The sequence below is a fragment of the Microtus oregoni genome, unplaced genomic scaffold, assembly GCF_018167655.1.
Source record: "Microtus oregoni isolate MIOR12 unplaced genomic scaffold, Mior012 000022F_ref0000154, whole genome shotgun sequence".
Taxonomy (NCBI): Eukaryota; Metazoa; Chordata; class Mammalia; order Rodentia; family Cricetidae; genus Microtus; species Microtus oregoni.
The window spans coordinates 37,687,535-37,831,713 of NW_024543081.1; the positions used below are offsets into that span (position 1 = coordinate 37,687,535).

The following is a 144,179-nucleotide window of genomic DNA, read 5'->3' on the forward strand; positions in this document are numbered from 1 at the left end:
AAAGAATGGAGAGTACGGATTTTGCATTTTTGTCTCTGCCTGGAATCTGTCCCAGATCTAGTTTTGGTCAAAAATTGAAAGAATCATTTTTTAAGTGACTTATAATGTGATTGAAATGTATTGCCTGTGTGTGGCATTTTATTTCAACTTATAGATTTATGGAATTAGAACTAAGGTATTCTAAAAAATTAGCCCTGATCTGGATCCCAACACTTTCCTGAGATGACGGCTGCTTTCATTTAACTGAAAGTTCAATTAGGAATTTGAAATCATGAGAAATTGTAGGAGGGTTGGATCTGTGGTCCTTAAGCATAATTTCTCACTATTTTCTACTTTGATTTTTCCTTTGTTCCTGTGTGCATGCTCCCTGCCTGAACATACTCTCATCACAAAGAAATATTGTCCCAGCCTTGTAAAACAATGAAAGCTTTATATTAAAAAAAAAAGGCTCACATCTTTCATTCTAGATCTAACTTCTAGACATCTTTTAGCTCTAGAAAGATGCGGGACACCACAAAGGACTTGAGTCATATTCTAGGGTTTTTCTTCTTGTTTTTAAATTCACTGAACTACAGCACAGTCTTTTTCAAGTTCTGTGTTTGCCTGCCAATTTGCCCTCTTCCTCTCCTTACAAAAGAACAAAAGCGCCTTATAACAGTGATGAGCAAGTTCGAATTTTTTTTCTCTTAATGTCTTCTAAAAACATGATCCTCAGATATGCAGACAACACCTTAGTGTGCTTGCTTAAGATAGCCATTTCTGGTTCAGACCTAGTTTTGTTGGAGAAAGATTCTACTTTAGTTGTGAGTTCTTAAACTCTTCCAGGGGGAACCTAACATGTGGATAGTAGTGGACTTTATATAGACTATGTCTTTTCCATTAGATACAGGCCTGTGATAAACTTTAACTCATAAATCAGTCATGTAGGGAACTGTCAACAATAATAAAATAGAGCAGTTAATACTGTGATAAAACTTATGTGAAGTTCTCTGTGTCTCTTGCCTGAGACCTGATTTTTAGTTTCAATTTCCACCCACTGAAGAACTAACAGGCTGGTAGTATATAGTATTCAGGCAGAGAGGCACATTTATTATTATGAAAATTTCTCCAAGTCATCACCATGCTTATTAGTGTTCCTGACTGGCCTTTTGCAGTAAAACATTACTGTTTATCCAATATGATATTTCCACTAGACCATCTACCTAAAACATTTTTGCCCAAATGCCAAATGACCTAGTATTAATGGCAAGTCAATATTTGGTTACAGCCAAGGCAGACGCTAAATATTACCATTATTCAATAAACTATTAGGATATGTTTAAAATTTTCAAAGAAATGAATTAATTCTTTTGAAAAATATTGCAATATCATTTTAAAAGCTACAGCAGTCTTTGAAAATATGATTTTATAGTGGTGACCCTTTAGTTTTGTCTTGGGTTGCTGCACTGCGGACATCCTATGCCAGACATGTACATTCAGCTGAGGTGGATGGAAATTTATTTTTCTTGACTTTTAAAATACTCTTTATATTCATTATTGTGTCTGGATCAAATATAATTTATAAAGTGATGTTGTTGTACATGATCTTGGAGGGTTTTTATTCCTCATGAAAGTTTGATGAAGCCAAGGTGACATGAGAATGATTTATTCTTGGAAGGTGTGACTAATACCAAAAAGGACTATTTCATGAAAGATTCATGGTCTAAATGGAATTAAATAGGCAAACATTAAGTTCAGTTCATAAAGGTTATTTTGTTCCACTCATGAATGTTAGTGTAATTTTATTTAATTTTATGGGCATCAAGGGATGCATGTAACATATCTATTGTGATGTTATCTTTCTTGCATTCACATTTAAATATTTATAAACAATTGTTAACATGGCATTAACTCAAAAAAGAATATTACTTTCCTCCTAAATTATGCAGCAAACATTCTCTCTAAATAAATGATTTAGCTGAATAAATTGCATTTTAGAACAAGTTAGGTGAACTGCTACATAGTGAGGTCCCATTAATGTCTTCACTGGATAGAGAGAGTTATACAGATATATTTTGTTCTATATAACAGAATTCATGTGAGCTCCCTGATCTGTCTGAAAGTGTTATTAAGATTCAATATAAAGGTGACACATTTAAAAATATTTTTAAATTTCGAATTACAAAATCGACCATGTCAATCCTATAGCAAGTAGAACAATAAATATAAGACGTTAACTCCTGCTGTATGGCAGAACCTCATTCCTGGGGAGCCACGGCATAAATGTCTACTCATCCCAGATAGGGAACCTAGAAAGAACGGATGTCACCGAAGTCCAGCTTGGCGAACCGATGCGTTTTGTGAGAGTCACTCACAGGAATAAGAGTGAGAGGTTACTTACGGGGACAGAAATGACTCAGAGACAGCTGCATCACTGACGTCCACCCCAGCATGGGTGATGGCTCACAAAAGCTGGGGACCTGGAGCACAGCTCAACGGGTTGGAAAGTGTTTTTTCCCGGTGCCTCAATCTCTTGTTTGAGACTCTTCTTTGTAGCTGTACTCTGCTTGCTCTGGCAGGAAGGAACCTAGAGAAGCTGGTCAGTTTCAGGGAGTTCTAGAAGCTACTGCTACTACTATTTGTTTGTTTACCTCCTTACTTAAGGAACTACCTACCCTGCAGTATAGAATTTTTTTATTTTTCCAAGACAGGGTTTCTCTGTAGCTTTGGAGCCTGTCCCGGAACTAGCTTTTGTAGACCAGGCTGGCCTCGAACTCACAGAGATCCGCCTGCCTCTGCCGCTTGAGTGCTGAGATTAAAGGCGTGCGTCACCACCGCCCAGCTAGTATAGAATGTTCTATCTATCTATCTATTTATTTATTTATTTATTTATTTATCTATCTATCTATTTATTTATTTATTTATTTATTTTGTTTTTTCGAGACAGGGTTTCTCTGTGGCTTTGGAGCCTATCCTGGAACTAGCCCTGTAGAACTCACAGAGATCCGCCTGCCTCTGCCTCCCGAGTGCTGGGATTAAAGGCGTGCGCCACCATTGCCCTGCTAGTATAGAATGTTTTCATCCTAACTTTGAAATTTAGACTTCCTAGAATTAATTATCAGATGACTCTCGTCTGATGACTGCAAAATTAGACTAGAAAGCTTATTTGAACAAAAGTATGCAAGATTCCTGCCCACTTGACTAAAGTGAACGAGATTCAGATTTCCACTATGGTTTGGATAGTGCTTGCCTTTGGAACTCCAGAACCTTTAATTTTACTCAATAAAGCCGGGGGGGGGGGGGGGGGGAGCGAGAAACTTGTAGAGAACAGCTAAGGGCTCAAAACTAGCAGCCATTTTTACTTTTTCCTGTCAGAAACGAAGCAGACTCAATAAGAAAAATGTTTCGGTTTGGTGAAAACACCTTGCCGTTTGAAGTTTAATTACATCATAACTGAAATGGGTCAAAGAGTTCACGCTGTAAGGGGGCTATCGTTTTGACCCATCAAAACACTTTAGAGATTAATGAACCCGTATGAAATTACTCTAGGTAAGCAAATATTAGTGCTATTTCTTAAAGGAGCTTAAAGATTGAAAACGCTCTCCGATTACGGCTTTAAAGGGCCTTTCTAACACCACTGTTTGTTTTTGTAGCGCGCGGTGTTAAAGGCAACCGTTCACTTACAGTTCCCTGTGTATTTTTGTAGCGCGCGATGGTAAAGGCAACCTTTCACTTAAGAGTTCCGTGTGTGTTTTTAAGCCGCAGGAGGACTTTGGGGTAGAGACCGAACTCCTGGAGGCAAGAAAATAAATGCGCTTTATTAATCCAGTAGAATATTATTACAGAGTCTGGTAATTATAATTGAATTACACCAATACGAGGTATTAATTACATGATATTATACAAAATAAGCTCACTCTTAGAATCTTTGACATTTTCCCAGTGCGAGCTCAATTTGTTTTAATACTAGTCGGTAAGTCGTAAATCAACACACGGGGATAGAAAGGTCAAATGTCACTTTAAAAATTATTATTTTAGCAAACCTATAGAAAATGGCCCCACGCTGAGTCTCATGGAAGTTCTGAATATTGTTTTCTTTTTAATGGTTCTGCTTTACCCTCCCTGTCGCTCCTTCTGTGGCACTGACAAAAGATCACGGTCACTCTTCCAAGCATACGCTCCTATGCTACACACAGGACAAAAAAGGAGGTACGGGGGTTCAACTGACACCAATCGAAGCAAAGAGAAGACTTTTCCTGTGACGGGTGTTGTGGTTTGAATATGGGCTAAAGCATTTAAATACTTAGTCTGCAGGCAGTGGTATGGCTTTGGAAGGTTCTGGAATCTCTAGATGATGGTCCTGAAGGAAATGGGTAGTGGACTTGGAGGATTTTTAGTCCAGCTTCGCTGTTTGTCAACTTTTATGCCACCGACGTGTAAGAAGTCTTTTTGGGGGGACATTTGTTCTCTCTCTATATATATATATATATTTGGTTTTTCGAGACAGGGTTTCTCTGCGGCTTTGGAGCCTGTCCTGGAACTAGCTCTTGTAGACCAGGCTGGTCTCGAACTCACAGAGATCCGCCTGCCTCTGCCTCCCGAGTGCTGGGATTAAAGGCATGCGCCACCACCGCCCGGCTGTGTTCTCTATTTCTAAAGATACTTTAAGGAGTTGGGAGTGTGTGTGTGTGTGTGTGTGTGTGTGTGTGTGTGTGCGCGCGCGAGCGCGCGCATGCGTGTGAGCCACACGTGCACGCAAGCTTCCTTCCTTCCTTTTTTTCTTTCCCTCCCTTCTTCCTTCTTTCCTTTTTTTTTAAATTTTATTTTAAGACAGTCTCTCTGTGTAGCCCCAGCTGACCACATAACTTACCACGTAGATTAGGCCGGCCTTGAACTCACTGAGAGTTGCCTGCCTCTACCTCTTGAGTACTGGGATTAAGGCATGCACTATCATATCCAGCTCCTTGCTTCCTCTTGAGCAGACTGTTTGAGGTACTTTGGGAAAGTGACTGATTTCTGGCCAACATGGCATCTTCTGACTTTGTTCCTCCATTTTTCATGTTTTAGACTTAGCTCATGGATTGTATTGGCCCTGCCTTAATCTCTTGGGAAGGAGGGGGTAGAAGTTACTATCCTCTCTTCCCATTTCCAAAAAGGGAGGATTTCTGATACTACTCATGAGTAGTGTTGGGAGGCCAACTTGCTACATCCTTCTGTACTCTGTTACTTGAGACTCCCCAAAGGAGCAGCTCAGCTAATGTTTTAGTAGATGCCTGAGCATTGCATACAAAACAGGTCTTTTTCTAGGGAACAGATGATTGTAAACTATTGCTTGTTTCTCTTCACCTCAAAGAATAAAATATTTAAAAAGCCAGAAGAAAGATGTTTGTGTCTCCCCCCCCAATATATAATCTGCACAGACAAGAAAATAACATAAAACCCCAAAATAATATCTTGTTCACCGTTTCTTTGTTTCAAAACATTGCTTCTCCACCTTAGGTTGTAATTGGTAGTATAGACCACACTCCACCTCAGGACTGACACTCTGTCTTTTGGAGGTGTAAGAAATAGGAGTGTCTGATCACAAGGTGCAGGTTCCATCACACCAAGGCAGGAGCACAAGCTGAATAGGTACTACAGAGGTTGGCCTGGAGCCCCAACAGAAACATTCCATGTCGTTTTCTTTCTGCCTTGTATTTTTTAAATTCCCTTTTGCCTTTTTTTTGTTTTTGTTTTTGAGACAGAGTTTCCCTGTAGCTTTGGAGCCTGTCCTGGCATTCACTCTTGTAGAACAGGCTGGCCTCAAACTCACAAAGATCCACCTGCCTCTGCCTCCTAAGTGCTGGGATTAAAGGCGTGCACCACCACCGCCCTGCTCCCTTTTGCCTTCTTGAGGTGTCAGGGTTGTTGTGTGTCTGTCCAAAATGGAAAGTTGAGCCTGTGTGGCATCAGGAAGGTCCAGTCTCTGATGGATTGGACCTCGAACAGTTGTTCAAAGGCATATTTATTGATTGTCACACACAGTTTTTTTGGGGGGTAAACAAACTCAAACTCCTTGTGCCAAAGTCTCTGGTTCAATCTATATGTTTTTCTGAAGGAAAACATCACACCCAGCCACTTTAGTCTTTAGTGCATACAGTTTGCAGTACCCGATAATCCAAGAGCTCCAGGTATGCCAGAAGTCATGCCAAGGCTGTAAACGCCCTCAGAAAAACAAGTCTATAAATCATGGAAAACAATCACTGTTCTCCACCATGATTTCTTCCAGGTCAGAGTACTTCTAGGAAGCAGCTATTCATTCTACTGCGGACCCTAGTCAAACTGAAGACAACTCTCCCTCCTAAAGTTTACCCTAGATACAGTGACTGCTAGATTCCTACAACACTGAGGGTTATTTAAACATTTTAAAGCACTTTTTTTGAGATATTGTCTCACTGTGTAGGCCATTCTGACCTGCCTGGAACTCATCAACCTGTTTTTGGTTCTCGAGTTGTATACTTCAAGTTTGCACAAGTGTACCTTATTCTGTTAGCATTTCAAATAATTATCTATGGCATTTTAACATATTTCTTTGTAAAGCTTCCTTCTCTTGGTGTCATAACCTATAACAGCTTGTTTAAGATAACTGACTTAAATACATTTAATATAAATTTTAAGTATAATAAACAATTATTTATTTATTTGGTTTTTCTTCCAAGACAAGGTTTCTCTGTGGCTTTGGAGCCTGTCCTGGAACTAGCTCTGGTAAACCAGGCTGGCCTCGAACTTACAGAGATCCGCCTGCCTCTGCCTCCCTAGTGCTGGGATTAAAGGCGTGCGCCATCACCGCCTAGCTAAAAATTTTACTTTAACCTTTAAAATGCTTTAGAAATCTCCAAAGATGAGAAAAGCCTAATTTTCCTTTCCAGGTTTTTAATTATCATGCTATTTTTTCCTTCATCAAGGTTCAAAATTACTTATTTTCTTTTTTTCTTAAGAGGGAACTTCTTGATTATTCTTCTAAAATTAGTGACGGGGAGGGGAAATGAGGTTGAAGGAGGGAATTTGGGGAGAGACACTTAACACTGGGAGACATTTGAGGGGTGGTATGGAAGCTAGTGCAATGGAAACTTTCTAAAATAGAAGGCAATTCTAATGAAATCTCCAAATAATCAAGGAGACAGAGCCCTGATGTGGGAGTCCCCTCTGTGTGCTGTGATTACCATTAATAAATAAACAAACTGCTTTGGACTTAAAGCAAGGCAGAACTTAGGTAGACTGGACTGAATGCTGTGAGAAAGAAGGGTGGAGTCAGAGAGATGCCATGGAGCCACCAGAGTCAGACACGCTGAAACTTTGCTGGCAAGCCACTGCCACATCGCGATATATAGATTAATAGAAATGGGTTAAATTAATATAAAAGTTAGCCAATAAGAAGCTAGAGCTAATGGGCCAAACAGTGATTTTATTAATACAGTTTCCATTTGATTATTTCATGGTTGGGTAGCTGGGACCAACAAGGGGCTCTCTCCTCTAACAAATTGGCACCATTATGGCATGGTTGTTAGTCAAAAGGTTCCCATGAAACTTCCCAAACAACTTAGGCTGTTGCCAAGACAAAAGGTTGCTCGCCACATACTGACAGCAAGCCCAATTGCCACAGACAAACACCTACAAGACTCTTCGAACATGGAGAAGTTGAGCTGGTGCCTCCATAGAATCTGTGATCCACCTTTGACACTTATCTGTGGAGGTTTTCTCTCTGGTCCAGGATGAGGTCTATTTTGCTAATATTTCTTATAGACTTGAAAAAATGCCCTTTGAATCATTAGTAACATGTCAGGTGTAACAATTACTGCTGTCAGCTTGATGTATAACGACCCCAAATAAAAGCAACAACAAAATCAACATGGTACAACATGGTTTACCATAATGTGACCATTTCATTACTTTTGAGTACTGAGTGAAGGAATACTTACTGAGAAAATAAGGAATGGGAATAAAGTCACTTGAATGTAGAGGATTACCCAAAATGGCTTGCTACAACTGATGTGGTAGTTTCCAGACTTGGTATGTATTTCAGAATTGCATGTCATAGGTCGCTTGATTTGTAATGTATTCTGAATACTTACCATTACATCAAGTTCAACAGTACAACACTACATAAAAGAACTTTGGCATTTTATTCATGTAAATCTTTGATCCTGAAGACTGATCGAAGTGAACCATGGTTTACGTATTTTCTGTATGGTCTGAGTGGCTAGAGACGGCAATCTAAAACTTTCTAAGGCAAGCGACTCGATGCAACTTGTCACTAATTAACGGGTGATGTTGTCTCAAGTCTCCTTGACAGCTGGTGAGAGGATTGGAAATTAGAAGTCAAAGCATATTTTTTTTCTTTTTTCTTTTTCTTTCGAGAATGGGTTTAAATGGGTTACTCTGTAGCTTTGGAGCCTGTCCTGGAACTAGCTCTTGTAGACCAGGCTGGCCTCGAACTCACAGAGATCCGCCTGCCCCTGCCTCCCGAGTGCTGGGATTAAAGGCGTGCGCCACCACCGCCCGGCCACTCACACGTATTTAAAAAAAAAAAAAAAAGCGTCTTTAGGTTCTAAGTAGTGAGTGGGTGATCACAGACTGGGAGACACCAGCCAGACACAATTCTCGTGCACCGGGGTGAGGCGTGGCTCTCCTAGACCCCGCCCCTTAGCCCTCCTTCGGCGTCACGAAGTTCGTCATTCCGCTTCCGGCGCCTCACGCTTTCCTTTCTTCCTGTCTGGCTGGAAACATGGCGTCGCGCAAGGAAGGCACCGGGTCCACTGCCACCTCCTCCAGCTCGGCGGGCGGCGCGGTGGGGAAGGGTAAAGGCAAAGGCGGCTCCGGAGACTCAGCCGTGAAGCAGGTGCAAATCGACGGCCTGGTGAGTGCGGGTCTTGGCCGCAGGCCTGCGCGGGACCCAGATCCCCGCCGGGCGCGCTTCCTGTCGCCTTCCCCGTGAGGATGCTGACCACGCTCTCCTCTAGCACCCTTCTCCTTCATCCTCACTCTTGCTCGAAAGACACCGCAGCCTTCCCTGGTTTCCAGGGACAGAGCTGGGAGCTGATCAGAAGGACCGGATTTGGGGCGTGAGACAGATTCGCCTGGTCTTGGGTTTAGGTGCTCAGGAAGAGGGCGAAAGGACCGGTTCCAGCAAAGTGGCAGTTGTCATAAGAAGGATGTAGGGCACTGGTTAGGGCTCTGGGGAGGGGTGAGAGGGGAAGGGAGACACCTTGACTTCCAGGAGAGACTTGACAAGTGCCTCCTCCGGAGATCTGCTACTCCGTTCCCGTGTTTTCAGCTCGCCAGCTGGAATTGCGGGGCTGGGATAAACTTCTGGGCACTGTCAATTCGAACCACAGGAAGCCGTGGAAAATAGCCTTACATCTGTAAGGGGCACCTGTGGAAGCTCGATAGAAGGAAAAGGATGGGACAGGAGATGAGAATCTGAATAATGTGGGTTTCTAAGCTTGAGGAGCATTGCTCCTGCAGCGTGTGCTGGCATACGGTTGTACTCCCAGCGCTGGCGAGGCACAGGCAGGCAGATCTCCACGAATGTGAGGCCACCTGGGGCTAAGGTGCTCCCCCTCAAAAAAAAAAAAATGAAAAAGAGAAAGGCATTCACCCTGCGTTTTTTCAAAAGCACACTTTCCTCTCAAAGCAGTTTTCTAGGTATATCCATTAGCTAAGACACTTGTAGGAATTTTTAAGTTCGTGTGAAAATTGGGATTACAGCAGGCAGTGCAATGTATTTTTTTTTAAATTTTTAGTTATTTTTAAAAAAGAAAACCGTCCTTTTTCATTATACATACCAATCCAAGTTCCCATTCCCTCTTCTCCCATTCCCTCCACCTTCCCCCCCACCGTCACTCCCATCCGCTCCTCAGAGAGGGTAAGGCACATTGCTTTGTGGAAGGTTCAAGGCCCTCCCTACTATATCTAGGCTGAGCATGGTATACATCCAAAGAGAATAGGTTCCCAAAAAGCCAGTACATGCAGTAGAGATAAATCCTGGTGCCACTGCCAGTGGCCCCTCAGTCTGCCCCACCCATGCAAGTGTCAGTCACATTCGGAGGAACTAGTTTGGTCCTATGCTTGTTCCTTCCCAGTCTGGCTGGAGTTGGTGAGCTCCCATTAGCTCAGGTAGACTGTGTCAGTGGGTGTCCCCATCAGGCAGTGCAGTGTTTAAGTGGAAGTCATTCATAATTTCACCTCAGAATACCCCGATGTTTAAGGGCTTGGTCTTCTCAGTTCTGCCATCTGCCAGCTCTGTGGCCCTGAGAAAGTTAGCCTTATCAGCCTCACTTACCTCACAGGCGGGAGTGAGAAGTCGGTATGTATCAATGTGTTGTTTGGATTATGTGGAAACCCTTGATGTGGCGACCTGTTGTGAGCTTGTGAAACTGTGAGCCGCGGTTATTGCTGGCTGGAATGGAACATCTGTGGAGTTTGAAAGCTGTAGGGAATAGCTTTGAACAGCTTAGTCCACATCATTTAAATGTCACTTGAAAAAGCAGTGCTATCCCTTTTGCTTAGCTGACACTTTCAACTTCCGTTGGCTATTTTGAAGCAGGTGCCTTCAGGAATAAAACTTTTTTGTTTATTCTTATTTTTCAAGACAGGGTTTCTCTGTAGCTTTGGAGCTTGTCCTGACCTTGAACTCACAAAAATCCACCCGCTTCTGCCTCCCGATTGGTGAGATTAAGGCATGAACCCATTTTCAAAGATTGCAGATTAGTTGGTGGGTGGACTTGTTGAAGTACCAGTTAAACACTCAGAAAATGTTCTGGATACTCGGAAAGTGTTTTAAGTCTTACGAGTTTATGTTTTACTGCATTTACGTATGCTTTGAAAGTACTCTAAACACTCGGGAGGCAGAGGTAGGCAGATCTCTGTGAGTTCGAGACCAGCCTGGTCTACAGAGCTAGTTCCAGGACAGGCTCCAAAGCCACAGAGAAACCCTATCTCGAAAAACCAAAAAAAAAAAAAAAAGAAAGTACTCTAAATTACTTGGTTTCTAGAGGTGTAGAAGGCAACAAGTAGGTGTTATAAATCCATCTGGTGGATCTAATTACAAATAAAAATTTTAGGACTTGGGCTGGGCATGGAGATGCACACCTGAAATCCTAGCTCTTGGGAGGGTGCAGCAGGGTGCTGGGGAGTTGTCTGTCAGCTGTCTGGGCTGCATAGTGAGACTGTCAACCAAGAGAGGGTAAAGTATGCTTTTTAGGGCAGCCTTGAAACTGCCGAGCTGCAACAGTGTCAGGGTACCTTAAGAAAGTTAAAGGAATGTGGTCGCTGCAGGCAGAGACAGATGGGTCATTTGAGTTGACAAGCCGGCAGTGGGCCTAAGAAAGTCAAGACACTTGCTTTGGATTTCTGTCTTCACGGCCACTGTTTTATCTGTGAACTGATTCATGCTCTTCACAAGAGACTGGATTAAAAGTTTATAATTTGCTATGAAGATAGACTTTTCAGTGACAAAGTACTCATGTCTTCAATCAAAAGGACTTTTTTTTTTTTTAAATCAGGTTTCCAGGCAGATCATATTGGGGATTATGAGTGACCCCAAATGAGTCATAAAAAGGGACAGTCAGGTTGTTAAGGGCCTTTACTTGCTGAGCCATCATGCTGGCCCTTAGTTCAAATCTTGATACCCCTTTAATGATATCTTAATTTTTTCTCATTCATTTAAAGTTCAGATAGTGTCTCCCTACATTAGATGTTGTCAGTGAATTCAGGTTCCATCAAGGTGTTGCTTCTTGTGTTCAGGTTTCTTTCCTGTTCCACACTTTGTCCAAGGTATGTGGCCAGTTAGTTCTTCCCTGACTAGGTCCTGCAGTTTGTCTTCCTTTTGTCTATGGCGTTCCTCTTTGCCTCCTTTCATGTACAGTGTTGCCAAAAGTGACTAATTAGAGCTATGGTTTTAATCCATAGTTTAATTTGAATCTGTATACTTCAGATATGCTCTGTTCTGATTCATTTAGTAAAAATCATGAGTTACCTATCTGTTTGTTTGTTTGTTTGTTTGTTTATTGAGAATTGGTTGCTCTGTGTAGTTTTGACTATCCTGGGACTAACTAATATAGACCAGGATGGCCTTGAACTCAGAAAGATCCACTTGCCTCTGCCTCCCCTCCACACCCACTATGGATTACCTGTCTTTAGTGACGTTCAGCTCTGCCAGTTGCTGCTTCTGTTGGTGACCAAAGTAGACACTCCAGTCCTGCTACCATGACTTTACTTAGCCATGCATAGGCATGGGTGAATTCAGATATTAATTTCATACTGATTATGCTTGCTTCTGGCATATCACTAGTGGCTACAACCACTTAATATTATCCTTAGGAATATAAACTCCTGATTATATTGAAGGATAGTTCATGAGAATGACTTGACTTATTTCAAATAGGTTTCTTTTTTTTTTTTTTTTTGTTTTTTTGAGACAGGGTTTCTCTCTAGCTTTGGAGCCTGTCCTGGAACTAGCTCTTGTTTACCAGGCTGGCCTCGAATTCACAGAGATCTGCCTGCCTCTGCCTCCTGAGTGCTGGGATTAAAGGTGTGCGCCTCCACCACCCGGCGTTCAAATATATTTGGCCGAGCATAAATTGTTAGAAGGCAAGTTGACCATGTCCGTTCAGCAAAGTGGTGAAGGCGGGTTTTGCTCTAGGCTTTTGACCAGGACTACAGTATCAGGCATTCCATTTGTGCCCGTGGAGCAGGTCCATGGTTTGTCTCTAGGTTGATGCAGCATGTGGATGCAGCTGGATAAGATCTTTGTTGTCTTTTCTTCCTCCAGCAGCTTGTCCACTTCATATTTTAAAACTAGGCCTCTGAGGCGAACCTGGGACTTGCTGATAAAGTTATGCTGACTGACTGGCCCGAGTTACAGGAATCCAGCATGCTTTTCCTCCCTAGGCCTAGGATGTCAGACGCCAACCCCAAGCTTGGCTTTTTAGGTGAGGCCTGAGGAATTCAGGCCCTCTAGAGCTTTGTATGGCAAAGCACTTTACCAAATAAGCTATCTTCCCCAGCTCCTATTCCAAGTGTAGTATACACATGCTCCTTAACGATGGCCTTACCTCCCCATAAACCTACAGTAAATTGAGAATATTATAAGTAGGATTGTGTTTTAGCTCAGAGTGGCGGCTTTCCAGATGACACATCTGTAACCCCAGCATTTGGGGTAGGGGTAGAAGGATCAGGAGTTCAAAGTCATTTTCAGTTACATAGCAGTTTGCGACCAGATGAGATTCCACTGCTCGTTTGCTTCCTGGCTGCCCAGACCCGAATAATCACACAGAAACTATATTAATTACAGCACTGCATAGTGAATAGCTTAGGCATATTTCTGGCTAACTCTTATGTCTTAAATTAACCCATTTCTATTAATTCGTATCGCCACAGACTGTGGCCTACCCAGTAAGTTTCCTGCCTGTCCTTCTCCTTTGATAGCTACATGGCATCTCTTTGACTCTGCCCTCCCTCCCTCTCTCTTTCTCTCATCGGATTTCCTGCCTGGCTTTGCTCTGCTAAGTCATTGGCCAAAACAGCTTTATTCACTAACCAACAGTAATAAAACATATTCACAGCATACGGAGGAGAATCCCGCATCATGTATGCTTGAACATTTGGTTGTACCATTGTGCTCTGTGACTCATTGTAGGACAAGAGAACTGTTGCTCCAGAATTCCCTCAAGTTGTGCTTATGCTCTCTTTCGCAGTAGTTAGTTGATTTAACTTTAAAAATGTAAACCATCAGTGAGCATTAGATTCAAGAGAATAATCATGAAACATGTTCTTTCAAAATGAAATATTATAGAGGTGATATTGGTGAGCTATAGTGAAGCATTATAACCAATCTCATATGTGTCAGGGGCAAAATTACTATCCCCACCATTGAAGTTACTAAAGTTTCATTCACATCAAAACTTAAGAGCAATGCTTTAAGTCTCATTTATTCTTCGACTCAGCCAGTACTGAAATGGAACTCTTATCCCACTTGGGCTATAAAATGTGTTAAATTTAAGACTAATGTAGCTTTCTGCATTTATATTTTGGCAACAAATACCTTCTTTGTTCAGTGTTAGAATAAATGGTCTCGGTTTAACCAAATAAGAAAACTGCCAAGTGCACAGATCTGGCAGTAATAGAAGCCAGAATTAAATGAAAATCTAGATACTGACTTTACAGAATATGTTAAGGGAGATTTTTGTGACATCACAGTTTCTGTGAGAATCAAACTCTTCCACAGTAATAGCTGGTCTTTGACAGAGATTGATGTGAGAAGTTTAGGCCATGGGCCTTACCTCCCAGAAGCTATTGAGCTGGAGGAAAGCCAGCTAGGCATTGTTCAACTTGCCTGAGTCCTTCAACCCACCAGCCCCTTGCATCTTGGCCTATGCTGCTTTGCTTTGCTTTGAACTTCTAAGGAACTTTTTTTTTTATCAATTAAATTTATTAATTTATCTTACATCCCAGCCACATTTCCCCTTCCTCCTCTTCTCTCCTCTGTTTCTGTTTAGAAAGAGGCAGGTCTCCCATGGGCATCAACAAAGCGTGGCATAACAAGTTGAAGTAAGACTCAGCACCTCCCCTTGAATTAAGGCCGATTGAAGGAATCCAGTATGAGGAATAGGGTCCCAAGAGCCAGCCAAAGTTTTAGGGACAACCTCTGCTCCCATTGTTAGGGTACCCACAAGTAGACCAAGCTACACCACTGTCACATGTATGTAGAGCATGTAGGTTGGTCTCCTGCAGGCTTCCAGGTTGTCGGTTCAGACTCTGAGTTTCTGTGAGCCAGGTTAGTTGTTTTGGTGGGTTTTCTTGTGATGTCCTTGACATCTCTGGCTCCTGCAATTCTTCCCTCTCTTCAGCAGAATTACCTGAGCTCGGACTAATGTTTGGCTGTGGGGTCTCTGCATCTATTTCCATCAGTTACTGGATGAAGACTCTGGCAATTGGGATAGTCACCAATCTGATCACAGGAGAGTGCTAGGTCAGGCTGTGCATCCATTATTGCTAGGGGTTATCCTTGTAGATTTGTAGGGGTTTTTCTTGCATCAGGTTTCTACCTGACCCCGAAATGCACCCCCCTTTCCAGTCTTCTCTTTCAGAACTCTCCTCTTCCATTCACCCCCAACCCGATCTCTCAAGTTCCCATCCCCTCCAGCCCCTAGTCCACCAAGGAGATCTTTTTCTATTTCTCCTTTCCAGGGAGATCCATGCATTTCCCCCTTGGGCCCTCCGTGTTACCTAGTCTTCTCTGGGTCTGTGGATTGTAGCATGTTTATCCTTTGCAGCCAATATCCACTTATTTACCCATCCTGTTAATGCTTTAAATTTAAGCATTTCTGATTGTTATTGTAATAACTTACTTGGCTATTATAGATTAGTATTTATGGTCCCCCGTATATATGTCTTAAACTTTTTTGTTTATTTGTTTTGGAGACAGGATCCTTTTATGGAGTTCTGGTGCTCTAGAACTGGCTATGTAAACCAGGCTGGTTTCAAACTTACAAAAATCCATCTACCTCTGCCTTCCAAGTGCTGGGATTAAAGGCATGTACCATCACTGCCCGGCTTGTTTTAAACTTTTTTATTGAAAAATATTTTTATTCAATTCATTTGATTATGTTTTTGTATCCCATAATCCCCAGGTCTTTGCCACCTCTCTACCAACTCCACTTTTTCTTTCTCTGAAAGAAAACAAACAAAATCCAACAAAACCAGTAAACCAAAAAAAAGGAGCTAGAGAAACTCCAACAAAACAAAAATGGAAACCAAAATAAACAACAAAAGACCAGTAAGACAGAAAAAGTCCAAATAAAGCAAAATGAAACCGAAAGCTACCAGAATACCATTGAGTTACTTTTGTGTTGGCCAGCCATTCCTCAAAACTGGCCCTGCAGTAAAGTGCAGAGTGTGACCAAGGTGGGGAAAACAGATTCTTTTTCTTTGCCAGCGTGTGTCAAGTTCTTGGTTAGGGTAAAAGTCCATGTCCACTAACCGGTGCAGGCCTTGTGTGTGCTGTGTCAGTCTCTGAGTTCATATGTGTAGCATCCTGTTGTGTGGAAGACCCTGTTCCTTGGAGCCATCCATCACTTCTGGCTCTAAAAATGTTTCTGCTTCCTCTTCTGTATAGATAGATTCCTGAACCTTGAGGGTTCCCTGTTCTCTTGAGAATACTATTTTTTTTTTTTTTTGAGAACACTACCTTAAGTTAAATCAGTTGCTGCCTTTAGACTTTGAATCAAAGTTAGGTTGCGTTTGTTTTGTTTTCCTTTTTAAAGCCAGGCATGTTGAGCCATCCTCTTATGTTCCTTAGAGATTAGGCAGTCGCCTGGTTTGCTATTTCACAGTGTGCATTAGTGATCTAGGAACGTTCCTTGTAGGGTTGTCTGAGCAGACACGGCATCCTTTAGTATTTTGCTGGTAGGATTCCTTGCCTTGCTTTATGTCCCGCTGTAAGAGGGCACTGCTCATTTGTCCGAGAAGACAGTTTATAGCAGACTGAGCATTGCACTCATTTCTAGGATCCTGTCAGCACTGGTTCTGGAGGCCAGGAGTTGCTCAGAACCCTGAGGCTACTGGACTGCAGGATGCAGTCTGCTTTTAAGAAGGGATCTCTGTGCTTCTCTTTCCTCTTGCTTCCTACTGTAATGTTCTTCCAGGTTGAGCTGGGCTTCTTTATTGGGGTGGTATTTTTGCTTTTATAAATAAAATATTCACATTCACATGAAGAAAATATTCAAAAATAAAAAGATTTTTGGAGTTTGCATGACATTAAGTAAGGCAAGGAATTCTCACTGTCTTCACTTTTTAGAAACATTGAGAAGTCTTAGAAGAAAGAAAGCTCATGGCATTATAATCTTTTGCGGAGTTAAACCAACAAAATAAAGACAAAGGAAAGCTGGATCATGTTCATTAAAAGATAGAATAGGATTGGAGAGATGGCTTCAGTACTAAAAGATAGAATAGGATTGGAGAGATGGCTTCAGTACTAAAAGATAGAATAGGATTGGAGAGATGGCTTCAGTACTAAAAGATAGAATAGGATTGGAGAGATGGCTTCAGTACTAAAAGATAGAATAGGATTGGAGAGATGGCTTCAGTACTAAAAGATAGAATAGGATTGGAGAGATGGCTTCAGTACCAAAAGATAGAATAGGATTGGAGAGATGGCTTCAGTACCAAGGGCACTTACTTCTTTTGTAGAGGACCCAAGTTTGGTTCCCAAAACCCATGTCAGGTGGCTCTCAACCACTTGTAAGTCCCACTGTAGAGTACCCAGTAACTTCTGGCTTTTACAGGCTGTTCATACTCAGGAGCAGATATCTACACATAGACACATATAGCTACACTAATTTAAATAATAACTAAAATAAATTAAGTTTTAAGGTATTAGGGTCAAGTAGGATGATACAGTCTAGTCACCTGGAGAATCTAAATGCAAAACATCCCAAACAGTATACATACCCAGCTCAGACTCTGAATTCAGAGAGTATGATTGGGTCCAAGAATATTTTAGGGCTCTCTAGATGCCTCTTTATATGTAAATAGGGGCATTTATTTATGCTGAAAACATCTGTTAGATCACTTGTTAAACGGAGAGCAAGTGATGTAAGGCTCTGGAGTATGTGGGCTCAATATCAAAATATATTATGGGAATATGTTTTTGTTTTGGAGAACTAGTAAACCTTCCACACATCTGCTTTTGAAAGTAAGGACAGGTAACCTGACTTTACTAAACAGGACTAATTAAGTATATCAGCACTGTTTTGTGGGAAGAGCCATGGTGGGTGGTGGGAAAGAAAGTAAATAGTTGAGCATGGACAGGTGAGGATTTTTATGGGTGGGTATTCCTAATTTGCAACTCATGAGACTGATGTGTAAAAGATTCAAAGCTGTGTTGCATTCTTGGAGTGACTGGCACTTCTTTCAGCGACCAGGGCTTTAATTTGATCATCATCACCATTTTTTCACAGACAGCTGCTGCCTGATCTTGTATGTTGTGCTGTGTGCATGAACCCCTTAGTGTGTAGTCATAGTTACAGCGACACCATCTAGAGATGCTGACTCTGTATCATGATGGTCTAGCCTGTTATAAGCATGTTTAGCACACCTTCACTTTCTGAGTTATTGCAGAGTAACTTAAAAGTACCAAGGTTTACATGAATATGCTCATTTCATGTCAGCTTAACTATTTCCTTGGAGAAGTCAGGAAAATAGTACAACTGGCTTTGTAAAAAGATGGATGTAGGGATTGAATTAAGTCATTCATTGCTTATAAGACGTTGAGCAGAGGATTTAGTTTATCATGAGTGATTGGTAACTTTTTTATGCATTCCTTAAACTATATTTGGAGTATCTTTCAGTCCTAGCTGTCCTGGAACTAGCTCTTACAGACCAGGCTAGTCTCGAGCTCACAGAGACCTGCCTGCCTCTGCCTCCTGAGTACCAGGATTAGAGGTGTGAGTCACCACTGCCCAGCTCTTTTTTTGTTTTTTCAGATAAATAATTAGAGGGGCTAGAGAGGCCAGCTGTTAAAAGGGCTTATTGCTCTGTTTGTATGCCTTGAAAGGGTGTCAGGGACTATAGTTACAGAACTATAGTTATAGTTACACAGTTGTGAGCTGCCGTGTGGGTGCTGGGAATTGAACCCAGGTCCTCTGAAAGAGCAGTCAGCACTCTTAACCTCTGAGCCATCTATCGCTCCAGCCTCCAGTTTAATATTCTTATGGCTTAGGTACAAAGCTGAATTGTGACCAGATGGGCTTTGGGAAGTGGCTGGGTCATGAGGGTTCGGACTTAGTTCATCCTGTGTTGGAGTCATCCTTTGTGGTAGTGTTGGGAAGAAGTGGAAACTTGTGTTATGGGGCTTGGCTTGCGGAGTTAGTATCTGGGGGTCTGCTTAGAGGGACTACAGTTGTCCCTGTTCCTTTCCTGTCTCTATTTGTTGCCATGGAGACATTAGCTCAGACAGCTCCACTATACTGTCTACCATGATGTTCTACCTCACCCTCCAAAACATGGGCTAGAACCCCTGACACAGAGCTGGGATAAACTCTCCTTCCTAGAAGTTGTTAGTCAGGCAGCTCCAGCAGCACAGCTAACATTGTGGGCGGGTATATGACTTTACATTGCTGGGGCAAACACCAGAGAAAAAACACCTTAAAGGAGGAAATTTATCTTTGGTTCTTGGTTTCAAATAGTTCAGTTTGTGGTTGCATGCCCCTTGTGTTTGAGTAGACACCATCATGGTGGCAGAAGTGGATGAAAGAGGAGATGGGGAAGCACTGAAGGGTAGGGATTTGGGCCCGGGTATGAATTTCAGAGCCGTGCCTCTAGGAACGATATCCTCCAATTAGGTCCAACCTCTTAGCGTTTCCAGAACCTCCAGAAATACTGTCACCAGCTGAGGCACAACACTAAACATAGGAGTTTGGGGCCGTGTGTATTCCTATGATAGCAGTAGGGGAGTAGAAAGACCATACGATTTCAAAGGATGAGTGAAGCTGCTTAGGTTTGAGAACGATGTGGTTTGACTAATTTTTGTGTGCTTTATTTCATTAGGTTGAAATGGTAAGACCATACATTTATTACGTTGGTGGAGTCTTTCTTGATGAGTTTATTTTAGCCAGTCTTGAATGCTGTAGATAATTTACCCTTAAATTTGAAATTTTATTTATTGAAATGAACACAAGTAGTTTCCAGGCTTATCTTTCCACCTAAAGTTAAAGGAAATGGTTTGTGAGACAAAATTTGTTGAGTCCTAATACGTAGTTTTATGGTTGTGGAAACTCACTGGTAGAGTTTTTTTTTTTCCTCTTAGAAATAAGTAAAATATAAACTAGTATGTCTTTAAAGTTCTCTTTTGTATTTTCTTTCAGGTAATATTAAAGATAATCAAGCATTATCAAGAAGAAGGACAAGGAACTGAGGTAGTTCAGGGAGTGCTCCTGGGTCTGGTTGTAGAAGATCGACTAGAGATTACCAACTGCTTCCCATTCCCCCAGCACACAGAAGATGATGCTGAGTTTGATGAAGGTAAGGGTCTGGACTGGCGTCAAGTTTGTCTTTACAAGATATACAAGTAATGTTGACAGATTTTCCAGTTAACTTTTGATTATATGCTATCAGAGTTTTATTGGGTTAACCTAAATCTCAACTTGACTTTTGAGTTTCTTGGAAACATTGCATGTTCTGTGCAGTGAGAATTTGTGTAATAAGGTTCATGACTTTGTCCTGTTTGGCAGCCATTGTCTTCTGCTTTGAAGGGTTTAAGAAGAGGTAAGTTTCAAAAAAGACAAAGAAAGAGATATGTATCGATAGCTGCTTTATAAGAAGATCATCCTTCTAGTTAAAAGATCATACCAGACACAAACGCAACATCTTTAAAGATTTTTCTTTTAAAATCTTGTTGAATTTTCACTTTTTTTGAACTCTTAGGACACAATTTATATATAATTTTTAAAAATTAAAAATGTTTGCTTATAGTATATGATCTATTTTATTACCATAACTTTTTTTTTTAATTTGTATCATAGGTATGTGAACTACATGAATGCTGTCAGTAGATCTCTGAAATTTCTCATAAAAGTAACACTATCACTGGGTGATGGTGGCACATTGCCTTTAACCCCAGTACTCAGGAGGCAGAGGCAGGTGGATCTCTGTGAATTTGAGGCTAGCCTGGTTTACAGAGCAAGTTCAGGACAGCCAGAGCTACACAGAGAAACACTGTCTCAAAAATTGGGAATAAACCCCCTTAAAACCCAAAAGTGATACTATTAATGTTTCTTTTTTAAAAAAATTATTTATTTTTACTTTATATTGATTGGTGTTTTTGCTTTCATATATGTCTGTGTGAGCATGTTGGATCCTCTGGAACTGGAGTCACAGACAGTTATGAGCTGCCATGTGGGTGCTGAAATTGATCCCAGGTCCTCTGGAAGAATAATCAGTGCTCTTAACCTCTGAGACATCGTTCCAGCTCTCTATTAATGTTTCTGTTACTCTCACCCCTGACAACCACTGCTGTGAATTGCTTACAATCTGACTGCCTTTTAGACAACTGGCAGGCTTTGAAGCAATGTTTTCAAGTTTCATCCATGTTGTAGCATATAACAGGATTTCTTAAGACTTTTTGTTTAAAAGATCTTTTGTGTGTGTGTGTGTGTGTGTACGCGCGTGTGCGCGTGCGTGCGTGTGTCTGGGATCCTCTGGAGTTGGAGTAATAGCTTGTTGAGTCATTTGAAGTGGGTTTTGGAAAACAAACTCCAGTCCTGAGTCATTTCTCCAATCAAGACTATCTTTATTCCCTGACTATTGTATATATATATATACGATGTATCTTGATCATACCTGTTCCCAAATCTCACTCTACCACTCCTCCAACAACCCCCAACACATCACTCGCCCATATTTACCGTCATGAGTATTAATTATTTTATTTTATTTGTTTACTTTGTGTGTGTGTGTGTGTGTGAGACCTACTGGGTCCAGTTAAAGCCACCAGCTGGAAAGTTGATGGATCTTGTTGCCTTGATGTTGTTCAGGTAACCATAGCGTCAGTGATCTCCTAAGCACAGTGCCAGTATCAGGTCAAGAAGACAGCATGTCACAGACTCATCTTCATTCTCTTAAATTCTTTCTGCCTCCTCTTAGATGATATTTTCTCAACCTTGCGTATGTGTAGGGGGTTTGATTTAGATATTCATTTAGGGCGGAACCCTGAGTTTCCCTTTCTTAATACTTTACCAGTTATGAGCCTCTGTGTTGCTGCCCACAGCAGAAAGAGACTTTTTTTGGCCAAGACTGAGAGTAACACCAATCCATGAGTATAGACATTAATATTTAGAAGACAGTTTGACAACATGTCCATGTAGCAGTAGTAGTAGGCTCCCACCTATAGCTTGGGCTTTTGACCAGGTTTGTAGAACTAGCCATGAATTCCCTTCTTTGGAGCATCCCTCAGATCTAGTAATAAAGTTGTTTCTCCCATAGCTTTCATGCCAATGTTGCACGAGCAGGCACACTTTGCCTGGCAGGTTGGTATTGTAGAATTTGGAGTCCAGCCGTGGGTTTTGATATGTTTTTTCTCAGTGGTGTGCATGGTAACTTACTGATGAACAATGATGCTGAACCTCTTTTCATGTCTGTCCATCCTTGTTTTCTATTAGGGATTGTTTCTAGGACCTCACCTTAAATATAAAATTTCTTATATGCTTACTTCCTTTTATGTCGTACAGTATAGTATTTACGTGCCACCTGTGAACATCCTTCTTTATGCTGGAAATCTTCACTTTACTCATTTGCCTAATATGTGAGTAGTTGTTAACAGTATATTATTAATAGCTGAGAGAACAATAAAGGGAAAATGTCTGTAAAAGTTTAATACAGACACAAATTCTTTCCTACATACTTTTGATCTGAAATTGGTTGAATCCCTCCCTAGTCATGGGTTCTGTGAATATGGGGGGCCTATTCTACTTGATGGTTTGAATAGCTTTTGGAGAAAAGATTATTCAAGTCCTTTTCCCATACAGTTGTGTAGACAGAAGCTGCTTGTTTGTTCCAGGCTGCCCAGACCACGAAATAATCACACAGAAACTATATTATTTGCAATACTGTTTGGCCAATAGCTTCAGCGTATTTCTGGCTTACTTTTAAACTTTAACCCATTTCTATTAATTTGTGTATTGCCACATGGTTGTGGCTTACCGGCAAGGTCTGTCTGCAGCAGGACTACATGGTTTCTTCCTGACCCCGCCTTCTTTCTCTCAGCATTCAGCTTAGTTTTCCTGCCTAGCTCTATTCTGCCAAGCCACTGGCCGAAACATTAACCAATACAAGCAACACATATACAGGACGCCCCACACCACAATTGGATTTTTTTCTTAACAATTTGCAATTTTTGTAGTTATTAATTCTCTAGATAATCATTTGCAAAATATATTCTCTTCTGTGGGCTGCCTTTTCATTCTCTTGATCCCCTCCCCCCCATCTTTCGTCTGTCGTTGTAAAGTCTGTTGTAATCTTGTTTTACTTTTGTTACCTGTGTATTTAGTTATATTGAAGAAACTTGACAAATTTATTATGAAACTTTTTTTCCTGTTTCTTCTAGGAGTTTTATAGTTAAATAATAAAGTGAGTTATTTTACAATTTAGAGTTAGCTTTTATGTATGTAAAGTAAGGGTCGAGATTTCCAAGCTTTAGTTTTTTGGGACAGGGTTTCACTGTAGCTTTGGAGCCTGTCCTGGAACTAACTCTTATAGACCAGGCTGGCCTTGAACTCACAGAGATCTGCCTGCCTCTGCCTCTAGAGTGCTGGGATCAAAGGTGTGCACCACTAGCTTTAGAGAAGAGATACTTTTCCCGTAAGTGGTCCTGGCATCATTGTGTCTAATTTGACCATATATAATGCTAGGGGTTGACTTTCTTTTCTATTAGTCTGGTTCAAATGTCTGTCCTCTTTTAATCCCACCAAATGAGAGTAAAGATCATCCCTCAAATTCTTTGGTCAAATTATGCAAGCTTTATTTTCTGTTAGACAGGGCTATCTCCCTAAAGCAGAGTTTGAGGAAATAGCTTTGAACATATGAGACAGTGGGGTTTGTATAGTTCAAAAAACGGCACGAGTGAGGGTTTTCAGGTGTTTGGGGATTTCCAGAGGTTTTTTCATTTCATAGGAACTTTGCTGAACATTGCAAAATATTCTTGGCAGAGCATCTTATCAGGGTGGAGGTTAGCGTATAGGGCGTGGGACATGTCAAATTCCAGAAAAGACCTGGTTAAGACATGATCAAATCCAAGTTTTATAGATAATAGGAATGGATTTATTTTGACTTTGTAATAGATGGCTTCTAATCTTAAAATGAAGTCAGGCTGTTCCATCAATATAAGAACATGCCTTAGGTTTCTTAGCTTTGTGATGTCCTTTTTGTTTCGGTTGGTTTTTGGGATAGTCTTTACTGTGTAGTTCTTAGCTGTCATGGAGTCCTTTGGACCGGGTATCCTGAAACTCACAGAGATCATCATACCTCTCTGCCTTCCTTATGCTGGGATTAAAGGCGTGCGATATTCAATTTTGTATTCAGAAAGTGTGAGATTTTTAGTTTTGTTTTTCTCTTTCGAGGCTATGCTGCTATTTAGCTTTGTTGGAAATTCTGTGCATATTTACACTTTTTTTTAAAAAAAAAAGAAACGTATTTATTCATCTATTTTATGTTTACTAGTGCTCTGTCTAGTATGTTTGCAAGCCAGAAGAGGGTATCATCAGATCCTCTTATAGATGACTGTGAGCCACCATATGGCTGTTGGGAATTGAACTCAGGACATCTAGAAGAGCAGCCAGTGCTCTTAACTGCTGAGCCAACTCTCCAGCCTGCATTATTTGACTTATTAAAATATTAGAATTTTGATAGGGATTACATTGAATATGTAAGTCACTGTAGGTAGTGGTAAGTCTTTTGTCTCCTTGGTTAAGCTTATTTCTAAGAATTGTATTTATAATGCTATGAATTGGGTATTTTTTAATGCATTTCATTTATTTATTTATTTAGAGACAGGGTTTTCCTCTGTAGCCTTGGCTGTCCTGGAACTTGCTATCTAGATCAGGGTGGCCTTAAACTCACAGACATCTGCCTGCCTCTGCCTCCATACTGGAATTAAAGATGTGTGCCACCAGTGCCAGTTAAATGTAACTTTTTATTACTGTGGTTGGAGGCATGTGTGCCACAGCATGTGTGTATAGGTTAGAGGTTATTTTTGCCTTTCCATCTTTGTGGATTTTGGAGCTCGGTCTTGGGCTATCAGACTTGAATGGGAAGCATTTTCCTTCCCTACTGCTCCATCTCCTCGGTCCCTCATGATTTTTAAATAACTTTTAGCCAATTACTTTTAACTTATTAAAATGTCACTATTTTATTCAGCCTTTTCTGTGAAGCAACTTGAACATATTAGAAATGTACAGTATATTCTTGCAGAGGCTGATTTCATGATACTCTCATTCTTCTGGGAATAGTTTTCCATTAATTTAATATCTCTGGAAAATCATGTATCTGCCTTTGTTTGAAACACCTGACTGCCTGTGTGTTAATTTGTAAACTTCTATACATAATTTTTTTTTTCTGTTCTAAACAGGCCTGTTTTCACTTGGGTTTCTGTAAAAACACCTTTGATAAGGATAATCTTGGGTTTGTGTAGTACTAAAGCAGTATCAGTAGAGATCAGTTTCTCTAGTAAGCATATCTGGAGATGCTTAGTTGTAATTTAATATTCACTATTTCAGACCAGGGGACAAGTGGTTATTCATACAGTTGTTTTCTCTTAAAAATGAAGAGCTTTAGATGTTTATTAAATCAACGTGGTTGGTTAGAATAAAAACCATCTCAGAATATATAATGCTTGATTTTGTTGGGTAGGTATTTTTTAAATAACATTCTTTAGAATATAAAGAAATAATGTTTAGTCCAATTATGCTGCATAAAGTGTTACATATTAATTTTAGAACTTGACAATTGGAAGGTAGTTAACATATACTTTAAGAAGCTTGTTTAAGGCTTTAACAGTTTCAAGATAAGAAGAAACTGTAATACTAGTAATTTTTAAATCCTGGTCATTATATCCTGTCCCACACAGGATATAATTTATATCAGCCCTATTCTCTGTATTAGGAAACTGAAGTGTGTGTCAGAGATTAAAATATATTGGATGTAAAGCAATGTGATTCCATATTTGAAATCTCTTTATGCAAAACAAGCTTTAATTTCTTGGTTTACCTGTAAGAACTAATAAGGGGTTGTGAAGGTGGCACAGTCTCTAAAGTACTTGCCTCCCAAACTTTGACAACTCATGGTAGCTCCCCAGCTTTCAGTAAAAGCATAGCTCTGTAGTGTGTGTCTGTAACCCCAGATCTTAGTATAAGTGCATAGCATGGAGGAAGGAGGGTCCCTGCACTTCCTTGTCATCAGTGAAGCTGAATTGGTAACTCCAGGTTCAGTGAGAGACTCCTCCAAGTATAAGGCAGAGAGTGATTTGCTGAAGACACCTGCCATTGACCTCAGGTCTCAGTATGTTTACAAAAGTGCTCGTACAAAGAACTAATGGGCTCCATCCTTTTCAATATACACGTGAAAATGTAGCATGACACTCTATTTCTTCATAGTCTTAGGTGAGAAGTTTGAATTTTAGGTTCAGTTACCTAAATCCATTTATTCTCTTAATAATCATGAGAATGTGGTTATCGTTAGAATTTTTATTTATTTTTTATTTTTGTGAAATAAAATTTTTTACTTTGGTTAGGTGTCTTAGAATACTCCTAGATGTGGGTTATTGTGCGTCATAGTAAAGGCTGCTTGTTTTACTCACTGGTTTTCCATTATTCTGTGTCCTCTTCTGCTACCGCTTTATGAAACGGAAGTGTCAAATATTTCATAGTTATGGTAATTATACAGTTTGGGTTTCTTAAGAATTTTTGGTAGGGATATGGGCTTGGTTTTTTGTTTTTGTTTTGGTGCCTCATGTGAAGTGAGGAATTTTAATCTGTGGTACAAATAAAATATTAGTAAATGTTTTAAACCAGGTTGCAAACTGACCTGTGTGCCTGCTGCTGTAACTAAAGATTCATTGGAAGACTGTCCTATTTGTTCATGTATTTGTAGCTGTATCCTACTACAGTGGTTACAGTAATCATATGGCTCTTTTAGCCTAAAATACCAAAAGTTTTGGCTCTTTGAACAATTTTGACTGATAATATAACTTTCTTATTTCTTATTCTCTTTATATGGTTTGAATAAAAAGTAAGATGGTAGTTTCTCTTTTTATTTTAACTATGTATGTGGTGGTAGTTGCTCAGTGCTTATTTCTCCTGGATGTTGCACATAGTATTACCCAAGTTTTGAGTGGGTTGTGAACACCAACCTGAAAATTCTAATGTTATTGGATTTATTTCACTGGCAATATCACAGTAGATTTTCTTAATTTTAGTGCATTTTCTCTTAAAGAAAAAAAATACTCAGAGTTGTTGATGTTTGGGGAACTAACTGTAGATGACAGGGTAGGTGCTCATGGGTGTCTTGTGGCAGCCTTGTTAAAGATGCTCCTGTTGACACTGGAGCTCCCATGACAGTGAATAACTTGAGAGCACTTCTGTCGGATTTGGTGATGCCTTCCACTTAGGAGATGCTGCTCGCTCTGTCAGTGAGTACCAGAAGTGTGAAGAAAGACTGTCCTTAGATAAAACTGCCTGGTGTTTGCTTGGATTGTGCTTTAGGATAATGTAAAACCTAGAAATGTGTCATTTGTTTCTGTTATTCACAGGGTTTCTTACCTTCTTTTTTTTTTTAATTCAACATTTGAGTGGTCCAAATTTTGTTAAATTTATATTAGAGAATTTTCTTTTTGGTGAAAGTGAGGTAACTTACCCATTAGAGAATATTTGCTTTTTAAAAATGTGAGTAAACCCCTCAAGTCAAAACCCCCATTAGGGGGCACTATTATCACGCTTAGAACTGGAGACTAATTTGTTTTCTCAGACATACAACCCGAGGCTTGCTAACAGCGAAAATATTTTTATCTGATAAGATTCAGATCCTGTTTTATACAACTGAATTCCTTAAATATGTTATAAAGTGCACTGAATTAAACACAGATTCAATAACTCACTGTCTTGTTTTTCAGCATACTAAATCAATTTAATATTGCAGGTGCTATAAAAAGCTTACCTTGTCTGCATCAGAGCCAAATTTCTAATTTTTATATTTGAAATGGACAAAGTTTAATTTTGCTTGCCTCAGGTTTGCCACAAAGTGGTCATTGACTTGCAGAAGGGGTCTCCTTACCAAGGAAGCAGGGAGGTTGGTAGGGGAACGACTTAGACCGTCCTACTGTGTGTGGTTGGCAGTACTACAAAGATAGCAAGTTATGTGATGTTTGAGACTTTGGGTAATTTTTGTTGTGGCAAATTTGTTCTCTTTGTTAAAAGTGTAGTGTTCGTTTTAAGAAATGCTAGTACAGACTGTTTTACAGAATTAGCTAAAAAAATTCAAATAGGAAGTGCTGGGACTCCTAAGTGGACTTCTCACAGAAGAAGAAAGAAGTTGCATGAAAATAAGGTGCTTTCAGAGTAGCAAGCGCTTCACAGTGGCCGCGCCGTTGGCACCCCTGGGTTTAGGCAGAGCGAGATCTGTAGTTGCCTGTTTTGCAGTGCTGTGTGAGAATCTGTGCTCGGTGGTAATTAAGTCTTGCCTTAATTACTTGTTGCCTCGTCACTTTCCTCCCCTTTCCTTAGGCTGCCCCAAATGCAGACCCGAGCCAGGACTGCTGAAAACTTAGAGGGCGGGATCCTTCTTCAGTCTGTGTTGCTTCAGAATTCCACGCGTGGTCAGAACAGAGCATGGTCTCTAATTATCAGACAGATGGAGACATTTTGTGGAAAGATGGGCTATTTGCTTATTATTTTCTTGATTCGCCTATCTGTAGTTAGTAATCACTGTGCTCTTTTCAATAGATTCATTCTTTTAAAAAATCTGCTTGTTTTGTTAATTTTTTTTTACAAAGAACCTTTTTTGATAGAAACATTAGACAATTCTTGATAGAAATATTAGACACTTTGAGGGGTATGCTTGAAGCTTGCTGGAAGGATAGCGACATTTTTAGTGATCTCAAGTCTTCAAGTGCAAGAGTGTGATAAAATGCTTCATATATTTCAGGGGATAAGAGATTGTCCACAGTAGTTTATTTTGGCATTTATGTGGAAATGATATTGTATAGACAGTGAAAAAAAAGAAAGATAGCAAATCTTGTTATAGCCGTGAAAGGTTTTAAGTAGGAGAGACAAGTGTGTAAATAAGAAAGTTTGAAGTGTACTTGATACATCTGGAAAGAGATGGAGAAAATGGTAGGAAGGATCAGATATCAGTGTGGTTTCTTGTTTGGGATGACCTCACAGAAACAAAGCTTGAATCTGTAAGTAGATGTCAGTTGCAATTTTAGTTAATTGTTAAGGAAGGTAATATGTTTGTTCTTAGTATATTCTAATTATCCGTATTTGTGGGACATAGTAAATAGCGCTGATATCTCAAGAAATAAAGAGTAAACTAATGTGACAGTTTGGCTTGATACTTAGTCAGAGAAAGTTCTATTCCTTTACAGGACTTCTGATGAGGGGCTCCTGTATTTAAAGTGGAGATGCCTTTGATGGTCATGCTTGTGATAAGCAAAGGACCATGCTAGTGTCAAGTCTGCGGGAATTTTAGTCCATAGAACAGAAGCTCTATTTAAAATATGTAGGAAAATGTTTAACATAAATATTAAATAGCTCATTTTCACTTTGTCTAGGCAGCAAACCATGAGACTGTATACTAAATTATGATTCTCTTGTTTTTTTGTTTTTGTTTTTGTTCATGGTGGTGTTTGAAATGTTAAATCTTAAATATTTAATGATTTTTCTGGTGACTGTTCAGAGCAGTAAGCTGATTTAGATAATGCCTTACCAGATTATTTTGACCATTCAGATAGGCTGTTTGTGTGTTAGACATTAAATGATATGTTTTATTTTTGGTTCGTTAAGGTGATTAGAAAATGAGAAAAAATCAAAAGATGAAACTGAAATCTCAGTTGATTCTGGTCTTTTTTTGTTGTTCTTTTGAGTTTTCAAGAATAACTATAGAAGTGCGGTCAAAATCTGGCTTTATTTTAAAACTTTCAAAAGGGTCACTTTTAAATTTCACTTTTAAAAAATGAGTTGAGAAACTCCCGTGTGAGGAAGGATGCGCTATTGGAAATGCGGTCCACGTGAAAGGTTTTTCTGCTTAAAGAAACCGAAAGCAGTGGTCCCCAAAGCATAAGTGCTATGGTTTGGAAAGAAGCCAAGGAAAACCTGTTTGAATTTTGTGCAGACTTAAAGTAATACTGTAAGATTTGAAAATTACAGGTGAATATAGTACTTAAATAGTAGTTAAAATTCCTAAGTTTCCCAAGTCTAAAAAATGTAATCCTTAAATTACTGTTCCCAGTGGTTTAAATTTTAATTAAATAAAACCTGTTTTACTTTTGACCCACAACAGCTCTAGGTAAAGATATTTGAATCGTTACTAAATTTCAAACTGATAACCATTAAGAATGAACTATTTAATACTAATTAAGATGTCAAAAAGCCACAATTAGGGTATGTAAGCAAAGGTCCTTGTTATTTCTGTTTTTCTATAAACCGTTTCCTAAGAAGCAAGTTTAAGCTCGCTTCCTTTTTTGCCCAGAAGTATTGGCTAATTTCAGTCTGACAATTAAACATATTACCTAATCTGTGAACTTTATATATTGCTAGGCTAACTATAATTAGATTTGATGTTTTTGATTCTGATGCTGCATTTTCCGGAGCTCCCTCAGTCAAGGACATGACATCTGTTTGTAAATTGGCCTTTCTCTGCTGAAATCGCGGTAGTTCTGCATGCACATCCACTTGAGACTGCTCTGAGTGGGCTTTGTGTACCTTACCATTCCAACATAAGTGTTATTTATTCCTTTTTAGAATCACAAACATTCATCTGGTATATTTTATCTACTTTCCAACATAGTGAAGCACAAAAGCAATGTTTGTGTTGACCACTATCATAGTACAGGTGATTTATACACTCTGGATCACCTCCTGGCCATTCCCTTGTGCACGTTTATCATTGTCTCCTCTAACATCCAGCCTTCACACATCTTTTAATATGCAGGCAGTCTTTGCAGAAATGTCCACATTGTTTCTGTTTTACAGAACTAGATAGGTGGTAATGCTGTACGCATGTTTGATAGCAGGAAGCTAACCTTAGGAGCCAGCAGCAATGGCCGCAGGAGTCTGACTGCAGAACCTACTTGGGATGCCTGGGATTTGTGACCTGCCATTAGCCTGAGCAGGCTGCAGGGATGACAGCAGTGACACCAGCTGGACCTCTGCCACTTGTCCTTGGGCGTCATAGCTCCCAAGTTCCATTTATATTCTCACCCCTCCCCATCTCTTTAAGTTGGTTGATATTTGAACGAAAACTATATGCCTGGCATTTTTGATAGCTCCCCACATCTCTACTATGGATTTTTTTTTGGGGGGGGGGGATGGGGAGGCCTGGAAGAGTATTATTTAAGGAACTTAGCTGTTCTAAGCAGCACATTAGGTTTGAAGCATGGGGAAGCCTAATAGATGATGTTAGTAAATCAGAGAAGTATAAAATGAAGACTGATAAAGTGAACATTCTAGATTCATTCTCTATCTATCTATCTATCATCTAATTGTTTATAGATGATCTATCTTCTGTTTATAAATAAGTAGGTAAATGACTTGGGTGAGAATGGAAAATATATTTACAAAGCTCGACATCATCAATTCTGTGATTTAAAATGATTCTCTATACAAGGTAGTTTGTTGTTCAAATATTAAAATTGAACCATTTGGCTAACGAGGTTAGCTCCTAGTGCTTTGAAATGTATTTGTGCATTGCTTTGTTGCTGCTTGTCTTTTGAGAGTGTCTTATGCAGTTTAGGCTGGCCTAGAAATCTTAATGCAGCAGAGGATCTCCTCCTCAAATTCGCCATCCTCTCGTCTCTACTTCCTAGGTGCTAGGATTACAAACAGGAGATGTAATACTACCTGTACTTAGTTTTCAGCGTGTATTACTAAAGTTTCTACTGTTATGAATTATTTCTCCTTAAATTTTGTAGTTTAGTTTGTCTTCTATCAAGTGCTCAACTCCTCTCCCCAACCTTCAAATATTGCTAAAACAAAACATTAGGAAGATCCTGGACTAAACAGGGTGAAGAATAGTGAAGTAATGCCTTTATTGGCACTAGTCTTTTTCCTCTGGTGATGAAATAAGGAAAGGGATCGTATAGGTAGGCATGGCATACTCGGATCTTAGGGAATAGGCAGGGGCTTCCTACTGCCTTAGCAGGTGCTGGGTGTGAGGGGCAGTGAGGCCGCTCTTGCCGTCTCAGAATCTAGCTTTGTGTTTCTTTCCAGAATGTCTCCTCCTACAGAATACTGATTAGAAAAATATACTAGTAGGCAATTACAGGAGCTGCAGACATACACTATTATAGTTTTCACTTGAGAAAATTTCTCAAAGACACATTTCCATCACCAGCCTTTGAAAGGCTTGAAAGGAAGGAAGTCCAGTGTTAGGAAATACTGTTTTAAGGTGTATGACTTTTGTTTATGCTGCATTTGTTTAACTCTGTGAAGCTGTGATTCTTTGCCTGTCTAAAACACCTGATGGTCTAATAAAGAGATGGAATGGCCAATAGCAAGGCAATAGAAAGGAAGGATAGGTGGGGTTGGCAGGCAGAGAGTATAAATAGGAGAAATCTGGAGGAGAGGAGGAACAACCTGAGAATGAGGGGAGGAGATGTCAGGGGCCAGCCACCCAGCTACATAGCCGGCCACCAGAATAAGAGTGAAAGTAAGATATACAGAAATAAGAAAAGGAAAAAAACCCAGAGGCAAAAGGTAGTTGTGATAATTTAAGAAAAACTGGAAAGAAGAAACAAGTCAGACTAAGGCTGGCATTCATAACTAAGAATAAGCCTCCATGCCCCCCCCCCCAAAAAAAGCCAAACCCTAGTTTCTCAATTGTTCTGGCTATCTGACTACAGTTGTAGATTTGCCACCAACTGTCATCTTTCCTCCAGGTAGTTTTAACGTTGGTAATGTAGATCATTATGGATACTTCCCTGAATCTTTAGTAGGTAGGAAATGGAGGAAATAGAAGCACAGGGTTAATTAAGTAGTGACAGGAGCCCCAGGTAACAGACCTGTGCACTGAGGTCCAGTTCAGGAGAGCTGAAGTGACCCTGCTGGTTTGTCAGAATGGTTGTCTTGAGTGATGCAGACCCTGAAATCAGCCTACAGGCATGTGTTCACTTAAAGCCCTGCTTGGTGTTACCATTTACTGTTGGTGCAGCTGAAGGAAATGGTTGTTAAATTTGAGGTAGATTTCAGAAAATGTAGTAAGTTGTGTATGTATACCATACATTAAAACTCCAGGGCAGCTCTAAGCTTTACATTAACCATAGATGAGTGGTGGCTGAATCAAGTCAGACATTCTAAACAGGCAACTCTGGGTCAATCAAGTCAGCTCAGGCATTCTAAACACAGATGCTGAGAGTCAGCATAGCCTCTAGTATTTGCTACATGGAATGGAGAAGCTAACTGAAGTGTAGATTGAGCCGAGCAGGGTGAGTTCTTATTAAATGCCACGAACTGCATTTCCAGATAGCTTGAATAGATGGATTTACTTAGTATAGTTGGCTGACTGATGGCACAGGCTTTCTAGAATACATTGCTTTGCAGATGACTTAAACAGACAGTACTGAGAAAGCCTGTCATGTGAATTTCCTTCTTTACTGAGTACACAGTATGGTTAAGTGATATGTTGTGCAATGCTTCCAATCTGCTACTTCTGCCATCTGGGCAAACAGAATGAAAGAAAAGAAAGCACAGGAAGGAAACGGGTCCCTCAGCTGTAAGGAATCTCTGTGAACACTGGGTGCCACTCACAGCACACTGAGCCGTGGCAGCTGTCTTTGTGTAAAATGGAGGTCTGTAACGTGAACAGCTCTCAGTCATCCCTTTTGGATGTCCTGGAACCTGTGGTGGAGACATACACTAGCTCAGCACCTAAAACACTCACAGCTAGACGAGAAGGCCGTCAGCTCATGACTTCACTGTTCTTCAGCCAGTCCTTCACCCTGTTCCAGCACGGAATCCTCTTAGGAATTTGTTTTTACCAGTTTTTTAGGCACGGGGGTTGAGCTGGTGAAAGAAAGCAGATAAAACAATTTCTTCCTTTTTAAAATCCAGTCTTGGCTGCTGCTGTCTTTGGCTCATATGTTGAGGTAGATGTAATGACCACTGACGCTTTAGCTTCACTTTAATGAAACCTTTTTGGAGCCAAATTATTCTCTAAAGCAAATTTCCCAAGATACTTAAGTCCCGTTTTAGAAGGCAGCAGGACATACAGATGGGAAAGTCACTTCAAACCTTACCAGTTGTACCGCTGGGGAACTTTTTGAATTAATGATGAAGTTGTATTTGGAGTAAGCCGACACTTTTGTTCGTGGAGACATCTCTTTTCATCTTCGGGATTGTTAAACAGGTTTTTGTGCTTATGTTTGCTTTTTATACTTCAGCTTCTTGTTATTATCATAAAACATGTGAGCCCTTACTAAACTGTGCTAACCATGCTCATCTGGAACCTCCTTAGGAATTAACATAGCCTTGAATAGATGGCTAATAGTACAAAGCCACTGTGGTTTCTGAGGCTTACCAACCATGCTCAGTTCTGAAACATTCAAAATTAGATCCACTCCTTTTTACTGTACTTTTTTTCTTTCTTTCTTTCCTTTTTTTTTTTTTTTGCAAAAAGAGTTATCAAAAAACATGGAAACTTAAACAGATCCATAACTGGGAGGAATTAATAACAGAAAGCTGTTGTTGACACCAGGAAGTAGGTTAAATAGTGCAGTGTGGTAATGAGGACCATCTATGATAAGGCCAGGCCACCTGGGTTTTATTAGGCTGCTTGATACTTTGATCACAGTTATTCCAAGGCTTGTCTCTTTAAATTGCTACGGTTTCTTGTCATTGTGTGATTTAGACCACAATTTCGTTCATTGCAAAGAGGTTTTTTGTTTTTGTTTTGTTATTTTTGTTTTTTGTTTTTAAAAAAGAAAGATTCTGGCCAAGCCAAAATTTGGAGGAGGTCAAGTTCAACAGCTAGAGGAACCTTAGGACAAGAGAACCATTCCACAAAGACATGAAAGCCACTGAATATCAAGTTCGTCTGACCTTCTTTGCAGTTTCTGCTTAGATCATAATTACACTTCATATGGTAGGGAATGCTGTAAGGATGACTGGTATAATTCAATTAATTATTGTTTGATATAAATATATGCATTTAAAACACGTATCTCATGTTTTGAGAAGGTACTGCTGCTCTCAGCTTTCCTCCCCAAGTGCTAAGTGGTTTTGATGAACATCTTCAAGAACTTATGGAATGATTTTTAACTGCTTCAGCCATAATGACTGAATTATAATAATCACAGAACTTAATTTGCTTGATAAATTGTCTTGCTTTGCCTTTGAACCTGAAATGTTTAAACTTCAGTTAGCTTAATGTCAGTAAATGAAAATTTTACTCATCAAAACCATCAGAGTTTCCTTCTACTGATTTTCTTTATTACAGAAATAGCCTTTTCGCTAATATTTAACAGTTTCTTTGATATATGTTAAAGCAATTTTTTTAACTTGGAAAAGCGTTTTGAGTGGTGACTGGAGGACGGGAAAAACTGAATAAGTTAAGATCACTTTTACTAGCATGGTAGTAATGATAATCATTCAGCAATGTTCTAACTTTTATATGTAATACACTTTGTACATTTGTTCACATTCTCACTAATTATCATTGTTTTGATACCCTGTTATAACTGCTATAAATTTACCTCTAAGTTTTCCCTTTCCCCATGTAACTTAAGTCTGGTTAAAAATATTCAAAAATGTAAATCCTTGATTTTTTTTTTCCTTTAGTAGTAAAAGGACTATGTGGAATTGACACCCAGTCTTACTTTTAGTTTCTCTTATCAGAAAAAAAGAGGAAAAATTAAAAATAGGTAAAAGACTTGAGTATTGGAGAGATTGCTTACCAAGAGGTATGATACTCTTGTTTTTAAAAGTAGGTTTGTATTTTATTTAACTTGTCATATACAACTTGTTGACTCAAGAAAGAGGATCTTCTAGGACTAAGGAAACTTCTAGCTACACATAGATTGGGAACATATGTGATACAGGCATAGAATGGGAAGATCTGTTAGTTGAAGCAGAGATTTACTTTTGAAGTAGACTGAAAAAATAGTAGGTAGAGTCAGATTTTAGAATATTTGAAAATGAAGTATAGTTTTGAAGTAGTAGTCAGTCTTTTTAAATATCTATCTATCTATCTATCTATCTATCTATCTATCTTATTATGTATACAATGTTCTGTCTGTGTGTATGCCTGCAGACCAGAAGAGGGCGCCAGACCTCACCGTAGATGGTTGTGAGCCACCATGTGGTTGCTGGGAATTGAACTCAGGACCTTTGGAAGAGCAGGCAATGCTCTTCTGAGCCATCTCTCCAGCCCCGGTAGTCAATCTTTATTCTGTAGCGTAGGTGTGGTAGTGTGAAACCAGCATTTTGTGGTTCACAGAAGGACATCAGAAGGAAGAGGAGAGCTTGAATGAACTAATCATGGGTGAACACTAGAGAGATGGAAGATCACATAAGGTGGAGCTAGAGGCTTATTACCTCCAGTGCCTGATAGATTCCAGAAAAAGGAAGAATCAAGTTTTGTTCATTATCCCCTCCTTTAAGATATTTCATAAAAATACCCGTGATGATGGTGTCAAAGAGCAGATGGTTGTAGTAAATGAAAGCAATTGGTAATAGGCCAGGAGGTTCATATATTTAGTAGTAACAATATCATCTTTACTGAAATGAAGTATTTAGTGTTTTTAGATTTGGTAATTGTAGAGAATTGTTTAGATCATTTAAAGTACATAGAGAATGTGGTACAGTTAGTGCTGTGCAAATGTGAGCTGATACTTTAAGGATAGCTTCAAACAGAGCCCAAACCTAAAAATAGAAAGAGGATGCTATTTCTCAGTTACACCATCTCAGATACAGTTTTGCAGCTTGTTGAGCTGATTGATTTGTTCAATGAGTGTTTACTAGTATCCCTTTACTATATTAAGGGATTCCATAGTCAAATGGAACAGAAAATATTAGACTGTAAAATAAGCAGTGTGCTAAGTAGAAGAGCTAAACAAATTTACTTTTGGGGCTGATCCTTATGAAAGGTACAGTCAGATGACACCTGAGGGATAAGAAGACCTAAGCCGACAATTCCAGCACTTGGGTGGCTGGTGCAAGAGGATCACCATTAGTTGTAGGTTATGAGTACCAGGGTAGCCTGGGCTACAGAGTCAGATCCTGTGTGAACAGATAGACAGAGCTACTGTGCAGAGCCAAGAGGAGAGGAAGAACAGTGTAGAGACCCTGCACTGGGCTAATGTTGCTTAATGAATCTTTTTCGATGGGAAACAAGGTGCTGTTATTCAGAACCCCAGAGGATGGTCATGCACTCTTTAATTCCATGACTATACTAAGACTTTGCCTTCTGGTCTTTACAGTTGACATTTGAAATGTTTATGGAAACCCGGGTTGGGAATTAGATTTATTGGTATTTATTCTAAGAAAGCGTAATGGGTACTTAGATACTCTTCACAAGTCAGAATATCTGGAGTCTTTTGTAAATAAACTTACATAATAATCCAAAATCTGAAATTCCTAAAGCATTATGAACACTGATAAGACTTTCTTACTGGTAATGTTTGACCTACACACATTGGAGTCCTGGTTTTGATCCCTAGCACAACTACAAAAAACCAGGGGGAAAAGGTTTCAGATTTCGTAATCTTTCCAGTTCTCTACTGCCAGAGGTAAGATGCTCTCAGGACATTGTTGGGACGAAATGACAGATGGGAGACATGGTTGAGTAAAGGATATCCTTCTGGCAAGAGGTTGTGGTTGGTATGGTTGGTTGGTCTACCTGGGATTCAGCTGGATCTTGAAGACGGGTGGTTCCTCTTATCTTGTTTCTCTCATTCTTCCAGTTGTACTGAGGCACTTGTTTACCATACAAATGCAAAGTCTACCTTGTTCCTAAATAGGGATCCCCTCTATTAACTCCTGCTTCTCTTCCAGTTTAGATATTATCCCAGTCCGCACACACATAGTCCCGAGACAAGCCCTGGCCGCATGCTGCCATAGATCACAAGTCTTTTTTTTGTTGTTTTTTTTTTTTAAATATATTTATTTATTATGTATACAATATTCTTTCTGTGTGTATGCCTGCAGACCAGAAGAGGGCACCAGACCTCATTACAGATGGTTGTGAGCCACCATGTGGTTGCCGGGAATTGAACTCAGGGCCTTTGGAAGAGCAGGCAATGCTCTTACCCTCTGAGCCATCTCTCCAGCCCCCATAGATCACAAGTTTATTCAACAGTGGTGATCACCAGATTACATATATTGAAAGCCGTTATTCTGAAATTAGATTTACAGAGCTTGCAAAGATAGTACATTCCTGGTATAGCCTTTAATCAGCTTTTCTTGATGTCATATCTTCTTTTTTTTCCCTACATGGAGATACTCTTTATTTCTGACTCTCTGTTGTTGGGGTGGGAGTATTGGAGACAGCATCTCACTGTATAGCACAGTCTGGCCTTGAACTTGATATTCCTGCCTGAATCTCCAAGAGTGCTGGAGTTACAGGTAGTAATGGCTACATCTAAATATCATACAGGGTCATGCTTCTGTTTGTGTTATCCCTGGTCCCCACACGACATGGTCAGCAAGTTAACAGCTCATGAGCCCATTCAAATAAGAAATTACTGGTATATTACCAAAAGCTAAACTATAGGTTCTAATTGGATTTCTCCAGGTTTTCTCCCTCAAGTTTTCTCTGTCCTTTACCTGTTACAGGGTCTAGTCTAGGATAGTGTATTACATTTAGTCATTGTATCTCTGGTGTCCTCTACTTTGTATATTTTCTTCCTTTTCCTGAACTTGACACATTTATTTTTATCAGTTATTTTGTATGTTTGCCACTTTGGGTTTATTTGTTTTCTCATGGTGTGTTGAGATTTGGATTTGGTAGAGGAAGTGGTGAAACCGTCTTCCTCATTGCTCCCATCCTGGACAATGCTTCTGGGCACACAGTGACAGTTATGGATCATGTGACTGTTTGGTTTCTCCACTAAACAGTTAGTGGTCTTCTTTTCCTATACTTATCTAATGCAGGATTTAAATTCCATGTCTTTGTGGGAGGAATATCAAAGACCTGAAGATACATGAAAAGCGCTGTATAATTAATACACATTATGAGGACAGTGAGATCCTATCTTTTCAGTTATTACTCAACTTCTGCTAGACTGGGTTCTCATTGAACTCTTGGGCCGACACTTATTTATAGTTCCTTGTGTGTAGAACAGTAGAGTGAACTACATGCTAAATAAAATATCTGTTGAGTGGAAAGGGGGAGAGTGTAAACTGCATCTATGCCACAGTGGTGGAAACTGGCGTACAGGTAGGTAATAGGTTGGTGTTGCTGATTTTTCCATCTGACACGTATGTGTTCCAATAGCTTACTTTGTTTTGAATTTATTTGAAATTAGGCAGTTTTTAAAATTTTTCTCATTTTAACATTTTTTCTCAGTTTTGAAGGAAAACTGATTAAATCCTTTTGACAATATAAGAAGTCTTATGATTAAAGATAGTTGGTTGAGTATACCCTTCATTTTAGAAGGGTGGATTCAGCTTGAGAAAGCTTATAATTTGTAAGTAAATTAGTAGTGTTAGAAACCCCCCCCCCCCCAAAGGTGGTTAAAAAGTCCTAGTGCTGTTTTAACTTCATTTTTGCAATATGAATGAACTCTCTGAACCTCAGGCAAACCAAATTTAACTTCTATAGTTCATGCCAGCTTGTCTCATGGATGCTGTCTGATTCCTTTTCAAACTGCACTTACCTTTTTGGTTTTCTTCCTTCCCTTTTGGAAAAGCCTGTTGGTTGCCGCACCAGGAACAGAAACAGTAAGCATGCTTGCATGTAACATCAGTTTCCCCATTGGTAGGACATAGCATAGTCGTTACTGACAGCAGTGTTAGTAAGTTATTTAATCAGGAGTTTGGCTGGTCAATACATCTGACAGTGGGTGGCTATGAAGGCCTTTTGTACCATGAAAATGTTCAGCTTTGTATAGATAAAGCTGTGGATTTGGGAAGATCAGTTAGATCATTAGTGGTGGCAATGAAGATGAGATGGATATGAGAGGTGGTGGCTGCTGAGTAAAGGGCTAATTTGCATTTGTGATCGTCAGCTAATTTGACTTGTGAGCTAGGCTTTTGAAAATTGGAAATTTTTGAATAAAATGTATATGATTTACCTTTCTGAATAATAAATGTCAAATTTGTATCAGTTTGACATTATAAAAATTGTTACTAAACTTACTTAGCATGTGAAATCATAGCTTCCTAGTTCCTAAGGTGCATTTAACTATGATCTTAGTTTAGATCTAGCATTAGAAGATAATGCTGCTTATCCTTTGCGTTGTTCTGGGGATTAAGAAATTTAGCCGAGTTTGATCATGATTGCTGTAGGGTAATGCTCTTGTACACTGTAGAGGTTTGTCACTTGTACTGGTTTAATAAAATGCTGATTAGCCAGTAGCCACGCAGGAAGTATAGGCGGGGCAAGCAGACTAGAATTCTGGGAAAAGGAAAGGCAGAGACATAGTTGTCATCCAGAAGCAGAGGAAGCAAGATGAGGATACCTTACTGAGAAAAGGTACCAAGTTACGTGGCTAAACATAGACAAGAATTATGGGTTAATTTAAGTTGTAAGAGCTAGTTAATAATAAGCCTCAGAGCCGGGCGGTGGTGGCGCACGCCTTTAATCCCAGCACTCGGGAGGCAGAGGCAGTCGGATCTCTGTGAGTTTGAGGCCAGCCTGGTCTACAAGAGCTAGTTCCAGGACAGGAAACAAAAGCTACAGAGAAACCCTGTCTCGAAAAATAAAAAAAAAAAAAATTAAAAAAATAATAAGCCTCAGCTAATAGGTCAAACAGTTTATATAATTAGTTAATATAAGGCTTAATTAATATAAGCCTCTGTTTCTTTGGAACTGAACAGCTGCGGGACTGGATAGGACAGAAACTTCTGTCTACACATGTTAATACTGTCTGTCCTTTGGGTTATTCTGGGGATTAAGAAAGAACACAAGCAAATCATTGAGACAATGAGTGGTGCATGTTTTTGTTGTTGTTTTGTTTTTTTAGGAAAACATAGGAACTGGACACATGTGCCTTGGGGACATTTGAACTATACAGACTCTATCTTCCACTGGAGCATAGTTTAACTTAATCAGTGGAGATTATACTTACCAAATTTAAGGCCCAAGACTTGCTGAATAGGTTAATTTACATTGTATAATTCAAACTTCAAACTAATCAGCAAGTTGAGATTTAGAAAGTTTTTAAATAGGCAATATTTTTTTTTTTTTTTTAGGAACACGTTAAAAGTTTTGGCCCCAAGGAAAGGAACATAAACCATTAACCAATTTAGTGTAATGAAGACAGGCAAGTGTAGAGGTTTCTTGGTGAAGGTGAGTATAATATCATGCATCAGGAATCTGACATTGTTACAGTGGTTTGGGGTATAGAGACCGCTGCTCCAGTATAGACTAGGCTTTGATCATCTACAATTGCAATTTATTTTTGTTAAATTTTCTTAATTTTGCATGTGTGTGTGAAGTTTGCATGCAAGCAGGTGTATGAATGTGTTATGGTGTGTGGAGGGCAGAGGACAGCTTTCAGGAATCGCTTCTCCTGACATGACTTGGGTATTGAATTTACATCATTAGGCTTGCTTGGGAGGTGCTTTTATCTCCTGAGCCATCACACTGGCCCTTTATTTTATTTACATTATTTCAACTTAATTCAGAATTTGATAAAAAGAGTTTATTTCCTCTGCTCCTCTTACCTTAGGTAATGTAGGTAGTAGACCTGGAGGAGAGCCCAGAGTGACTAATACTATCTAAAAGCCAGGAGGGTTAAGGTACCATGCTTAATATTGAACACACACACGGCACAGTGAGAGATGAGCAGTAGTCAACAATAAAGTAGAACAGCTATCACTATATACTGTTAGCAGTGATATCATTTGGTAACTGAGAAGGCTGAAGTTCCCAGAAAAAAACAAAACAAAACAAATCTGTTTGAGGATAGTGCAAGGCTAGGCTGATTGACCCATTGGGATATGATTATAGAGTTACAGTGCTACAGCGTCAGAGCCAAAGTTACCTTGACTGTCTTTATTTCCCTTCAGAGCTTACACTCAGTATTTAACCTCATGCCACTCATTTCTACAACCCCAAAGTGAAGAATGTTATCACATAGTCTCTGAAACCTATTATAGCACTGCCTACACCCATCAGTCTGTCCCCACCACTGTATTTGGAAATAGTGTTGATACGCGACTCTTCTTTTGTTCTTTAGCTGTAAAATGCTCAAGTGAGCACAGTAAGGATTGTGCAGTAACCCATACTGAATTAGAGCAGCAGTGTCTGTAGTGATATGTGTCCGTCATTCTGTAACACAGTGAACCAGTATTTCTGGACTGAAGTCACTCATACTTGGTTCACCCTAAATTCTCTCTTTATCTTTTAGGTGAGAATGTTTGGGATTAATAGTGGCTGTGCCACACAGTGGGATGGTTCCTGCTCAGAAAGGCAGGGGAATGAAAATGTAAATGGATCTGGGCTTTTCCATTTAATAGTTTGTACAGATAGGGGGCTCGTTATATGTCTTTGCTCTGTTCTTTACTCCAGCAGGTAAAGAGAGGTAGTACTGGGGAGGATTTCTGAGGAGGTTACAGAAAGTAGGCTCTTATTTGCCAGATGGCCATATGAAATCGTGAGTCAAAAGAAGATATTTTATATTAGTGTTAGCACCAGCTGTTACACAATCTCTGCTCCAAGTGGAATAATGTGCAAGGTGTTTGTTTATTCTTTGAAACCTTAACATTGAATAGAAAGTGAAGATATTTTCTGTCTTTTCTAGCTAGAAGGACACTGCTTTTGGAGGCTTTCCCCTCCTTTTTTGAGACAGTTCAAATTACTGAAAATAAAGTATGAGAGGTGAAAAGATTTAGTATATATTAAAAGATTGAAAGAAAAGATAGTTGTATTTGGAGTGTTCTTAGACTTTCTCGAGAAGCCCCCATCCCCACAAAGTCACATTTAGGGCTCAGGGGTGAATATAAACTGGGGTGGCATTTGGGCTTTAGCAGCGGTCAGATGCTGTCACTGTTAACAGTTTGAAGCGTGCTATCTCCGAGTTACGGACAGCCTACAAATATGTTGTTTATGGGATGATGAGGAAAGCCATTCTTTTTCTAAGTGTAACAGCTGACTCTTAGGAATCACTGCCCCCACCCCCAAGATTGTAGCAGGATGGAGGGGTGCTTAGATTTAGAACAGCAGGACACAGCTTACCTGGATGATGAATGTGAGGCTGAGTGTTCTCTCCAGAGACACACTGGTGTCAGTTCATTTGGACAGGAATTTGTGTGAACTCAGGGCTGCGGGAGGCTTTCACTCTGCTTGTGAGACTCTTCACTGTGTGGAGAGTGATGGGCTGCGTACACACTTACTTCATGTAACATTCTTACATCATGTCATACCTCTCTCTATTTCCTCTGTCCCACTTAAAACGATTACAGAGAGCAGAATATGTTTGAATATTTGCTGTGTCCAAATTATATTAGACTCCCTCCACTGTGTGCTGAGAATATAAGAAAAATAGCTTATAATTAAAGTCTTATGTAATTCGAGCCTAGAAATAATAGTTAGGATTAAAGTAACACTACAGCAGCCTGAAAGAATTGATAACTCCAGGTCTTCCTTTCTTAGGCTTCCTTCCTACAGCCTTTTCTGAGTGCACCTCAGACAAGAACATTACATTTTCATGGGGGTTTACTAGCTTATTTCTCTGTGGTTTTGGTGGTATTGGATACAGGAATTGAGGAATGAAGAAAGGGATGGAGGGATAAAGGGAGAGTAGTTTTTTCTTTGAACTGCCTTAAGCCTTCGCGTTCACTACTTTCAGTAACACCTTGTGATTTCTGTAATAGCTGTTTGTGCTTCATAGATTTGTTCTAGGTCAACTCTTCACTCACTCCAGGCAAATAGAACGTTAGGAAACGAGTGAATGGAGGTCCATTGGGAGAAAGATGTGGGCTTGGCATCTTCAGTGATAGATAGGGTTGTTCTTTAAGACACCTGTCGACAAACTTGTTTTAAAGAGATACTAAAGTCATGGGGACCATATTGGCATATATGTGGAGGTGGGCGTGGCATCAGGATGCGAGAGTCTTTGGCCTTTCTGGGCTGCATCATGTTGCATGTGTTCTTCTTGGTGCCACTAATTATACCCGCAAAATACAGGAAGCCTCTTCAATAAAAGGGTCTCTCTTTCCCTCCTTCCTTCCCTGTCTGCCTCCCTCCATGGCCTCCCTCCCTCTTTCTTTCAAGGTATGGGTGTCTGAGACCACATAGGTCTCAGTTCTTGATTCTGTATGTAATGATGTAATGATTCCGGCCTTTAATGCTGTGCTGTTAATGATCTCAGACAAATCATGTTACTGAGTTTTTAAATATTATTTTCTTGAGCCTTAGTTCTAAAAATTCTCATAATTGTTTAGTGAAAGGATAATATTTGTATATGTATTCAGCTCTTAGATGTGCTTATTTAGAATTATATTTAAAAATAAAATTTATTGCACTATATTTTTTCTGAGCAGCTGTAGCATTTTCCAACACATTCTCCTTACACATGCAACGTACCCATTCGAAGTGAGTTTCACAGGTGAATGTAGCCAGAGCCAGTCCATCTTAGAGCCAAAGCAGCTTTGCTACTCTTCAGCTTTGCCCTGCTTGTCTCCTGGCCTTCTGTTTTCTCCCTAAGTCACCACTGGCACACTCTCTGCCATAGAGGTTCATTTTGTACATTTTGTATGAATGTAATGATGCAGTTGTGGTTGTTCATGATTGGTTTCTTCCACTTGGTATATTTTCAGAATTCTTTCCCACTACAGCACACACCAGTACTTTATTAGTTTTTTAAATACTTTGTTTTCTGACATACCACCTTAATTTTTTAGTATGTAATTAACTGATAATGGCTATATTCATGGTGTTGTGCAATAATCATTTCTATTAACTTTCTAATCATTCCAAACGGAAACTCTTTACTGCTAAAAAATAGCTTCCTTTTCCCCTTTCCTTCTCTGATAACCTCGTCTGATTTCTTGTGCTGTTAGTTTGCTCTTATGTTCTGTAGGGTGGTCGCACAGCATTTGTGCTAGGATGTCTGGCTTCTTTAATTAAGCATACATTTTAAGGGGTTTTTCCATATGGCACCTTAAAATAACTCCAACAGAACTCAAAGGTGCCTTGTTAGGACCAGGAAGAATTTCTTTATGTGCACACATTATCTTTTGCTTATTCATCACTTGTGAGTAGTGCAATTGTAAACATTTGTTAGTGTAAGGATGTGTATTCTCTTTAGTGTATTCCTAGGAAAAAAGGGCTGGGTTACATGGTAACTACAAGTAATTAAGGAACTGCCTGGTTGTCTCCCAAAGCAATTATATCATTTACACACTGTTTTTAGAAAACTGAGATATACTTTGCCCATTAATTTTGAGATCTTTGCATCATTTAAAAATATCTCATTTAAGGGGCTGGAGAGATGGCTCAGAGGTTAAGAGCACTGGCTGCTTTTCTAGAGATCCTGAGTTCAATTCCCAGCAACCATATGGTGGCTCATAACCATCTGTAATGAGATCTGGCGCCCTCTTCTGGCAAGTGTATGTATAATAAATAAATTTAAAAACTCCCATTTAAAAGCATTTTATTGCAAAAGATGTTTGCAGGAGAAGCACATAAAACAAATGCATAGCTTGGAGAATAATTAGAAAGCACACATCTCCATAACCACTGGTTTGGTTAAGAAATAGACCATGATAGTACCACAGACTCTCCCTAGAGTTTTCTTGCTTGATCAAAATCTACTTGTTTTCCCGTTAGAACTAACCAGTATTTTGATATCTATGGCATTTCATCTTTTCAGTTGTTGCAGCTGTGTTTATATACGTTATAATTTGTCTGATTTTTGGATTTTATAAAAGTATATCTTTTCTGTCTTGCCTCTTTTCATTGGCACTAACATTTTAGGCTCATCCTCTCTGGTTCATCCATTTTCATTCTTACATCCTTGGATAGGAATATGTCGTGCTTTATATTTTCATTCTCTCCTCAGAATACAGCTGGGTTGTTCCCACTTTTTATGTAGAATTTTCAGATTTTTAAAAAGTACTCCATGTCAAGACACTTGTATGATAAAATTGTCTCGTGTAGTTGATAATTTTACAGGCTTTGTCTTAGTTATGAGTGCTGGATGTTTAGCATGTCTGTTACTCTGTGAGTGCGTTCTGTGGAAGATTTTTTACTCTAGCTTGTGGTCGCTTCAATAAGCAGTTGTATGTTGCAAAACTCTTTGAAATTTTCCATTGGATTGCTTCAGTTTTCTCAGTCATATGAATAATATATAGATTAAAATGAGGAAACAATGGGATAAATTGGCCTATTAAATATGATATTTGTTAGTGTATTTTTTCCTTTGCTCTCTGTTTTTTGTTTGTTTGTTTGTTTGTTGAGACAGAGTCTCTCCACATAGCCCTGGCTGTCCTGGAACTCAGTATTTAGACCAGGCTGGTTTTGAACTCACAGAGATAGATCTGCTTGCCTCCTGCATGTGAGAGAGCTGGATGCCAACACACCGTGCTCTATTGTCTCGTATTTAAGCTGTAGTCAGAACATGTCTATTGACCTTCTGAAAGAATTATTACCTTTAGCTAGCTTGTATTATGAGGATATGCAGGCGGTTGCCATAACTTGTGTCAGTTTGGAGTGGCTTCTGGACCATTTTTAATTCTTTGGGTTTGTTTTCTGTCTTTGCTTGTTTGTTTGCAGGATCTCACTTAGGTTAGTCTGGTAGCCAAGACTGACCTAGAATTGGCTGTCTGACCCGGGCCAGCCTGAACTTCTGGCAGTTGTCCTACTTGAGCCCATGGAATGATAAGATTACCAGCATAGTCTACCATGTTCATAATATTAGATTCTTTTATGTGAATGAACAATTGCTTTTGTGACTTTAACTATCTTTAAAAGGAATCGTGTCATACGTAAATAATTGACAAACCTCATTTTAACAGATTTGACTTTATTCCAGAAATAAATGCATCAATGGGAAATACGTTCTGGAAACTATATTTTTTAAGCCCCTTAAAAATGCCGGGCGGTGGTGGCGCACGCCTTTAATCCCAGCACTCGGGAGGCAGAGGCAGGCGGATCTCTGTGAGTTCGAGACCAGCCTGGTCTACAAGAGCTAGTTCCAGGACAGGCTCCAAAACCACAGAGAAACCCTGTCTCGAAAAATCCAAAAAAAAAAAAAAAAAAAAAAAAAAAAAAAAAAAAATGCCTTTTATCAAATGAATTTTTCTTTGTCTTTCTAGCTTAAAAAAGGACCGGGCAGAAAACAAAACATGAAGTAGTTGGGTAACTTATCAATATCATACATTATACAACACATTGTGATTATAAATCATGCCAGTTGCTTACTAAGGATATTCGCATTGTACTCTGGGTGGTGGATTTTACGACGCCAGCCTGAGGTTGTATTTTTGCTGCAGAGCCAGAGTTGAAGCAGGTAGGATGCAGAGCTGCAGGCTCCCTGAGAGTGAAGTTGTCTGCAGCACACCCTTCACTATTCATTCTGTACTGAGCCTCAAGTGCCTTCTAGAATTCGCTTGTCTTTCTGATGTTGTCAGAGACTTTTTGACAAGCCCACGTTATAGGTAGCATGAGAAGTTGTGGAGTTTCTTCCAATTCTTATATTGATTCTTTTTAGCCTTTTGCCATCACCTCACCGGTCACCGCTGTCTTTTCTTGCAGTTTTCTTATGCAAGTCTTCCCTTTTGACTTATCCCTCATTCCACTCCAGTGTCTAAAGCTGGTAGCTGAGAGTCTTCATTTCAAAAACCAATTTTGTAAGCAGAGTCTGTCTCTCTGGCCTTTGGCCCTTTGAGATGTGGTTCAGAGCTATCTACCATGCCTCATTTCTTGTTCTTTTGCCATGGCCACTAGAGAATCTGAGATTGTTAGACATCTTTAAAGTTTGAATTCATGCTCTGTGCCTTGCAGAAGGCTCCGTCTCGGAAAGGCTGTGATGCCGCCCTGACTTCTGCCTGGCTAACTTACCCACCCTTCAAAGTCTAGCACAGGTAACATTTTCTGAGAAGCATTTATCAATGCCTTCTCTTCTGTAGTTCCTTTTGCATTGTTTTGCCTTATATCAGTTGATTGTTCTTTGCACCTGCCATTTTTTTTTTTTTTACGTGTGTGGCTACTTGAAGGCAAGGATTGTGTTGTCTTTCAAGGCTGGCTGTTAGCTTTTACTGTAGTGTCTAAAGGGATAGGTACTCAGGAATACTGGTTGGAATAATTTAGTAATCAGCTATAAAGTGACCTTTTTATTCTTTTGTAAATCTGTCCTGGAACTCACCATACAGACCAAGCTATCTTGAACTCAGCTCCTTCAATGCCTGTGCTATTACACCCAGGCTGAGTGTGACTTTGGATTTGATTTCACATCCTCATGTTGTTCATATAGAGGATGATAGTCTCCTAGGTAGTCACTTATCTTCATTTTCAATATGTGTAGACTGTCTTATTCTTGCTGATATCCAGGTTCTTTATAAAACCACCAGGATGCGCCAGCTTCGCTCTAAGTAATCAAGAATGACCTTGAACTCATGGTCCTCTTGACACCACCTCCTAAGTGCTGATATTACAGCAGCATAGTTTCTGTGGTGCTAGAGTGCAACCCAGAACCTCACGCTTTCTAGGTAGGAAGCATGCCATAATGTTTGATTTCAGAAGCTGGGTACCAAAATGCTCCATAAATTTGTATAGATTAAGGCTTTTTAAAAATTATTATTATTTACAAAAAAAGATTATTCCGTAACATTCCTCCTGTTGGTGCACAGCATTTCCCTGGAGAAAAGCACTCAAGTGGGATTGTCCCCACTCTAACTAAATAAATGACTGTAGGCATCAAAAAAAAATATTATTATTAAACTAGTTGTTTATCCTAGCAATAGAAGAGCACAAGTGCTGTGGTTTTCATTATGTTGTGTTGGTGGTGGTTACTTGTCTTTAGTGAAGCTTGCTATACTGAAGTGCTAGGTAATTCCTTGTCTTTCTCCTGGGCACTAATGGAAGTGGCTGATGGTATGAGGTGATGGAAACAGCATTCTGAGGAGTTTCTAGTCTGCCCTTGGTTTCTGTTACTCTAAGAGACTAGTCCTCACAGCTGTGAGGAAATCTAAGTGGGTTCCTCTCCCACTGTGCAGATCATTCCTTGTTGGGGAACCTTTCACGGCACAGTTGGGGCTCTTAAAAGTGTCAGAACTGTTAGGCAATTTATACTGCAGCAAGCAAAGATTTTTTTTTCCTTGTTGCTGTTTATGGCACAAAATTGAAAACTGGAGGTAAGTGGAGAAGGACTGCTGAATGTGGTTGGGCTCTTTTGGACTTTCTCAGATTTTCCTTACTGCTTTGTTTTTTTTGTTGTTTTTTTGTTTCTTCTATCCCAGATTCTTTTCTTGGTATGTTTCAGAACAACAAAAAGAGCAAAATTGATGAATCACAGAGAAATGGCATCCATCCTGTCTTGAAAGCTCAGCTGATATATGTGGAGGAGGGATGTAGTGAGAAGCCATGGGGTAAAAACAGTCTATTGAACTCCTGCATGCTTTGAAGGAATATGTGGGAATGTTTCTCCTAGTTCTCTGTGAGCCTCAGTTGTTAACACATTGCCAAGAAAAGAAGAAAGTGCTCTATGAAGCATGTTTTCATATTCTGCATTATGCTCTTACTGTTTGCATGGAGGTTGCAGCTCCCTTGCCGGATCCTAACCTCAGCAGCAGATGTGGTCCTTAGGCGTGGAAAGTGCTTCACCAGATGCTCCGCTTCTCCTTCAGGCTCCGTTCTGGTCAGTGCTTATCACACACTGCTGAGAACACAGAACTTCAAGTGTTCTCTAAACAAATAGGGGGAAATGATGTGATTTGCCTTATAGTAAAAAGGTTGTGCTACAGCCACGTCTTGTGAATATCTTCCTGACATATCCATATTCTGCATAAAAAAGTGTGGGAAAAATCTTTTTCAGGAAGTGTCTCTGATGAATGTGTGTTAAAGTATGATTTACATATTCTCAAAAAAGTGGTAAATATTTCTTTTTAATTTAACAATTTAAAACATTTTGTAATTGGGCAGATTTTCGATTTGCTTAATCATAGCATCTGCAGGATATTGATTTACAAACATTGTAAAGTGTTGTGTTGCTTTCATTCTGCGCACATCCTCCAGTGTATGTTTACAGTTCAAAGGAATTATCTCCCCTGTCTGTTCCTCCAGTCTTTGAATTTTAGCACTTGTCATAGTTCTGAGTCTGGAAAGATTGTGTGCATTCCACATTTCCATCAGGAAAAGTATAGCAATTTTATTAAGAACTGTGCCTTATAAAAACGGCTACGTGGTTAAGAAGAAATGCAGAAGTGTATCACTTTATTAGGTATGATAGGATAGGATAGCTACAGGTAATCATAAAGTTCTTCCTGGAAATCTTACTTTAAAATTGTGCTTCTTGTAAGTCTCTATTTTAGAGGGTCCAGCAGGAACAGCCTGCTTGTGAATGTATTATGGATGATTACAATTTTCAGCCAAAATGCCCCTGTCTGTGGAACTTACCATCTCATTCTGGCCTTCTTTCATTTTGGTTCTCTGTACGACAACAGTTTCTCTTGGGAATTAAATATAAGACAGGGGTGACAAGATGACTGAGCTGGCAGTGCTTGCAATGTAAACCTGGAGACCTTAGTGCAATCCCTCGAGCCCATGTAAAGATGAATGAAGAGAGCCAAGTGCACGAGTTACCATCTTACTTTCCCGTGGATGCTGTGCTGTGTGGATGCATTTCCCACGCTTACACTCTTGTGTACTCACAAAAGATAAGCTAAAAATAAAACTCATGGTACAGAGGAAACCCCTACTTTTTCTTCTCCCTCCCTCCCCCCTTCCTCCCCTTTTTCTTTCTTTGATAGCCCCAGAAGATTAATGTACAGGTAAAGTCCATATTAAGAAGTAAATAGGTATGCAGTCAGCTGTGCTATATTACACTATGGAAATAAATTTGTTGGATGAAATATTGTAACAACGAAAAGTCATTCTGTTTAGTGAGGGGGTTATGGCTTTATTTACCACCATTTCTGATAGCATAGCTATTCGTTGAAAGTTTTGTCCTCTGAAGCCATCTGTAAAATGTTATTGTAGGTGGTAGGTACCCTAGATGCTTCGATTTTTAACATTTGTGCAACTTTAATTGATTTCCCCCGGGCCAGCATTGAATGTACTAGTCATAATTCAGTGTCAGATGATTATCTTATAAGTAGAGTTCTCTAGACAAAACTTCATGGCTTATATTATAACTGTAGCCAACCATGTAAAACAGCGCTTCACTGTGTATATTCTCTTGATTAGGGTGCTGGGTAGAACAAGGGGAGGATTACTCTGGATACTCCTAATAAATTGGCTTTCACGTGGAAGGTCAGTGTTTTTGGGACAGCGCAGAGCAAACAGTAATTTTACTTCATGTTGTGAGTCTTTCATCTGGCGGCGAGAAGTCCTTATGTAATATTATATAAGTAAACATATAATCTCAGTTATGTGGAAAGTAAAGGAGAAATGCTTGGAGAGAAAGAAGTGATAGTTACAGCACAAGCAAGTGAACTTACTTTCTATCACATCAAATAAGATAGTGTCTCTTACATGATACTTTTGTGTCTATATGTGCATGGGTGTGACGAGTGCATGTGTAGACACCAGAAGCTGAGACTGGGTGGCTTTTCAGTCTTTCTCCAGTTTTGTTTCTGAGCTGTGTAGTGAGCATCAGGAATCTGCCTGTCTCCCCAGCGCTAGGATTACACACATGTACCAGAGTGCTCTGCTTTTGACATGGGTGATCAAGACGAGAATTTGGGTCCTCGTCCCTTACAGACTGAGCTACCTCCCCCTCCCCCTTAAACTATCTTTTGATCTCTGTCTTGACTTGATTGCCAGTGTTTGTTTAGCCAGTAAAGTGCTTAAGAAAATGCTCTTCTCATATTGCCAGTACTTTTTTTTTTTAACTCAGTCTTCAACTGACACTCCTTTGACTTTTGCTGAGAGTGTACCATGACTGTGTCCTCCCTGTGATGGACATTTCTGTAGTGGGTGGATCTTTTATGGTTTTTGATCTAAACGTAGCCTTTGACATTCTGAATTTCTCTGCAGAATAATCTGCTGAAGATCCACAGGGATGTCTGGTCCACCTCTTGAGCTTCTTCTGTTTTGCATGTCTCTTGCTTATCTGGCTTTTAAACTTCACTCTGACTAGAGAATGGACTGTAGTTGAACTTTGAGTCTTTACTAAATTTTTTTCTTTACTTTTTTTGCAGTTTTTAAATTGATTTTATTGAGCTATACATTTTTCTCTGTTCCCCTCCCTTCCTCTCCCCTTTCCTTCAACCCTCTCCCATGGTCCCCATGCTCCCAATTTACTCAGGAGATCTTGTCTTTTTCTACTTTCCATATAGATTAAATTCATGTATATCTCTCTTAGGATCCTCATTATTGTCTAGGTCCTTTGGGATTGTGAATTGTAGGCAGGTTTTTCTTTGCTTTATCTCTAAAAGCCACTTATGAATGATTACATATGATATTTGTCTTTCTGGGTCTGAATTAGTTCACTCAATATTATGTTTTCTAGATCCGTCCATCCATTTGCCTGCAAAATTTAAGTTGTCATTTTTTTTCTGCTGTATAGAACTTTATTGTGTAAATGTATATTTTCCTTATTCTTCGGTCAAAGGGCATTTAGGTTGTTTCCAGGTTCTGGCTATAACAAACAACGCTGCTATGAACATAGTTGAACACATGCCCTTGTGGCACGATGAGCATCCTTTGGATATATACTCAAAAGTCGTATTGCTGGGTTTTGAGGAAGGTTGTTTCCTAATTTTCTGAGAAATCACCACACTGATATCCAAAGGGCTTGTACCAGTTTGCACTCCCACCAGCAATGCAGAAGTGTTCCTCTGACCCTACATTCTCTCCAGCATAAGTTTTCATCAGTGTTTTTGATCTTGGCCATTTCTACAGGTGTAAGATGGAATCTCAGAGTTATTTTGATTTGCATTTCTCTGATGACTAAGGATGTTGAACATTTCCTTAAGTGTCTTTCAGCCATTTTAGATTCCTCTGTTGAGAGTTCTCTGTTTAGGTCTATACTCCATTTTTTTTTATGGATTATTTCTTCTTTTGATGACCAATTTTTTTGAGTTCACCACTCTGTCTGATGTGGGATTGGTGAAGATCTTTTTCCATTCTGTAGGCTATTGTTTTGTCTTGTTGACTGTGTCCTTTGCTTTATAGAAGCTTTTCAGTTTCAGGAGGTCCCATTTTTAATTGTTTCTCTCAGTGTCTGTGCTACTGGGATTATATTTAGAAAGTGGTCTCCTGTGCCAATGTGTTCACATGTACTTCCTACTTTCTCTTCTTTGAGGTTCAGGATGGTTGGCTTTATGTTGAGGTCTTTGATCCATTTGGACTTGAGTAACCCTGCCCCATCATCCTGAGTGCTGATATTGTAGTTCTGATACAATATGCCTACTTCATATGGTTAGTTTTTTCATGACCATGGACATAGTTTTCTTTCCCTTAGAGTTTGAGTTATAACTTTTCTTTGTATTCATATGAAAGGAATTAGTCACTGGATGTAAACATTATTATAGCGTATTGAAAATAACAAGTCTTGGCAGTTTGGAAAGTCTAGCCTTGAGTTATAGTTGTCAGGTTCTTATTGTATGGACAAGTTATTCTTGAGTCCATTGGAAAAACAAGTATCTGCCTTATATAGGAAATGTACAAATGTCTGATTGATTGAGTGAAATACAGGCACATAGTAAATGGAACCTTTATTTAGTGCCAACATTTTTCTTTTGGGCTTGTTGCTCTCAGTATGTGGGAGTTCCATTTAACTGTGCACATATAATTTATCATGTAGTATTACTTTAGTCAGCTAAGGGCTGAGCTCTCGATGTTAGGACAGAATAATATATTGGACTCAAGCATTTTAGAACACATGTTGTATTGTGACTAAACCACATTTTAATTGCCACTAAGTGGTCTCTCCTCCCCTCCTACATTGTGTACATTTTGGATGAGGATTACACTGTTTTAGTTTAACTGCTGTTGTAGATGATGTTGGTGGAAGGTGATGCTAACTTGAGCAAGGCTACTTGAGCAGGACTTAAGCGAATCTGAAATCGTAATTTTCCTACAGTGCGTTTTTCTGGGAAAATAAAAGTAAAAATGGCTTTATAATCCCCATTCATCTGTTCTAAATTTAGAAAGTTTCATATATAGTTCATATTGATATCTGGGAAAACTTGAAGTCATCACAATATTTTAGATAGTCTTAATCACTGAATAAATTAGTAAATGTTATTGTTATTATTAGGTATCATAAGAACGGCTACTCCAGAATTCATCTGCGTCCTTTTAGCAGAAATCCACTGTTTTCTGGTGATCATCCACCTTGTTAAGGACATAGTAGTTTATTTAGAAAAATAAAGGCAAAATAGCATAGAGCATTGTGAGACAACTTTCTCAAAGCACATGGTCCCCAGGATGGAGAACTGTGATCCTTTCTGGAGAGCAGGAACTTTGCAAGGAAAGGCATGAAAGATAGGCAGCAGCTCACGCCTGGCCTTTCTCTTGCCTGCCTGTCCATTCGCATTGCCACGTTTGCTCTGGCTTGTGGTCTGCTGACCATGTGCTTTGTTGGCTAATATATACCTGCACTAGGAGGTGTGATTAGAAAGACTGCTCAATGTGTATGTTTCATTGTCTTTACCTTCCTATTCTGCTGTTGTGTTCGTAGTCCCATCTCAAAAGTACACCATAGAGGATCATTTAGGCATCAAAATAGTGTCATTGTTGTCTCAAAATACTGTGACACTTGAATACAACTCAGGTGTTTAAATTAGTATTTTCAGGACAAACTGAGGCTTGCTTTCCAGTAAGATTAGGCAGTTTGGAAACATTTTTGATGGTACAACCTGAACCTGAGTGTGTTCAGCTCCTACTCCACCCACATCCCAGAAAGAACTATTCAAACAAAATGCCGTTGTTGCCCATGTTGTAAAACCTTGTTCAGGAATGGTATATGGATCTGCAGCTGTTGAGAATGAGAATATTTGTGTGACTGCAATTGAAAAAGAAGTATGAACAGAAATTATAATGACATGTGTCTGAAGATAGGTTTTATTGGTGCATTTAGTCATTTGCTCTTCCCCACGGCTTTGGTCTCGTTGTAAGACATTGTTAAGTTGTGGCACAGTGCCACCAAAGTGTAAGATTTAAAAGTAAGTTATACTGACATTGGTAAATCAACTGAGTTTTTCTTACATTTTCTGAGGGATTATTCTCTAGATGATGAGTCCCCTCTCTAAAGATAAGCAATCTCTTCTGCCAGAACACGATCCAGAACAGGACTTCTGCACCAGCAAGTCGTGCTGTGGCAAAGAACATTTGAAATTGGTTACAAAGTTAGTGAAAAATAGATTTTGGGAGAAAGCAGAGGAGCCATGTCATTTCCTTTACAACACTAGTGATTGAATAATATTGCAAAAAAATATTCACTAATAAGTACACAGAGACACACTCCCACGCTGAGACCACAGCCAGGCTGAGCACGTGCTGCTTCCGTGCAGAGTAGTTCCTGTGCTCATGGTGGAGAAGCTGATTTTATTCTGTTAACGTGAACTGTGATACATGGCTGGAAAGAAGTGTGTTGGAACTAGTACTGATGGTGCAGTTGTGCTTTTAGAAGGTGACTTCTATCACAGAATACCCGTATACTGCTTCCTTCACAAGGAACGGCTTCCAGAACATCACTGATAGTCAGCCTCATGTTACTCTGACAGAAACACCTGGCCTAGCTTAAAAAGAGGGAAGGGAAGGTTTATGTTGCTGATGGATTCAGAGGTTTCAGCCACAGTAACTCGACCCCATTGTTCCTAGGTGGGGATGCAGAACAAATTTTGAGGGAAGGATAGGGCGGGCAAAGTTGTTTATTTTCAGGCAGTAGGGAGCATTGACAGGCCCGGTATAATTTCTCGTGCCTGCACTTACTTCATTCGGTTGCACCCTGCCTAGTCACTATCTCTCATTACGAATCCAGCAAGGGGGAAAGACATTGATTAGATCCAATTTCTCAAGATCCATTTGTTTCGTAGATGCCTATTAGCTGGAAACCAAGCCTTCGGCACGTAAACCTTTTGGGAAATTTTCTGTACCTGAATTATGAGAGCGGCCGTTAGTCCCTGGTTGTCTTACAGGTAAAGTGGTAGGCCTTTCCTTGTCACTCTCGGTGGGGTTTTAGACTCGGTGAAATAATGTCATGCTTTCTGGTTTAACTCAGTGTAGAAGGAAAACAATAAATTCCAACTTTTGGTCTCTAAGAGTTCTCTTTTACAATGTGCTTGACCTCACTTTTCCAGATCAATTGTGAGAAGGTTACACAGCTACGTTTTGCCCTATGTTTACGGCACACTTAATGCCAGTAAAGCCACCCCACATTCTTTCAAATAAGGTGGCATGCTGTAGCTAAACATACAGTGCTCGAGTGTTTGTACTTGAAGTAAACCGTGGTAATTTTTACGTATAGAGGACAAAGTTGATGAGATTGCTTAACATTTTTTTAAAATATCTAAATTCTTCAGTAGGGTACATGTAGCTCCCACAGCTTAATTAGGTCAAGGATAAGATCTAATTTACATATTTCCCTAATTAAACTATGAATTTCTAGTTTTGTCCTGTTCTTTAGACAGCCAGTGTGAAATCACCATGATTCTCTGTTCATTTGTCCAGTGTCCCCTAGCAATGGCCACTGATCACTGTTGATGGATGCCCTCCTTAATCTGAGTAAAGAGCTTTGCAAGCAACCACCATTACTCATGCAATCCAAACTGAAATGATAGCTTAGGAAGCTCAATTTCATGAGTGTCCATTAAAGGTGCACATTCGCTAAAGGCTTGAGAAATGCTACTTGTTTGTCTGAAATAAGATTAAGCCTGAAGACAATCATTGATGTCTGTATGGTTGGTTGATACTCTCATTCTCCCCGCTTTCCCTCTCCCCCCTCGACAGGATTTTGTCATATAGCTCAGGTTAGCCTGGTACTCACTGTGTAGCCCAGGATAACCTTGAATTCATGGTCAAGCTTACTGATGTTTTGTGAGTGTCCGCTTCAGGATAGTCAATGCGGAGAGCTCCCCTAAAACTCCTTGTTCTCATCTTATTCTAAAATCAGTGTCCGTGTGTGTGTGTGTGTGTTTGTGTGTTATACATGTTTTTTCCTGATTCCGAGCACACATCTGTTACAGAGGTATATCCTACAACTGTCCTGTCAGTTCAGAAACCAATTCCTGTTCTGTCCTCTCTTTGCTGACATCTGGCCACTCATGTGAGCCCTGTTTTCATTTCCTCTTTATTTGTGATTGCTAGGGTGATAGAACAAAATTATAATGAAACTGGCCTTTTAAATTTATTTCTGTGCATTATTGACACAGTAGTAACCAGTTGATTCTAATTTTACAAACCCAAGCAAAGAAACAACGAGAATTCTGTTTATTTGGCCCCTGCCTTTCCTCTAAGATTCTGCCTTACAAAAAAGTGGCTGTTGCCATTTGACTGTTCACTGCTGTCACTATCATGGTGTGAGCATCAAACCAAATCATTCTCTTTTCATTGCATGAATTGAATGTACATGATTTAAAACCATAGTTTTAGGGAGCGTCTTGTCATATGAGCATTTTCTTTTACATTATTTAGTCACAGTGTTGCAGTGCAAGCCTCTTGTTTGCTTAGACTGCAGTGGTTTTCGTACACTGTACTAACTTGGCCGGGGCTGATGCCAAGCCTTTGACTTCTAAGCTTTAGTTCCTCATTGCTCCTGACCGCAGCTTGTTCACTTTCATGGCCTGGAGAACTGTGTACAGATTGTCCCTCAGGCATCTGAGGGGACCTTGATTGCTGGCTGCCAATCCCCTGTGTGTTTTATTTCCCTTCCCTAAATGCCAGCTGTGTCTTGTCTGCTCCATGCTTCTCAGCACCTAGCTGGTCTCCACGTTTGAGCTCAGGTGAATACACAAAGGAATGAATGTATGGGTTACCCTTTTTCTTTTTTTCTCTTTTTTTTTCTTTTCTTCTTCTTCTTTTTTTTTTTTTTTTAAATTCTGATTCCCAAATATAAGGAAGAAGTATAGGAGCCCCTCAGTGCCTGAGGGTATAGTCCTTTGGCAGGAAAAGATACCTGTCTTTTTAAGAGGAGTCTGCTTTGAGAATGCTTTGAAACACTGTATCCTGTCTCCTGTACTGCTGGCTCTGGCATATCTTCACCATGTGATTGGGATAAATTGCCCACTGTATAACTTGGGGGAGAAATGCCCCTGCTGAACAGCTAATTACACTTACCTATGTGCGTGTTTGTAGTTTTCGGCTTATTCCTGTCGTAACTAACCCTGAATTCCTTTTTGAAGCTCGAGCAGAAACAGAACAGAGAGCCCCTTGGTCTGTTTTGTAGCTTCCAACACATTCCTCCAGTCATTTTCTTAGAAGCCTTTCAGTAGCAGTTGCTTCCCAGCTCCCTGTGGCCAAAGTCGCCTTCCATAGAAAATTATCTCTATGAGCTTCAGGACAGCTCATCAGACAGGTCTCTCTAATGAGTCTTAGAAGTCTCTTTAAAAAAAAAAAACCGCTACAGGTTAAGATCAGTGTGTTCTTTGAGAAATATGTTTGGTTGTGAGACTGTACTATTGTCTTCAGTACATTCATGGCAGCAGAAACAGAAACACATTTTTCCTAGAGGCAGGGCTCTTCTTTCCTGTCGTATCGTGGGAACTGCTCACCTGGGCCACAGAGGAATCGAGTGGAGCCTCCATTCCTCTTAGCCCCGTGCTTATTTACTTCTGGTTCTTGGTTGGAGGAAGAAGAGGGTTGGTCTGGGAGGTATGTGTATGACAGCTGGTATTCTCTCTGAACTCTGTCTCCTTGGTGGGCAGGCCAGTGCTGGTCTGTCTACTCCACAACTGTCCCCCAGCTGGACTTCTTTTACTGCCTATACCTAGGCTCTTCCCTGTCTCCTGCCCCCACAGAGGACAGGCTCTCCTGACAGCCATGTTCACTCAGTCTTGTTCTTAGCACCTATTAACTTCTTTTGGATCTTTAAGCCTCTTTGAGAATTTGGTGAGAGCTTTAGGTTCTCCTTCACAGAAGATATATGCCTGTGATTCGGAGAAATTTACCCTGAAATTCCAGACCCCTGGGCTGGGAACTGTCTCCCTGAACAATATCTGAACAGGAAATGAAACGTGGTGTTAAGAGGAAGCATGCATTACTCAAGCCTTCAGATTTATCGTGAAGATCTCAAAGATCTCTGCCTGACTGTTTGTCTCAGCATGAAGTTCTGTGGTCTTTATCCCATAAATAAACGTTTGGATGAAGCGGAATGTGCAGGGAAGGAGTTGGAGACGTAGAGAAGTGGGGCACGTGACTATGGAAACAGAAATGCATTTATTTAATGAACCCATAGGAACTTATTTTCTCTTTCCAAAGTGTCTTTGACAGTAGCACTGTCTCTTTCCAGTTTTGCCAGCCTCTCTTTCTTTAGGTTTCAGTTGAGGATCAAAAATTGTAGACCTGGAACTTGAATCATAGTCCTGACTGATCTCAGACTCACAGAGATCCTTCTCTTGAGTGTCTGGATTACAGGTGTGTGCCACTACAGCCAGGCTCATATTTAGTGTTTTTAAAACTGACTTTAAAATCTAAATCTTAATATTTGAACTTAACTTTAGACAATTAAGATTGCAGTAGTGGACCAGCTCCATCATCATGGTGCATTCCAAAATTCTTTGCCGTTTCTGGTTGAGTTAGTCCTTTGCTTGGATGGTCAGGATTCCCAAGAAGCCTCTGCTGAGGTCTCTGAGCTGGCTGCCCAGACATTCGTGTGCTGGTACCATTGGCCCTCACCCACCAGTGGTTTTGTTTTACTCACCTCTAGGGGGCAGAAGTTTATCCCCTCTCTTTTTAAAGATGTAAAATGGAATTGGGAGATAGAAACTTGTGTAGTGCAGTGTAATTATATTGTTAGGTGCACAGTAATACCAGAATACTCAAGATTACCTATTCCTGAAATTGAATTTCTCTAGCTTGTCCCTCTCTTATTGAATCTGTTCTTTATTGTATGGAGTATAATTAGCTTATAGTTTTAGTATCTAGAAGCATTTTTCCTTTTGTAATCTTATTGTAGATGGTTTTCTGGTCACATTCGTATTTATACACAGGAGTTTAGTTTCATGAGATGAGTGTTAATGAAGTCACACTTTGTCTTTTGTGGTCAGGTACAATCTCCTTTGTCTTTTTGTTTTCTGTATTCCTAGTAGAGAAAAGGAAAATCAGGACTTTATATAATACCTGGTTGTCAAATTAATCAAACCTCGTGTTCAAAAACAATTGATTTTGAACCCAGGTAAGTGTCAGTTCTTTGAGATTCTAATCTAAATATTTCCAAGCACCAGGTGATAGTGACAACTTCTTGATTTCTTTGTGAGGTAATCTGCCATAGAACACTTGGAATTAATTATACTATTTAACCCTAGAGTGTTTTATTGCTGTCACTAGTGCTACCAAAATAATCAAAAGAAAATAATAGTAAAAATTATTTTAAAAAACCCAAAACTTCTGATCTTTCTCCTGGAGAGAGCTAGGACCATTACTAGTTTTAGCCATTGCTTTATGGTATTTGTTTTTAGGGTATGGGAGTAACCCAGGTTGTTTCCATGTAGCCATTTGTATCCTGACAGACTCATATTCTACCTTGTTTCTCTTTGTGCCTCGTGATTATTTTCTCATGCCATTATTTTCCCCCTAAGCTTTGAAATAATTTTGGCTGTAAAAAAACACCGAATTCTTGGTTGTATAAGCTAGTAAAGGAGTAGTAGACTAACGGCTCATGGTGTTCATGTACTGAAGAAGACACTGGAAACAGCAGGGTGGGAGTGATGGTCACTAAACTGCTTTCCTCTGGAAGTGCTCGTTCAGCAAAGGGCCATTTATATAGGAAGTCAGCTTCTGAACTTGCTGTCAATACCATGTTTTTGGAAGATGAAATCAATATTTTATAGATGAAATTAAGAAAGTGAAAAACAAATGTGCTTACTGATGCACAATTAGTAAAAGCTCAGGTCAGAAATTGGGGTTCAACTGAAGATCTGAAAAGCAAAACAGCCGACCACTGGCTCTTACCTCGACCTCAGTCTGAAAATGGTGATCCTGCCTCCAAGAATCTCAGAAGGAAACCATTCCTCTCTAGGACTGGGATTAAAGGTGCATGTCATTGTAGCTACGGGGATTAAAGGTGTGTGTTAGCATATTCTGGTCTGTAAGGACTGGTCTGGTCTGTGGGACTGTTTTACTCTTAGATCTTCAGGCAGGGCACTCAACTTTCCATTCCTTCAGAATTTTTTTTTTTTTTTTTGCAGCCTCTAGTTTTAGTTCCTCATAGATGGCTATAAATGTGAAGGAGATGCCACCTGCCTTTTGAAAGGACTTAATGTGATACTTTTGTCCACACCCAGAGATTATCGTTTGGTCTGCCTTATACCGTGTAGTCATTTTGTAATAGTTTTTCATGGAGTGAAGAATCCGTGTCCTTGATCCTGTGTGTGTAAATTAATTTTGTACACAAATGTCAAGTGACATTAACTTCCCAGTGCTCTTGTATTTACTTAGAGAGTACGTTTTCATAACCCTTAAACACAATTTATTGACTATATTTTATGACCTGATTAAAAAGACATTGTGTGTTACAGAATGAAGATGTGATTTTTCTCTTTTCTTCTAGTTCATGGACAACTCCTTAAACACACCAACACCCCTCTCAAAAAATATTTTAGATATTGTCAAAGGCTTTAAGTAGTTTTAAAGATAAAATAGAGTCACCCTCTCACCTCCCTCTATTTCCTGTCCCCAGCCTGACATTTAAAGGAAATTATTTTGACAAAATTCAAAATCAGTTTAAGGAATATATCTAACCACTCAGGACAAAGCAGTATTTTGACATTTCTTTTGGTGGTTTTTAGATAAAGAAGAACTTATATTGAACATTTTATTGTGAAAAATTGAGCCATTACCAAAATTCATAAGCCATCATAGGAGTGGCATTAATAACAGATGTGTTAATTGAAACAAGTGATGGATTCATGGTACATACGGGGTGAAGAGACTATGGAACTTTTGAGAAATCTGTGTATTCCATAATTCTCTCCATTTAAAGTAGATTGTATTTAATTCTTTTTTCAAATGCACATTCTGTTTGCTTAAATCTACATCTGCTACTAGCTTTGAACATTGCCTGGAACGTATGTGCAGCTTGGCAGAAAGTCTCAATGTGAAAAGGAAAAGCACAGAATGAAGTTTGTCTTGCTAAATGCTCACAGGCTGTGAGTGCTCCTTGGCATCCTTTGGCGCTGCAGGGAGTGAGGCTTGTAATTGTTTTCTTAAAGTCCTCTCCAGCCACAGTGCCTGGACAGATAGGTGATGTCTATGCTCTGCGCTTTGACAATATGACAGTATTTGTTGAAATCACTGGTTTGTTTCAGGGCCATTGTATGGCTTTGCTTGTTTTGTTTTTTTTTTTTAAATATTTATTTATTTATTTATTTATCATGTATACAATATTCTGTTTGCGTGTATGTCTCCAGGCCAGAAGAGGGCACCAGACCTCATACAGATGGTTGTAAGCCACCATGTGGTTGCTGGGAATTGAACTCAGGACCTTTGGAAGAGCAGGCGATGCTCTTAACCACTGAGCCATCTCTCCAGCCCCCGGCTTTGCTTGTTTTTAAAAGCTGTTTGCATCTTCTGACTGAGTTTTTTGCGGTGTAATGTGTGGTCTATTGCTGACTGTCTCCCTGCTTGTTCTGAGCCAGTGTTTAATGACAACTCAATCTTGACCCAAGTTTCAAAAAATGTAATGTCTTGGGAGTTTGATTTCACATTGCTTTGGCACCTAAAAGTCTTTGGTAGTAGCCTCACCACTTCCACTTCTTACTGGCTGTTGATTTGGTAGAGTTACCTTGTGCATGAGAAGCCATGGTGACTTTTCTCTGTAGCTTCTAGTGCGTGTCTGCTGAACTTTGAGTCAGATGTCGATAACCACGTTCCCTAGCCAAGGCCTGTGAGTGAGGGACTGCCTAGGTTTTAGAGTCAGAGTCTAAAGGCAAGTTAAAGTCAAGGCTGTGGTAGACCGCTTTTCTAAAACCTTTCCATGATTGCGACTAGCACGTTATAGTTATTTTGAGTTAGGATATGTGTAGGCCATTTGGGAAGTCGAACTAGTAAATGATTAGTCAGGGCTGGTGTCTTTTCTCATGCCTAGATGTATCCTTTCCCATCCAGGCTCTACCTGTGGGTTTATTTTATATAATATTGCCATCAAGACAGTAGGCCTTTAAAGTGATTTTTAATTTTTAAAATTCAGGTTGTTTTGGTCTTCAAGAGTTCCTTAATAACACATCTGTGCAACTTCTTCCTCCCAATCTGCTGGACAGACTAGTTTTTGTTTTCATTGTGCTACAGCTTTATTTGATATTTAGGTCATCCAGCATAGTCAGCTGTTCCCATCCAGCAGTGAGGAACTGTTGCACAAGTGTCTCAGGCAGTAGGGGTAGTAGGAGTGCTCGCTGCTCAGCAGATGACCTGAGTTCAGTCCACACTACCTGAATTGTGGAGGAAGAGAGCCTTGACTTCCACACGCACACATATACACAATACACAGCCTTGAAAAATGGTATAAAAGAGGTGTTACTTAAATGTGAGTGAGGAATTGGAGGTGAAGGGAGACCGTTAGTAATTCCGGAGTGATAATCCTCTCGTCCATGTGATGGGCTGCCAGAGCTGCTCCTGATGCAGCAGCCCAGTGTAAGTGACGTTTACTTTCAGGGTTCTCTGATTTGAAAAGATAACAAAAAGCACTGGCTTTTTTTTTTTTAATCTTTTATTTTAAGAGTAGTTACTGGGCAGCCTAAAGGCAGTTGTAGCTCTGGGTATTTGAGTTCTCCCTGGAAAAGTGAAGGTGAGTGTGTGTATTAGTGTCTACTACTGGAGCAGCTACTAGTGTTGCCCCAGGTTCTCTGTTGCTCAAGAAGGCCTAGGCCTAGATAGTTAAGACGATGGTAGGGGTTGTCGTGATTTGTAAGGCTTCGACCCTTATAATAATAAGCTGCTCATATTATTGGCAACACCTCTCTTGTATCTGTGTATAGACTTTGTATTAGTAATCTGAGCTGGCTTAGTAATAACTACCAGCTTGCAACATTAATTTGCTGCTTGCTGCTTTTTCTCAGTTGGTTAGACATTTATTTGCCTTGCTTTTAAATAGTTAATTGCATTTTCTTCATTGTGTGGAGGAGCTAGGAGTGTGTAAGTGAGCATCTGTGGAGATCAGAGGGCAGCTTAGAGGAGTCCATTGGTTCTCTTTTCACCCTGTGGGTCCCAGGGATAGAACTTAGGTACCACCAGGCTTGGCAGCTGCTGCCCTTACCTGCTGAGCCAACTCTCCAATCTGAGTGTTTTATTTTTTTAAGCTAAGAATATTTTAAAGATTCTCCCCTAGACTTCTTATAATGAAATTCTAAGCCCTTCTCTTGAACATTATCATCAATTTAAAAGTAGTCTCTTTTCTGAAGGATGTTCCTGTTGCCGTTGTTCCTTGGAAAATTCCCAGGAACCCCTAGTCATTAATTCAGAAGTGAATACCATTGGATGACTGCTTTTACTGCTTCTTTATTAAAGAGACATTTTCACCCAAGATGGAAGTGTCTGGCCGTGGACCAGCTTTGAGAAGTTGGCAGCTTGTAGTTTCGGTGGTCTGCATGAGTGCAGCGATGGCGAGTTATGGCTGTTTATTAGGGGCCCTTCTTCATTTTCTCTTGTTTCCTTTGGACTTGGCCTTCTTCCTTCTGTTGTGAGCCATTGTCTACATAGGAATGGCTAGATGTAAGCTAGGATTCAGTCATGTTTCCCAGAGCTGTGTGCTATAACTTGGCCTCATCCACTGCAGTAATAGGGGCGGTGGGGCTGCGTCCCTGGCACCCCAGCCGCCTGCTCTGCTAGCTTATGCCCGAAATAATTACACGGAAACTGTATTCATTTAAACACTGCTTGGCCCGTTCTCTTCTAGGCTAATTCTCACATATTAATTTAGCCCATTTCTAATCATCTGTGTGTAGCACCCCAAGGTGCGCTTACTGGGAAGATTCTAGCCTAGTCCATCCTGGGTCGGAGCTTCATCCTGGGAGCGGGGCATGGCGTCTCTCTCAGGCGTCTGCTCCCAAGAGGAGAGCTGTCGAGACTCAGCTCACTTCCTCTTCTTCCCGGCATTCTGTTCTGTTTACTCCACCTACCTACATCCTAACCAATAAAATGGGCCAAGGCAGTTCCTTTATTAGCCAATAACCTTCCTCCATCAATCCACATACTTTGGGGCTTCTCTATTGAACTGTGGTTTATACCTCAGTGGATTCCATGCTCACCTTACCTGCTCACTGCTGGTGGACTAGCACAGCCACAAAAGCAGTGGTGTTAACTTAGCAGTCAGAATCCAAAATGGCCATTCTCGTTATTAACAGTGTAAAGCCTATTGTAATGACCGTGCCACCTCTTCGTGATTGGTTTATTATGTCTCCACAGTGAGGTAAGTGGGTGCCAGCTACCGTGCTCTGAGTTGACAGATGGTGGGTGCTGGGAGTGTTGCTTTGGTCTTGAGGTTAGTGGTACTGTCCATCGCTTAGTTCTACTTAGTTTTAGCAACAAACTTTTTGGAAATTGGGTTGGGAGGAAGAAAACCTAAGTGAGGAGATAAGGACCACATGTCTCTGTCCACATGAGAACAAGGGCAGTCCTTAAATATCTGCAGATAGACTTGGTCCACATGACTATGTGTGAGCTCTGTGTGGTTCCTCTGCTTGCACATAGTAGGAGCATCAGTCTCTAAGTGGAATCCAAGTGACCTCTCTCAGACAGCACATGGATGGGACCTCTGCCTCAGCTTCACAGGAGAGCTACCTCACGTACACTAGAGAATAACCACTATTTCTTCTGGCTGCACAGCCACCGACTTTGTAAAATGCAATGCATGTATTTAGTTTGTGACTTGCTTTTGAGTTGAGGCTCTCTTTGTAGTCCAGGCTGGCCTCAAATTTGAGATAGGATCCCCCTTGCTTGCCCTTCTGAGTGGTGGAGGCATTTCAGCATATTATAACATGTGATTTCAGAATTCTGACATTTTGTTTTTGTTTGTTTGATTTTGGTTTTTTGAGGCAGGGTTTCTCTGGGTAGCTTTGGAGCCTGATCTGGAATTTGCTCTGTAGACTAGGCTGGCATTGAACTTACAGAGGTCCGCCCATCAATGCCTCTCAAGTGCTGGGATTAAAGGTGTGTGACACCACTGCCTGGCAGAATTCTCAATTCTTAAAATTGAGTCATGAGCTCAGTCAGCATAGATAATGAACTAATGCTTTGTGCAGAATGGGCGAAGCACAGATTTTGTTGTAAAATTCCAGTGGACTGGAATGTTTTGTTTGTTCTCATGGTTTTGGGGTTTCTCCGTACGTTTCCAACTGGGGCCTGAAGGCTCACTACAGTAGATCAAGATGATGTTCAAGTCAGCAGTCGATCCTCTTGTCTCTGCTTCCCCAGTGTTGGGATTACAGGCATACAGTGCCCTCTCTAGAATTCCACAGAGCAGCCTTGTTCATCCACTGCCCATGCTCTTGGCACTTTCATTTTTATAGTCATAAAGATAGTTAGTGACTTGTGAAGGAATATGTTCAACTTCCAGAATCTTAGCATTTTCTGGTGGAAAGGAGGGCACATTGTTCCTTTGTTCCTGCCGTGATAAATAATCAGCGTTCCTACTCTTAGTCCCTAGATTTAGTTATGCACCCAGTAGCCCTGGGGCTTGTGTCTCTGACTCTTTCGGTTTAGAGAAGAACTTCATCCTTATTGGTCTTTTTGGAGGGCCTGTGGAATAGGGAAGAGTGAGGGGAGCTGGACGCTGGAGTTTTGCTACTGATCTTAGAATTTTTTTAAACTCTGTGAGGTATTCTGAAAATGCTTTTGTAAAATCCATTTTATCCAAGCTATTTGAGGGGAGTCTTAGTTAGCTTATAGACTTTTTTTTCCCCAAAAAATGCATTTTGATTTAAGTTGTAATGCATGCCTGCTTTAGCTAATAGACAAGTCATTGTTTATAATTAGCATATCCAATGAACAATGTGGAGCCCTAGCATTTTGACTGTGATAAGTTCTCAGATGTCTTTAGAAATGAAAAAACTAAAGATCAGAGACAGCAAGATCCCCACAGGGAGAATGTCAGAGCTGGCAGGGGCACTCTTTTTTCTTCTGCTCTTCCAAGTTGGTAGATGGCACTAAGGCTCAGCTACTCACTAGCACATGTGTGGTGGATGCTGCTCTTGTACTAAGGCTCAGCCACTCATTGCTTTTCAAGTACTGACGTGGTGTTTGTTTTTTAATGATATTTGTTGTCGACTATTTGATAATTCCTCCGTCTCCTTGTCACTTTCGTTTTAAAACAATCTAGCAAATTTCATTTTATCTCCCATTTTACTGATAGTATTAAGGTATTTATTTGTAAGTTAAATCTGATTAAAATTTGTCAAATAAGTTTATATTAAGAGTCTCATGCTAGAGACCAAAGGAATGATTTGGGTTGTTGAGGGAGAATCTGTTAAGTTGGATGAAGGAATAGGATAGTGAGGTGTTTCTTACATCACAGGAAAAGATAGTACTAAGACAAAAATACTTGATATAAGGTTATTGATTTGGTTGTAGCTTGCTAATTTACTTAAAAAAAAAGATTATTTAGGTAACTATTGAACTGAGAGCCTTCCATGTTCTAGGAGGATGCTCTACCACTGAGCTTTCTCCAACCTTGTTGTGGTGCTTTTAACTGTGGTTTAGAATGTAACATGGGTTATAGGGCTTTGTTTTTACACATTATTTAGAAAATTGCAAAAGATACAGAATTTATAAAAGGTATATAGCATATTATATACCTTCTTTGCCATACCCTTTACTTTTTTGTATGTATGTATGTATGTATGTATGTATGGGTACTTTGAGCATATGTGTGTATATGCACCTCTTGCATGCCTAGTGCACATGGAGGCAGAAGAGGGCATCCGATCCATGGAACTGAAGTTAATGGAGTTATGGATGGTTGTAAACCACCATGTGTGTGCTGGGAACTGAACAGAGGCCACCTACAGGAGTAACAAGTGCTCTAAACTGCTGAGCCGTTTCTCTAGCTCCTCCACCATACCCTTTAAATAGGAACAAAAGAAGTAGTCCAGCCAGAGAATAATGAATGAACGAGCTGACTTTGAAGAGAGTTGTTTGCATTTGTGTGCATCTTAACAGCAGTACAGCATCCACCTCTTGGGTCGTTTCTACAAGAGGTAGATAACTCTTTGACAAAAGTCTATTAATTTCTTTGCCTAATAACATGTTGGAAAACATTGTGATCTGAGTCTTTTTTGAAACCATAGTGCTCTGATCAGAGGAATAGCAATAATAAAATTTTTGGTAAAATTTGATTGTTTTGAAAATGAAGTTGTCAGGCTCAGTGTTAAGCAGTTATGGCTACCCTATGCAACCATGCCTTCATTCTTCATTATAGAAATAGCTTGGCTAGTGTGTTGACTATAAAACTTTTCTCCATTTTATATTAAGTGTACATTGTTAGGATGTAATGTTTATTTTTAAAGATTTATTTTTATTGATATGTGTGTACATGTTTGTATGCATGTGTGTATGCAAAGAGGGTGTATAATTCTCCTTAGAGGTGAAGTTAGAGCCAGTTGTGAGCTACCGTGAATGCTGAGAGAGAACTAAGAGAACTAAATTCAGTTCTCTTAACCTTTGAGACATTTATTTCTCCAGCTCTGTATTGCTTTTTAAAGGCATTTATTACTTTATGAATTTGTGCCTCTTTTTCTAGTACTACTACTTTAAATAAATAATATATATTATACTCATTAATTCAGCAAAAGGAAAAGTCATCACAACTTTTCCTTGTATATATGGTGATTAAAATACAACCAGTCTAATAAAAATCATCTACTAATACAAATGAATGCAAAGAGAAGAAAAGAGAATGTCTTTTAAAAAGTAAGTATATGCAGTAGGGGGCACTAGATGAAGGCAAAAATGAATTCTTATGTTGAAGCAGCTGTAGCCTGTGTCTGGTTCATATGTAAGTCGTGTGGTAATTGTTTTCCCTTAGTTTTCTTGATGGATTTAGTTCTTAGTTCCAAAAGTTACATGTGAAGGAGACAATAACTGCTCTCACCATTAATTCAGATGAAGCTATTACACTCTAACACTTGTATACCTTTTCCTTATACATTTACTGTTTTTAGGGTTTTAGAAAAGAGAAGTATGAGCTACAATTAATAATTCCTTGTTTATAATAAGACATTAACTTTGTATTTCTAATACCTTTTGTATAAAATGTGATTTGTTAAATAACAAAAGGAAAAGACCAATTATTTGAGTGATTTGAAAATGTTCTCTTTTTGTGTAAATGAAAAAGTCTTATTTTTAATGTTAGTGGCATCACTAAATGCTTTGCTTTTTGTTTGGTGAGCTTTGTATGAATTCCTCTGCTGTGTCTTCTAGTTCAGTATCAGATGGAGATGATGCGAAGCCTTCGCCATGTGAATATCGATCACCTCCACGTGGGCTGGTACCAGTCCACGTACTACGGCTCGTTTGTTACCCGGGCTCTTCTGGACTCCCAGTTCAGCTACCAGCATGCCATTGAGGAATCTGTCGTCCTCATTTACGGTTAGTAGGAGGCTCCTTATTATTCTTTTCCTCCCTTAATATTATTACTGCTATTTTTGCTTTCTGTCTTTCTGCCTCTTGGAGCAGTGCTGGCAGGCCCTCTCAAGTAAATATCAGCCCCGTTCTGCAGCAGCCTCAGCAGCAGCTATGTCTAGACAGGGTTTCCTTCTTTCTGTTTATTTTTCTTGCTATCAGAGCCCTGATGTGTACGTTTTGGAATGCTGGAGTAGCTGCTTCATTTTTTTCCTCATCTCCCTCCCTCCTTGCAGGGACTGGTGGAATGAGACCAGATGTCTAACAAACCCCGATTGCTGGCGTGTCTGGTTTTGTACGTGACTGACCAATCATAATACAGTGTGCCAAGTTTTCCTTTCCTTTCCTTTTTTTTTTTTTTTACCTCTGACAGCAGCGTACAAAACCTGGACTGTTTCTTAGCACAAAGATTTTTTTCTTTTCGGCCTATTTAATGGTGTTTCCTCAAGCTCTCCAGACCAGATGTTCTGTGCTATATCAGAACTGTAGGCAATTTAACAGCTTTATAGCCTCCCCCTTCCCAAACACTCACAGTTTGCCATATCTGGCAGACTTGCATATAGTTTCCAGCTGAGAAGTAAATGTAACGTCCTGAGTATCTGTCAGAAAAAATACTAATGAATACGATCAATCTTATGAGCTGCCCTGAAATTGTTTCAGTGTGTTAGCAATTGGATTACAGGGAGAACAAGTTGTTAAAGGGCACTTAGATCGGCTGGAAACATTGCATCATCAGACCTTGATGAATTTTCCACTTGCTTCAATCTATTTTGGTTTTCATTTTATCACCTATTGCTAAAAGTTTCACTGTGTTGAATTTCAGACAACATGAATGTTGACACAGGTTTTAGGCAGGCGTTGGCACACCAGAGCCGTTATCATGCAGCAAGTGCTCAGCTCCCTTCCTTGCGGACTGTTTAAGCAGTCAGTTTTGACAAAAATTTGTTTCTCTAAAACCAAAATGACGCTTTGTGATAGCGCTTTGACATAGTGGTTTTGTTTTTACAGTCTGCCTAATGAAGAACCGTGAGCAGCACTTCCTGGGATGATGTGCTTTGTTCCCTGGCTGTTTGCTTTCAGTTTATTGACTGAAGGGCTATAGAAGTGTACACAGAGATTTTCTATGTTCAATATTCATGAGTATTTTCTCTTGTTTATGCAAGACCTATAGAACAGATCATACATTTAATTTTTAACAAGTTTTCTGGTTCTAGCTGAGGGATGGATTTGAAGGTATTCCACCTAGATTTTGACTCTTAGTTTTTGTTTTAAGGAGGAAGCTGTTCTGTTTTTAATCAGCTTCAAATTATGTACTGATTATTTATTTTGGTCTTCATATTTCAAAGCTTGTGTGATTAGTAACAGTGTCCTCAGAACTAGTACTGTACGAGTACTAACAGTGGCAAACTTCTCAGTAATACCTTTCTCTTTTTCTTTTTTGAGATCCCATAAAAACTGCCCAAGGGTCTCTCTCACTGAAGGCATACAGACTGACTCCTAAACTGATGGAAGTTTGTAAAGAGAAGGACTTTTCCCCTGAAGCGTAAGTGTTCCAGGCCCATGAGGCGTGCAGTAGAGGACTCTGTGTTTCTTCTAGAATTTCAGTTCGCCACATGTATTGAGTCCTCAGTTGGCCTATGGTGATGCCATTACCGTGCAGATGAAAAGTTTTCTGCATTGTGCAAGTGCCACTTGATTTCCCTCTCCGCATAAGTAGTTTAAAAACTATTCCGTGTGGAAAGTCTCATCTGCTGCTCTCACTGGGTGAATTCACTTCGTGGGAATTAATTAGCCATCATATTTGAAGCATTCTCCAAGTGGTGGAATAAAGGAAGGAGAGAAGAATGGTTAGCTACCATCAGAGTGCAAGCTGTAGTCTGCTTCTGCACCTCATGGTCTGTTTGATGAAGAAGTGGAATAAATCTCAATGTTTTAAGCATTCAGAGAAAAAAAAGTGGCTTATTGGAAATTTACGGGGTAACAATTACACATCAGATTAACTGTTCTGTGATCTGACTTTGTGACATAAGAGTATGTACATTTAAAAAATATTTAGAATTATTCTGTTATTGTGAAGGTTTTTTTTTTTTTTAACTTCTTATGAAACTTCATGCCAAACAGTTCATCTCTAGATTCCCAGCTGGCCCCTAAAATCATGACATGTGTAGGTTGTTCAAAGCAAAGCTGACTCATGACCAGGTCTGAGTGTGGAGTTGCAGCCAACCTAGGAGAAGCTGTGTCCTGCACTTGGTGTGGAGTCCCCTGTGCCCGTTCTTGTGCAGTCACCTCTCTGAGGTACAGACAGCATGGCCCTTCCCTAGTTGCCATGAGTGTAGACCACGTCACAGCTCACAGTGACCTCTCAGTGTCGCTGAAAACCTAAGAACTCCCGATTACACTGGATGAGCAGGTTCTTTTGCCAGGGACCTAATTTTTGGGCTTACAGCTCAGATTCAGATCATTTTTAAAGTTACTCAAGTCACTGGACTTAGGCTTGGCAATCATCTTTTACCCTAAGCCCCTAAAAGACTGATGAAGCAAAGTCTGGAGAGCGCGGTGATTGGTGAAATGTGGGAAACACTCAATTAGCACAGTGCTGACCATCAGCCTCAAGTGTCTTTAACGTGCTTCACAGGTTGAAAAAGGCAAGCATCACCTTTGAGCACATGTTTGAGGAAGTGCCGATCGTAATTAAAAACTCCCATCTGATCAATGTCCTGATGTGGGAGCTTGAGAAGAAGTCAGCTGTAGCAGACAAGCACGAATTGCTCAGTCTTGCTAGCAGGTAAGTGACCCTTCCTAAGGAAAGTCCCCCACCTTGCAAACAATTCTTTCATGTATATGGTCCTTGTGAAACAAGGAGAAATTACTGCAGAGCGCTTGGAGGTTACTAAGATATGGAAGGGCGTGTAGAGTTTGTCTTGCCCCGCTAGACCGTGAAAGCCATCAGTGATCTGTTGTGAGGACCCTGGGCTGCCTGCCTTACTGTGCCATTTGGACCCTGGTAGGGAGGGGTTGTGGAAGTTGAGTTTGATATTGTTGACTGTACTCGATCCCAAGAGACAGGCATGTTGCTCTGTAGTCCCTGATGTGCTCGGAGCAGAGAAAGACACTTCATTTGACTGCAGTGGCCCTTGTATAAATGGAGACCTCTCGAGCAATAGACTTGCAGCTATCAGAGCATGTGACCAAAATTAGCATTTTTGATCCTCATTGGCTTTTGCTATTTTAGAAGTTATATTGAGGATGCAATTTCCTCTAGTTTGTCTGTTTTAGCTGTCGAATTGGCAAGATAATATTTTTATTTTGCTATAATACTGATTGAGATGTCCTAGAACAAATTGTGTTTCTGAAATTACTTTTCATCTCCCTAGGTCCCCAAATTCTTACCTTTTTTTTTTTTTTAAGTCATGGGTATTGAGTGCAGGAGCTCACACATGCTAGGCAAGTGACTGCTTCAGTCCCAGTCCTCTTAGTAGAAGTGTTGGTGAGCTCACAGAGAGCTCTTTGACATGCCCTTTTCGGCTTCAGTGGTTGTCCTTTGTAGTAGAAGGAGGCATCAGTAGACATATTATATAAAACAAACACACGGAGTCGATAGTCGGGTGACTGAAAGAGACGGTTTCCCCTCAACTCCTAAGTGGCTCTCTCACTGGGTAGCTTAGATACTCAAAATTCTTCTCCCTTAAACTATAGGTGTATGCCACCATACCTGGCTATGTTATATTTTCTTAAGCAATCAGTTTGTAGCAGAACTTCAGTTGTTTGTCAGATTTGTAGTTATCATTCAATAGGAACTTGTTAGGAAAATGAAAAGCTTTGTAATTATGAGAAGAACAAAGGACAGGAAACCAGCATTTTCTGTGTTCTGTGTGATCAGCACTGTAATTCAGGTAACATTGTCCATCACATTAATCTATCACAAAGGCCACTGGAAAGGCCTTGAAGGGCAACAAGATGGAAACCTAATGGTAACCAGAATGCTAAATGATATAGCCAGGTTTCAAGGACCCAAAGAGTGTACTGTTTAGTTGCAAAGCTATTTTTATAACAGTCCTTACACTTGTATGAGAAGATCAGATTTTTTTTTTTTGTTGTTGTTTTTACAGAGATACTCAACACACCTATAGTTAAAGAATCAAGCTAAGGACCTACTTTAAAGGCATCTGAGGTTACAGTTTGATGCCCTAATACAGAGTTGTCTGATTCCATGTCTTCCCTTCTTCCCTTTCTGTATCAGACATAGAAGACAACACAGCCTTTGTACAGCTGTCGGGTCTCCAGTGAGCCATTCTGTAATTGCTCTTGTTCAGCAACAGTTGTAGTAGCCAGGAATATTACCCTAGCTTGCTCCATCACCAAAAATCTCCAAGCACTGTTTTATTATGGCTTTATCCTCTGTATTGTTGTGATTTTGAAAGAGAGGCCTCTGCTTTCCCTGTTGTTCAAGGGTAAATTAGTGTTGTGGGGCAGGAAACAATGCCTACCTATCCTATACCTGTGAATCCTTAGATAGAGCCAGATGATACCAGAGTGTACATTTTGTATATCCTTATTAATTTGGGGCATTAGTAGGATAGTAAGATGATACCTGGATATGTGCCTTTTCCCTCTCTCCCTCCCTTCCTAGAATCCTGATTAGAAACTTTTATTACATAGTTCCTTACTTGGATATTAGGTTTATTTTCTCTTCCATGACCCATATGTGGGTGTGAGTTCTTTCATTTACAGTTAATTTTTTTTTTTTACACATGTCTAAGATGTGCAGTTCCTTTTGTTCAGAGCCTTAGTCGTGTTCATTTTACTAGATGGGCATTCTAAATCAGTCTTTGTAGAGCACAGGCCTTGGGCTTTTCATACATGGAAAGCCATTCTCTTTCCTTCTTTTAGACAGTAAACTAGGAGTGAGCATCCTATATTAAGGATAATAAGCATGAACTGATGCTTTGGGGAGAGCCGGCTTCACACTGTCGTGGTTCACATCTGTTTAAGTTATCTATTTTCAGTTCTTTGTTTCCTTGGCAATAAAAGACAGAACTGTGTTATAGAAGCTCCTCGCAGGAACTCCCTATTTCCTTATACTGGCTAAACCAATACTGAAAAGATTGCCTCAGAAAATTGCTCCTGGTGATGGATCTGATTTTCTGTGAATGGTATCTGAAATTGGTATGAAATATTAATTGCGGGTGCTTATACACTGTCTTTTTGAGTATGTTTCTAAAAACCACTGTTATGGTATATGTGTTGCTGTATCTTTGATGGCAGTCTTTTACTGTGATTGCATATATATACCACATACTTTTTAGCACATGGCTTAGCAGTTGAAAGACATCAATGGAAAGTAAGATTTAGGAATTTGGGAGGGTGGTTTTTGTTTTCTTCCTCCTCCTTCATATGAGTGTGTGCGTGCCCGCGCACCCGCGTGTGCTCAGGTGCTTTGGGGGGGGTGGTCAGAGGTGTCAGATCCCCCTGGAACTTGAGACACCCTACATGGGTGCTGGGAACTGAACTTGATTTCTTTCGAAAAAAAGCACATAGTCTTAACCAGTGAGCTACCTCTCCAGCCCCAGCAAGGCCTATTTTAATTTTTGCATTGCTGAAGTGAGTGTAGCTAGTCTCCAGGATTAATCGCTTCTCTGCATTACCAGCATCTCTCCTGCTCTGTTTAATCTTCCACCCCCACCCCACCCAACAACTCCCCCCCCCCCCCCCCCCCCGCCCCACACCTAAGAGTGTGTCTTGCTTAACAACCAGTCATGTGAATAGTGTTTCTCATACTTGACATAGTTCTGGTCATTCACTGTTGAAATGTTTGCCCCCAGGCAGTTCTTTCTACCCTGCCCCCAACTTCTATGCCTTCACTGAGTTGAGGAGCTCCAAGTATCCATCTTCTGCTTAGATTTTTATTTCATATCATTCCTAGTTTACTGTCATTGCCAGGCCTTCTCTGTTGCAGAAAGAATAACCTTGACTTCATGCTATTATTCTCCAACATTTCACCCCTTCCTTGTTTTGTGTTTAAATTTCTTGATAGGGTTTTCTGTCACTGTCTTTATCTCCTTATTTCCAACTGTCCCCATATTACAATGTATGCTGTTGGAACTTGTGGTAGTTTAAATGTAATTGTCCCCCATAATCTCTGTGAGGAGCTGTGACTTTGTTGAAGTAGGTATGGTCTTGTTGGAGCAAGTGTGTGATGGTAGGGGTGGGAGGACTTTGAGGTTTCTTATTCTCAGGATACCACCCAGTATCTCAGTTGACTTCCTGTTGCCTGCAAGATGTAGCGCTCTCAGCTCTAGCACATCTGTCTGCATGCTATCACATGATGATCATGGACTGAACTTCTGAAACTGTAAGAAGACATCCCAATTAAATGTTTTCTTTATAAGAGTTGCCCTGGTCATGGTATCTCTTCATAGCAAGGAAAACCCTAAGACAGAGCTCTCATCAAAGTTTTAAAAATTTGTTTGTCCCTGGATACTGTCCATCACTTGACACCGAGTACTGTTGGCTAATTCTTTATGGGACTCTTCCTTTGGGATCCACTGATTCAGTAAGGGTTGCTTTTTATACACAGTGAACTCTCTTGCTCACCCCTCCATGTTAGTGCTGTTTGGATCTGTCTTCCCTGCCATGTACCTTGAGGGGTGACTTCACCTTATTGCCATCAACTTTTTCTACTTCATTATCTTTCCTTGACTTATTTTGGTCTTAAAACTTACTGTTTTTTTTCTCATTTGTTTTAATTTTTTTCTTACTTTTAATTCCGTTTTCAAAATCGTTATCTTGCTGTGTGCAGATAGGATGCTCATATTGCTCCTTTGAAGTCTTTGCCGGGTTCTTTTGTCTTTGGATGGGAGTCCAAGATTACAAAGGTCTGGTGCATGTGGTGCCCGCCTCTTCACTGCCCTAATGCTCATGTCCCCAGTTCTCAGTGGATCTCCTTCCATGCACCTCTTCTTTCTCACTGGGGTCCCAGCACACTGCTTTTGCCCAGTACCTGCAGTATGCTTTTCCACTCTCTTGCCTGCCTGCCACCATCACCAAAAATCCAAAATGTCGTTGTCAGATCATCTGGGAGGGTCTGACTTTATCCCACCAAACCACCTTTCCTAAGCATCTGTTGTGCATCTGTTACAGCTCTTAACCGCACTTGTGTGCTTATCTCTTTACCTTCTCGGCACAATGTGCAGAGTGCAGCGGTGTCTTACAGATTAATCCTTATTGTCTAAGGGAGTGACTGGCAGTGAAAGTGTTGAAAGCATGAGTGTGAGATGCAGTATTGTTAAATTAATCCTGAAGTTATTTGGGAAGCAATGTGACTAATCAGTGGTTCTGGACATTTGGTTAGCTACCAGGAAAAAAATCACTCTCATTCCTCATCTTGCACCATATGCCCAAACACTTGAGTCTGGGTGGATTAAACTCAAACTATTAAGAAATTAGAAAACAGCAACAAATACCCAATTCTCAGAGAAGAAATACTTTTCAAGTTAAAAATTTCAATGAAATACTATAAATGTGAATTAAGTGTTAGTATTAAAGTAGCACTTGAATCCAGCAAAACACCAGCAGTAAGGAGATAAGGTCAGGAAGATGGGGAAGTCAAGTTGATTCAAGGTAAACCTTATTGACAAGTATAAGGCCAGCTTGGTCTCTGTGAAACACTGCGGGGAGAAAAGAAAAGGGGAGAGGAGGGAAAGAAGATGGAAAGAGATTAGGCAGGTGGAGTTACTGAGTCAAAGTTGTCTAAGAACTGCTTGACTGGAATTAAAAAGTAGATTTATTCACCCACACACATCTCATTCTGTTATAATACCATTTAAGAAAGAACCCAAACTTTCTAATTTTCTGGTTACAGATGGAATCCATAATTTAGTTAGATTTACTTTGATTTGGTCCCAAGCTTCCCAGCCTGTTTCTTCTTGAACCAGTTGGCTGCTCAGACCAGGAAGCTGAGCCACCAGCACCCCGCTCCTCTGTCATACCCCGTGTGTAAAGCGGCAGTTGTGCTCACTGGGCGTGGGCAGGCTAAGGGCATTTTCCCCTGGGATGGCCCATCACTAGTTGTGGTTCTATTTTATGTTTTGGTGTTTAAAGACATAGTTTCTCTATGTAGCCCTAGCTGTCTGGGAGCTCACAGAGATCTACGTGACTCTGCCTCCCAAGTGCTGGGATTAAAGGTGTGGACCACCACAGCTGGCTCACATTTCCTATTTTTAACATAGACACGATTTCATAATGCTAACCATTTTAAAAGAAGCAGTCTTCATTAGTCTTTAATTGGCCAGGATGCTTTCACACTGTAGTCGAAAGATTCATTCCCACAAACCACGTGAGCAGGCCGGAAGGGAGGTTTGATGCCTCTGGGCTTCTTGGGTGGTTGTTGCTTTTAAATTAAATGGATTTTAAGATGCCTATTTCTTGCCTGTCTTCGGGCCTTCATCACATGTACTAATCTTTTCTCTGGAACATTTTTTTGGCATAGTTGACACCTAATCCTCTGTTTTCAGGCTGCCATCTCCTCAGAGATACTCTGACATACTATCTAAAGCGTCTCCTCATCTCTCCAGTTACAGGTCCAGTGAAGATGGAGACTATGTGTGTCTGATGCCTTGCTGTCTCCCTCTTTCCTGTGACTGAGACTACCATGTAATAAACGTTAGCAAATGTCTGTCTGTCTGCAGCAGGCGAATGGAGCACTGGTTGTCAGGCTGCTGCTGCTGGTGTCTGTCAGTTGTCCAGGCTTCCCTGTGGCAGCAGATGTTTGCAGGCAGCAGTGGTGTGTATTGTGGTCATTCTGTCCATCACTAGCATACCTCTACAAGAAGTTAGGAACTGAACTGCATTGGAAGTTTCTGGAAAGAAGTATAAAAGACTACGTACCAGAATTCTAGGAATGGTGAGAGACAGAGCTTCGTGCAGTGCAGAGCAAAGGCTGGAGTTGTGTTTGGAGCCTGCTAGACAAGAACTGCAATCGGAGGAGCTTTACTTGTTCATGTGTTCTTTTCTGGTGACTGCTGATTTAAAGTTCCTGGACAAGAGGGGAAGGTTTTAAGGGAAAACGTTCAGGAGTACAGAGTTTAAATTAAACTTGGACTTTTAAAAATGCCCATTATAGATGTCTCACTCGCTATACTGAACCTGGCCCTCATCCCCATGCTCTGACAGGAAGAAACAGAGCTAAGGCAGACAGTCCTGGTGATGCTTGAGGTTGACTGGGGAACTTAGTACAGACTCTCACTATCGGCTGCCTCTGTTTCTACATAAGTATGGGCTCGTGCCTTTAACAAAAGGCAGGTTCGGTTAACATCTCAGAACTGTTCAGAAAGGAAATAGCCTGAAGACTGCATGCCAATGCACCTTGTTTTTCAGCAATCATTTGGGGAAGAATCTCCAGTTGCTGATGGACCGGGTGGATGAAATGAGCCAGGACATAATCAAGTACAACACGTACATGAGGAACACCAGTAAGCAGCAGCAGCAGAAACATCAGGTGGGTGTGGTTTTCAGGAGACTCGAGTCGTCATCCATCTTTAGGTGCAAATGCTTCAGGCGTCTCTTTCAGAATTGTTGGGAAAGCGCTGGCTGCTAGCCTGATGACTATCGTGTTTAAAAAATATTCTTTTATACTCTTATTTATTTATGCCTTATACTTAAAATACCTGACTTACAGAGAGCAGGCTGTTTGGCTGAGAGTGTAATGCCAAGGTTATGCAAATAGGTGATACATTATTGAGAAAACCAGAGGCAGAAGAAGGCCGCAGAGTCACAGCTCATTTCTTCCCTAACTGTAATTGGTTTGGTAGTGGCTCATTGCGGCGTACTTAGCAATCTTCAGTTCATTTAAAAACTGAGCAATTGTGATTAAGAGCAAGCAATTTTGATAGGAAATAATAGACCAACTGCTGTGAAATAGATAGTATAGTCCATATAAAAACCCTAGGATTACCCGAATATTCTCATATGCACATACACAGTCTTTTGTGCATATAATTTTTCTTTATTCGTGTAACCTGATGGCCACAGGACTTTCATGGTGTCTTGTGTTACTGTTTTTATTACTGTAGTGTTCTTAGCCTTTGATTCATAGATAAGTTGACTCTAGAATGTTTATCTGTTAAAATGGTGTTTAAATATGACCACTTTGCTAAAATGTCTTATATACTAGGTGTTGTTAAACACACTATGCTAAGCACAGCTAAGTATTTCTGACAGTGTTATATTTTTAAAAAAAATCTTAGCATCAGTTCACATATATAGTGAATTTAAAAAATACATGGTTTTGCCATATTTGAATGGAGAAGACATGTGTGCGCTCATTTGTGTGCACAAGGTCTTCGTTTTCTTGACTAAGAAAAATGAATCATTTTCCCTTTGATTTTAGTACCAGCAGCGTCGCCAGCAGGAGAATATGCAGCGCCAGAGTCGAGGGGAGCCCCCACTCCCTGAGGAAGACCTCTCCAAACTCTTCAAGCCCCACCAGGCCCCTGCCAGGATGGATTCGCTGCTCATTGCAGGTATTACTGACCGCGGGGGCACATGTGGCTTCTTGTCTTCTTTAGAGATCAGTACATAATAAAAAATTCCCAAACAGTCATAAAAACTTGTGTTTTATAAATAGTAAGAATTGAATTTGTGTCTAGCACCTGTAGTTTCTGTGGCTGAGAATTTGTAACCCATTTGTGTCTTGGATCCTTCCACGGTTTCCCTCAGTATATGTGTATCTAAACACTTCTGAGCTGGCATTGCAAGCTTTCTAAAATAGATTTTATGTGTCGTATCGTAAATGGAAACCTAGACAAAGGTTTATACCCTCATAATGCAAAAGACCATGTGATTCAAGCCCTCTTCATCTCTTCCCATGGTGAACTGAAAAGGAGTTTGGAGTGTGAAGAAAATCCTGCCTTTTCTTTGACTATGGCAATGCAAAACGGAGCCTTCTTTGTGGGTATTTGGTTTTGGCATCTCCCTTCTGTGGGTGGATTTGTTTTGTTTGAGGTATGGTCTCACTGTGTAGTCTGGCTGGCCTCTAAAGTGCTGGGATTAGGGCATGTACCACTACTGTCCGGCAGCATGGTTGATTTTAAAATATAGCACCAATGCTCTTACTTGGCTATAATATTCCTACAGAAATTGTAAGTGTGATTCTTCAGTCAGCTAGTGTCTTTGGGAACTGTATTAGAGTTAAAACATAAAAACTTATCTTCCACAATTTACTAATTGAGAGGGTGAAAATTCAGATTCCTTAAAACTCAATATTCATTAAGACTACATGGTTTCTGTGAGCACCATGGTGAAGGTGTCTGTGTGGTAGGAGGACTCCTTGTGCTTATTGTTAATTCATGGTCTTCCTGTGTATCTGTAACTTGTACTGTAACCTGACTCCAGGTCAAAGTGAAATGATGGCCCATAGTCCATAATCTGTAGTCTTAGCTGAATGATATGGCTGTCCAGCTCCTTCAGGAACAGGACTTTTGAATTCTTTCATTCTAACTTCTTGTGACATCCAGGCTCAGGATTATGTATTCTCATTGGAAGTTCAGTCACCTATCATCAGTACAGTTGGACTGCAGTTTTAAATTCGCCATAAAGGTTTTTTTTTTTTTAAATAAATATTCTGCGGTTTATAGATAAGAGGAACTAAGACATAGATCTTCCTTTAGGTCAAGTTCAAGTGGTTAAGTTATGTGTAGGTGTGCTAGCTTTCTGATATCAAAGCTCCCCTGACAACCTTCAAGAGGGCTGGGCCCTGGCTCAGTTGTAACCTAAGGATAGCACTCCTATAGGTCATTCCAAGCATTCACATGTGGGCCTGGTGAACCCTGATAAGCTTCAGGTTTTCGTTATTTTTGTTACTCCCCTGTCCACTGAGGAGAGCCTGTGCTGCTTTCTCAGTTGTCTTAACTAATGTCAGTCCGCTCTGAATAGTTAGTTGTTGATGGACAGCGAATACATTGGGGCTGGTGGCTGATGATTATTAGAAAGGTACCCTTTTTCATCGTTCTTTAGGGCACCGAGAGTGGAGGATAGATTCTTTGGCAAAGATGTTCTTCATCTCCTGTGGAAAAGTATCACTGGGTTTATTTTTTCTTTATGGAATTCTTGATTTTGATTTAAAACAACACAGGTGATTGGTGTAGGAGGTTAATGAACAAGGAAACTGCCTTGGCCTTTTGATAGAGCAAAACTTAGGTAGGCGGGGAAAACAGAACTGGAGGCTGGGAGAAAAAAAAAGCAGAGTCAGGGAGACGCCATAGATCCTCTGCCTGAGACACCGGTTAGAATCTTGCCAGTAAGCCACAGCCACGTGGCAATACACAGATTAATAAAAATGGGTTAAATTAAGAAGTAAAAAATAGCCAATAAAAAACTAGAGCTGGGGCTGGAGAGATGGCTCAGAGGATAAAAAGCACTGATTATTCTTCCAGAGGTCCTGAGTTCAATTCCCAGCAACCACATGGTGGCTCACAACTATCTGTAATGAAATCTGGTTCCCTCTTCTGGCCTGCAGGCACACATGCCGACAGAACACTGTAAACAAAATAAATAAATAAATCTTTAAAAAAAAAAACAAACCTGGAGCTAATGGGCCAAGCAGTGTTTTGATGAATACAGTTTCTGTGTGATTATTTCAGGTATAAGCTAGCCAGGCAGATGGGACAAACAAGTGGGTCCCCTCCCTACAACAGGTGATTTTGGTTTCAAGATTCTAGGAAAATTTTGCAGTTTGTTGAATATTAATTGTGATCTGTTTTTCTCAAATACGCAGGCCAGATCAACACTTACTGCCAGAACATTAAAGAGTTCACTGCCCAAAACTTAGGCAAGCTCTTCATGGCTCAGGCTCTTCAAGAATACAATAACTAAGAAGAGAAAGTTTGCAGAAAAGAAGTTGAGTGGAAAACTGTTGAGACTCCACCAGAGTGACTCTTGGAAAACTATATTTCTGTACTGCAGAATGGAGAGGGGTTCCTTAATGTCACTGCTGCAATGTTTTTCTAACCAGTAATAAAACCTTGATTGTGCACTTGCCTGCGTATTATATTTTGTTTTGATGTCTTTATTTCCAGAAAGATGAAAGAAGTCTTGACTAGAGGCTATACAAGCTCAGCCTTCAGGCGTTCAGCTCACATTCAGTGCATGCTCCTGTGGCATCACAGCTGTCCGTCTGTCTATCCTGTTACCCTTCTTCCTCCCCTCCCCTCCTCCCTTCCTCTCCTCTTCCCACACATCACCCTTTCTGGGCAACTGGGCCTTCTTTTTGTCCTCTGCTCTGGAGGTCTGTGGGCACTTCGTGTACTTGCAGAGGTGTTCTTCCTTTTCTTCAGGTGATGCACACCTGTTTCCCAACTCACAGACCCCTGAGCAGAGGGATTTTAAACAGTCACTTTGTCAGATGATCATAGAAATTCATCTTTTGTATATTGTTTAGGACTCCATATTTATCTTCCTATACTACAAATATAGCTGGAAAAGATTCATAGAGAGAGTAGGCGGAGTCAGGGAGAAGCCATGTAGCCACTGCAGGAGACAGATGCCAGACAGAACCTTACTGGTAGGCCACAACCATGTGATACATAGATTAATAGAAATGGGTTAATTTAAGATATAAGAGCTAGCTAGAAATATACATAAGCTAATAGGTCAAGCACTGTTGGATTTTAGTATAGTTTCAGTTTGATTATTTCAGGTCTGGGTGGCTGGGAAACAAGCAGCCTCTGCCTACAGTGATGGACATGGATGAGCATCACTGATTTCAAATCTTTTGGGTAGTGTCCAGAAGTAAGACCATTATATCCCTTAATGTAAATGTTTGAAAGATGTTCCATTTTTTGAAGCTTAGAAATTGAAATGTGATTGATAATTAATTGGCTTTAATATGATTTCTCATTTCCTACCTTCTAAAATGTTACTACATTGTTCACATTGTGGTTTTGTGATCTTAGAAAACTTGTGTGAACTTCATTTGCTGGCACTGAACTCTGGCATACCGATAATCAAATGTTACAAATTGCGTATTCTAGTTGTAAGTCCTGTCTTTTTATAGTAAACAATTCTCAACCAACTTAATGTAATAAACCATAGCCCGTTTCCTTTTCCTTTTCACTGAACATCTTTTCCTCTGTGAAAGGTCTAATTTTTTTCTGATCCTTTTTGTTTTCCTGTAACAAATATTTTAAGCATGTACTATGTGTCAATTACTTATTCTGTTAGAAAGAAAATGAGAACACAGATTCTGTCCCTGAGCTTTACAGGAGCCAGTAGAGCTTCTTGTAAAAGTCCCAGAAGAGGAAGATGGGTAGGTGGCCTTGGTACCTTGGCAAGTGCTTCAGGCTGCCTTCTTGCTGGAGCTGTACAAAAGGGATGTTGTGCATAAACCTTAATTGTGATTTCAGGGATATGTCCATGGACACAAGGATAATGTTCAGGAGCTTTTATCTTCAGTTTGGAAATTGTCTTAATTTCTGTTTTGTTGTGACAAGACACCATCATCAAGGCAACATACAAAAAGCATTTAATTGGGCATTTTCTTACAGTTTCAGATTAGTCCCTGATGGGAAGTGAGATGGGTAGGCACGGCGCTGGAGCAGTTGCTGAGAGCTTACAGCTTACGTCTTTTTTTTTTTTTTTTTTTTGAGACAGTTTCTCTTGTGTATATTTTGGAGCCTGTTCTGGAACTTGCTCTGTAGACCAGGCTGGCCTCGAACTCACAGACTCACCTGCCTCTGCCTCCCAAATGCTGGGATTAAAGGCATGCACCACCTGACTTGAGAGCTTACATCTTACGTGCAAGGTGCAAGATAGAGACAGAGACACGGAGGAGGGAGGGTGTGTCTGATGTGAACTTTGAGACCTCAAGGACCTTTCATAATGACACACTTCCTCACCTCTTGATTCTTCTTGATGGAGGAAGGTCATTGGCCAATAAAGAAACTGCTTGGCCCTGTGGGTGGAGTAAACAGAACAAAATGCTGGGAGGAAGAGGAAGTGAGCTCAGAGTCTCGACAGCTTTCCTCTCAGGAGCAGACACCTGAGAGAGACGCCATGCCCCGTTCCCGGGATGAAGCTCTGACCCAGGATGGACATAGGCTAGAATCTTCCTGGTAAGTGCACCTTGGGGTGCTACACACAGATGATTAGAAATGGGCTAAATTAATATGTGAGAATTAGCCTAGAAGAGAATGGGCCAAGCAGTGTTTAAAAGAATACAATGTCTGTGTAATTATTTTGGGTAAAGCTAGCCGTGGGGGCGGCCGGGTGCTGGGGACGCAGCCCCGCTGCCCCTACTACTACAGACTGGCACCCAGACGTGCGGACCACTGTATCCACTGAAAGCCTGAAAAGCTTGGGAAAGAGTAAAGCATGTTTTCTTGATAGTGACAGTTTCTCCGATCTACTCTGCTTGCTAGAGGCAAGCAAGCGCCTCATCTAAGAGAAGCTTCCTGACTCAGCTTTAGCTGCAAAGCCTGCAGCTCATTAAGAGGTCCTGCCACGAAACACTTAAACGGTGTTGACGAAAAGCTGAACGCATGCTTTTCGGTTTTCAGCCGTAGCAGGAAAAAAGCTGTGCCGTTTAAAAATGCCGTCTTTCTGGGCCATCCTGCCAGGGCAAACTCTTGAGGCAGGAGGGCTGGCTACTGAGAAAGGACTTGAGTGTTGTCTGTTGTAGCTCACTTGCTGGCAGGGACCTTGAAATGCCATACAGTTGTTGCAGTAAACATGGCTACTACAGCCTGTATATCCGCCATGAGGCTGGAAAGCTAAGGAATGGACTGGATCTAGCTGGCAAAGCCACGCCTTTAGTCCTACTGAGATTGCTTGGTAAATTAAAGACTTATGTGGTCAGAAAAAGAGAGATATACAGTAAAGAGAGATTCAAAGACAAAGAAAATTTTTAAATGGTTTACAGTGTGTTAAAAATATATGCAGACTAAAAGTTGAAGTTCTTAAAGTAAAAAACAAAAAAAAAAGGAAGAGAGTTGTTGTGTGTGGTAGCACACGCCTTTAATCCCAGTGCCTAGAAGGCAGAGACAAACAGTTCTCTGTGAGTTCAAGGTGTCTTAGCATACACCTTTAATCCCAATGCCTTGGAGGCAGAGACAGGCGGATCTCTGAGAGTTCAAAGACAGCCTGGTCTACAGAGTTACTTCAGGTCAAAGATACAGAGAACCTGTCTCAAAAAGCAAAAAGTTAAAAGTAAAAATAAATGAAATAGAGGTTAAAACAAAGCTGTACTAAGATGGAAAATAAACAGAGAATTTTGATACTGTATGGTATTATGCTCTCTTTGAATTGTTGGAATGCTGAGGAAGGAGCAACAGCTGCTAAAAGATATTTATTTATAAATGCTGCTGAACTAATCCAACATAGATATTTTGAAAATGCCTTGACTCTGAAATTTGGATCTAAGGACATGATGCTTTGGAAAGGAGTTTCTTATTTTGTTTTCACAGAGGATGAGACGCTGTTCATTTCTTCTATTCCGATTTGGTATGATGGACCACGCCCTCCTGAAGGGTTGGTGTGAACGCCTTCAAAAAATTGCTTCGCTCAACTGCCAACTGAGATGAAACTAGCACACAGGTTATACCATGAAAGACCTAATTAACGACGCCCCCATTCAGCAGGAAGCAGTTTGGAGAGAAAAAACTGCGCCCATGTTCCCAAATAGGGTTTATAAATGTCCTTTTACATTTAAAGGGGGATATGATATAGGTACGAATAATTTGCATTAGTATAGATTTTGCTTTATTGATAGAGATTTAAGGTCAATTTTGTTATATGTATAAGTGTTTCTGATTTTGATTAAGGTATTGTGATTGTGTAGTTCATTTAAATATGTACTGTATAATTAAGAAATATAGGTTGTTAATGGATAATCATCGATAATAGTAAAGCTTGTAGTCATGTTAGTTAGATTTTCTAGATATATAGAGATATATTTTAGATAGACATTCTTCATGTCTTTCAAAGATTACAGAATAGGACATTTAATGTTTTGATAACTTAGGACTTTTCATGACAATGAGACACTCTGCTCCTGGCAGCACCAATCTACTTCAAGAGGAAGATGGGCATCGAAGAGGCTCGTTATGGAGTTTGATAGCCATTTGGGCAAGAAACTGCTCTTGCCTGGACTATTGCATAAACTGGACACAGAGAACCCACAGAGAGAGGACTACTGAACTTGCCTAAGTTGAGATGATCTTTCGGGGTTCCTGATTCATGAAAGAGTCTGCGAGACATTCTGACGGACACAACAGATAGTGACTGAACTGACTTTGAATTTTCCTGCTTTATGGAAATGTCTGCTGGATACCATTGGCCTGAAGGCTGAAGATGGATGCCCCAACGGTACAAAAGAACTTTGGGTGACTGTCCAGGCAGCGAGATGTCTTTGTCATTTCTAGAGTTTGAAGTTTCTTAGTTCTTGTTTACTTAGGTAATATATCTTTCTGGAGTCTTTGATGGAGTTAAGAATAGTTAGTTATAGTTATAGTTTTCCTTAGTTATGATAAAGATTATTGTAACTTTTACTTGATAACTGTTTTGTTATATGTAATTTTGCTATGTTAAAGTTAAAGCCTTTTTTTTGTTTAAACCGAAAAAGGGGAAATGATGGAGGAAGGTCATTGGCCAATAAAGAAACTGCTTGGCCCTGTGGGTGGAGTAAACAGAACAAAATGCTGGGAGGAAGAGGAAGTGAGCTCAGAGTCTCGACAGCTTTCCTCTCAGGAGCAGACACCTGAGAGAGACGCCATGCCCCGTTCCCGGGATGAAGCTCTGACCCAGGATGGACATAGGCTAGAATCTTCCTGGTAAGTGCACCTTGGGGTGCTACACACAGATGATTAGAAATGGGCTAAATTAATATGTGAGAATTAGCCTAGAAGAGAATGGGCCAAGCAGTGTTTAAAAGAATACAATGTCTGTGTAATTATTTTGGGTAAAGCTAGCCGTGGGGGCGGCCGGGTGCTGGGGACGCAGCCCCGCTGCCCCTACTACTACATCTTCTAAAAGGTCCACCACTTGGAGCCAAACATTCAAATACATGAACCTTTGGGGGCCGTTCTTACTCAGACCAGCACAGAGAGTTTGGGCCATTCCAAAGAGTCTGATGTATCCCAGATAATTACTTCTGAGTGTCTTAGTCATTCCTGGCCCTCAGATGCGTTGTCAAATAAGTCTTGGCTTCAGCTGTCATATGATCAGCTCTTCACAATACGGGCGAGTATGTGGGATTACATGCTGAAGTCTTTTTGCATTTCTTATAAATTAGCCATTCTTTGTTTTTGTTTTTCAGAACAGTTTTTCTGTGTAGTCCTGGTTGTCCTGGAACTCACAGAGATCCACCTACCTCTGCCTCCTAAGAGCCGGGATTAAAGGCATGCGTCACCACCACCCAGCGCCATTATCTTTTCTGTCTCTTTTTTTGTCTCTTCATTGGATTAATGGCCAGAAATCTGTCAAAGATGGAATAGGTTCAGCCTAATTAAAGCAGTAACCACTACCTGGTGCATCCCTACAGTTAAGGGACGAAGGACAAAGAGCTCAACATGTCTTACTCTAAAAGTCATTCCCTGGTTTTCAGATACATGAGTTTATGTTCATCCCCTAACCCCAAAAGAATCCTAATTCCCAAGGAGGTTCTGTAAAGCATAGATAAGTTCCTCTTTCAGTTCATGGGTTACAGCATTTACATTGAACACTCTAGTACAGCCGCTTCAATCATGTAGAATGGGCCATTTCCAAATGTCCTAATTTAAAGGTGACTGTAGGAGAAAAACACTGCTTCCGGCATTTCTGTCACCCTCAGAACACAAGCTCGGGAGGCACTGTATTTCTTTCAGTAATATTTGGCTCAGACTTCACAGCGCAGTCATTTCTATCAACTTCCACCTTCCCTTGGGGGCACTGAGGCAAGGATTTGTTTAACCTTCAGTTGGGTTTACTGTCTGGCAGTAAGTGACCCTTGCCATCTCTTCTCAGATTCTCAGACTGTAGTCTCTCGGCAGCATCTTACGTAAATTGGAAAGAATTCTTACTTTGTCAAACAACCCTGGGTCATCTTTCCTCACCTTTGTTTATCTTGTCATTTGGCTCTCACTGGCCCAACTCATTCCTAATTTCAACCTGCCTGTAATGTTTCGGTTTTTTGATTGTTGCTCTTCTCCAGGTAGAGATTTTAAAATTGCGTGCACATGTTTGCATACACACACACACACACACACCTTTTAAAAATAGCCACAAAGATTTTAATTTGTTCCTTAATCTAACCATGCATCTTAGAATGTCATAATTTCCCGTCAGGCAAGCAAGTGTCCCAATAACCTCGTCGGTGTTACAATGGTGAGGGCTATCTTTCTCTGTGAGCCGTGCGGCTCCCATTATTGCTAATGAAAGGTCTTCATGTGCATTAAGGGGAAACTGGGCCTCTAATGAGATACAGAGGAGAATCGCAGCTGATGATGCCTTCCACTTCTAGCCCACTGCACTGTAGCAGAAGTGCGCTCTCAGAAGGCAATGGGCCAAGGAAATACAACATGCATGTGCTGCCTACATAAAATATCTTTTCTGATGGGAGGGTTGCTTTGGCTTGTAGTTTGTGATGTTTCATCCATCCTGAGGGGAGTTTTCTGGAGGTAGAAGAGCCAAGTTTGGAGAAGAACGTAGAGACAGATTACATCATAGGCGAGATAGCTTCAGGTGCCATTCCCTTTGTATTGTATTCCTTTACAATGCCCAGAGTTTTTGTTCATATATTTTCTCCTGTTCAGATACATTGGGAAGCAAGTGTCCTTGGTCCGGAGAATACTGAGGGACTGAGATGTCAGCCCTAAGGGTGATGGAACTAGACTTCAAGCAGACTGTGACAAGCCCACCTCAGATTGCTGCCCCGAGACTGGGCGCTGGAAGTGACAGGTGCTGTCTCTCTAACAGTTGGCTTTCTGTTTCCCTTCCGAAGCTGCCCTTGCATCTGTGTCCTTGGGTTTTACAAAAGGTTTTGAATCTTCTTAGTAAGTTTCTCCTCCACCAACTGAGTTGGGGTCTTTCAACATCCTCATTGTTGTCCCAAGACTTATTTGCTGTTAGGTAGGCTCCAACAGTCTGGGGAAGATACGGTCTTAAGAGTGAATGTGATAATCAAACAAGATGTTGGGAGACCTGGTCCAGTCCTGGCCAGCACTGACACCCATTCAGAGGCAAAAATGGGTCCCTAGGACTCTGGTGAGGGTCCTGAAACATCCTAGGTCCCCAACCCTTTCAGATGAACCTGTGCCACAGCAGTTCACAAAGCCCAAGTGTTGTCTCTTACGTGATAGGCTGTTCTATTCGCGTTTCCTTTTGATGCACCCGGGAGTGGGGATGCAAATACTGCATACTCAGAGAGGAACAAGAACTTAGATAGGATATAAAACTCCGTCATCTCCCCATCACCTTGACTGCTCCAGCTGGGACGTGAATGGGAGAGGTGAGCTATGACTGCTTTGCTGGAGACTGGCAGTAAAAACAGGTGGCAGAGGGTTCTAAATTTGGTCTGAGATGAAAACATTTCAAGCAAAACAGAATTCAGCTATATTCTCTTGACAGCAAAGTATTTCTTCAGAGATGCAGATGTCAGTTTCAGTGAAGTACAAATCAGTTTTGGGAAGAAAACATGTGAGGGTGTTTGTGTGTGTTTAAGAGCAGTTGCTTCGGGGGGGGGGGGGGGGGGGGGGGGGGGCTCGGCCTCAGGGTAGCCGGAAGCCCCTTTGCCCTCGCTCCTAAGCTTAAGGTGATTCTGCAGAGACCCTTCCCTAACACAGAGGAAAGAAACCGGCATGATTTGTTAGCAATAAAGACATTTGCATTTGTGACGCCCCTGTCATCCTCTTCATGTCTCTGTGAATTCACAAATGCACAGCGATTCAGAACTCATCCAGGGTAGAAGAAGGAGAAAAGGAAGGTGTCGATGTTGCATGCTAATGAAGCCCTGATGTGGCAAGTCTCAGATGTCAATCTTCTGTCTTGTATTGATGGACCGGAGCAGTTTGGGGGTTCTGCCATGAAGTGCTTAGAGGCTGACAAGGCAACTCCTGCCTGAGTACTGACTATGAAATCGCTAGCACTAAGTCATTACTCTCAACTGAAGCGCACTTGGAAAAACGTTATCTTCTTCTTTCTGATTCTTTTAGGTGCTACCGACTAGCACTGAGGAAGAAAACCCCACTGGCCAACCGAGGGAGGGGGACTTGATCGGGGGAGGGGGAGGGAAATGGGAAGCGGTTGCGGGGAGGAGGCAGAAATCCTTAATAAATAAATAAATTTTAAAAAAAAAAAAGAGAGAGATCAGAGAGTAACTTGCCTGTCAGTTCAGCACCCCGGTCTCGTCACTTATCAGACTTGCGTCCCTAGGCAGATCATCGGCATGGGCAGAAAGTATAACTTCAGACTTAGACGTTCAGGAATCGTGTCATCTTCGGACCCGTGCCATGCTTAGAGCACTTTGGGAGCGCAAGCAGCGAACACGTGGATCAGACCCAGCTCAGTGCTGGGGGTGGCAGGGATGCTGAAGGGGCTTGCCAAAGGTAGTGGCTCTCAAAGCACTGCCGCCATGAGCATCGCCTGCAAGCCTGCGAGGGCAGTGAGTTCTCTGGCCTCAGCCCAGATTCATTGGGTCAGGAGGGTCCAATGAATTGGGAGTTGCGGCTGGGGGCCCTGGCCAACCTCCTTGTGGCTGATGGACTTTGCCCTGGAATCTGGCTAGGTCGCTTCCTGGGAAGGTTTTTTTTTTTTTTTTTTTTTTTTTTTGTATCAAGTCTGAAATAAGCCCATAAGGCCTAGAAATCCTCACCTCCCCCATCTTTAAGTTGCCAGGTGATATGAAGAAGACTTTCCGTAATAACTTAGGGCCTCACTGGAACCTCTACAGGTTGAAAAGGACAACTATGCTGGGCCTTGAAGGAGGGGGGCTGGCAAGAGAAGGGGGCTGGGAGGGTCTCGAATCCTGAGAGCCTTCCAGCTGTAAGGCAGTAGCCGGGTGTCACTGTATGGTGTATATTGGCAGTGTAGCACCCAAGACAAAAAAGGACACCATGTGACGTTTTACAACCCTGCAGTGAGGAAATTCCTCCAGAGACCTCGGCTGTGTTCTGGGATCTGTTTTGAAATATAGCATGGGGTGGGAAAAAAAGGGAGAGCAAATCTGTTCCCTCCCCTCATTCTTTGCTCCCCAAAATTAGGTTCAAGAAGTCAGATACAAAGTGGAAAAAAGATTAGAAAATGTGGAAGAGTTTTGTAGCAAAAGCACAAAAGGTAGTTGATGAACACGGCCTTGCACTTCACACTGAGAGGGCCCCTGATGTGGCTCAGAGGGTAAAGGAGATTGCTGCCAAGCCTGACAGCCTGAGTTTGACATGGAACTCCCATGGTGGAAGGAGAGACCTGACACCTGCTTGCATATGTTCACATACCAAAGTCTCAGTCTCAGTCTCTCTCTCTCTCTCTCTCTGTAATAAAAATTCTTTTTAAAAGAAAAAAAAGACATGTTCATGTTGACCAAAAATATATATATATATATATATATATATATATATATATATATATATATATACATACTTTTCTCAGTTTTGATATTGGATTTTCTTTTTTTGTATCTGAAGTATCTCCAAAATACTGGAGTCTTCTGAGGATTTCTTATGTAGTTAGGTACTATCAATAGAGTATTGTTCCAAGACCAAAACCTGCATAGCTTATGGCTATGAAACAGCCTTCCCTCCCTGCCCAGGTGCAGGAAATGGACTTACCACCTCTTTACCAGTGTCCCTCTCTCCTCCATTCCAACTTCTTTTGCAGTGCTTTCTGATACCAAGCTTTCTTTGAAAGAGCAGAAAGGAGTTTAGATTTAATTTGCTACAGCTTGCGTTTAGGGGTCTGGGAAGTTGAGAAGTAACTGCAAGAGAACGGTAGCAGCTGCCTAGCCAGTCGTTTCAAAATGTGGCAATAAAATCTTCATCTCCAAACTCGCTATTTTTGCGTGCGGATGTCTGTCATGGGTTGTGTCGAATTCTGAACCTGCTTACCAAGTGAATGTTTTCGGAAGGTCAGCGGAGAATGCTTGTGACGGTCAAGACCTTATTCCTAAAGAAAGTGCTATATTCAGGGCCCGGCTAAACTTTACATATATAAAAATTGTTCTTCCCTTTGAAAAGGAGAGGCAGGGATGCTAATTATCTACCAGGTTGTTTAACTGACTTGTACTGGAAGGCAGCGTCAGTTTTCTGTACCGCTGCTGGAAAAAAGCCTGCAAACGATTCGGCACATAAATTCAAAGGGCACGGACTTAGAGGAAGAAGGGTCATTCTGATGGAAGGTACGGTGTATTTGCATCACACGTTTGAGGTGTTGGGATGGGTAAAGAAAAGTAACATCCCTCAGCACACTAGGCTAGAGCTTCATTATCCCTGTAAATGGAGTTAGCCCCCAGCAGTAGCATGGACGACATAGGCTATTGCGGTGAGAATGGGGTTTCATTTGCTTGTGGAGCGAGGCACCGTGTGCCTTTAATTGGGCATGCCCCAGCCTATTTGCATGGGTCTTCAGGGAGGCAGGGGATGGCTGGAGCCCTGGAGCTTGGTGATAGCCCCTCAGTGCTGTGGATTGTCTGATGGGGAGGAGGGAGGGAGGGGGCGTTCTTAAGCAGTTCTGGAAAGCAGGGGCTGCTTTTGTTCACTATGTCTGAGCGCTACTTTGTGGGGATAGGTAGGTGGGAACTTTCCTGGCCAGACACATTTTAAGCAGTAGTAGTAGATGACAGTGATCTTTAAAATGAGTAGGATTCCTTCCATAAAATGAAGTGTGACCTATCAAAAGGGACCACATAATAAGGTGGATGGCCCTAGACAAGTGGTTCTCAACCTGTGGGCCACGACTCCACAAAAACCTCTATTCCCCCAAAGTATTTACAGTTCATAACAGTAGCAATATTACGGCTAGGGAATAGCAACAAAAGTAATTTTATGGGAGGGGGTCACCACAACATGAGGAACTGTATTAAAGGGTCCCAGTGTTTGGGAAGGTTGAGAACCACGGGCCTAGACTACGGCTGGTCTGGGCCTGAGCGCTTGCCCTTCTTAACTGTCTGCTGCTGGCCACACCTCTCCTGCTCTCTCCTCTGCTGCAGTTCTCCAACTGATACTGTTAGCTTGATTTTCATGAAATTGTCATACTTTGTTGAAAACTATATTAATTACAACTCTGCTTGGTCAATAGCTTAACCGTGGTTTTAGCTATCTCTTACATCTTGAATTAACCCATCTCTATTAAGCTGTGCATCACCACGAGGTCGTGGCCTACTGGCAAGGTTCCTGGAGGCCCTCTTTTTCCTTTGGCAGCTACATGGCATCTCTCTGACTCTTGACTACTTTCTCTCTCTCTCTCTGTCTCTGTCTCTCTCTCTCTCTCTCTCTCTGTCTCTCTCTCTCTCTCTCTCTCTCTCTCTCTATATATATATATATATATATATATATATATATATATATATATGTTCAGATTCCACCTGGCTATATTCTGCCCTGCCATAGGCCCAAAGCAGCTTCTTTATTAACCAATGGAAATAAAACATTCACAGCATACAGAGGGCAATCCCACATCACCACTTGATCTATAAAAAGATGACCCTTTCACTTGGTTGGGGCAAATCCCTTTATCACACCATATAATAATACATACAGTAATATGGGCTTTTAGGATTAAATTAAAGCACTTGTTAAAGGATCGACTGTGTGACCAAGGAACCAATAGAGCTGGTTGCTAGCAGTAGTTCCCAGGGCTGACGGGAGATTCGCGAGAGGAGCTGCAGAGCAGGGAGCTGGACAGCTTTTCTCTGGAAGGGGCCATATACCGTACACTATTTTAGGCCTTGTGAGCCAGAGGCTCAGGACAGCAACTGCTCAGTTCTGAGGCCGATAAGGCCGCTGCAGACAGTATAGAAACGACCGCTGTGGCTGTGCTTCCGAGAAATGTCAGCTACAGACCGGCCCAGGAGTAGGGCTGGGCCTGCTGTGGTTTTGCTGGCCCTAGCTGAAGGCATAGGCAAGCAGTGGGTGTGGATGTAAGTTAAGGGAGAGTTTGGAGACCCCCTCACTTGAGTGCCAGTTCCGGTGCTGACCATCAAGAGAACGTCTCTGAAGCACAATTAACTGCATTGCCAGGTGGTTTAGCATCAACTCATGAAAGAGCCTAGAGGAAGATGCATTTCCAAAGCCCATGCAGATCTGTACTTTTATTTATCGAGGATTATTACTTTTTATAGCAGGAATTACTACCGCGATGGTCCTCGAGAATAAGATCATAAATATAAGACTAGTTCCCCGCTGTCTGTACAGAGCCTGCCTACATTCTTCTGGGGCGGTTTCCTTGCGGAAAGTTGTATGATTTAAACGGAAAGTGGTTCCGTGGCTCTGCAGACACAGCTCCCCCTCCTCTTTTCTTCCAGAGTGTCCTTAAGGATGGTCAAAGCCATCTAGACGAGAGCAAGCGAAGAACTTGACTTGGTGCTCGTGACAGCCAAGGGCTCAGCACCCCGAGAGGCCGCAGCTTTCTATGGAAGAATCCACGGAGCTGTTTACGCAGCAGACTGCTTCCAGGAGCAGCTGTTTCCGGCACCTGGTTAATTAATCCGGGAAAGGCCAGCGCTCATTAAGATCCCCTAGTCCCAGAGCTGCGTTTTATGGGTGGGGAAACTGAGGTACTGCAAGGGTTATGGGATTGGCTCGGCTCACAGCCTGCTGGAAGCTGAAGGCGGGATTCGGGCCAGCACAGCCGGTGGGCCCTAGGAACTGGACCAAAGCCTCTTTCTCCTGGGATGCCTCCGTCTCAAGGGCAGCTGAGACTTCTCAGACCCACGACTCCAATTAAGCTTAAGATGGATTCAGAAGACCGGAGGCCCTGCTGCGGGAAAGGGGTGTGTGTGTGTGTGTGTGTGTGTGTGTGTGTGCGCGCGCGCGCGCGCGCGCTGCTTTGACAAGGGAAGGGTTCCAATTGGGAAACCAGATGCCTCTTCCGGACCAAAACACTTAAGAACTTGGCAGCCTCAGAGGCGAGAGGCGGAGGCAGCAGTGTAAGGACAGTCCCTTTGTCATTTTTCCTGCAGGAGCAGGTTAGGGCTGTTGCTTAAGGGCACGTGGTACTGCTGTCTCTGCAGAGAACTGCCCTGGAACCAAAAAACGGGACTCCCGCCTCGATGGTTGTGGTTCTCCGGTTTGTGCGAGGTTTCAGAGTTGGAACAAACGCTCCATCCTCCCTTCCAGCCACCTGGAGTGAAAGGTGTGTTGCCTCTTCTAAAAATAGCAGGAAGCAGGAGTGTTAGGTGCCTTATGAATCAGCTTACTCATTATGGTTTTTCTGTTCGGCAAACTCAACCCCCTTTGTTTTGGGATTTGCTCCCATCTATCCAGGGTCAGGCCCTGCTGATGTCTCATAGTTATCCGTGATAAATAAGCAAGTTTTAAAAAATCATTACAAAACTAATTTTAATGTTTATTCAAATAAAATCGGAAAAAAAGGAGCGGGGCAGGAGGAATAAGCCCAGCTTAGAATAGACAGCTACGAACACTATCACATTGATAAGAAGAAAGCCTAAAATAATCAAACGGTATATCTTTGGGAGGGCCGAGGGCAAGCCAGCTGTCCTCAGAAATGGCAGTGCATTGACAAGGGGGTCCTGCAACAGCTCCAGAAGCCAGTTGATCGGAAGCCAGTTTGCCACAGTGGCAAGGGAAGGGTAAATGTGGATCTTTATGTCCAGCAAAAAGGTTAAAGGTGTTCTGTCGTGACAGGTGATGGGATTTTGAGAGAGCACTGGAGCCTCTCCCTACTCCAGATCTGAGACTTCCCACCGAGTTCTCACCAGGTTGGCTTCCTTCTGTGGAGGCAGGGTGACTTGGATAGAATTTATATTTGCATAAGTAACTTTTTGTTTGTTTTTGAGACAAGATCTCTCTACATATCCCTGACTGTCTGGACTGTGGAACTCACTATGAAAACCAGGATGGCCCTCAAGATAAACCGGGGATGTGGGTGGAGGGTAGTGGGCAAAGCCTCCAGATTTGGTCACATGATTGTTCCTGGGAAGAAGATTAAGCTGGAAGGAGAGGAGGAGAGGGGAGTCTGGGTCTGCAGCCCAGATCTTGGGAAGTTGGGGCAGGTGAGGAGGGGCCCCTATGGCAGCCTGTTAGTGGCCACAAGGGCCTGTTTTCAGTGCTGTTCTGAGAGGCTTGGAAGCTCCTGGGGGTGGGGGCACTGCCTTGCATAGGCTGCTATGGGTTCAGAGCCCAGCAGACTAGGGCAGCTGTTTCCACAGCAGGAGACCGAAACAACACATTTTGGAAGGCTGCCACACTGCTTGCTGCTTACCTAGAGCTCATGGTCTCGAGGGGAGACAGGCATTTAGTAATGACATTGGTGTTCGCTGATGGGCAGTTGTCTCCAGCACCCAGAAGTAGAGAGGTCATGTCATGTAACAGCACCACAGAGGACCTACTGCTGGAAAAGTTCAGAGGAGCGTGTCTGGAGAGGTCTGAAAAGCACACTGGACTGCAGAGACACAGGAGGTGTAGTGATTTTTTTTTTTTTTTGTATTTTGATACAAAAAAAAAAAAAAAGCTTGCCTGAAGATTAGAATGCAAAGCTAAGTCATTAGAGGCCAGGGAGTGGTGGCACACACCTTTAGTCCCAGGACTCAGGAGACAGAGGCAGACTGTTCTCTGTGAGTTCAAGGCTACCCTGAATTACTTAAGATTGATCCAAAAACAGATCCGGGTGATGGTTCACACCTTTAGTCCCAGTGTTTGGGAGTCACACACCTCTAGGGAGGTGGAGACAGGAGTGCAGACCTTGGCTCCTGTCACTGCGAAGGGGTCACAATTGGCAGGAGGGTGACAGTCTTCAAAGACTTCTTCTGGTGGAGAGTCCAGGGAACGCAGATGCCGGTATTGCTGTTGGCAACGCCAGCAGAAAAGTCATTGATGTTGGAGGTCTCGTGGAATCCAACCAGACATTGGGCATTGTCCAGCCCTCTGCCACCCCTTGGGGTCATAGGCCGTGAGAGTGAGGTGAGGAGAACTGAGAAGAGATGGGTGTGGCCCTCTAACACTCACTCCCATTCTTGTCTCTGAGATGTTTTCATCTGCAGAAACCTTGTAGAAGTTGGAAGCCAGGCGCTATGCTACCAACAGGTGCTCTTAGTGTCTTTGTCTCTGTAGACTGGAACCTGCCTCCTCACTGCCCTCTAGAGCACTGTCTGCTCTTCCAAAGGACTCAAGTTCAATTCACAGTACCCACATGGCAGCTCACACCTGTCTATAATTCCAGTTCCAGGGGATCTAAAACTGTCACACATATGTACATAGAAGCAAAACATGAACATAAAATAAAAATAAATTATAAAAATGAGTACTTAGAGAAGAGACAAATTATGAAGTTTGTGGAGCATACAGGGAAGCCGCAAGGGATAAAGCAAATCTCTGAACCCAGGGGTCGGTGTCATTATTACTCATAGGTCTGAGAAGGCAAGGAAAGTTTACCAGTTTATTTCTTATGTGATAACTGAAAGTCTCAATAGTTCAGGGACTTGTGGTAACATGTAATACTTTACAGGCTCTATGAGAGCTACAGATTGGCTGTTTACTCATGGTCTTGACATTGCTATGTGTATCTTCTCATTTGAAAACTGAGCTGATATTGGTCTCTTGGAGGGCATGCTTTTCTCATGGCGGACAGTAAAAAGAGGGTCGGAGTCAAAGCACACAGAAGGCATTAAAAACGTCTGCTTTGTTGAGATGGAAGTCACCTATGCTCACATTCCATGGACCAAAATAAGTCAAATGGCCAAGTTCAAAGGCGGTGAAGTGGTCACTGTACTTTGCAGATAAAGACTTGTGACGAGTTGATTTAGTCTATCACAGCAGAGGTGGGTGATGGACCCGAGGCACGGAGGATACTGCCAGCCAGTGCATACTCAGCCACGGAGCCCGGAGGAGCCCATCTTTTCCTTCTAGCCCTTTCTGATCTATTTGCCCTTTGCCCGAACCCCACTAGAAGCCAAATGCATGGGAGATTATTCTGCGATCCTTAAATGTCAGTTTCCGGAGACAAGAAACAGAATGGATAAGGGCAGCGAATTCACTGTACAGGCGCAGAGAAGATGGCTTGATTGTGTCTGAGTCATGATAAAGCTATTAAAGCTGCAAAAGGCACCACAAAGCTTTTCTTAAAAAGCAGCAACTCTTCATTTCTAAATGACCAAGGAAAAATTCCAGGCTGGCTGTTCATAAAGTTAAAATGGGGGAAAAAATTAAGATGGCAATAAATCTTCTATGAGATCACACTATAAATCTAGGGAGAAACCCTTTTGGGTGACATAAGGCATAACCTTTAACAGCTAATAGTCTTGAAACTGTTTGTGTCTGACCGTGCCGAGTCCCTAAGTGGACTCCATTCCAACATTGTCATTTATCTTGTGATATTTACTTTATTGTGGTAGGTTCCAGTGGTTTCTTTCTTTTTTTTCCTCTGTGAGTCTGTGATAAAATAAACTCACCCGAGTAAGATGAATGCTGCCTTATTAACAAGCTTCACTTCGAAGGGAATGGGGCTGGGCTGGTCCAGCATGAGACAGGGGGGCTTGCAAGAAAGGAACACAGGGGTTGAGAGTTCAGGGACGCGGCACAGTATCCATTGCCTCGGAACTCGGCTACAGGTTCCAGACCCACACCTGCCAATGGCGATTCTCTACTATGCCTCGTGCTCCCAGGAAGAGTGCACTGGACACGAGGACTCTCTGCAATGTTCTCACAGCGAGGTCAAGGTCCCGTGAAGATGCCACTCGGCAGCAGCCTCAGAATAACAAAGCTATGAAGTTTAGGTCTTCATTGTGATTTTCAAATCTCATGTCTTTGCTTGGCTAACCTAAATCATATTTAAATTTTAGCTCCAAGGGTTTAGAGAAACTCCCATTGTTATTTTTTTCCTGAGTTTTGCAGTTTGGGAGGATATGCTAAGATGAAAGGTCTGCTGGGATAGTGGGGTGTTATTTTTATTAGGAACTCACATTTAATGATATATTTAAACTTACACATGTGCTTCAGGCATATGTAAGTGTACATATACATGTATGTGTGGGCTCATAATGGTTTGCAAACCAATCCTAATCTGTTGTGTACAATAAAAAGTATTCCTTTTTCTTTTGAGACAAGGTCTCACTATGTAGCTCTGGCTGGTTGGGAACTCACCACGTAGACCAGGATGGTTTCAAACTCAGAGAGCTACCCGATCCTGAGCGCTGAGATTAAAGGCGAATATTGCCACACACACAGCTAAACCACTCCTGTTAGACCACATTTCATTCAATGAGTTTCAATCAATCCTTTCCCATCTTATTTATATAAAGCTAGATGTGATCATGGACTTTTAGATCTCCCATATGATTGCTGCACCAAATTGACAAACCCTACCCAGAGGAAAGGTGATGGCAGGGCCCCAGTGAACTGTATGCCCACTACACGGTCTTCTCTGGAAAGGTCTTTGTACATTGCAGGGTTCTGGGGTCTACAAGAGGCTGCCGTTCTGAATCCCATTTCTTCCGTCCTCATGCATTGTGTTGGTTCATTACTATAAGTGTATTAGTCGTTTCAGATATCACTGTTCTCAAGAAGCATCCGTGATTTTGACACGCGTCTCTTTCTATTGACTCTTCACTCCAATTCCGTGTCGTGGGCTTGGGAAATGTCAGGGAGTTGATCATGCTCACCTGTGCATTCTCACAAAGTCCCCATCTTGCTTGCTCCCAGGTTGGTGGTTGGGCTGGGCTCTTGATTGGAGCTCTTGAAACCTGTAGTTGGAAGACATGTGAATTGCAAATCTTATTGAGAATTTCATACACGCAAACAATGTGTTTTGACCAGAGCCACAACACCTCCTTCCCCTCCAATTCCTTCTTCTCTCTCTCATCTTCTACTCTCTACTTTGTCTGTTCTTTTCCTCCCTCCCTCCCTTCACTCCCCAGTCCCTTAAAATCTACAGAGTCCACTTAGTGCTGCCTGTAGGTACAGAGCCAAGGACTATCTACTGAAACATAAGTAACCTTTTGGGGCTGTAACCCTGAAGAGATCCCATTCTTCCTCCCTCAGTGGCCATCATTGCCAATAGCATCTCAGCTATGGATGAGACTTGGTGAACACCTCCTTTACCTATGCTAGGATTTTTGGATGGCTTGATCTTGTGCATGCAGTCACAGCCATTGTGAGTTCACGCGTGCGATAGCCTGTCATGTCTAGCAAATAGTGTTTCCCTGTAGACATCCACTATCGATGACCCTTAGACTCTTTCTGCCTCCCTCTTTCTCATTATCCCCAGCCTCGACGGGGAGGGGGTGCAATATAGATGTGCCATTGCGGGTCTCTTTGTCACAGGGACTTTCTGCTTTCTCACTCCACCAGGACGCATGAAGGTTGTACACATTCTGGTTCATTTCCTGTACTGTGTCTAGCAGCAGAGGAGAACAGGAATAATGACCGGCTTTATTATTTATTGAACACATCACAAACAGGACGCGGCAGCAGTAGGTGTTTTGCAAACTCTCTTATTAGTGGTCGCTGTTGCCCATCCTGTAGGAGTTCCTATCTGCACTTTGCAGGTGAGGAACGGGAGGACCAGAGAATCTAAATGACTTAGCACTGTAGACTCTGGTGTCAGGGTGTGGGAGTAGTGAGGGAGGCACACAGAGATGCAGGGCGTGCTTCTCATGTCCTTGCCATCATGTTTCCCAGAGAAAACATGTAAAACCACCTGGATCGTAGCATCATATAAAATGAGACTTGAATAAACTAAATAAATTGCATAACATACATGTTTTTGAAAAAATATTGAAAATATTGCTAATTCTTTTTTTTTTTTTTTTGGTTTTTTGAAACAGGGTTTCTCTGTAGCTTTGGAGACTGTCCTGGAACTCACTCTGTAGACCAGGCTGCCTCCCTAGTGCTGAGATTAAAGGTGTGTGCCACCACCACCTGGCTTAATTTATTTTTTATAGCAATAAAATTATGGTCCTATGGATGGTGGACGAACTCTCTCTCCTATGTCTGCTCCACTGTCTTCTCCATGAGTACTATTTCTTTCACCCCTTTGGGTATGTTTTCCCCCTAAGCATCTGAGGTGGAGACCGCCAGTTACCCCCAATATCCAGCCCTTTTATGCTGAGGGCAATAAAAACCTTGATTTTTTTTTTTTTTTTCAGCTAAGCACATTGCTACTAGTTCAGACTCCATTCTTCAGCCTTTGGGCAGAGAGATAATCCTGAGACTGCATTTTGGGTAATGAGACAGAGGGATGTAGAAGTATTGGTGAAAAATACATGCAGCATGCTCTAGAGGAGGAAGCAGCCCCTTGGGTTCACTTCTTGGTCTGGAGTGCAGGTAGGGTGGCAGGAGCTCTGGCGGTCACCCTGGGCCCGAGAGTGAAGTGGAAAGGCAAATGGAAACTGGGTCGTGTGTGACTTTGTGATAGTCCCTAGAGAGTCAGTAGGCTTATTTATTTATTATGAGAAAATAACGTGTAGAACTTTAAAGCTAGTATTAATTTGGATTTCTCTTTTACACTATCCTGTTATACTCAAATAATGTGACCTTCCACTGGCTCAGCAGTGATTTTTTTTAAAAAGACTTATTTATTTATTCATCTATTTATTATGTATACAGTGTTCTGCCTGCACGTATCCTGCAGGCCAGAAGAAGGCACCGGATCTCATTACAGATGTTGTGAGTCACCATGTGGTTGCTGGGAATTGAACTCAGGGCTCTGGAAGAGCAGCCAGTGCTCTTATCCTCTGAGTAGTGATTTTGACTTGACTTGAGAGGTATTAAACTCTGAGGTCTCTCTGAAGTGAGCATGCCGAGTGCCCGGGGGTCAGAGTCTGATGCAGAGATACAAAAGAGTTTAAGAGGCCAGACTTTCCACATGTCTTCCTGGAGATGGCAGAGTATCTTCATTCTGTTTTGCAAGGCTTGCTCCTATCCTTGAGACTATAAGAACTTAGAAATGTCTTCCTCTTGTTTTTCTGGTAGTCACAGGATATGGATAATTTACCTGCTGAGAACTTAGCCACTTTTTCTCAACCAAAAGGGAGGTCTGAAAACCTGACTCCTCACCTGGGGTATCCTAGACATGGACAAAGGATTTCCTATGATGTCGGTTTATCCTGCAACACGGGATCTACACAATATGAGCTGTAGAACTGGTAAAAGAAGTCAGAGATGTCCAATCAGACACACACAGAAGAAAAACAAATTTTAGAAACAAGTTGGAAAAACTAGAAAGGGTCAGATCTTCCATAATAACCTGGCTTCCTATTTACCAGAGTGATGCTATTTCTTGACCAAGGCACCCAGTGATGGCTGTGTTTTCATCTATAATCCCTGAAAAACAGAAAGCAAAACAGAACAGAATATACCAGGACATCCTTAGGGGAAATGTCTATATCAGGGAAAAACCAAGAAGAACCCATATCTTGAAGTTGCTGGCAGACCGTGACACAGGTCTGATCCCGGCTGCAGAAAAGAGGGAAGAAGAGTCAGATGGAGTAACTGATGTGAGGCCAGAAAGATGTCTAGAACGTGGTCTTAATTCCAATGTAGCTCACAGTGAAGTGGGTTTTTTGGGTTCCTAAGCAGAAAATCAAATCCTTTGAACCAAGGCAATCAAGGTGAGTCGAGTGAAAAAGAGCCTGTCCTTTCCGAGGCCCTAGGACCAGCATCAGCTGTAGGGCTCAGGAGATGCTTTCTGGGGGAAGCAGTAGCAGAATTCTAAAGGAGGAACCAGAAAGTCTCCAGCGAAGGATGAGGTTAAACTGCAGACAGTTTGTGGCACCCCCGAGACCCCTTCAGAGATTCATGGGGTCTCATTCTCTCGTGGGTTTAAGGTTTAAAATGGGCTTTTCTGAATGTTATATGAAGTGTGATCCCCCAGCAGATTAAATGCTGAGCCTGATGAAAATCTAGCTGTCTGCTGTCTAGCCAGACATTTCTGAGACGGGCAGAGAAGTAAAACAATGCCACCCTTCTATACCATTCATTTATTTTAGTTTGGAAACTATAGCTACCTTTCACGATCTATAGACTATTGATTTAACATGTGTTAGGTTTATTATTGTTAGCTTAAAATTAAAAAAATTAAATTTCTAGTATGGTAAAAAATGATAGTTGTGATTCAAATAAGCAATAGCATCTTGGATTTCTCAGTATTTTTTTTTTTTTGAGAATGGAAAGCATTGCCATGACATTACATGAAAGGGAGACTTTAATGTGTGATGAGTGACCGTGAGATGGGAAGATGATGCTTGTCTATATGGATGGGTATGGTAGTCCCAAGGGTTTTTCATAAGAGGGAGACTGGGCCAAAGTGCAAGAAGAGACAGGATGATGGGAGATGCAGTCTGAGCCAAGTGCTTTGGAGATGCGGGATGGTCTACGCAAGGGATGCATGGGTGGCCCTGAAAAGCTGAAAAAAAGCCAGGAAGACAAATGCTCTCTGCAGTGTCACCAAGGAACATGAGTAGTCTTGTGGACATTTAGCCCATAAAACCCGTGTCCGGACCTTTGGTCTCCAGAACTCCCAAATGATGAATTCCCATTTTTTTCTTTTGGGTTTTTGAGACAGGGTTTCTTTACTAATACAACTATCTCCCAGCTCAGACTGGTGCTGAATTTCTCTCGAGGGTGTGCTCTTGTCAAGCCTTTCGTGAAATCTGCTGGCTGAGAGTTTTTATATTGCTTGAATTTATCAAAGGTGATAACAAAAGAGAGCCCATTCAGAGCCTAGTGTGCCCGAAACGGCACTTCACTGTTCTTTGAGTTGCTTGAATTTCTCTTTTAAACTTATTTCATTTTATAAGAGGGGTGATTACTGGGATCATTAGTCGACTAATTTATGCATCTATTTAACAATTGTCTGTTGAACACCCAGCATACCTCCAGCCCAGGCCTGTTCTGGACCTTGAAGATGGTGCTATGTGCTGTGAAGAAGTTCTGTGAAGGAACCAAGTCTAATGAATCAGGATGACTCAGGATGTTGTTGTCACCAAGGTGGCTAAGGAACACTTTTCTGAGCAACTGGTATTTATATCAAGACCTTTAAGGCTGACAAGGAATTGGATAGTTGAAATCTAGAGAAAGCTGGCCTCAGAATTCTTGGTAGAGGGAACATCAATTTAAAAAAAGAACCCCAAAGTATAATGAAAGAGCTGGGAAGGAGGCTAACATGCCTGGGGAGAGATGTCTGAGAAGACAGAACAAGAACAAGAAGTATGGATTCTGCGTGCCATGGGAAGCCTTTGAGATTTCAGAGGGGAGAGAGAGGGAGAGAGAGAGAGAGAGAGAGAGAGAGAGAGAGAGAGAGAGAGAAAGGAGAGGGGAAAGAGGATTTGAGGTTTGTTTCAAAATATCAGCCTGGCTGTTCGGTGGAAAATGGATCACAGGAAGGCAGGAATGGGAGCAGGGAGACCCATTCAACTTGTTTATTATAGTCTAGGGAGATATAATGATGGTCAGGATTAGGAGAACAACCCGAGAGATGGACATAAATTGCCCAGCTCCTGATGTGCTTTGGAGAATGTGCTGATGGGTCTAGGAGACAAATTGGATGTGTGCATGAGAAGACTTGGGGGGGGCAGTGAGAGAAAGATTGGACGTGTGCATTGGGACTCCTTTTACTGGCATGGAAGAGGGACAGAATTTTTTTTGGAAGCAGAACAGGAAATCCTGATCTTCCACTTGGAAATGTTGAGTTTAAAACTGTCTCCATGTCTCCAGGAGGTGTAAACAGAGATGTTGCCACTGAATAGGTGCCTCTCCGACTCCAACACAGATGAAGCCAGGGCTAGAGAATACACTCAAGAGCCACGAAGACACTGAGGCCATTAGCATGAGGCTAAGAAAGTGGTACCCTTCTACCCGTGTGAGATCACCAGTCAGTGATGGTATGATCAAAGAGGCAAGGCTGAATAAGGGCTGGGTGAACCTACACATACAGGTTCACAAGCAGCCTTGTTGAAAACAGGCTAGGCAGTGTACTAGAGTTTGACAAAGATGGCTTCCTTCCCCATTTACTCCCATTTTGTTCCCTACTGCTGTTGGTTAAGTCTTTGCTTTTCTTCTCAGACTTGGCCACAACTGGGGAATCTAGCCAACACATCTCCAGTATTCCTACCTGTGGACTCAGTCACACACACACACACACACACACACACACACACACACACACATACACGTCTTCTATAACTGAGTTTTGACATTTGACAACTGCTTCCCAGACCTTACTGTGAAATGAAGCAAGGAATCCAGTTATGGGAAAGAGTGAGGTACGTGACTAGAAGGAAGCCTTCTCATCTTGCCTGTTGGGATAATTGACATTGAACTTGCCTCCATGCAGATGAATGGCCAGAAACCTTGGTGCTGTCAGGGGTCTTTGGGGCTTGCTGCTGTCTCCTAAATGTTGGCTTCTCCTAAGCCATTGGTTCTCAGCCTTCCCAATGCTGTGGTCCTTTAATACAGTTTCTCACATTGTGATGACCCCCAACCATAAAATTATTTCATTGCTACTTCACAACTGTGATTTTGCTACTGTTATAAACCATAATGTAAACATCTGATATGCACAGTATCTGACATGCGACCTATAAAGGGGTTTTGACTCACAGGTTGAGAACTGCTTAGTGACTAAGCTTAGGAAGAAAGGATCACCCTTTGGTGGATTGGTGTGGCAGATCAAATACGGGGGACATTTGTCTTTCCTTCAAGTTTCTAGCTGTCAATCAAGATGGAATCCATGTCTGCAAAGAAGTAACTCAAGTCTCCAGTTAACTCCACAGATGAGATATGGAGCCCTGGGAATCCTGTTGCACTGAGCACTGCAGACGAGCTTGGCAATTCTGTTTGACATGGTGACAGATGTTTGGTACAGCGGAAGTGTCATGTACTTTTGTTTAAAAGATGTCAGAGAAGAGCAGTTGACACTTTGGGACACACTTAAAAGCAGAAAATTTCTGGTAAAAAAAAATACTAGACTTTCTCTACTGTCTTTTATCTTCCTATATAGAACTGTAAAATATTTATATTTCTGTGCATTCAATTTTAATGGGAGACAAGTATTCTATAGTTCAGATCAAGGACTTCTGAATTCTGTATGCCTTCCAGCAAATCCTGGGCTCGTACATAGAAGAGTTGTGGCCTAGCCTTTCTATCTCTTGTGATTTGATGACCTTGAGCAAGTCATTTGCTTTGCTGAGTCTTGGTTTATCAGTGGAACAAAGTGAAGGGCTGGTGAGGTTGATGCAAAAGTGGACAAATGTTCCAGAGCACTGCAAAAACTGTAAAATTAGCACATATAACTGACTCACTGGAGGAATTTAGGGAAATGGAACCACCTGGAAGGCTTAGCGCTCAGACTGTTCTGGATCCTCACACAGAATAATCTGCTAATGAGTTCGTTTTGTTTGCCGGCTATAAGCCATCTCTTCAGACAGCAAATTAGGAGATGCTTTCAAATCAATTCTTCCAATTGAAATAACAGAGAAACAGCAAACTTGGCAAAAAGTTGTGAGCTATTTCTATAGCTCTGTCCAGAGTTAGCTGGTGATTTATTTCCTTACATCCTTTGGGCTGTCACATGGAGTGACACATTTGGAGCACTGTGTGCCACTGTGCCTGAGGTAAGGAGTGAGGCAGAGCTTGGTCCTCATGAGGCTCATGGACTTGTGGAAGCCGGATAGAAGAGAATATCTGCAGAGTGTGGGAAGCGCTGCGAACGGAGGAAAGAGGAGGAGGACACTATTGCTGATATGTTCATAAATGTGTCACGGTGGCATTTTATGCTGTTGGACTGCATGAAAAAAAATGCCACCAACTATGGAATTAAGCCCTAGATAGTTCCAGGGGCTGAAAGCATTAGGTCAATTTGCAAGAAGATTCAGCTCCTGCCGAGGTCTCCACTTTCGGCTTTTAGTTGATGATTCTTAGGTCCTCATATGGTCCTTTGACATCTTTTCTTTTAAGGTTACTAATCCCATCCTGGGACCCCACTCTCCTGCCACCACCTGTCTCTTATTACCCCCCAAAGACTCCATTTTCAAATCCCATCACAGTAGGGACCAGAGATTCAACTATGAATTTTGGGGAAGCCCAATACAGTGCACGATGGAAGGCTTCCGAAGGAAGTGAAGTGGAAGTTCAGGCCAACTGAAGTTCACCAAGGAGAGTAACTTGGTGTGAAAGAGGGTTGGAGCAGGAAGTAAGAACTATTCTAGCTGAGAATTCTAGATCACTACTGATTTTCCTGCTTGCTAGACTTTAAAGAAGGATGTTCTTACCGTGTGGATGTCTCCTTCCTCTAGACTTTCTGAGGAGGCTGTGTCTGCCCCTCTGCTCTCTTTTTCCAACTTCTCCCACTCTGGAATCAAGATAACCTCATTGTCCTCTCTCCTATTGCAGTCTGGAGCTCCTTGGCGAGCTTGTTTTGGTCCATCATTTCTTAAAGTCACCTATGCACAGCTTTCCTGGCCCATCTTATGAAGAAGAGCAGGATCTTTTCTCTTTCTTATATAGCTCCAATGGTGGAGCTACACTGACTGGTCATTAAACATTTTCCTTTCAATAAACTATCTCAAAACTGAATGGCTTAAAACAACAAAGTTTTATCCAATTCCTGGGCCATTTTGGAGGCTTCTGGGGACTGGGCAAGATGATCTTTGCTGAGCTCTTTCAGGTGGGTAAGGATAACAGGTAGGCTGACTGCCTCATTCACACGTCTGGCTGATGGAAGACTATAAGCAAACCGTGTTTTTCCTCTGTGTGGCCCTCCATGGTGGAGCCTCACATCACCATTTAATACTTTGACCATTTTCCTGAAGGAGGCGAGAACGGTATTTTCTCTGCCCAGAGTCACTTACTATTATTGAGCGAATAAACGGAGACTCCTGATACAGCTGTCCTGGTTGGAATTGGAAACACCTCCCCCTGTTCCACCCTCAGCTTAGGTTTGAAGGTTTAAGGATGTGGAGCCTTTAGGAGGTGCCTGGCCGAAGGTCACTATGGGTAGGCCTGTGAAGGCTGAAGCCTCTGCTGGCGCCGTCAATTAATTGCCTGAGGATCTGAGCCACGTGGCTTCATCTTTCTGTGCTTCTGATTCCTCTTCAGGTGGTGACAATAATGTCTTTCCTCATTGGCTTTATAGTGAGGATTGCTGGCGCCGGCACTTGGAATGGCGCATGAATGTTGAGAGAGGTTTTCCCGGTGCCCACTTCATGCAGGGTTAAGTGGGTACAGTGCACACAGAAAGCTGAAGTTCCCTTAGCAAGTGGTACATCTTGGGTAGGGCTTCTTTTAGGACGGCAAACCTTTCCCTTAGGCTATGTAGCTCCTGTCCCCAATACTTATTCTGGTTGTGTAGCCAGGCTGGCTTTAAGCTGGTGATCCTCCTGCCTCAGCATTGAGCACTGAGATTGTGGGAGCACACTGCTGGAACCTGCAATGTGTGTGTGTGTGTGTGTGTGTGTGTGTGTGTGTGTGTGTGCATGTGTACATGTGTATTTCTGGGCATCAAACTCAGTTCTGTGTGCTTTCTAGGTACTCATATATCCCTTAGTCTTCCTACCCTAAGTTCCATCTAAACTTCTTTTCTTAAAAAGATTTATTTACTTTATGCATATGAGCGTTCTATCTGCATGTGTACCTGCACACCAGAAGAGGGCATCAGATCTCACTATAGATGACTATGAACCACCATGTGGTTGTTGGGAACTGAACTCAGGACCTCTAGAGGAACTGCCAGTGCTCTTAACCACTGAGTCATCTCTCCAGCCCCCACGTAAAGTTTCTAAGCTGAGGTTTGTACATTGATGTGTGTGAGCGAGAGCTCTCACACCTGCTTTTCACTTATACACGTCCTCTCCTGACCCAGTGCTCTCCAGGATTCTCCGTGAGGAATGGCAGAAGCTTTCATGCATGTTCAGCCACTCCTTACCCCCTGATAAGGGGGACACGGGGGAGACCATCTGAGCCATATTAGAGCATGGCGAAGTTACACTGCCATGGAAAGGGTGTTCTGATTTCTCTGCTCTATAAAACACCCCATATAAACTATAAAACGAAATATTTACATTTTACATACCTACAAGTGCTGGGTTGATCGAGTGAAGTGATTTGGTAGATTTCCAAGTCCACAAGGCTTGCAGGATTCTGGTTTTGCTTCATCTGGTGCAAGCCGATACTCTGGCTTCTAGACGAGTACATTTCCATGGCTGGGCCATTACCATAGGGATCTGGAGGCCATCGTAGTGCTGGCAGAATGTAAAGAGAGGCTGTGGTGGCGTTCCCAGTGAGAGGCCACTCAAGTTCTAGATAACCAGGATGGGAGTGTGTGTATATAATTAATTTTTGTATATATTATATACGTATATGTGTGTAATTAATTTTCCTGATTCTGTGAAAGGAAGTTCTAATGTCATATAATGTCTAAACCTTTCTACTCACAGCAGGTGAGGTTTTGGAGATGGTATGAAGACAGAACAAACACCCCGTCAAGGCTGAATCATAAGGCATGAGTTGTAGATTGGAAAAGGGAGAGAGAAAGGAATAAATAAATAAATAAATAAATAAAGCTATAAGGTCTAATTTAGCCATCCAACAGGTGACTCAAACACCCACAAATGGTCATTTACAGTTTAAAAGCTTTCTTTCTTTCTTTTTTAAATTTATTAGATTTTTTTTTGAAATACCAATCCAAGTTCCCACTCTCTTCCTTCTTCCCATTCCCTCTACACACCCTCGCACCCCAACCCCTTCTTATCCTCAGAGAGGGTAAGGGCACATTGCTTTTTGGAAGGTCCAAGACCCTCCCTACTATATCTAGGCTGAGCAAGGTATACATCCAAAGAGACTAAAATCCCCAAAAGCCAGTACATGCAGTAGAGATAAATCCTGGTGCCACTGCCAGTGGCCCCACAGTCTGCCCCAGCCAGCAACTGTCAGCCACATTCAGAGGGACTAGTTTGGTCTTATGCTGGTTCCTTCTCAGTTTGGCTGGAGTTGGTGAGCTCCTATTAGCTCAGGAGAAAAGAGGGTAAAGGGGAAGAGGAGAGGAGAAGGGGACAATTGAGGAGAACTTGAGGGAATGGGATAGTTGAGATGGAGGAAAGATAAAGATGAGAGCAAGGAAAGAGATATCTTGATTGAGGGAGCCATTATAGGGTTAGCTGAAACCTGACTCTAGAGAAATTCCCAGGAATCCACATGGATGACCCCACCAAAAACCCTAAGCCATAGAGGGGAGGGGGCCCAATCTTGACTTGCCCTGTTGTCAGATTGATGAATATCTTAAATATCACCATAGAACCTTCATCCAGCAACTGATGAAAACAGAGGCAGAGACCCACATCAGAGCACTAGACTGAGCTCTCAAAGTCCAGTTGAAGAGTGGGAGGAGTGAGAATATGAGCAAAAAGGTCAAGACCATGGTGGGTTCACCCACTGAAAGAATAAGCTTCCTATGTTTCTTTTTTCTTCTCTCTCTCCACTTCCTATGTTTCTTTCTTCTTCTCTCTCCCTTCCTTTTTCCTTCCTTCCTTCCTTCCTTCCTTCCTTCCTTCCTTCCTTTTTGAAACAGGGTCCAGGTAGCCTTAGCTGGTCTCAAACTCCCTATCCAGCCATGGATGATCTTGAGTTTCTGATCCTCCTGCTTTCCCTCCTGAGTGCAGAGATTATAACCAGGCTCTGTTACCCCTGGTTTGTATGCTGCTAGGAGTCAAACCCAGAGCTTTGTGCATGTTAGGCGACTACTCTGCTGAGTGATCTAGAGTCCCACTCCCACTTTATTTTGCAAGTGGGGATGGGGGCCAGGAGAGGGCTTGCTGTGTGGAATGACTTCAAATTACAGCTTCTCCTACCTTTGACTTCCAGGTTCTGAGGTTTCCGATCTGTGCCATGTGCTCATCACAGGTGAAGCATTCTAGTCTTTGGCTTACGTCATCCTCACAGTTTGACAAGCTAGGGTAACATCTTCCTTATGTTATAGCTGGCAAAGCTGAGTCCTAAAGGGGAAATTCTCCTGGCCATATTCATACAGCCAGGGAAGAGGTAGGCTGAGATTTTGAACCTGTGAGACTGCACTTCTGAGATGCATACCCCACTGTCTCCTCCTTAGTCATTCAGTTGATTTAATGGGGTCTGTCAGATGTGGTGCAGTTTTTATACGTCTGGTTTCCCAATTGACCCATGCATTCCTATACATTCATGCTCTAAAGCTTAAGTTCATGGACTTCAAATTAGTCATCTCTCATACCTGGTCCCTAACTTAGTGCGGATAGCATATCCAAAAATGTGGAACCAATATGCTTTCTGGTGGAAGAGGCACAAACCTGTCAGCCTCTGTTACTTACAATAGCTCCATATTAAATTACAAGTTTGGCTTTAAATGGGGGGAAAAGTATGTTTCTGTACCCAGATTTTGATGTGGAAATGAGCAAAGGTATACAGGAAGTAACTGATACCCTACAAGTTCCTTCCACAGAAGATGATGTATAAAACCAGTCACATATCAAGAGTAGGGACCCCGTGCTGAAGTCTGCAAAGGAGATTGTTGAATTGTATAGTTGAGCTGGCATCAAGGACTAGAATCATACTTACTTTCTTAAAACTAGGCTGTTTACACCTCTGAACTCTATCCCCAGCACTGCTCACTCGTATTTCCATCTTCAATCATTGCAGTCTATCTCTGCTGCTTCTGGCATGGGTCATGGTTGGAAACCTGAGTGGACAACAATGTCACACAGCCTTGTTTTCCAACCAGGGTCTGTTAGTTAACCTATGTGTCCTAGTTAGCATCGCCTGCCAGCCTGATAACAATCTAAACATCACTGGCAAAGAATTTTAGCCGAGTTACTGTCCTTATCAGTTGGACAAGCATGTCTGTGAGGGACTGTCTTTATCAGTTGGGTGAGCACGTCTGTGAGAAACTGTCTTTAGCAGTTGGGCTAGCATGTCTGTGAGGGACCGTCTTATTAATCGATGCAGAAGGGCCCAATTCATTGTGGGAGGCACCGTTCTTAGGCAGTGGTCCTGGGATGTAAAAGAAAATCAGCATGCATGAGTCAGAAGAAAAGCCAGGGAGTGAGCCAGCAAATAGTGTTCCTTTCTGGTTTCTGCTTCAGCCCCTTTGTGAGCTCCTGCCCTGACGTCCCTCCAAGGTAGAGTGTGATCTGGAACTGTAAACGGAGATAATTCCTTCCTTCCCTAAGTTGCTTTGACCATGGTGTCTATCACAGCAACCACAAGGAAATAAGAACACTGTGTGTCCTTCATTGGGTGAGAAAAACTCATGTAGTAAGAAGAACTCTGGCTGCATGGAAATGGGAGTAAAAGATATATGAACAGGAAGTGTTTGCTTGCTTGGGATGCCCCAGGTCAAGGTGCTAGCATGGTAGACTTCGTTATGAGGTGAAGCCCCTGCTGGGGTGTTTACTCAAGAGATCTATTTGCTGGGCATGGCGTAAAGCTGTTCTGATGTGTCTCCTTATAAAAGATGCTGGTCCTATTGGGTTAGGAGCTCACACTTAGGATCTCGTGCAACTTTAATTACTTTCTCAATTCTTTTCTGTTTCCTAAGGCAGCCACATTGGAGGACAGAGCTTGAGCAGAAATCATAGCATCCTCAGAAACCAGGTATAATTGGTATTGTTCTAGCAACAACATTAACAACATTGGGTCTTATTATTTCACAAACACTGTGCCAAGCATTAACATCTATTTACACCTGTAACATTGTAATGTCTATTCACGCCGGCAACACTGTAACGTCTAGTCACGCCTGCAACATTGTAACGTCTATTGACATTGACGCCTGCAGCATTGTAACATCTATTGATACCTGCAACATTATAACATCTATTGATGCCTGCAACATTGTAACCTCTATTGATACCTGCAACATTATAACATCTATTGATGCCTGCGGCATTGTAACGTCTATTCACCACGCCTGCAACATTGTAATGTCCACCGGCTATTCACACCTGTAACATTGTAACATCTATTCACCCGTAACATTGTAATGTCTAGTCACACCTGTAACATTGTATTATCAATTCACATCTGTAACCTACATCGAGGTAGCTCTAGTTGTTATCCCATTCGCTTAATAGGGAGGAGCCTGGTACCTAGAGAAGTCAGGAAACCTGGCCAGAATCACATAGCTAGGAAATGACTGTACCCAAAGCCAAGCTGGCCCCAAGGCATTACAGTATCTCGTCTATAAGTGCTCAGAATTAATCATATGTACATCAAAAAAAAAAAGTTGATGCATTCTTTTTCTCCCACCTTTTTCGCCTTCCCTCTTTTCTGCCTCTCCCCCTTTCTTTCCCATCTCTCCTATTCTCTTTCTCCTTCCATCCATTTACACACACACACACACACACACACACACACACTTGTTGCTGGCCAATTATTTGCATCTGAAAACTGCACTTTCAGGTACATTTCAGATACCATATTGTCACAAACATCTTTGTACGGATTTGAAATTGTCAAAACCTTGTCATATGCTCTCTTTATTGGAAATAGTCCAATAAAAGGGGGGAGGGTACTTCAGTTAGTTCTATCTATATCCTATTGATCTGCTGTAGGGATTAAACCTGTTGATTCATTAATCACTGCATATCTTCTGTTGAGGGTAGGTTTCCGGGTCTCATTCTCAGGTCATCAGCGGAGCTCTCCCAATGTCAAAGAGCTTTTAACATTTGTTTTTTTTTTTTTTTTGTTTTTTGTTTTTTTTTTTTTTTTTGGAGAGAAGGTTCTAATCCTATTCTTTTTTTTAAATTTATTTATTTATTAAGGATTTCTGCCTCCTCCCTGCCACCGCCTCCCATTTCCCTCCCCCTACCCCAATCAAGTCCCTCTCCCTCATCAGCTCGAAGAGCAAACAGGGTTCCCTGACCTACGGGAAGTCCAAGGACTGCCCACCTCCATCCAGGTTTAGTAAGGTGAGCATCCAAACTGCCTAGGCTCCCCGAAAGCCAGGACGTGCAGTAGGATCAAAAACCCATTGCCATTGTTCTTGAATTCTCAGTAGTCCTCATTGTCCGCTATGTTCAGCATGGGTTTTATCCCATGCCTTTTCAGACCCAGGCCAGCTGGCCTTGGTGAATTCCCGATAGAACATCCCCATTGTTTCAGTGTGTGGGTGTACCCCTCGCGGTCCTGAGTTCCTTGCTCGTGCTCCCTCTCCTTCTGTTCCTGATTTGGACCTTGAGATTTCTGTCGGTGCTCCAATGTGGGTCTCTGTCTCTGTCTCCTTTCATTGCCTGATGAAGGTTAATATTCAGGAGGATGCCTATATGTTTGTCTTTGGATTCACCTTCTTATTTAGCTTCTCTAGGATCACGGATTATAAGCTCAATGTCCTTTATTTATGGCTAGGAACCAAATATGAGTGAGTACATCCCATGTTCCTCTTTTTGGGTCTGGCTTACCTCACTCAGGATAGTGTTTTCTATTTCCATCCATTTGTACGCAAAATTCAAGAAGTCCTTGTTTTTTACTGCTGAGTAATACTCTAATATGTATATATTCCATTTGTTTGAAAGAGATATGATCAAGAAGTAGAATCTTGCCGGGCAGTGGTGGCATACGCCTTTAATCCCAGCACTCGGGAGGCAGAGGCAGGCGGATCTCTGTGAGTTCTAGGCCAGCCTGGTCTACAAGAGCTAGTGCCAGGACAGGCTCCAAAGCTACAGAGAAACCCTGTCTCAAAAAACTAAAAAAAAAAAAAAAAGTAGAATCTACTGCACGCAGGGAAGGGGGCATGGAGGGAGTCAAGTTAACTCATGATCATTATTTTGGGTTTTGGTTTTGTTTCGTTGTTTTTTCATTCCCTGCTTCTCAGTATTGACAGGCTACTTCATCCCTCTAGTATCCTGGGAGGAAACAGTTCCAGCAAGGGAATCGGTGCACCAGTGGCTCGCCTCCGTATACTGGCTTTTCATCAGGTCCTCAGCCCATGAAGGGAACATTGTTATTCCTTGCTATGGACAGGTTAGGAGCAATGTCAGAGTCGGCCGTTGGGGCAGGTGGAAGTAGGGTTCACCTCGAGGCCTCGGAGTTCAGAAGCACATTCACCCCATCTTGGATGACACTGCAGACAAAGCTCTGAACGGTCCTCCAGCTGCCAGGCTTTGGAACTCTGCAAGACGGAGCAGGACGGCTTGCCAAATCTCTGGTTTCCTTTGGAAACAGGACTGACAAAGACCCTTGGCCGGGCCTAGGGGAAATGGGTTGTGCTAAGAGCTGTGCCGTTGGAGACTCTGCTGCCAGGCCTTGCTTTTATAAATGAGGAACAGGATGCCCAGGAGAGAACAGTGAACTGAATCCCAATCTCCTCCTTCTCCTCCTACTTCTCTTTTGTGTTTATTTAAAAGATGAAATAACAGTCTTCAGTACAGGCAGCTCACCTTAGGACTCTCTGTGGAGAGTGTGGCTGAACCCTTCTTTGTCGGTTGACTTTAGTTTGAAAATCTGACATTTTAAAGCAAATTTATTACTATTATTATTTGTGAGGAAGGTCTTGCTTACTTACTTATGATGTTTACTCATCACAAAAGGCAAACATACAAGCATAAAACTTGGTACATGTTATTTTGTACCGTGTCATGTTTGATAGATATATATGTTATATAATCCTTCAGTTAGGTCAAATATATTTGTTTCCTGTGCTGGATAGTCATCTGAGAGGAGGGAAGCTCAACTGAGAAAATGACTCCCTAAAAGTAGGCTGTAGGCAAACCTGTAGGGCATTTTCTTACTTAGTGATTGATGGGGGAGGGCCCAGCTCAATGTGGGTGGTGCCATCCCTGGGCTGGTAGTCTGGGTTCTATAAACAAGCAGGCTGAGCCAGCCATAAGGAGAAAGCTGGTAAGCATCACCCCTCCATGGCCTCTGCATCAGCTCCTGCCTTCAGGTTTCTGCCCTGTTTTGAATTCTTTTCCTGACTTCCTTCAGTGTGCTACAGTGTGGAAGTCAAAGTCAAATACACCCTTTCCTCCCCAGCTTGCTTTTGGTCCTAGTGTTTCATTGCGGCATTAAAAACCCTACCAAAGGCACTTCCTCAAAATTTTATCTTGAGCTGGAAAAATGGCCCAGCTGTTTAGAGCCCTGGTTGTTCTTCTAGAGGAGCCAGGGTTCATTCCCAGCACCCATATCATGGCTCACATCCTTCTGTAACTGCAGCTCTGTAGGACCTGACTTCCTCTTCTGGCCTCTTCTGGCACCAGGGATGTGTGTAAGCATCAAATTAGTATATCTTTGTATTATATTGTGCTAGAATGTTTGAGTTTTTGAAAATTGCTGTTCGAGTTCCTCAAAGTAGCTTCACCAAAAACAATTAGATGAAGTTTCGTTGGAGCTTCTTTAATAACCAATGGTAATAAAACACATTCCCAGCATAAAGAGGGGAATCCCATGTCCAAGTTTAGCTTGGGATTAGAATAGACTTTCCAAAAATTTCTGGAATGGCCCTAAACATTTTTGTGTATTTATAAAATATAATGTTCTCAGCACAGGCACTTGGGAGATAAAATATCTATCAACTCTTTGCAGAAGACTAAGGATCATGTGCCTTGCATCATCCCATATTCAGCCAAAATTTCTTTATTTTTATGTAAAAAGAAGCTTGTTCTTCTCATTAGTCTATAAACTTACTTTTGTCTTTACAAAGTGGTAAAATCATATGTATGCCAAAGGTTTCCTTAACAAGTCATTTATGATTTATTATCAATCAATATTTGGTTTAATGTGTATTTTTCTGTCCCTACATACCTTGGGTTGTGGAAAAGTTTCTTAGGTTCAAACTAGCTGCAAGCAGAAAGGGGTTAAGGAGCCCTTCCCTACCTCACCACGTGCTTCTTTCTTTTTGTCTCTTTGCATAGACTGTTCTATCACCCACGTTGGGTTTTTTCTTACTATGTCAAAAGGCTCTTTGCTGTCCTTGGATTTCTATCATAAATAGAATTAGCAAGTTAAAAAGCCAACCAACCAGCTAACCAACCAAGCAAACAAACCAATAAACCACAAAGGTGTCTACGCAGCACCCCGAGGACCTTCGCCACCAGCCTATTTCCTGGCCCGGTCCTAGCTTCTGTGTTTGCCTCAGGAGGCCTTTTGCCCGTGGCGGTTGTTTCTTCTTCTGCCGATGCTCTTATTTTGAAGGTAACTTATTGGAGCCAGAAAGCTGGTTGCTGTGTATGCAGCACAGGACACCTCTTCCCCAGCTCAGGGGAACATTTGGAGCACAGATTGCAAGGCACCTGAATCTGAAATGTTTATTTCTTGGCTGGCTTTTATTTTCTCCCAACTATCAAAGGAACTCTGGCTGAAGTTGATGCATTAATCACTTGTCTAATTTCGTTTCTTAAATCCCGGTTATTTTTAAATGATAAGTAACGTGATTTGCTGCCCTTTCGGAGTTAGAAACCTGTTCAGAATTTAGAGTGGTTTGGCTTCTTTGTTAGCGGGCTTTAGATGCTTTTCCGTTGGCCTTTTGTGATGAGTAAACGCTTGTGTTTCTTCTCTCTGAAATGCCTGCCCCTTATTGACTTAGTTTGCACACTCTGGGCTGTTGAATGTAGGTGCTGCTTATATACAGTAAACTGCAACACAATCTCTATAGATAAGAGAGCTGAGAGGGCTACCCTGGCCCATCCTGATTGTCAAGCTATATGCTTCCTTTCCATCCGGAGGCCCTCGGCTGACATGATCACTGCTTCAACTCTTTGACGCCTCAGTTTCTGCAGGCTGCCATGCCATGCCTGAGCTGTGGTGTGAGCAGGGCCAGGTCCCTTTAAGGACTGGTGTGTATTCATTGTGGTGTGTGTGCGTGTGTGTGAAACAATGACACAGATTAGCTAGTGCCCCTGTGTGAGCACAATTGATAAATTAGGGGCCGTGAATTATGTTTCCTGTGAAATTCAGGTGTTAATGTGTTGACCCTCCAGTACTGCAGAATGTGAGCGTATTTGGAAACAAGGTCATGTTTAAGCTGAAAATGCAGTCATCACTGGTGAATCCAATCTTATGAAAATCTTACAAAAAGGAGAAAGTAAAAGACATGATGAGTGTGTGCACACGCGCACACCCACAGACACACATACACACCCAAGAGAGAGACGGACAGACAAACAGAGATTGACAGAGGTCAGATGAGAGAGAGAGAGACAGAATGCATGTCATGTTCATGGACAGACATGGGGAGAAGCTGACCTTCTTCTAGCCTAGGATAGAGGCCTCAGATGAAACCAGAGTTCCATTGTTTCCAGACTCTGGGCTCCAGACTAAGGTCCTTGTTGAGGTGGTCCTGATAAACTATTGCAGCTAAGGGCAAGGTCACCTTCTGAACATTTTTTGTTGAGATCGTCAAGGGAGACACAACGTTAATTTTCTCATCCCTGTAATTCCCCTCCCTGTAAACAGACTTTCTGTTTTTGATTCTTGTTTTGTGGTGATCCTTCATGCAGTGACTGAGTCACTCTCCGCTTTATGTGCCAGATCGTTTCATGTCAGCTTGACACAGGCTAAAGTCATCTGAGAGAAGGGAACATTGATTAAGAAAATGTCTCCATAGGGTCAAGATGTAGGGTATTTTCTTAATTAGTGATTGATTTGTTGGGCCCAGCCCTGTAGTGAGTGGTGCCATCCCTGGACTGGTAATCCTGGCTTCAATAAGAAAGTAAGCTGAGCGAGTCATAGGGACACTCTTCCGGCCTAAACTAACCATGGCAGATGCCCCTCCACTTACAATATGGCTACGATATAATCAGCCCAAGCGGAAAATATTGTAAGCTGAACACATCCAGGCTCCTGAACAGCCCATTTTTGGCAGCACAGTCTTTCTCTGCTAGTCGTGGGGGAGACAGGAGCTGTAGCCACCATTCCCACCCATCCCGAGAGAGGATGGCACTGTGAATTGCTACCTGGAAAGGTCTCAACACGCTCAAATGGTTTCTTCTGATTGCCATTTCCTCACCAAAGAGAGCTTAACAACCAGAAGGCCACAAGTCAAGCCATTGTAAGCCAGGGGCCATGTGCAGACTGAGGACGGGCTGTGGGGTATGGCGGCCAGGACTCTGCTATTCTAAGGCTAGTCCTTGACACTGAGTGAAGAGGAGGAGGGCACTGCTGCCACCAGGCCAGTGCTGTACCATGACTTTGGCAAACAAGGTGTCTCTTCCTCTTTGCCACAAACCTGCACGATGTATTCTATCAACTCTAACTCTCAGATGGGGAAACTGAGGATATGGGTGTTACCCCGATTCCAGAAAGCTGGCCTGCCTGCAAATTTCAGACTTGTTAGCTTCAGCTGAGTGAGCCCTGCATGCTAGTGTTCTGCTTGCTCACTCCACTTCTTACAGTCCAAGATTCTCCAGTTAGGTCTGGCCCATAATGAAGATGGGTTTTCTCCCATCAGCGAACACAATCAAGGCAGTCCCTCAAAGACAGTCTCAAAGGCTAACCTTAATCTTGAGCCTCCTAGGTGTTCCCATGCATTTGCTCCTGAGGGGTCCTATTCACAGTATCATCACACTGTTTTTTTTCCTTCCTTCCTTCCTTCCTTCCTCCCTCTTTCTTTCTTTCAAATTGAAAATAGATTCTTCTCTTATACAATACATCCTGAATCAGCACCTCTTCTGGTTTTCACTGCAGTGTACGAACATGGTGCACAGACAAAAAAACACTGAGAAAAAACAAAACAAAACAAAACCCACCAGTACACCCAGACCACAATTTTCCCTTCCTCCTCCACCCCTCCAAGCTCCCTCCTTTCTTTCCTCTCTACTGGATCCACCTCCCCTCCATTTCTCTTCAGGTAACAACCAAGCACAACATATTGAGACTGGAGTAGGCAACCGACCAGTAGGAAAAGAGTCCCAAGAGCAGGCGAAAAGTCAGAGACACACTGGCTCCCACTGTCAGGAGTCCCACAAACACACCGAGCTAAGAGTCATAACATACATGCACAGGGCCTGATGCAGACCCACGCGGGCCCCTTCTTTTCTGCTTCTTTCTCTGGGAGTCCATATGTGCCCTGCTTAGTTGATTCAGTGGGCTGTGTTTACCTGGTGTCCTCTATCCCCTCTGACTCTTACAATCTTTGCTCATCCTTTTGAGTAGAGTTCCCCAGGTGACAGGTGAAGGGACCTGATGGAGACCTCCAATTTAGACTCTCTCTGCGAAATGTCTAGCTGTGGCTCTCTGCACCTGCTCCTATCTGCTGCTGGAGGAAGCCCCTCTGATGACAAGGCACTGACCTGGGAGGATAACACAGAAGCATTAGGAATCATTGGATTGATTTTTTTTTTTTTTTTGCCAGTCATGCTTGGTTATACCCTAGGTCTCTGGGCTATCCAGTCTCTGATTCTTGGCCATCTAGGCAATGTCTGGCGTGGGCTCCCTTTCACGGTGTGGGTTTATTTCAAGGCGAGAGCTTAACTTAAAAAAGTATCAGGTAACCACATGTTTACTGCATTTTCTCTTTTAGACAGAGTCTTATGTATCCCAGTTTTGACTCCAACTTTCTTTGTAGCCAGATATTACTGAGAACTATTGATCCTCCTGCCTCCACTCCTGCCTGCACTCTGGCCAATTTATGCAGTGCTGGGGACTGAACCCAAGCCTTTCCTCTATTAACTGAGCTATAAGCCCCCGTCCTCACTGCATTTTCATTCTCACATCGAGTTTAGAACCAGTTACCTGTAGCCATGCCCTTCTTTGTAGGCCCATATTTCTACATGGTGTGACAGCCGGGCTCTCAAGCCATGGCGCACCTGAGGTGGTCACGTAGCCTTCAGACAGGCTGTTGCTACCCTAACAAGGGGTCAGGATGCTGTTTTGCTCCTTTCTTTGTAATCTGGAGGATGCCCGAAAAGAGGTGCTAATTCAGGCCTCCGTGACAGAACCAGCACACAGAGCAGGAAGACGTGACAGCAGGCATAGGTAGATGTGGACATGATAAAAGCCATTTACTTGGTTACCTAGGAAACAGAATGCTAATGAATCCCCCCCGCCCCCCCAGTTTACATTTTGGTGTAAAGGCTGTTTGGAGAATAAACGAGGGGAATTTTTCAGCATGTGAACTTAGGATTTCTTGAGGGATCATGGAGAATCTCCCTCCCGATAAAGCCATGTTAGTTGTGTCTCTATTCCCGTACCTCCACGCTGGTCCAGAGAGATAGTTTATGGTCCGGGATGACACCGGACCACAACACCTCTTTCTCCAAATTACCAGGGTCTTAGCAGTCATTGGTAGGGTGAAAATGGAAAAGCCAGTTTTATTTCAAGTGACTAGGAAAAGCTGAGGCAGAGCCCTGCGGTGGATGACTAGCTGCCTATCACAGCAGAGTCTTAGCATCTCTGAGAGCTAAACATCCTTGCTTTGTTCCTCTCCTCTGGGAAGCACGCTGTGGTAATCATCAAGACAAGTTTCCTAACTCCCAAGGGCCTGCTTCCCATTGGCCTCTGGAGCTTCTCTTGGTGGGATGGAAGTGGAAAAGACTGAAGCCAAAGCAAGGCGCTCCTGATTGCCGCTGGCAAGCAGATGCTGGCTAGGAGATCCGGTGATGGTTTAATAAACACATACGGTGATCCGTGTCTGTGGAGAAGGGTCCAGCGGGCACAATAGCCTGGCTGTTTCTTACAAGCCATGGACTTCTTTTTTAAATTTAACATCATTGATTCTTTGGGAGTTTCCCATCATGCATCCCAATTCTGCTTACCTCCCAGTCCTGTCATATCCTCCCCTCACTCCTACAGTGCTCCCACACAAAAGAAAATTCAAAAAATTAAATCAAAACAAAACAAAGCAAACAAGCAAAGCAGGCACACAAGCAAACAAACAAAAACAAGAACAAAACAAACAAAATCCAAAAAACTGAAAACCCAACATCAAAAAAAACCCTCTTTGCTTCTTTCCCACCTCCCCAACACCTCTTCATTTGTCCTGGTGGCACTGGGAGCTTCAGTGTGTCGTATAGTGTACCCTTTTTGTTGACTCGTGCTCAGTCTACCCTTTGTCCTGACAGGTGGGCAGTGTAGAGCCCGGGCCCCTAGACTGGGGCCCCTTGGAGCTGTAACCACAGGCAGCTGAGTGCCACCCAGTGTAGGTACTGAGAATCAAACTCAGGTCCTCTGCAAAAGAAGTATGTGTTCCTAACCACCAAGCCAGTTCTTTATCCCCTGACCCCACTTCTTAAAGTTCTCACTAACGTGTGTGTGTGTGTGTGTATGTATGTGTGTGTGTGTGTGTGTGTGTGTGAGAGAGAGAGAGAGAGAGAGAGAGAGAGAGAGAGAGAGAGGTTGATGTCAGGTGACTTCTCATATTCCTTCCTCTATAGCTCTTGACTGAGCATAGGGTAGTGGAGGGAGATTTGCAGCACAAAGATACTGGGAGGAAGTTTGGAGCAAAGGGACAAGGAGTGAGCATCTCTCCTGCAGTTCTGTTTCCAAATACTTCTAAGTCAAGTCTTCGGCTAGTGAGATGGCTCAACGGTATGGGTGCTTGTCACCAAGCCTGATGACCCGAGTTTTGTTCTCTGGAACCCATATGGCGGAAGGAGAGAAATAGTTTAAATAAATTGTCCTCTGACCTCTATGAGCACAAGGATCCCAAGCCCCACATAGACATATACATTAATTATTTGAAAGAAAAAAATATTAGGTTGCCCTAGAGGAGTGTAATCCATCAGGTACCCTTCCTCCTGGGCTACCTGGGAAAGCAACTTCATCAGTTTTACTCCTAAGAGCCTTGGGGAGGTCAGTCTAGCAGCCTAGCCGATGTATAAATTATCATAATCTCTCTATAAATATATACACACATATATAAACACTATATATTGTAGTAGTATGGGGCGGCAGGGCTGCGTCCCCCACACCCGGCCGCCCACATGGCTAGCTTATGCTCCGAAATAACAACACACAAACTGTATTCTTTTAATCACTGCTTGGCCCATTCTCTTCTAGGCTAATTCTCACATATTAATTTAACCCATTTCTAATCATCTGTGTATGGCACCCCAAGGTGCGCTTACCGGGGAGATTCTAGTCTAGTCCATCCTGGGTCGGAGCTTCATCCCGGGAGCGGGGCATGGCATCTCTCTCTCAGGCGTCTGCTCCCGAGAGAGCTGTGGAGTCTCTGACCTCACTTCCTCTTCCTCCCAGCATTTTGTTCTGTTTACTCCTCCCACCTATCCTCTAACCAATAAAATGGGCCAGGGCAGTGCCTTTATTAGCCAATGACCTTCCTCCATCATTTCCCCTTTTTCGGTTTAAACAAAAAAAAAAAGGCTTTAACATAGCAAAATTACGTATAACAAAACAGTTATCAAGTAAAAGTTACAATAATCTTTATCATAACTAAGGAAAACTATAACTATAACTAACTATTCTTAACTCCATCAAAGACTCCAGAAAGATATAATATTACCTAAGTAAGCAAGAAAAAAGCAACTTTTAAAACTCTAGAAATGACAGAGACATCTCGCTGCCTGGACAGTCACCCAAAGTTCCTCTGTACCGTTGGGGCATCCATCTTCAGCCTTCAGGCCCATGGTATCCAGCAGACATTTCCATAAAGCAGGAAAATTCAAAGTCAGTTCAGTCACTATCTGTTGTGTCCTGCAGAATGTCTTGCAGACTCTTTCATGAATCAGGAACCCCGAAAGATCATCTCACCTTAGACAAGTTCAGTAGTCCTCTTTCTGTGGGTTCTCTGTGTCCAGTTTATGCAATAGTCCAGGCAAGAGCAGTTTCTTGCCCAAATGGCTATCAAACTCCATAAGGAGCCTCTTCGATGCCCATCTTCCTCTTGAAGTAGATTGGTGCTACCAGGAGCAGAGTGTCTCATTGTCATGAAAAGTCCTCAGTTACTAAACATTAAATGTCCTATTCTGTAATCTTTGAAAGACATGAAGAATGTCTATCTAAAATATATCTCTATATATCTAGAAAATCTAACTAACATGACTACAAGCTTTACTATTATCGATGATTATCCATTAACAACCTATATTTCTTAATTATACAGTACATATTTAAATGAACTACACAATCACAATACCTTAATCAAAATCAGAAACACTTAAACATATAACAAAATTGACCTTAAATCTCTATCAATAAAGCAAAATCTATACTAATGTAAATTATTCATACCTATATCATATCCCCCTTTAAATGTAAAAGAACACTTATAAACATTTTTTGGGAATATGGGCGCAGTTATTTCTCTCCAAACTGCTTCCTGCTGAATGGGGGCGTCGTTAATTAGGTCTTTCACGGTATAACCTGTGTGCTATTTTCATCTCAGTTGGCAGTTGAGTGAAGCAATTTTTTGAAGGCATTCACACCAACCCTTCAGGAGGGCGTGGTCCATCATACCAAATCGGAATAGAAGAAATGAACAGCGTCTCATCCTCTGTGAAAACAAAGTAAGAAACTCCTTTCCAAAGCATCATGTCCTTAGATCCAAATTTCAAATTCAAGGCATCAAAATATCTATGTTGGATTAGCTCAGCAGCATTTATAAATAAATATCTTTTAGCATCTGTTGCTCCTTCCTCAGCATTTAAATAATTCAAAGAGAGCATAATAGCATACAGTATCAAAATTCTCTGTGTCTTTTCCATCTTTGTGCAGCTTTGTTTTAACCTTTATTTTATTTTTACTTTTAACTCTTTGCTTTTTGAGACAGGTTCTCTGTATCTTTGACCTGAAGTAACTCTGTAAACCAGGCTGTCTTTGAACTCTCAGAGATCCGCCTGTCTCTGCCTCCCAGGCATTCGGGATTAAAGGTGTATGCTACTACACCTTGAACTCACAGAGATCTGTTTGTCTCTGCCTTCTAGGCACTGGGATTAAAGGCGTGTGCTACCACACACAACAACTCTCTTTCTTTTTTTGTTTTTTACTTTAAGAACTTCAACTTTTAGTCTGCATATATTTTTAACACACTTTAAACCATTCAGAAATTTTCTTTGTCTTTGAATCTCTCTTTACTGTATATCTCTCTTTTTCTGACCACACGAGCCTTTAAATTACTGAGCAATATGGGTAGGATTAAAGGCGTGGCTTTGCCAGCTAGATCCAGTCCATTCCTTAGCTTTCCAGCCTCATGGCTGAGGTACTGGCTGTAGCCATGTTTACTGGATGGCATTTCAAGGTCCCTGCCAGCAAGTGAGCTACAACAGACAACACTCAAGTCCTCTCTCAGTAGCCGGCCCTCCTGCCTCAAACAGTCAGAGTTTGCCCTGGCAGGACAGCCCAGAAAGCCGGCATTTTTAAACGGCGCAGCTTTTTTCCTGCTACGGCTGAAAACCGAAAAGCATGCGCTCAGCTTTTCGTCAACACCGTTTAAGTGTTTCGTGACAGGACCTCTTAATGAGCTGCAGGCTTTGCAGCTAAAGCTGAGTCAGGAAGCCTCTCTTAGAAGAAAGCGCATTCTTGCCTCTAGCAAGCAGAGCAGACCCGAGAACACAGCGAGTCTAGTTGCCATCAAACAAATCGTAGCACTTTACTCCAAATGGTCTATTCAAAAGCTCTGTCTCCTGCAGGAGCCAGACAGAGATCGCAATGGTGGCACAGCCCCAGGAAGTCGCGCTTTAAAATGACACAGCGTTTTTTCTGCTACTGTTGCCGAATCAGGAAATCTCTCTACAGCACGCCACCAACAAACAGCAAAAATCTGTGTTAAACTCTCTCTCCCTTATTTTTAAGCCTTCTCAGGTTTTTTAAGTGGGTTTCGGCTGTCCACACGTCTGGGCGCCAACCTGTAGTAGTATGGGGCGGCAGGGCTGCGTCCCCCACACCCGGCCGCCCACATGGCTAGCTTATGCTCCGAAATAACAACACACAAACTGTATTCTTTTAATCACTGCTTGGCCCATTCTCTTCTAGGCTAATTCTCACATATTAATTTAACCCATTTCTAATCATCTGTGTATGGCACCCCAAGGTGCGCTTACCGGGGAGATTCTAGTCTAGTCCATCCTGGGTCGGAGCTTCATCCCGGGAGCGGGGCATGGCATCTCTCTCTCAGGCGTCTGCTCCCGAGAGAGCTGTGGAGTCTCTGACCTCACTTCCTCTTCCTCCCAGCATTTTGTTCTGTTTACTCCTCCCACCTATCCTCTAACCAATAAAATGGGCCAGGGCAGTGCCTTTATTAGCCAATGACCTTCCTCCATCAATATATATATATATATATATATATGAACATACAAATACATACATTTAGTGTTGTGGAGATGGAGTCAGGGGAAATTTAAGTTCTAGGCTAACCAAGATATCCTGTTTCAAAAAAAGAGATAAATCCACAAATAAAAAGTATATGCAACACTTCCCTATAAGAATGTACATAAATACAAATATATATTATATATAATATTTTAAAGTTCTCCCTTATAAGACACCGGTGGAACAGATTTACTAAGAGAAATGGCAATAGAAACAAAAATCATAACAGCCAACACAATAATTGCAGGGTGGCCCAGGACACAATAACAACTCTTGCCCAATGCCTTCCACTGTCCTGGCTGGACTCCCTGGTTCCTGGCCCGAGGCCTGTGCCCATGACTACTGTGGTCCTTGCAGTAAGTGCTGGGCCTGCTTCCTGGTGCTGCCAAGGGCCCTGCCTGAAGTCCTGGGCACGCACCCCACAGTGGCAGTGAAGCTTTAAATAAATACAGCCGAGGGGAAGAGAGGGAAATAAGAGTCCTGTGTTCTCACACACACAACAAGGCTCCTTGTGGCTGCAGCCTGGGAGTTCCCCTTCCAGCTGTCCTAAACGTTTTCTCTTCCAAGGAAGCACTTTACAGAGGATACCTTGGACAAGAGCGATGGTTCTGAGTCACCAACCACACAGCAAGAATTGGTTTGGGAAAGTCCGTGGGTGCTGGGTCAAGGCGGGCAGCAGCGACTTGGAGGCAGGGACAGGATGTTCCTGCGGTCTCAAGGTGTGATCCAGGCACAGCCAGCCTTTCTCTCAGAAAGTGCTGGTGTAGGTGGTGGGCCTTGGCTGCTGGCTAGCCACGAGGACCTAGGGATTCTGAGCTCCAAAGGTTTCCCTGTACTTCAGGCTTTTACCCTCTTCCCTCTTGCTCTTCTCTCTCTTTACCCCACTGTCAATTTTTGAATGTGTATGATGTCCCAATTCTCCACTGAACATATAGGAGGCTGTAAAGAAGAAGAAAGAACTCTTTGGCCCTCTTTGGAGACCAGAGTCTGATTTTTTAACCTGGATTACAGGTAAAAGTTCTTGGTTCCCAATGTCCCTGTCATAGATTAAGGGCAATGACCTCGGGCAAGTCATTGAATATTTTTTTTAGTTTAATTTCCTTATCTTTAAAATAAAGATGGCCATGGGTTGTGTGTTGAGCTTTGCATGGGAAGCCAGCGTCAGGGGAGTCGCTTGTTCACACGGTGGAAATGGTGGCACCTGGTGGCACCATGAGTTCTTGGAGACGTCTTGCGGGGAGAGAGGGCTAGGCTTGAACTGAGGCTGAAATCTTGCCCGGGGAAACTAACAAAGAGAAAACCTCGTGAATTCAACAGCCCAGATGTGATTGGCTGGAGGACGATGAGGCAGTTCCGGGTGTGCCAGTCCACGAAGAACTGAGGTCACATTGTGGAAGACAGATCTGAGGCATGGAAAACTGAGAGGAGAGAGAGAGAGAGGTTTGTGAAGTCTAACCACAGTCTCGACGACAAAGACAGCACCGAGTGTGACAGGGGACAGTGTTGCAATGAAGAGCATGATGCAGATGTGTGGGTTTGAGATGAGAAGAGGACGTCCATTGGGAACGGCTTGGCGTTCAGGCAAAAGACCTATTGCCAAGTCCTGGGAGAACCGTCAGGCATGGCCTTTGAAGGCAGCTAGCTGCTAGGCTAGCAGTTCATACTGAAGTCACAGGAGGTTTGGCAAATGTAAACACACACACACACACACACACACACAGAGAGAGAGAGAGAGGGAGAGAGAGAGAGAGAGAGAGAGAGAGAGAGAGAGTAGAATGTTAAGGACTGAGGATTATATGGAAGGAATAAAAGTCGGAAGAACCCTGGGGATGGAAATCAAGTCAGGAGATCAGGCTGGGGAAGCGAATGGGTCTTGGTGCTGTGTTAAGGTGACGGTGGGAGGTTCACACAGCACTTGACAAACATGTTTACCACACATGATTGTGTTACTCATGTTTATGAAACTGTCTGGTAGGGCATTTAGGAAAGTTTGGCCAGATGGTTTTTTTTAAGTGACTTTTTGATTTTTCTTTTATTATTTATTATATTTGGAGAAAATTAGAGAATTAAAAATCACCTTTCTTGCCCTCCCTCCCTCCCTCCTTCCCTCTTTCTTTCTTTCTTTCTTTCTTTCTTTCTATTTTTTCCTCCTTTCCAACAAAGCCATCGCCAGATTTTATCGTCAGTTGACTATCATGACTAGTCCACTCACTGGACACTGGACACTACTAGGTTGAAATTCAATATATAAAGTGCCTGAACAGTTTGGACAGGAGATACCATAGGTCACTTTGGCAGTCTGAATGAAAGATGATCTCAGAAAATACAGACAAAAACACAAATTTAGTCTCCTTCTGCTCCTGATTTGGACCTTGAGATTTCTGTCCGGTGCTCCCATGTGGGTCTCTGGTAGCTGAACATAGCGGACAATGAGGACTACTGAGAACTCAAGAACAATCGCTGTGGGTTTTTGATCCTACTGCACGTACTGGCTTTGGGGGAGCCTAGGCAGTTTGGATGCTCACCTTATGAGACCTGGATAGAGGTGGGCGGTCCTTGGGCTTCCCACAGGTCAGGGAATCCTGATTGCTCTTTGAGCAGATGAGGGAAGGGGACTTGATCGGGGGAGGGGGAGGGAAATGGGAGGCGGTTGCGGGGAGGAGGCAGAAATCCTTAATAAATAAATAAATTAAAAAAAAAAACAAAAAAACCCCCACAATTTTAGGCGCCGGCATGCTAATGCTCCTTGTGGGTTCAGGCACACGAGAGAGCATGTTCTGAGTACAGTTCAAGTCTTCCATTTTACATAGCCTTTCTGCTCCATTTTCCTGACTTGTAAATTGAATGCAAACCCTTCAAATTGTATCCAAGCCAACACAAATAAAATGCTTAGAAGAAAACATGGAAGTAAGTGCACAGTAATCTGCATTTGCCGCGGCTGTGGTGGCTGTATTATTATGCAACATTCCCTTAAATAGTAAAGGTTTTTCTGGGGGCAAAGTTTTCTTCTTCCCTAAGCGATGACTCAGTTCGCATTTACACATTTCCTTTTTGTCTCATTTCCTGTTAATTTCTTCTAGGTGGTTTTCTAGGGACTCCAAGGTGTCCAACACTCCAGGCACAACTGGACATCCAGAAAGCGGAGGCAAGATTGTTAGTTCAAGACCAGCCTGGGCTACATAGTGAGACCATATCTCACACAAAGAGAACCTGGAAATGAACAAAATATATAAAACTGACACAAAACCCTTAGTGTCAAGAAATCTGTCCTCATTGACACACAGTTTCCCTCGGCATTCCTAAAGGTTTAGCCAGAGAGCAGACTAGTGGGTGGCATTTAGAGCAAGACTGCTTCTGCTGGTACGGTTCTAGAAGACTCTGGGTCTAACACAGGTCATGTGATAAGGTGGTATGTGTTTACAATTAGACGTTGATATGAGTGGCATAGTGCCACCATCTACTATCCTATATTAAAAATGATTTATTAGTAGTATAATGTCATGGTGTGTGTATGTGTATACACTTAGGTCGCAGCAGCAGGCTGAGGTCAGAGGACAACTTGGGAGTTGCTTCTGTCCTTCTAGTTATATATAGGTCCCAGGGATCAAATTCTGGCTGGCAGCTTCACAAGGCAGGCATCTCTTTCTGCTGAGACATCTTGCTGGACTGTCTTCTACTACTCTTAAAAATGGGGTTTATTAGACAAAGTAAAACTAAAAAGAGCCTGGGGCTTGTCAGCTGGGCACTCTGATAAATTACAATTTTAGTTTTACTATATTTGTTTAAATTGGATTGCGAACTACAGAAGGTAGGATACCCCCCACCCATTCAGTTTCTTACCTAATGCTAGTTGGGATGAATGGTTTCATTTAAAGGGTGAGGAGCTGTCATTCTTTCTTCAAACCATTATATCAGGAAACATATACGCTGACCTCATCAAAGGGTCAGTTCCAATGACTATCTGCTGGTTCATATAAGTTCTAGTGGAGCTAGAGAGGTGGCTCACTGCTCTGCCAGAGGACCCAAGTTCAGTTCCCAGGATTCAAGTCCAGAGGTTTGCAACTGCCTGTACCTCCAGCTTCAGGTGACCTATGCCCTTTCCTGACCTCCCTGGGTACATGTACTTATATACCCACATACAGGCCCACACATGCACTTAATTAAAAGTAAAAATAGTTTGGAAAAGAAAGATACTATTAGTGACTCATTAGTTAATATGTGACTTGCATTATTCTAGAAAGAAGTAAGATAATATGGACTGTATTGACTAACTCAAACATTTTACTAATTTAGACGACCATGCCAATTAGATTGAACTAGCGTGATGTTAATAGTTCTTCTTTTAGGGAAGCTTTTGTCACAGGGACAAACAGAAGAGACCAACACCTCCATTATTTTTGCGACCTTAAGGGTTAAGAAGAAATTTCATCAGACATTTTGAAATTAAAACTTCATTTAAAGTTTGATATCCAGCTCAGTCTGGCTATGCACTTTTTACCTTAGGGCAGAACAAGCTTCTGGATGGAAAACCAACCTGGGCTTTGCTTCTAGATGATGTAAAGGGAAAAACAGATTAAAAAAGCAAAACAAAACCAAACAAAACGATGATATCTGGGTTACTGGGAAAATGTGCTTTGTGCTAAAACATTTTTCATGAGCTCTGAAGACAGGCACTCCATTCTACTGAGTAAGGAAGAGTAGGGTAAACCCCAAAGGGCATCGAGGACTCCAGCCAGACCAGCTCAGACATCACTTTTCCATGCTCCCTGACTGTGGTCCATTCCACTCAGATGCATTGATTTTCAGACCCCAAGGTTACGTGCTTTCTAGACTGTTACACCAATTCCTCACAACACACCAAGTACCGCCCCTAGAGTCTCACCCTGGGATACCACAGTCGGATAAAGCAGCCCCTGCTCCCATCTCCTCCAGAGGATTCCTCCACCTCCACTTCTTAACGACTAGTTATTGAGGGATGACTCAGCCACTCCGGATGCTAAGTGCTTTATGGGTGTTGCCATAACAGCTCTACACATAGGCAATGTCATTATCCCCATTTTATAGGAAGAAAAACAGGCTTTGAATGGCTAATTAATCTTCTCAGTATCAGATGATAAAGGTTTGAATATCAGAGCTGGGAAGTCAAGACACCCACCCCTCTATGATGCCAATGCCAGTGCAGAAGTCAAGGCCTTAGTCACCATGCTTTTCTGTTTCCTGAGATTATTTTTAGTCCTTTAAGGGTCTTGATCCCACAGTTTTTATCTAATTTTCCATGGTAACTGAGGGCACAACTCAAGTCCCCTCTGCATCCCTTTGGTTGTACAAGGCACAGCACAGTACGGCATGGCGCAGCACGGCACAGCACAGCACAACACAGCACAGCACACACAGCACGGCACGGCACGGCACAGCACAGCACACACAGCACAGCACGGCACACACAGCACATCACAGCACAGCACGGCACACACAGCACATCACAGCACAGCACACACAGCACGGTACAGCACAGCACAGCACAGCACGGCACACACAGCACAGCACGGCACGGCACAGCACAGCACAGCACAGCACGGCACAGCACAGCACGGCACGGCACAGCACGGCACACACAGCACAGCACAGCACGGCACGGCACAGCACAGCACACACAGCACAGCACACACAGCACAGCACGGCACACATAGCACAGCACAGCACGGCACACACAGCACAGCACGGCACACATAGCACAGCACAGCACAGCACACACAGCACAGCACGGCACGGCACACATAGCACAGCACAGCACGGCACACACAGCACAGCACGGCACACATAGTACAGCACAGCACGGCACACACAGCACAGCACAGCACGGCACACATAGCACAGCACAGCACGGCACACATAGCACAGCACAGCACGGCACACACAGCACACACAGCACACACAGCACAGCACAGCACGGCACACACAGCACGGCACGGCACGGCACGGCACGGCACGGCACAGCACAGCACACACAGCACACACAGCACAGCACAGCACACAGCACAGCACGGCATGGCGCAGCACGGCACAGTACAGCACAGCACGGCACAGCACAGCACAGCACACACAGCACGGTACAGCACAGCACAGCACAGCACACACAGCACGGTACAGCACAGCACAGCACAGCACAGCACGGCACACACAGCACAGCACGGCACGGCACAGCACAGCACAGCACAGCACGGCACAGCACAGCACGGCACGGCACGGCATGGCACGGCACGGCACACACAGCACGGCACGGCACGGCACAGCACAGCACACACAGCACAGCACACACAGCACAGCACGGCACACATAGCACAGCACAGCACGGCATACACAGCACAGCACGGCACACATAGCACAGCACAGCACGGCACACATAGCACAGCACAGCACGGCACAGCACAGCACAGCACAGCACGGCACACATAGCACAGCACAGCACGGCACACACAGCACAGCACAGCACGGCACACATAGCACAGCACAGCACGGCACACACAGCACGGCACGGCACGGCACAGCACACACAGCACACACAGCACACACAGCACACACAGCACAGCACAGCACGGCACACACAGCACAGCACAGCACGGCACGGCACGGCACGGCACGGCACAGCACAGCACGGCACAGCACACACAGCACACACAGCACACACAGCACACACAGCACAGCACAGCACGGCACACACAGCACAGCACAGCACAGCACGGCAAGGCACAGCACAGCACAGCACGGCACACACAGTACGGCACGGCACAACACCTTCCACACCATGGATGTTTGGTGAATACTTCTTAAAGAAGAAATATCAACTAGATTGCTCAGAACCAGCCTGGTTCCTCAAATCTTTCACATAGCGGATGCTTGCGAGTACTTCTTTAAAAAGAAATATTCGTCAGAGATTGTTCAGAATCAGCCTGGCTCCCTAAATCTAGGAGATCACTATTTTAGTCTACATCACATATTTTCTTTTTATAGGTTCTTATAGAATACACGTTTTTGTCCTCTTTCAGAAGAAGCCCTCCTTTCTCATGTGTGGAAATGGGACCTTTGCGAAATAATTTGGTTTTCTAGGTCTTCAGAGCAAAGACCCCAGGAGAATTCTCTTGCTCTGCCTTATGAGAGACAGACACGTCTGCCTCTATAAACCAGAGTAAAGTCCTCACAGGAGTCATACTGGTCACCTTCTTGATTTTGGGTTTCCAGCCTCCAAAACTAAAATAAAATACCCATGTGCTGTTTTAGCCACTTTGTTCGTGGGTTTCGTTACTGTGGCCTGAGGTTACTGATATATAAAGGGACAGTCTTATCTTGCATCATGATACTTTGGTGGATGGTGGAGCCAATATACAATGGTAGAGCCAAGGCATATATTATTGCCTAGTGATGTCGTAGCTGTCTTGGTTCGTTGTGCCTGTACTCTGATATTTGCACGATGATGACGTCGCTTACAGAAATATTTCTCGTTAAACAGTGAATGGCTGTAGATGAGAAACGAGCAGTCTTTGGGAAATTTATGGAGTGTTTAGGTGAAGGAAAAGCACCAGATGGGGAGGGGACCCGGCGGGAGAAGGGCTTGTGGAAACCCTCATTGTACACCTAGAGCCATCAAGCCCGCTTGCCTTGAGAGCTGGCCGGGCATGCCGTGCAGACAACTTTGATATCTGACGCTGGCAGGCAATTAAAATCTATTTCAGTCTCAGCTAATCAGCAAGGGGATCGCAGCCCAATCTTCTCACTCACGTACTTATTGCCGAGTCCTCCTGATTGGAGCACGAAGCCTCTTCTGTGCTCTGTTTTCCTTTGCCCCGGTGGGTCCTTCTTGTTCCAACCTTGGCGACAGCATGTCCCCTTCCCAGGTGGACGTCTGTGGACTGCTAACCTGTGTGTGAACACAGCCTCTTCCCCCGAAGATGGGAGTGCGTGTAGGCAATCATGGTTATAAGGGGGGAGGGTGGGGATAGTGATTCTGGACGTTCTGAAAAAGGCTGCTGGGGAAGATTGGGGAGGGAACTTGGTTGCTGGGCTTTCTGAAGAGTTGAAGGTTCCGTGATGCCCTAGACCAGTGGTTCTCAACCTGTGGGTCTAGACCCCTTTGGCAAGCCTTTGTCTCCAAAAATATTTGCATTATGATTCACAGCAGTAGCAAATTTGCAGTTATGAAGTAGAGACAAAAATAATTTATGGTTGGAAGTGTTACCACAATGTAAGGAACTGAATTAGAGCAGCATTAGGAAGGTTGAGAACCACTGGACTAGACTGACTCGGAAGGACAAAACAATACGAGAGCTATGGATAATGGCTACATGATAAGCTGTGGTGGCAAGCCCGAGAAGTGACCGCTTGTCACGCTGGGCCTTTGTTACTGTCATCGTAAATAGTCTCGCCATGTGACCTTCAATATTCTCAAACTTGGCTTATAGCTCAGGTTGGCCTCGAACTCAGGACCCTCCTGCTGTACTTCCAAAATTATGGATTATGGGTTTGTTACCATGTCTGCCCTTCCATCCAGGATTTTTAACATTCCTGTAGTGACGGGAGATTCCCAAGCCCTTGCTGGGGACCGTTCCTCATTGACTCGTTCTGTCTCATCCGAGTTCTCCATTCATAGATGAGGGGATTGATGCAGCTGTAGCCCGAATTACACGTTCAAGGCTATAGACAGCAAAGGGAGGACCTGGCACAGAGTCCACATCAACCGGTCCTGGAGTGTGTGCTTTCATTTGTTCTTTCCTGAACGTGGGGAGACTTGATGCAGACTCCTCCCTACCTTCCATGCTACCCTTGGTGAGGCCCAGACCGTAAACGTTGCCAGTTCCTCTGGAGTCGCTATTTTATGGGAATGTCTATTTCTGAAAGCAGCAATTTTGACTCAAGCACACACTTTGCATTTCCTTGATTGCCAAGCGCATTTATATAGAAGGCACACCGATAATTTTGAGTGCAAGGGTGTTATGAGAGAAGGCTGCACAGTGAAGTGAAAAGGAAATTGTAACACCAGAGATCTACGGTTTATAGTGCTGGGGCCAAGGTCCCTCCATCTGTTTCTAATGGTGCATTTCCAGGCATGACCAGTAGGGTGCGCTCTAGCCACTCAGGGGCTCAGAATAACAATTCTAACTTAGGCTCTATACAGCCCTTGCAGTAGAAAGAATCAGAGAGGGGGAAGTCTGTATCAGCAGCATCAAGTAGACACCTGGAAGTGACTCATATCACGTCTGTTGACATTTTATTGGATCAAACAAGTCATTTGGGCGAGCCCTATTTCAATGGTGGTGAAAAGCTATGTCCTCAGCCTCGGAGAAGGGACAGTGCCCAGACAGACTAAAACTATGGATTCTTGTAATGCTGAGTGTCCATCTCTTGATTAGGTTAACCGAAGTGGGAAGATACGCCCTAAGAGTGGCTGGCACCGTTCTCTGGGCTTGGCTCCTGAGTAACAGCGTTCATGTCCTTTGACTTTCTGGCTGTGGATACAATGTAGCCTTAGGCTCCTGCCGACGTGACTTCGCTCCCATGAGGCACGGATCTGGAACTCAGCACCAACCAAATCAATCCTTTGTTTTTTCACCACAGTCTGGAAACAAAAAAGTAATACAATCCCCATTTAGCAGTGGGTGACGAGTGGTCAGTCATGCCGTTTGTAGACATGACAGACACCCGAGGAATGCTCACAGGCTCACCCTACAAGATGACTCCTTACAGTTGAGAAGACAGAGCTTGCATCAGAACCACCCAGAGAAAACACCATCATTTTAAAATAGTGCCTCTTCAATTACTATCTGCTCATCAGACCGTGCCAACCAAGGGCAGCTGTGCGGTTTCTTGAGCAGCAAATCCTCTTTTTGTTTCTGTCCAGGCTTGGCACAAACAAGCTTTTTGACTAGTTTCACGTCCAAAGAACGTCTATGTGCAAGAATTCTACTCATAATCCACAGTTTTATCAAGTGCTAACATTAAAACCCAGTTGGCTTGTTTTTCTTGAAGTGCCTACCATCTTGTGTATTTTTTTCTGTCTTCATAGTTGGGTTAAGAGCTCTTTATATTGATAGCAAAGCTTGTATCTTACAGTTTGATTAGTAAGTGCTTCTCCAATTATGCTTCTTCAGAATTGGAGGCAAAATTACTTTTATAGAATTTCTTGCCCTTTGTGGTTTGTCAGTAAAGTTCCCTTCCCCCCTTCATCCTGTTTCCTTTCCTTTGTTCTTCCCCTCTTTTTCTTGTCTCTCTCTCTCCCATCTCGTCTTCTCATCCTGTTTCTTCTGTTTTCTATCCTTGCTTTTCCTCTTTAGTCCTCCTCCTTTCTCACGCTCTTCCGTTCTTTCAGCTCCCCTTGCCCTCCTCCTCTCCCCCATCCCCCTTCTTCATCTTTCTAATTTTACCATTTCACATTTCCCCAGGTCCAAACCCACCTAGTACCTGACCAGCTCAACTGTCTTAGTCCCAAAGTCAAAGACAAATAGTGTTATTCCTGGTCCCTCCGTGACAGCTGATGTTCTAGGCGTCTACGGTAGCCAGCACTTCTTCTTCAAAGCTCCCAGGAAAATTATTTGTGGGCTCATTTGGGTCATATCTTTCTCCAATAAGACTGTTGTCTCTGAGAAAGCACATGGCAGGAGTCTCCTGTTTCATCAGTGTGGCTGCAGATCCCCAGCTATGACAGACAGGTGTCTAACTGATACCTAAATAGAGATATTTAGATATCTCTAGTCAGCACCACTTGACAAGTTTTCATTATTTTATTTTATGCATGTGGGTGTTTTGGCGGCATGCAGGTAAGTGTACTGCATGTGCTGGTGCCTGTGGAGGTCAGAAAAGTGTTGGGTCTTCTGGACCTGGAGCTACAGATGATTGTGAGCCACCGTGTGGTTGCTGGAATCGAACCTGGGCCCTCTGGAGGAGCAGCTATTGCTCTTAACCACCGAGCCCTTTCTTCAGTCCAGTCAGCAATATGTTTATCTTCCCTGTCCTTACGTTAAAGAGACTTGGTAGTTCTTTGTGGGATGGTGAGACGCAGGTTAACTTAGGTGGGAGTCAACAGGAAAATTGAAGAGAAGGAGTAAACACATCTGTTCATCCACCCTTTAGGGCCTGTGGAGGCGGACAGCTTTGTGGACAGTGGTCAAGGGCCTTGTGGGGCCAGTTTAAGCTTGGTGTTTCAAAACTCTGAAGTTTGTAATTGATCTTGGTGGAGTGGCGCACGAGGTGCGAAAAGGGAGAAAAACCCATTTTTCTACCGGCTACGTACGGCCCCTTTCTGCTTGCCAACACGTCTGGTAGGATAGGCAGAAAGTACCATTTTCTTGGTAAAAACAAATACAGACCTCTTTTTTTCCCAAACCACCTTCGGATGCTTATGAGCAGGGCTGGTGTATGTAACCGATCAAGACCAGCATGTGGTTTATTATGACATTTTGCTGATTAAAATAGTCTAGACATAAACTTGAGATTTCAGAAATGTCGAAGTTAAGTAAGAACTACATTTTCACATACAGTAGATGTGGGCTTAGCGCTGGGCCACCTGTGCCCCTACAGGAATTACGGGGCAGGAAGTACTTTTGACTCAGGACGTGTGTCTGCGAATTAAGGTTGTAAATTAACATCAGCTTGTCTCTTAGATTACTCCAGCCATAAAGAACTCAGTATGTTTCAAAAGGCTCGTGATTTTTCAATACATTTCTGTGGCTTGATTTAATAAAGAACGAAGCCGGGAATGCCTTTGGCTCGGAGCTCCGCTAAGGCACGGTTGTACAAAATCCCAGAGAATAAAATAGTAGCTGCTATTTATGCTGCGGCGAAACACACCTGTGGGCAAACGGAAAAAAGGGAAAAGCTGGGGCCGCCCCTTGGCTTCTGGCCTCTGGGTGGACACCAGGGGGAGTGTGTGTGGCTTCAGTGCCAAGAGGCCTGGGCCCTTCCCGGCTTCAGAACCTGGAGTACAGCTGGTCCTCCGTCTGGCATTGTTTTCCTGGTGTGTTACTCATGAATAATGAGGCCTAATTAACGCGAGGGGCGGCTGTGAGGATTAAGTGGCTAATGTTTGGGACCAAGCACTTTGAAGTCCAGTCCATTATGAGGCATTGTTGGGGCAATCCCGAGGCTCCTGTGGGTCTCAGTTTTGACTAGCTCTTCTGTCTGTCTGACCCTCTGAGGGACAGAAGACATGGGTGAAGCCAGGGAGTGAGCTGGGGACTGAGGAGGGAGGAGGGTCAGGGGGACACAGAGAAGTAGATAGATAAAAAGTGGGGAAGGGAGGAAAGGGGGAAGAAGGAGGGGGAGAAGGAATAGTGAGGGAAGAGGAGACGGAGGAAGGGAAGGAACAGGTAGAAGCTGACAGGGAAGAGAAAAGAGGAGTGGGAGTGGTTGGAGAACTGAGTTCGGAGGCCTTACTTCCAGGTGGTCTTTGTGTTGCCTGGGACTGGGACAGGACCAAGGTGGAAAGAATGGGGTTTTTTGTTTGTTTGTTTTTTTGCCTTTCTTCTGTAACCAGGCTATTGAGTTGGCAGGAACTATGGAGCCCATGGTGATCTAAAGTCTTTTATTCATATTCTCTCTCTCTCTCTCTCTCTCTCTCTCTCTCTCTCTCTCTCTCTCTCAAACACACACACACACACACACACACACACACACACACACACACTGCACACTCTGTCTGTCTCTGTCTCCCTCTCTCCCCTCACCCCTCTCCTCCACCATGTCTGTATGTCTGTGTGTGTGAACTGTTTTTACCATCTCTTTTTTTCTGAACCATTTTAAGACTAGAACACTGGTAGGGTGGTCAGAATAAATTGGTTTATTTTCTAGTTTGGTGGCTTTGCTGCAGGACTTCACCTCATTGGTTTCCTCATTGGAACAATCAAGAGGCCTAGACAAGCCCAGGCATGTCTCTGTTACCTTCCGCTGCATTTGAAAGCTCCGTGAAACTGTGACTTAGGACAGAAAGCCTTTATTTCTCCCATGGTTCTGTGGGTTGACATTTAGACTTGGGCTCTCTTAGGTGGCTTTGCTGATATAGCCTGGGCTCCTGTGTCGGTGGTCAGCGGGTGGGGTAGGCGGGGTCAGTCCTGTTTGATGATGGGCTGGCTAGAGCTGGTATTTAAGCCTGCTCATTCTGCAGCCAGGTAGCCCCTGCCAATACAGGGACCGGTCAAAGTTCCAATGGAGTGAGGGTTATAAAGGGTCTCTGGGCCTAGCTCTCAGGAGACACCACCATGTCCTACACCAGCTCCAAATGCAGCAATAGGAAAACAGGCCACAGCTCAGTTGCCAGAGATTGAGGCCAGTGTTTTCTTCAAATGGTCACACCAAGGGACAGTTCAAACCCAACAGACAGTCAACAGAAATGACAACCAATGGGAGGACACCTTCTGTTTTCTTTGGGTTCAGCTCCAGGAGTCTGAGGTTACAAATCCTAGCTACGGTTTTGAATTCATTATATGACTTTAAATAAGATTCTCCACCTTTTTGTTGGTTCGTCCTTGGGTGGGGCTTCTTGGGCTCAAAAAGACTAGGAAAATAATCAGTTGTTAGCATAAGTTTTATGGAGTGCTTTGCCTGTTTTGCAAGGCCCGGTGAAAGGGGACATTTGATAAAACGCAGTAATGCATACACATATTAATAGCACTTAGGTCTCTTGAACTACTTTTATAAGATAGAATTTTGCTCATAGAAGAAGCTTAGAAAAGAGACATAAAGAGATGAAAAGGCAGGTTTCAGTCCATCCCAAAGGCAACAATGGGAGACAGTCAATGCTTTAGTATGGTTCTGACGAGAGTATTTTCTTTATTATCTCTGTGTATGTATGTGTGTCTGTGTATATGTGCTGGTGCCTGCAGAGGCCAGAAAAGGGTCTCAGGGTTCCTGGAGTTGGAGTTGCAGGTGCTTGTGCTGGAAACTGAACTCAGACTCGCTGGAAGGACAAGTGTTCTTAACCACTGAGCCACTAAGTCAGCCACGAGAATCTTTTCTTAATGTGTGTGTGGGTCTACTCCAAATGTAATGTCATTTAACACCAATTTTATTTTTATTTTATTTACTATTTATGTATTTTTTGTTTTTCAAGACAGAGTGTCTCTTTGTAGCTTTGGAGCCTGTTCTGGAACTCGTTTTGTAGACCAGGCTAGCCTTGAACTCACAGAGATCCTTCTGCCTCTGCCTCTCGAGTACTGGGGTCTAAGGCATGTGCCACCAACACCTGGCTAACACCAATTTTAGAGTGTGTTCTTTTATTTCAGTAAATACATTCCTATTACCTATTTTTGTGCCAACTGTACAGTATTCTGTTATACATATATACCACAGTTTATCAAACTTAACCTTCAATAATTAATTAAAATTATTCAATAATTTTAAATATTTTTATGTTTCTAAACGTTTTTTACAAAATTATTTTAGCACTTTTTTTTTAGAACACATTTTCAGATATTTCCTTAGGATGTTTTTTTTTTGTTTGTTTGTTTGTTTTTTGCTCCTGGGCCAAAGGGTAGGTGTTTTTGCAACTTTTTTTTATTACCTCGTGTGTGTGTGTGTGTGTGTGTGTGTGTGTGTGTGTGTGTGTGTGAGTGTGGGTACATGCATGCCTCAGTGAACATCTGGAGGCTAGGAACAATTAGTAGGAGTCTGTTTTCTCTTTCTAACACGATTCCTGGGGATCCAACTGAAGCTGGGAGATTGAGTGGCACGTGCCTTTGCCCACTGAACCATCTCACTAGCCCTATTTCAAAAGCTCTCGATTCCTCCCACTAAACCTCAATAGAAGTCCCACCCTTTGCTTGCATCTTACTTCCTGATAATAATGTCTTCTTTCTTTGGTCCATCAAGTTCAATGCCCATTGAAAATATGGTCCTTAATCCCTTTGTGATGATTTCGCATCTGACGGAAACGTTTCAGACTCTCACACCGGACCTGGAAAGACTTGGGGAGGTTGTTAATTCTAATCCCGTAGGTAAAACTAGATGCTAGCACCTTCTCACCGTGCTCAGTTCAAAAGTACTGGTATTAAAAAAAATGCAGCAGACATGGTATTAAATCTGACAAATCAATCCCACTTAACGCTATTAAGTGGAACTGGGGTTCTGCTCTTTCCAGGACCAGAGAGGGAGGGAGAACAGACTTCCAAATGCCCCCAATTTCCCAAAAGGAACAGGATTGCTCTCACAGTAGCCCAGCCCACGGTCTTAACACACCATGCAAAGTAGCGGAGTCTTTGCTGGAGCCAGCTTCTATGAGCAGGAGAGATGGTGAAAGATCCATTAGAGGCATCTGGAAAAAGTATAGTGAATATGTTAATTGTAGAAGCATTTTCGTGATGGTCTTCACCAGTTTTCTAAGCTCAGGCAAAGAGCGTTTCCCTCTGTGCTTAGAATTCCCAACCTCATCCTCTCTAGGTGATGGGCAGCCCAAGCTCAAGGAGCAGAGTTCTCCCTCCTGTCTCACCTTCTCCTAGATTCCGACCCTTTTCCCAAAAAGGGACCGATTCACAACTGACGTTGAATTGGATTGTATCCCTACTAAAGCAGAGGACTGCCAGTTTCCTGATCACGTCCAGGAGACAGATCAGTATTTCATGATTTCGTTCCTTTCAAGGTATTTTATAGTGCAACCCTCACCAGCCTGACCCCATCGTTTATTATGTTATAATCTAGAACATTCACTCCATTTTCCTGTCTAATTGACCTCTTTGGACACAACAGACACTCACTGAGTATAATCTGGGGCGAGGTGACAAGGCTTTGGCTTAAGCTCAGCACTCCGATGGATGCTTTACATTCACAACAGTTATCCAAATTTGGGTGTTTGGGGCCCACTCATATTTCCCCCCCAAATCTTCCAAAATAGATACTAAATGTTGCGTTGTCTTGAGACCCTTTGTTGTTCCTTTCTTTGCATTCTCGTGGGTCCCCCATGAAATTCGTTGGAGCACAGTGACTTGGATTACCCAGAAGAGTCACCCAGTTCGCTAAGAATCTCTGTGTTTTTGTCCTCTGCTAGAGAATTTTTTAATGGAAATGTAGGAAGTCATAACCACAGAGTTTCATCTTTCCAATTCCTTGTTACTGCCCCTCTTAGTTAGAAGGCTGAAATTGCCATCATTTCTGTTTGTTTATTCTTGAATGTAATGAAAAGACCCTTTTTGTTTTCCTGGACATGGTCTTCAGGTATAGCTCATCCTGGCTGTGTGGTCTGGTTGTGTTAATATAATCAGTCACAGCAACACAAAACAATGTCAATCTCAACGTTTGCAGTGTCTTTATAGGTTCTTAACACAAAGATCAGTTCTGTCAGAGAACTACCAAAATTAAAAATGTCTTATAAGATTTGAATATAGATCTATGGGACATGGCAAGAAAGCAGGGCCAAAATCCAGCTAAAGTATTTTCAAAGTAAGTGTTGTGGTTTGGACATGTCATCTAAAACTCTGTGGAACTTAATTCCCAATTTCATTAGCTTCTGGTATTTGGAGGTGTTGTCCTTGAAGGTAACTAGCACTCAATGAGGTCATGAGGGTGGAACTACCATAAACAGTATCTTTAGAAAATGGAGGAGAATAAGAAAAATAGAGAACAATCTTTGCGTGTTCTTGCATGCTTTCGCTATATGTATAACACAGCCAGGGGCCTTCAACAGAGGCCTGAACCTGGGCATTGGCTTTCCCAGCTGCTAGAACAATGAGCCAGATAAACTTTTATTGTTTATAGATTACCTAGTCTATAGTATTTTGTATGACAACATGAAATTGAATAATTTATTAAGGGTAACTTTATTTATTAAAATAGCTAGGAAATAGATTTTTATTGTTGAGGAGAATTTGGAGAAATCCCACCGGAACTGAAGTTTTCTTTGGTGGCTAGCTTTCTTAGTAGTGCAAGGTAATAGGCTTGCTGTTGGGTAGGACGAGGCATCAACTGTCTTATTCAGATGTGACGCTATTGTCTACAATACAAGCTTGCCACTGTCTTATCCAGATGTGACCCTATTGC

At 42.2% G+C, this 144,179-nt stretch overlaps 1 protein-coding gene across 1 annotated transcript; it reads left to right on the top strand.

The window, feature by feature from the left end:
* Positions 1-8,720: 8,720 nt before the first annotated feature.
* Eif3h (eukaryotic translation initiation factor 3 subunit H) lies at positions 8,721-82,841 on the top strand. The gene is made up of 8 exons (XM_041671705.1): positions 8,721-8,875; positions 19,884-20,040; positions 69,613-69,780; positions 71,257-71,356; positions 72,449-72,598; positions 79,189-79,309; positions 80,201-80,333; positions 82,586-82,841. Exons 1-8 carry the CDS (start codon positions 8,744-8,746, stop codon positions 82,681-82,683), a joined length of 1,059 nt encoding a protein of 352 aa, XP_041527639.1. The 5' UTR covers positions 8,721-8,743; the 3' UTR covers positions 82,684-82,841.
* The last annotated feature ends 61,338 nt before the right edge of the window (positions 82,842-144,179 follow it).

Bases quoted from the DNA above. Each gene is read 5' to 3' on its own strand.
- Eif3h (XM_041671705.1), top strand. From the start codon at position 8,744: ATGGCGTCGCGCAAGGAAGGCACCGGGTCCACTGCCACCTCCTCCAGC. The intron at 20,041-69,612 runs GTAAGGGTCTGG...TGTGTCTTCTAG, and splicing joins TGATGCTGAGTTTGATGAAG to TTCAGTATCAGATGGAGATG. The intron at 72,599-79,188 runs GTAAGTGACCCT...CTTGTTTTTCAG, and splicing joins TTGCTCAGTCTTGCTAGCAG to CAATCATTTGGGGAAGAATC.